This window comes from Ipomoea nil, unplaced genomic scaffold (assembly GCF_001879475.1).
Source record: "Ipomoea nil cultivar Tokyo-kokei standard unplaced genomic scaffold, Asagao_1.1 scaffold0302, whole genome shotgun sequence".
NCBI lineage: Eukaryota > Viridiplantae > Streptophyta > Magnoliopsida > Solanales > Convolvulaceae > Ipomoea > Ipomoea nil.
Window position 1 is genome coordinate 2,911,413 of NW_017616730.1, and position 142,109 is coordinate 3,053,521.

General features: G+C 35.4%; 18 protein-coding genes and 1 long non-coding RNA gene across 28 annotated transcripts; 14 read left to right on the forward strand and 5 right to left on the reverse strand.

The window, feature by feature from the left end:
• Positions 1-12,251: 12,251 nt before the first annotated feature.
• On the forward strand, positions 12,252-14,063 carry LOC109162890 (CBL-interacting serine/threonine-protein kinase 11). The gene has a single exon (XM_019311600.1). It carries the CDS (start codon positions 12,454-12,456, stop codon positions 13,756-13,758), a length of 1,305 nt encoding a protein of 434 aa, XP_019167145.1. The 5' UTR covers positions 12,252-12,453; the 3' UTR covers positions 13,759-14,063.
• A 7,537-nt stretch (positions 14,064-21,600) lies between these two features.
• On the reverse strand, positions 21,601-32,375 carry LOC109162923. Its single transcript, XR_002051176.1, has 3 exons — positions 32,366-32,375; positions 27,784-27,786; positions 21,601-21,740 (listed from the first exon to the last, which is right to left on the reverse strand). It is a non-coding gene; the product is annotated as an uncharacterized LOC109162923 (long non-coding RNA).
• LOC109162904 (CBL-interacting protein kinase 2) lies at positions 21,661-24,470 on the reverse strand. Of its 2 annotated transcripts, none has more exons than XM_019311611.1 (2): positions 24,366-24,470; positions 21,661-23,739 (listed from the first exon to the last, which is right to left on the reverse strand). In XM_019311611.1, the coding sequence occupies exon 2, from the start codon at positions 23,340-23,342 to the stop codon at positions 21,939-21,941; it is 1,404 nt and encodes a 467-aa protein (XP_019167156.1). In that variant the 5' UTR covers positions 23,343-23,739; positions 24,366-24,470; the 3' UTR covers positions 21,661-21,938. The 2 variants fall into 2 exon arrangements, with proteins under 2 accessions (XP_019167156.1, XP_019167160.1); XM_019311615.1 differs by lacking the exon at positions 24,366-24,470 and adding an exon at positions 24,246-24,333.
• On the forward strand, positions 26,783-30,795 carry LOC109162900 (pentatricopeptide repeat-containing protein At1g08070, chloroplastic-like). Its single transcript, XM_019311607.1, has 2 exons — positions 26,783-29,007; positions 30,033-30,795. Exon 1 carries the CDS (start codon positions 26,871-26,873, stop codon positions 28,908-28,910), a length of 2,040 nt encoding a protein of 679 aa, XP_019167152.1. The 5' UTR covers positions 26,783-26,870; the 3' UTR covers positions 28,911-29,007; positions 30,033-30,795.
• LOC109162915 (putative protein TPRXL) lies at positions 29,697-30,872 on the forward strand. Its single transcript, XM_019311628.1, has 2 exons — positions 29,697-30,476; positions 30,516-30,872. Exons 1-2 carry the CDS (start codon positions 30,061-30,063, stop codon positions 30,676-30,678), a joined length of 579 nt encoding a protein of 192 aa, XP_019167173.1. The 5' UTR covers positions 29,697-30,060; the 3' UTR covers positions 30,679-30,872.
• Positions 32,376-47,293: 14,918 nt separating the features above from the next.
• LOC109159225 (LOB domain-containing protein 15-like) lies at positions 47,294-48,763 on the forward strand. The gene is made up of 2 exons (XM_019307315.1): positions 47,294-47,764; positions 48,177-48,763. The coding sequence occupies exons 1-2, from the start codon at positions 47,483-47,485 to the stop codon at positions 48,636-48,638; spliced, it is 744 nt and encodes a 247-aa protein (XP_019162860.1). The 5' UTR covers positions 47,294-47,482; the 3' UTR covers positions 48,639-48,763.
• Positions 48,764-54,804: 6,041 nt separating this feature from the next.
• On the reverse strand, positions 54,805-56,712 carry LOC109164069 (cationic peroxidase 1-like). Its single transcript, XM_019312826.1, has 4 exons — positions 56,428-56,712; positions 56,033-56,224; positions 55,656-55,821; positions 54,805-55,438 (listed from the first exon to the last, which is right to left on the reverse strand). The coding sequence occupies exons 1-4, from the start codon at positions 56,641-56,643 to the stop codon at positions 55,053-55,055; spliced, it is 960 nt and encodes a 319-aa protein (XP_019168371.1). The 5' UTR covers positions 56,644-56,712; the 3' UTR covers positions 54,805-55,052.
• A 1,905-nt stretch (positions 56,713-58,617) lies between these two features.
• LOC109164049 (putative tRNA pseudouridine synthase) lies at positions 58,618-63,664 on the forward strand. 5 transcript variants are annotated; one of them, XM_019312808.1, is made up of 9 exons: positions 58,618-59,003; positions 59,130-59,165; positions 59,482-59,594; positions 59,703-59,851; positions 60,532-60,676; positions 61,073-61,483; positions 62,184-62,616; positions 63,165-63,193; positions 63,353-63,664. In XM_019312808.1, exons 1-7 carry the CDS (start codon positions 58,727-58,729, stop codon positions 62,607-62,609), a joined length of 1,557 nt encoding a protein of 518 aa, XP_019168353.1. In that variant the 5' UTR covers positions 58,618-58,726; the 3' UTR covers positions 62,610-62,616; positions 63,165-63,193; positions 63,353-63,664. The 5 variants fall into 5 exon arrangements, with proteins under 5 accessions (XP_019168353.1, XP_019168348.1, XP_019168366.1 ...); XM_019312803.1 differs by lacking the exon at positions 63,165-63,193 and having other exon boundaries at positions 62,184-62,610; XM_019312821.1 differs by lacking the exon at positions 63,165-63,193 and having other exon boundaries at positions 58,623-59,003; positions 59,469-59,594; positions 62,184-62,610.
• A 3,366-nt stretch (positions 63,665-67,030) lies between these two features.
• On the reverse strand, positions 67,031-69,782 carry LOC109158452 (protein NUCLEAR FUSION DEFECTIVE 4-like). Of its 2 annotated transcripts, XM_019306363.1 has the most exons (3): positions 68,580-69,782; positions 68,273-68,546; positions 67,031-67,651 (listed from the first exon to the last, which is right to left on the reverse strand). In XM_019306363.1, the coding sequence occupies exons 1-3, from the start codon at positions 69,553-69,555 to the stop codon at positions 67,195-67,197; spliced, it is 1,707 nt and encodes a 568-aa protein (XP_019161908.1). In that variant the 5' UTR covers positions 69,556-69,782; the 3' UTR covers positions 67,031-67,194. The 2 variants fall into 2 exon arrangements, with proteins under 2 accessions (XP_019161908.1, XP_019161904.1); XM_019306359.1 differs by having other exon boundaries at positions 68,273-69,781.
• Positions 69,783-74,003: 4,221 nt separating this feature from the next.
• On the forward strand, positions 74,004-76,662 carry LOC109158345 (RNA-directed DNA methylation 4). Of its 4 annotated transcripts, none has more exons than XM_019306285.1 (10): positions 74,004-74,230; positions 74,320-74,409; positions 74,568-74,656; positions 74,860-74,934; positions 75,021-75,071; positions 75,280-75,422; positions 75,533-75,651; positions 75,875-75,965; positions 76,048-76,121; positions 76,212-76,662. In XM_019306285.1, the coding sequence occupies exons 1-10, from the start codon at positions 74,140-74,142 to the stop codon at positions 76,472-76,474; spliced, it is 1,086 nt and encodes a 361-aa protein (XP_019161830.1). In that variant the 5' UTR covers positions 74,004-74,139; the 3' UTR covers positions 76,475-76,662. The 4 variants fall into 4 exon arrangements, with proteins under 4 accessions (XP_019161830.1, XP_019161826.1, XP_019161837.1 ...); XM_019306281.1 differs by having other exon boundaries at positions 74,005-74,230; positions 74,565-74,656; XM_019306292.1 differs by having other exon boundaries at positions 74,005-74,230; positions 75,878-75,965.
• A 2,560-nt stretch (positions 76,663-79,222) lies between these two features.
• On the forward strand, positions 79,223-82,456 carry LOC109164010 (alanine--glyoxylate aminotransferase 2 homolog 3, mitochondrial-like). The gene is made up of 9 exons (XM_019312758.1): positions 79,223-79,542; positions 79,806-80,036; positions 80,122-80,292; positions 80,841-80,984; positions 81,070-81,249; positions 81,425-81,650; positions 81,777-81,890; positions 81,987-82,073; positions 82,161-82,456. The coding sequence occupies exons 1-9, from the start codon at positions 79,309-79,311 to the stop codon at positions 82,202-82,204; spliced, it is 1,431 nt and encodes a 476-aa protein (XP_019168303.1). The 5' UTR covers positions 79,223-79,308; the 3' UTR covers positions 82,205-82,456.
• A 3,408-nt stretch (positions 82,457-85,864) lies between these two features.
• On the forward strand, positions 85,865-87,779 carry LOC109158278 (spermidine coumaroyl-CoA acyltransferase-like). The gene has a single exon (XM_019306192.1). The coding sequence runs from the start codon at positions 86,062-86,064 to the stop codon at positions 87,598-87,600; it is 1,539 nt and encodes a 512-aa protein (XP_019161737.1). The 5' UTR covers positions 85,865-86,061; the 3' UTR covers positions 87,601-87,779.
• A 2,274-nt stretch (positions 87,780-90,053) lies between these two features.
• On the forward strand, positions 90,054-92,426 carry LOC109158396. Its single transcript, XM_019306306.1, has 4 exons — positions 90,054-90,172; positions 90,282-90,438; positions 91,116-91,278; positions 92,004-92,426. Exons 2-4 carry the CDS (start codon positions 90,301-90,303, stop codon positions 92,195-92,197), a joined length of 495 nt encoding a protein of 164 aa, XP_019161851.1. The 5' UTR covers positions 90,054-90,172; positions 90,282-90,300; the 3' UTR covers positions 92,198-92,426.
• A 2,257-nt stretch (positions 92,427-94,683) lies between these two features.
• LOC109162937 (E3 ubiquitin-protein ligase listerin) lies at positions 94,684-105,457 on the forward strand. The gene is made up of 16 exons (XM_019311646.1): positions 94,684-94,969; positions 95,076-95,187; positions 95,542-95,604; positions 95,907-95,984; positions 96,151-96,242; positions 97,319-97,421; positions 97,635-97,787; positions 98,048-98,694; positions 98,859-99,321; positions 99,453-99,919; positions 100,265-100,997; positions 101,310-102,021; positions 102,378-103,417; positions 103,539-103,997; positions 104,326-104,556; positions 104,787-105,457. Exons 1-16 carry the CDS (start codon positions 94,914-94,916, stop codon positions 105,012-105,014), a joined length of 5,637 nt encoding a protein of 1,878 aa, XP_019167191.1. The 5' UTR covers positions 94,684-94,913; the 3' UTR covers positions 105,015-105,457.
• Positions 105,458-108,058: 2,601 nt separating this feature from the next.
• LOC109162972 (U2 small nuclear ribonucleoprotein B'') lies at positions 108,059-110,224 on the forward strand. Its single transcript, XM_019311683.1, has 5 exons — positions 108,059-108,234; positions 108,647-108,819; positions 108,905-108,989; positions 109,504-109,586; positions 109,794-110,224. The coding sequence occupies exons 1-5, from the start codon at positions 108,159-108,161 to the stop codon at positions 110,070-110,072; spliced, it is 696 nt and encodes a 231-aa protein (XP_019167228.1). The 5' UTR covers positions 108,059-108,158; the 3' UTR covers positions 110,073-110,224.
• A 713-nt stretch (positions 110,225-110,937) lies between these two features.
• Positions 110,938-114,579, forward strand: LOC109162946 (F-box/LRR-repeat protein 3-like). Its single transcript, XM_019311653.1, has 6 exons — positions 110,938-111,833; positions 112,482-112,607; positions 112,860-112,964; positions 113,058-113,578; positions 113,787-114,084; positions 114,199-114,579. The coding sequence occupies exons 1-6, from the start codon at positions 111,192-111,194 to the stop codon at positions 114,445-114,447; spliced, it is 1,941 nt and encodes a 646-aa protein (XP_019167198.1). The 5' UTR covers positions 110,938-111,191; the 3' UTR covers positions 114,448-114,579.
• Positions 114,580-117,441: 2,862 nt separating this feature from the next.
• Positions 117,442-119,920, forward strand: LOC109162961 (probable WRKY transcription factor 26). Its single transcript, XM_019311675.1, has 4 exons — positions 117,442-117,713; positions 117,827-118,347; positions 118,440-118,607; positions 119,329-119,920. The coding sequence occupies exons 1-4, from the start codon at positions 117,486-117,488 to the stop codon at positions 119,690-119,692; spliced, it is 1,281 nt and encodes a 426-aa protein (XP_019167220.1). The 5' UTR covers positions 117,442-117,485; the 3' UTR covers positions 119,693-119,920.
• Positions 119,921-120,270: 350 nt separating this feature from the next.
• On the forward strand, positions 120,271-121,984 carry LOC109162953. Its single transcript, XM_019311665.1, has one exon. The coding sequence runs from the start codon at positions 120,319-120,321 to the stop codon at positions 121,819-121,821; it is 1,503 nt and encodes a 500-aa protein (XP_019167210.1). The 5' UTR covers positions 120,271-120,318; the 3' UTR covers positions 121,822-121,984.
• Positions 121,985-126,189: 4,205 nt separating this feature from the next.
• Positions 126,190-127,208, reverse strand: LOC109162981. Its single transcript, XM_019311693.1, has one exon. It carries the CDS (start codon positions 127,100-127,102, stop codon positions 126,620-126,622), a length of 483 nt encoding a protein of 160 aa, XP_019167238.1. The 5' UTR covers positions 127,103-127,208; the 3' UTR covers positions 126,190-126,619.
• Positions 127,209-142,109: the final 14,901 nt, after the last annotated feature.

The window sequence follows — 142,109 nt, forward strand, 5'->3', positions numbered from 1 at the left end:
CGGGGATCGCCGGTTCCATCGAACGAGGCCTGCTCCGGGAACTTGAAATCACCCGGTATCTTAAAAGCCATAACCTTGTCCGAGAAGGGTAAGGCGGTCAGTAACGTACGTCCTGGGGATTTGGCTTTCCCCTCCATCCGTTCTTTCAGATTTCGCACTTCTTGCACTAAGTTCGCCACTTCGACCCTCTCCCGGGTGCGATTTCCTGTGGATTCCGTGCTCTCACCGACTTCAGACTCAGCCGGCTGGTCGGGGTTGCGGGGAGGTTGCTCCACGCGACGAGTCTCAGTCCTGGCTCTTTTGGTACGGTTCTTCTCTCGTGCAGCTTGTCGATCGCGAGCGGCTAATGGGGCACGACTGGGTTCCTTCCGACCCAATCGTTCTCTTGCCGACCGACGCCCAACGCTAGGACCCAGCCGGGAATGAACGGACTGTACCGATTGGCTTTCGGCCCGTCGGCTCTGTTGCCGGTTGTCGGGCCTATGAAGCGGCTGTAACTCGCGTTGCGGCTGGCGAGTGACGGACTGTTCTCTCACTCCTAGGCTTGCTTCGGCGCAGGCGCGCCCGATTGCGCGTAGCTGCTCCGGGGTGAGCAGCACTTGGGGCAATTGTTGGTTTATCTGTGGTGTCGGCAACGGTGTTGTCTCATTTTCCCGGCTCCGGGCGTTTCTCCGATTCAGCTGGCTTCTGAGGTCTGCCTCCCGTCCATTGTCATGACGGCTCGATTGTTCCTCACTTCCTGCCATGTCTGGAGCTTTTCTAATTCGACTGAGATTCTAATTGTCGTTCCTCGGACTCGCCTCACTCAAGAGGACACGTGGTCGTGGGTTCGATCCCCACAGACGGCGCCAGTGATGGTTTTAGGGTTTTCAGGCCCAAGGAGGTCCAACACAACCTTTGGCTGGAGGGCGCACCTTTCAGTAAAAATGTATGCCTGGGTGTTCTCCCCTCCCTGGGTGTTCAGTTGTCCCCTTTTATAAGAATGGAGGAGCCTTTATATAGCGACTCCTCCTCTACCGACTTGAAGGCCCTTAATGGCCAACTTCAAGACTAATTAAAATATGGAGCCGTTGGATGCCATTACTCGGTCGACCAACGGCTCTTCCAGGTTTGTAACAGCCTGACCGGGTCCTACTTTCAATGCCCTAACGACTCCCTTTTAAACAAGCCTCTTCAATGCTCTCAACGGCTCCTTGAACCGAGTCTTCTCCTGGGCTTGGGCCTTGGTCGACTCCTCGTCTTAGCCTGAGCTCCCACTGGGCTCCTCTTTAGCAGTTCTGATCCGGGCCCCGTGCTTGGGCTTGGGCCGACTCCAGGACTCGGCCCAATTGTTCTTCGGGCTCCTCAGGCGCTGGCCCACCTCTCCTGTCTTGAACCATTTCCTTTGGGCCCCTATCTCTTGGGCCGGGGTCCTTACCCCATCACACTTATTTTAAGATAACATGAATTTATTATTTTAATTTTTAAAAAGGGAATGCCAGTTTGACTTAAGGGATCGTTTGATTCACAGAATGTTAGATTAGCTTATGAAATGTTAGATTGCTGAGAATGTTAGATTACTCTGAATGTTAGATTCCTATTTGGTTAAAATTGAGGTATGTAATATAATTATGTATATTTGGTAAATTATACTGTGGACTCGATTCTACCTTGCAAGGTGGATCCGAATAAAAAAATACATCATTTATATACTGAAAGATCACAATTTTAGATATACTGAATATTCACAGTTCAAATTATGAACATTCAGTATATAAATTGTTTATGTTGATCCGGGTCAATGGCATATCTATTGTGGAACCTTTTAGTCTAAAGCAAAATAACATTGAAATTAAAGTTTGATGGGCTTATTTACAATATGTTCATTCATGACAATCTATAGGCCCACAATAAGTGGATCATGCGATCCCACTCATCATAATGAAATTTTATTTTTAAAACATATTTTTTTGGGTTCGTTTTCAAATTTGTAAAATTGAATTTTATAAAATAATTCTTTTCCTTGTAAAGTGAATAGACAATCAGAGTTCTTTTTGCAATTAGTTATTACAAGCTTCTATGTTTTGCAGTATTTCTTTTCTTCAAAAATAGTAATTTTCAGAAGTTTTAAATAATCCGAAAATGTTTAAGAGAGTGTCACTATCCTAAACCACCGAATAAATATGTAATGTTTTTTCCATAAAAATAAACTAAAATGTATTTTTTTCGCTTAATGTTGTTTTGTTTCCTCCAATTTCTTTTAACGTCTTGAAGTTGCTTTTATTCATTGGGATGTCAATGAATTTGCTGAAGCTACCACTAATTAAAAATAATTTATTTACTAATCAAATATTTAAAAAGTTCATTAAGATGATGTTACAAATGAAAGGTTATAGTGAAAATATAGGAGTTGTAAAATTAGTAGAGTAATTGTATATAGAGAAGATGTTAAATGGTCACTCCCGACATTACGAACAATTGAATACTATAATTGAGCAATATGTCAAAAGTGCAGAGAGTGTCAAATGTTCACTTTAGCAGGGTAACCCGAGCTTTTTATACTATACATTTAGTCATTTGTACTAAGGTGAGATATTGTCATGCTTCCACATGTCTCTTCCTATATGGCTTAACAGTTCAGTTGATCAAACAAGTTACATTTGACATTGAGACATGCTTTTGCCTCCTATTACACACACTCAATTGTCTTTTATCTACTCGAGCTTACAAAGAGACATAAATTGATGAACTTCTCGACCAATTGAATAAGTGTAACCCATCAATATATAAATGGATACCCAACATGGGAACCAGGTCAGACCACCTAGCAACAAATCAAGACGTGATCAACGGTCAATTTTTACCTCCCTAAGCTAAATTACCCAAATACCCCTCCATAACACCCAAAATAATTACCCTTTACTACGCATTTATTACCCCATAATCCTTCAAATTCATTAGTCATAAAAACCCATGATCCCCCATTAAAACCCTCTAACCCCAAACTTATTACTCCTTAAATTACCACTAACCACCAATTAATTACCCTATTAACTACCCTTAAAAATCCCTTACCCACTATTTAGTATTTTTTTAAAAGCTACTGACTCTATTACATTGTAGTATCTTGTAGCTATAAGAAGAGAGGAAGGGGGCTCCATTTTTTTTACAAAAGAGTTCCTGCATTTGAGAGAAAGTGAGACAACTTCATTCTTATACAAACATCTACAAATCACCTAGCAAAATATTACATTCTTGTCCTGATTTCCACGTTAAAATTTCAGTCTTCTTTACATATTTCTCGTACCTAATTTTTGTTAAACCGGTTGTGTTGGATCCCCGGTAGACCATCCGAGAGTTTGAAAATAATATTAATCCATTTTTCCTATAACATTTCATCTCTTGTTGTCAATAGGAGCGGTATGTTGATTTTAATTTAAAAAAAAAAAAAAATTATGAGTAAGTTGGCGGGAGGATTCTGCTAATGTTGTTTAACGATGTCGGCGTTATCCGTCTGCAGTCCACTCTAACTGGATCACGTCCCCGCCGACTTCTAACCGACTAGAAGCTGCGCTATTCTCTAATGTCATCCAAGCCGTCCAGACGTCCAGTGGGCAGTGGCTATTCACTTCTGAAAATAATAAAATATATTATTTATGTAGAATAGTCCAACACGCTTTGCATTTTCTCCCGTTTTAAATACAAAACACAACCATTGACGATTGATCGAAGGAACGACGAAAGAGACATATTCTACGGAGTAATTTCTAAGACTACGTTTAATTTTTTAATTTTTAGTTTTGTATTATTATTTATTTTTAAACACAAATTTATCAAATCAGTAAATGCACCCGAATATTTGGGATAAATACACGAATTTGTATTTATTAATTAATCCCAATTTTTTTTTTATACAAATCTCACCTTGTTGTGGGAGATTATGCCCGTCGGCCATTTAGCTCCTAACCGGTGAATACAGTTGCAAGTGGCACAAAATAAGAAAAGTAGAGACAAGATAAGAGACAAGGAAGTTTTATTAATCTTGCATCCAAAACTATCTCTATACAAGAAGGTATTAGCACATATATATAATGTACAATTGTAACGGAAACCATAAGTATGGTCATAATCCTCCGACCGTTACAAGTGTTATAAACACTATAATAATGTCCACTTAATATTATTTACAACACTCCCCCTTGGACATTATTTGGCCACGACCTTGCCTCGTTAAAACCTTGCTAGAAAAACCCGGTGGGAAAAACCTAGCCAAGAAAAGAGTACAAAAAAAATATATTCATGCCTCATTAAAAACTTCACTAGGAAAACCACGTGGGAAAAACCTAGTTGAAGAAAAGAGTACATGATATATGTAAAAACATATATTGTATTTGGTCGCCTCATTAAAAACCTTAACTTAAGAAAACCCTGTGGGAAAAACTTAGTTAAGGGAAAAAGAGTACAACCATAAGCCTTCAGGGCGCAAACCGCATAATCTTCAGGATTTTAGGGTTTGTCCATTTAACCAATTATTTTGCAACTTTTCCTCATTGTCATTACTATATCATACTCATGCCTCGTTAAAAACCACACTAGAAAACCCAATGGGAGAAAACTAGTGAGGAAAAGAGTACATGATATTCATGTATTTATACGTTGCAAATAGTGCGCAACTGTTAGTCTTTTATGACTTAATCTTCAGGATTTTACGTTCAATGTTCAATCTTCCGGATTGATTCGAGTAAATGTACTTCCAGTCTCCCCCTGAAGATAACAATCTTCAAGTTCTACATATATTTCAAATTTTGAAGAGATGGATTGGACAAATCTTCTAGATTGTCACTTAGAGTAGTGTACAATAATCTTATGGCTCTTCTAGAGCTAATATAACATTTGTGCAACACAAGTGTTATTGTCCTCATTTTGAACATTTAGGGAAATTCATTATATAACCAGTTTGGACTTGGCATTGCGGGGATCAAACAAAACAGCCAGTACCCAAGTAGCCTATTAAAACCGTATCATGGTTTCTTACATAAATGTCATGTCTTTGTATCTCGAAGATACCGGAGGATATGTTAATCATTATTCAAGTACTTCATTTGTAGGGGGAGCACTAGATTTTGCTAGCAATTTTATCGCAAATATGTTGCGGTTATGGAACTTCTGGTTCTATAATGGTGCTCCAATGATAATGAAGTAAGGGACTTCGAGTCCAAAAAGGTTCCTTATCTACTTCAAGAGATTATTAGGCAACCTTTAGTTTGATAAAAACATGACACTTATATGCATATAGACATATGAAAAAGCATTTTTAGATGTAGGCTGATTGGTGTATATAAAAAACTGTAAAGAAAAACTCGATCTTCAAGTCGAGATAATACTTATAGCTTTCACAAGCTTTTTGTTTCAAAAGTCTCAGTCTTTAAACATGAACTGACATCATCAAGCTCTTTATATCTTTCATTGATGTTTACACCATCAATCTTGACTGAGATAATAAATAATAAATAAGTTCATTATCAACCCTTTATCGAGCACACAATGGTACATATTATTCCTTCAATGAGGATATTAACTCCATTCGCAACCCTTTAAAGAGTAGATAATGACACATAATAATACTTAAAAATGAGAATTATGAATCCATCAGGGATTTCTCAAGATAAATTTAACTGCATATCTAAATTTATTATTCTGCCAATTGTATTATGTAGCGGAACTTAATGCCATTTACCGTGGGAGAGTATATTTGATTAAAATCAATTAAGGGTCTCTGCGTGAACCCATAGGCTACAAACTCGCTGCATATCATATCACCTTGTTATTCTTACTTCTCTTTCATGCACACACCCATTTGTAACCTTCAGGGTTAACGCTTAATGGTGTATTGTTATAAAGAGAATTTATTCATATTAGCGAGTCGAGCTATGCCTTAATTGCTCCTTTATATATTAAATAGTCATGGCACTTCTGGTGCCTAACTCTGGATCCATATTATCATATAACGAGCAATTTGTGATGGCAATTGTGTTGTCGACAACTATAACCTTTTTGTAAAACTCCCATATCTGTAAAAGTAATGGCAATTTCTAAAACAACCAGATTCTAAACATTTCCCAAAGATATTTTGATATGGTCGTTCCGCATCCCTAGTATTACGTTTGTTTGGTGCACCTATAAGTCTTACCAGGGTTTTTCGTCATCTGGACGAACGTCTGCAGGACATAATTATTCAAACTATTTCAAGAGTGACAATATTTCTTTACTAGATCTAGTATTATGATCCATATCTCTTTCACCGATAGATCTCCTACACTTCTAGTGTCAAGGAGTATCGATAGATATGTTTGATCCAATGATATAGGACCTAGTCACTTCTTTTATGATCATTATGATCAATAGATGTATTTGGCAGATTATTTGCTAAAATCGCAAATAGATTATCTTTTGAACTTCCAGTTCAATCTAACTAGTACATGGATTTAAATGAAGATGTTTTTATTCTTATGAAATTTCTTGGCATTCCAAAAAAGCTACGGAGTAGTATATTATCTCCCCCTAATGCCGAGAAACAATCTTCATTAGGAATGCAGTCAACGTACCCAATTATATGTATTGATCCCCTATCATGGGCTTTCGGTGTTTAATCAATAGACGAGGATTTCTTTGATAGCACTTTTAGAGGTACGTTATGGTGGTGATATAAAATAGACTGCGCAAATAAAATAACGCAGATAGGGAAATGTTACTTCTGAAAACACGTACTAGGTGTAAAAAAAAGGGGTATAGCAATCCTTGGGGGATTGATTTGTGATATGCAATGAGTTAGACTTAGTAAAAAAAACTTGACTCATAGTAACGTCAAGCAATCCTTCGGGGATTGATGGGATAGGTTGACCATTTTTGGTCAAGAATTCATTGTCAAGATCCATCCTAAAAGGATGACTTAGAGAATTAAAATCCTTAATCTACCTTCTGGGCAAATAAATATACAAAACAATGAGGGCTATAAATTTAAATATCATATGCCCAAATCTCATGTCAAAAAGTTTCTATAGCAAAAACTAGCACTGTAAACATGTCATAGCCTTTAACTATTATCACATGCAAGCTAAGGTTTAGCAACGACAGGTGCAACCTAACCATATTGAGAATTCATGATATTGCCACACTTATAAGTTGGGTGATGAATCTCAATAGCTATGGCCTATAGCAAATAATTAATTGCTAACAAGAAATAACAAAAGCTCTTATATGAACCTAATCAAGAGATTATATGCTAAAAGTTGTCAATTAAAGAGAAGCATGCAATAGCATGTGATATAATTGTCCGTTATGTCTTGGACACCAAACTCTCTATTGAGTCATGCACATCCATTAAATAAAGAGTATCATGTTTGGTACACACCAGGCATGACATGACAAGAGATATTGTTTATTAATTCATAAATTAGAAAAATGAGAGATGTACCGTTCGCCGAAAAATAATGAGCACATGTTCGCTGCCAGGCCCATTCATTCCTATTTCGGGGAGTCAAAAATAGCACTTTTCCAAGCAAGCTCTCATTTTATTTCATAGTTTCATATCAGCATGAAAACATCACAAAATAGCAAGATATACAAGCTGAAAACGGCAGAAAATTTTCAGAATTTTGACCTGGATTTCAGAATTTTCTGGGGAAAAATGGTAACACATTTTGGCACAAAATTTTGCAGATATGTAGTTCATCAAGTCTAGAATGTACACGAAAGTTTTCATTCCAATCCAAGGTCTAAAAGTATTTTTCCCAAAATTTTTCTCAACATTGCTCCAGGCAGAAAAAATAATTGGCAGCACACTGCCAAAACTTTACAAATTTTTCTGGAATAACCAAAGAATATTTTTAACAAAATATTTTTACAGACATCAAATATCACGAGTCTAGGTTCTCCAGAAAATATTTCATGCCAAAAGGAGTTCAACAAGTATTTTTCACGAATTTAATTTTCAAACTGCGCCGGTCAGAATTTTTAGGCAGTTATTACTATGTGTAAAAAAAATCACAACTTGTTTGCTTCAGGCAAACCAACATGATGTGAGTCAATATTGACTTTTGGAGAGTAGCATAACATTAGAAATAGAAGTTGCAAACTTCATGCATGAGTCATTAGTCACCTTAAAGATCAATCCACATTCAGGGTCTTCCAGACCTTATTAAAAAAAATAGCCCAATGACCAAACACTTAGCATAATTTTGTCATGTACTACTACTGGAGTACAATACGACCATTGACAATAAGACCCGCATACACCAAATATCCTTCAGGGATTGACTTAGGGTCTATAAATCCTTTTAGATCAAATATCTATAATCGAGAGCTTGAGGCAAGATAACCGGTGACTAATAAAATTAGTGCTCTTGATTTACCTTCTGAGTAAAACTATATTAAAAAAAATTAGACATTATAATTTTGTTTAAATACTCCGATTTAAGATTTATTCTAATGCCCAAGACTCATGTGAAATAATACAAAGCCAATTTTACATTGGGGGAACTACCCGAGTGCTGATATTTTTAATTTGTGCTATGACTTGTTGCCTTCTGGGCAATGCTATATTTAGAATTTTGGCTATAATCACTTGTTGATCAAAACAATCCTTCAGTGACAGTCATATAATAAGTGCTTCATTTCTAGGCAAAAATTACATTAAGATTTAAGAAAAATCTTATAAACATTAAGAGCATTAACACTAGGGCCAACACCTAGCAACACAACATGCCAACCACTAACAGGTTCATTGAAAGCACATGCACTGCCACGAATTGGAACATGGGGCTAGACCAAAGTATTTAAATTATTAAAGTATTAATTGTGACATAAGAGTCACGAGACGCTATGGCCGAACTGGCAGCTTGACGTGCACCATTATTAGTCACGCAAGTAGGTGTGACCCTAGTCGCCAATACCAACACTAAGTGATTCATTAGCAGTGGTATTCACATTAACCAGGAACAATAGCACTGTCACTAAACAAAGCAAGTACTGGCAGTGTGGTTTGATAAGTGTGGTTACATCATATGCTAGAAATAATCAAATTGGATAATTTAAATCAATAATACTATGCACTTAATTCGATTATATGCATAATAATAATCTTGAATTAAAAGTATGAATATGAGAATAAATCTAAATATTCATTCTCAACCAACATGGATATCAAAATCCAAGAATAATGATGATAAGGTTACGATACATGAAATTCTCAATTGAAAAAAAATATTACTTAATAGTAATAATGTTATATAAACATTTTTTTGTGTATCGTAACTGAAAATCATAATATCATCATTATTACCACATAAAATTTGAATAAGCAATTTCAATAGGAATTCTAAAATATGATTCCCATATCATAATCAAGATTATTATGGCAAATCAAAACAAATGCAATATCTAATTGCCACAAAACAATGCCTTTTCCAAAACCATGATACAAAATCACATTTCTTAGCATTTAATTGAAGGTCAAATTTTTTTGTTTTCAATGTGAGAATAGTCATTGAAACAATTTGGTTGCACAAGGCACATCATTGCTAGCTATATGAACTCAATATTAAAGGTAATATAAGGAAGATCACTACAAGATGACAATCATCTTTAAAAACCATACAGACTGACGTGATAACCACTATACCACAACAACCTTCGACGTGGCTCAGATGACAGGCGCGACGGCGATGGAGGGGGAAGAAAGGTATGAAAAAAAACTCATTCTAAACAATTTCTCATTGTACTAAACGAATTATCATACCAAAAATAATTAATCAATCATATTTTTCATGCCAGTATGTAAAAAATAGTGTATATATTGAAAGCAATACAATTTTTCCGGAAAAAAAATATATATCATATGCAAAATTCCAAACTTAGTACATCTAGCAACTAGAATTTTAGATATTGCAAGAAAAATTGTACGCATATTTGATATGAAGTCACATATAAGCATAGGCCAAAAAATTTTGGTTCCTCATCAAATATTCATCAACATCAATATTTTTGGTTCATTGCTACGAAATATATGTATTTGCACAGTAAACTTATTCATTCATGATATACATATTCACAGTAAGTATATACTTACGGATGCAGAAGTATATTATCAAAAAAAAAAATATAATCATATGATCAAGTTTTCATAAATTCAAAAATGCATAAAGCATAAACACATATGATTTTGAGGCATCCGGAAAATAATAAGGCATAAAAAACTCATAAAAGTTACCGTTCACCTGGATTGAGCGTGCTGATAACGTGTTGTGGGAGATTATGCCCGTCGGCCATTTAGCTCCTAACCGGTGAATACAGTTGCAAGTGGCACAAAATAAGAAAAGTAGAAGTAAAGTAGAGACAAGATAAGAGACAAGGAAGTTTTATTAATCTTGCATCCAAAACTATCTCTATACAAGAAGGTATTAGCACATATATATAATGTACAATTGTAACGGAAACCATAAGTATGGTCATAATCCTCCGACCGTTACAAGTGTTATAAACACTATAATAATGTCCACTTAATATTATTTACAACACACCTTAGGTTATTGAGTTTTGATTAGGGATGTAATGGGATGAAGTTAGTATACTCCCCGTCTCAGTTCCCGCGATCCTAATCCCATTCCCATTCTCATCCCATCTAGCGGAGAATTGAAAATATTCTTCATTCCCGTCTATGGTCAACTCTTAGTCAAAGTTTTAAATTAGAGTTAAATTAAAATACCAAGTCTATACCAAGACCTTGTGGTCTAATAGCACCAAGATTGCAATCATATTCAAGTCTCAGTGACTCTTTATGCTTACGAAGATGTGAGAGATATTCTATTACACTGTAGTATCTATTCATAGCTACTTTCTCAGCCTAATGAAGTACAAAGAGCCAATATCGCCTCCACTAAGGCTCGAAATCTCCCATATGGGAGTCCAACCCGGATATCATCTGTGCACAAGGTGCTTGACAGAGATTAGTACTAGTTTTTTTTTTGAATGCGAGATTAGTACTAGTTAATTACACTAAATAACCAAATAATAAGAATATATATAGTTGGGCCGGGTAAGAGTTGTTAGTGCATTTTAATAAAAAGATTACATGTTTATCGAGTACTAAGACTCGATATTTATACATTAGATAGTTTGTCTTCTAATTTTGAATAAGTAGGAAATTAGTGAGTTGTCGTTTGGTACGCTCATATCCCACTACCTTGCATTGAATGATCAATTCTAGGTGTATTGAAATTCTAATACATGTCCCAAGATGTTGTATTATTGTGTGCATAATATATATGACTACGTTTGTGTGCATAATATATATGACTACGTTCTTATACACGCATTTGTGTGGCGTGTTTACCTTTCTTGGCATGCATTGTGTGTGAGCGCATGTATGACGTATATATGATGCACATGCAAGTAAGTAAGGTGTGACATGTGACATGTAACAAAATACAAAAAAAAAAATTATGAACAAATTAACTATTTTGTAATTATTATTCGCAATACAAATCAAATTGTTCATTAATCACGAAATTATTTTACAAATTTATAACAAATAGAATACGAATAAAGTAACAAAATACACTTATTTCCCAAAAACACTATTTCATTATTAAGTTATTATTATACTAATTAAATGCTACACGAGAAAAATATCATTTTTTATGATCATTGTTCCTATTTAATTAAATAATTTAATATAAGATGGAACATAAAATTAAATTGCATAAGTATAAACACATATGCTATGGTAGTCATCATTTTGTTGTGGCCAATGATCAAAGTTGAACGCAACTAACTATTCCAAATCATTATTCCACTTATTAGCAACATACGACTATATACTATTCGGTGCATACCTATCACTATATGATAAGATAGCCAGCTAAATATGCATTAGTTATATGCGTTTCAGAATTATTTCATTTTTCCCAATTATGCGTTTTAGATTCTTGTATTATTTACCTTCTGTAAAGTTGGGGATCACTTAAATTTAAAAAAAGAAAAAAATTAATAAATAAATGATAGATGGAAAGTATTTTCTCAAAATACCTTTTTTTCAAATATCTAAATTTTAAACGCGTTATGCGGGATAAATTTTGTGGTGGGGCACAGCGGGAGCACGTGGCAAAACGTTATTGGGTAAGAAGCCAGCCAACTAAAATCAATAAAAAAGAGCCTGGCCTAAAAACAGTCAACAAATCCGAAACATTCTCGTCGTATAAAAGCCACCGAAAAAGAGGAAATTTGAATGGTTAAGATTCGTTTAGGACTCGCATTTTCCATTTCAAATGAACACCCCGCGATTGTAATCCAAAAGCAACATCCAGAAAACGAAAAACAGAAAAACAAAAAGAAAAAATCATTTTGGATCGTTTTCTTTGATCCATTTCATCTTCAACTCCAACTCCTCTGTTCGGTCTCAGGCATCGTCTTGAAAAGATGCCGGAGATCGAACACGGACGGGGCGCCGCCGTCTGGCAGCCGTCCGAGGAGAACGCCTTGTTCGAGAAGTACGAGGTGGGGAAGCTCCTGGGATGCGGCGCCTTCGCGAAGGTGTACCACGCTCGGGACATCAGGAGCGGGCAGAGCGTGGCGATTAAGGTGATCAACAAGAAGAAGATCTCGAGCCCAGCCATGATGGCGAACATCTTGCGGGAGATCTCTATCATGCGCCGCCTGCACAACCCTCATACCGTGCGCCTCCACGAGGTGCTCGCCACCAAGACCAAGATATACTTCGTGATGGAGTTTGTAAAGGGCGGGGAGCTGTTCGCCAAGGTGGCTAAGGGGCGGTTCAGCGAGGATCTCAGCCGGAAGTATTTCCGGCAGCTGATCTCCGCCGTCGGTTACTGCCACTCGCGCGGGATCTTCCACCGGGATCTCAAGCCCGAGAATCTCCTCATCGACGAGAACGGCGAGTTGAAAGTCTCGGATTTCGGCCTCAGCGCCTTAAACGATCAGGTCCGCCAGGACGGTTTACTCCACACGCTTTGCGGAACGCCGGCCTACGTCGCGCCGGAGATTCTGTCGAAGAAAGGCTACGACGGAGCCAAAGTCGACGTCTGGTCGTGTGGAGTCATCCTCTACGTTCTCACCGCCGGATTCCTGCCGTTCAACGATCCGAATTTGATGGTGATGTATAAGAAGATTTACAAGGGCGAGTTCCGGTACCCTAAATGGATGTCGCCGGATCTCAAACGCCTTTTATCTCGAATTCTCGACACCAATCCGGAGACGAGGATCACCATCGACGAGATCATCGAAGATCCGTGGTTCCGGAAAGGATCCAAAGGAAAGCTGAAATTCTACGACGAATTCCTGCAAGTCAACAAGGAAGAAGGTCCGAGCCCTAGCAGCGCGTCCTGTTTAAACGCCTTCAACCTAATATCCTTCTCCTCCGGGCTGGACCTATCCGGATTGTTCGACGGCGCGTCAAGCTCCGTCACCGACTCCGAGAGAATAGTGGTGGAGTCGGCGCCGGAGAAAGTGATGGAGCGAGTCGAGAGATTCGCTGCGGCGGAGAAGATCAGACTGAGGAAAAGGAAGGAATTGGGAATCGATCTGGAAGGGCAGAATGGGAAATTCATCGCCAGCTTGGAGGTTTATCGTTTGAACGATCGTATGGTCGTGGTGGAAGGCAAAAGGACGGCCGGCGACCCCGAAATGTTCAGAGAGTCATGGAGGGAAAAGATTAAGCCGGCGATTTTAAGCCGATCGGAGAATCAGGTTTCCGGTAGCTGCTAGACTACTTCACCGCCGCCGGCGGGATCTAGAACAACGTTCGTACTTACGGACATTAAATTATCATTACATTATTATGATTATTATATTATATGTATAAAAAATATTTCTATTAATTATTATTTGATCATAGTAACGTGTCGCATGTTTGCGTGATAGCGTGTGACAGTGCATTAGTTAATCTATACTTTTAAAATAAGATGACTTGAAGCCGCCGGCGGGAATGGAATCGATTCGCCCGGCGGCTCTAGACTTTGTAACTTTTGTTCATATTTTACGCTTTGTTTCTCGGCCAACGGTTGGCCGGCGAGAGTATGATATTGCTAAAGTTTGAGAAAGAAAAAGAAAAAGAAAAAGTCAAGATTTTGCTACTTTATTTGTGTGTTCTTTTTTATTTTATTTTTAAGGAGTAAACCCGCATCCACTACTTCTAATATCTAAAAAGTACCTTCTCCATCCCTATATAAAAGAGGTAGTAAGAAGCAAATTTTATACACAAGAGCACAAGCACTCTATACGAAACTTAGAGTTTTCAAGCCTCAATTGCTACTTTCTGGAGGCTGTATGCTGGCAACAGGAGAAATAAGTGAGACCCATCAAAGAAATGGAACATTGTGACAAGCACATTGTGACAAGCGTTATGCTGGCTTGCTAATGCCAAATAGGAGAAATAAGTGAGACCCATTAAAGAAATGGAACATTGTGACAAGCGTTTCGTGATTAGGACACTATGTTATGCCAAATAGGAGAAATAAGTGAGACCCATTAACGAAATGGAACATTGTGACAAGCGTTTCGTGATTAGGACACTATGTTATGCCAAATAGGAGAAATAAGTGAGACCCATTAAAGAAATGGAACATTGTGACAAGCGTCTCGTGATTAGGACACTATGTTTTTTTTTTTTTTTCAAAATCAATTTTACTATTTTTTTTTTCCCCTTTTTTCTCTCCCCTCTCATATTCTTTTTCCTAATCACACATACAAAAAATCCTTAAAAACCAAAAAGGAGAAATAACTAATGTGGATGCTTATGTTAAAATTAGAATAAACAAATTGTTAATGTGCTGGAATTTGGGACTTTTTCAACCATGATTAGGTGAACAACTATTTTGGTTCCCCACCTTGTAGCTGGACACCTTATGTGAAAGTAGATGACCGTGGGAACTAATATAAGTTTGGGTTTGAAATTTTTGTACTTAGTCTTCTTCTTCTTTCAATATTGTCTTTTGAACCATTGAACTAAGCTTGGCGTAAGTTTTTTGTACCCACTTTTAGTTTTGCATCTCCAATTTAAACTTAAGTTTTTTTTTTTTTTTTTTTTTTTTTTTTTAAAGCAATTTAAACTTAAAATGAATTCCATACGTCTCACCAATATTACTTAAGAGTTAAGACATCATATTTTCTTTATATGTACTCCAATTAAAAAAGTTGCTTTCATTTTGTCAACAATCGTGGATGCAGTATGAACATGTACAATAACAGTGAAGACATGAAGTATGGGTATTCTGGGGAGAAATACAAGTCAAGCAGCTAATCACACTTTAAAATAAAATTTAGGGTCCAACATTTTAAAACTATAAAGTTAAATCAAACAAGCATTAATACATAAATTATATCGTGAACCAAGGGTCCACAACCCTAACACAAATTATGTACTTTCAGTTAACATATTATGTATCTTTCGTTAACATATTATGGACATATTATATATTTTCAGTTAATATATTATGTATCTACAAGGTGCGATTTTACCTCTCCTATATAATTTATTTGTTATTACACATGAAATTTTTTTATCCAATGTATATTTTCGAATAGTGATTGCGTGTTTTCGGAGCATTATGCTGTGCAACCGTGTGCACCATGCATGGTGCACACGGTTGCAAAAACGACCTCGTTTTGACGTCCAACTTAAAAAAAAAAAAAATCAGTTTCGATTACCGTTAACGGCGTTATATTGTGCATAATTTGAACTATACATCCATAACTTCATAACTAAACATTCAGAATTGCATAACTACACATCCATAACTTTATAACTATACATTCAGAATTGCATAACTACACATCCATAACTTCATAACTATACGTTCAGAATGTGAAATTATAAAATTATGAACATATATTTACGTAACTAATGGCAATCAAAAATAATTTTTTCTTTTTAAAATAAAACGATACCGTTTTTGCATCGGTGTGCACTATGCACAGCATAATTTGCCCGTGTTTTCTTTAGATTGGATTGGATCAAAGCCCTGACATGGGCTAACCTTGATGGTTGTAAACAAAAGTGTAACATTTATGAATGGACTATGGACAACATAATAATTTTCAAAAGGCCGATTTATAGAGAAGGCTAGGCTGGGACTAGCCTGATTGGATACCCAATTATGTTATATGGATTAATGGTTTATTTGGGCTTTTGTGGTTCACTATACTATATGGCAATTTATATCCTACACTACGGCGCGCGTTGTAATATGCGCCCAGATGCAAAACGACGTTGTTTTAATTTTTTTTTTTTTTTTGAAATTTCCCGCCCCAGTGAATGACAGTAGTTTTTTCTTAAAAAAAAAACCCGCTGTTCAAGAATGTACATAATGTTATACTAGAATACACATAATTGTATACATGAATGTACATAATTATATAACAAAATATACATACTCTTTTTAAAAGATAATACACATAATCTAACATAATACATAATAAACATAAACATTTAACATTAATACACATCAACTATTAACATAATACACACAAATTTTCTGATTCGGATGTACATAACTGTATAAAAAGAATGTACATAATTGTATAAAAAATGCACATAACTGTATGAACCAATACACATAATTGTATGAACAAATACACATAACTGTGTGAACAAATACACATAATCCCAGCAACTTCCTACCGCGCCTCCCAAAACGACCCCAAAACGGCGTCGTTTTGAGAGGCGCGCTGCGCACAGTGCTATGTGCGTCGTGGTGTAGGGTAAAACGATTGATACTATATGGCTAGGTGAGATTTTGCCTGTGATGTTGAAGTTTTTGGTAGATTAGAAGTGACAAATTATATTGTAGATTGTTATTCACATTCTAATATGGATCATGAATAAATATAATTTTTAATATATTATTAAATGTATATTATTTGTGTACTGAATGTAATAATAGTATACAAATATTTTTAAGAAAAAATATAAAAGCATTACATTTTTCTACAAAAATATTATATTTTCCCATATAAGTAATAAACATTTTATTCCTGATTAGTATTACATCTTTCAGTTTAAGTATTATATTTTCATCCTGACCCAACCAGTCTCACGAACAATGATTTATGAAGCGGTTTCATACAAGTTTTTGCTTTAAAACTTACATATTAAAGAGTTATGAGTAATTTTTTTTTCCTGAATAACAATCAAACTATGCAGGTGTGTCTTGTACTAAATCTAAATTACTTTCATATTAGTTGAGATATCAAATATTTCAAGTTAGTTAGTCCTTTGATAGCTAAAGTCAAAAAATAAGTTCCGTACATAACGCATTTTCAGATAGCACCGCGAATTTTCTTGTAAATAAATAAATTAAAAAAAAAAAAAAGTTTGACATAGGAAAATTACAAATCTTTTATGCATGGTGGATTGGTGGCCTAGTGGGTCATTGTTTATGAATTGTAAGAGGCTGCTGCAGGTTTTATTGACATTTTAAGCCCTGCTTTAATTTGTTCTATAATCTTATCCTCTCCGGTGTCCAGTCTACTAATTGCTGTGAGTTGAGGTGTTTAATCAAAGGTGATGGCATCCGTCAACAACCACTCTGAACTTATTCCACTTCCATCGTCAACCTGTTTGGTTAACCAACCCCATTATCTTACCATTTCAAAATAAAAAAGTTGAACATGATACCCAAAGTAGGACCACTTGTAGTCCAAGGTTTTCACCGAAACAGTCAATAATCAAATTCTTGACTTTTGGTTAAGGATGTATAAGTTATTTCTACTCAATTACGCCATTAAGTTATTGATTGACCAATTGAGTTGTATCTCAATCTCATTTCCATGTCTAATGAATGAGATAAGAGTTTTACTTCATGTACTCTCAAATTTTACTATCTCACTTTTATTATGTGATGTGACAATTAATAATGGAATAATTTCATTTTGTGGGTTCTAGAAAAAATATACATCAATAATTTGTGAGAAAAAGTACAAATTGAGAGTCATGTACTATAGTGTTTTTCATGGATAATGGTATCCCACTCAGATTTCAGACCTTACCTAACTCAACCTTATTCCTGGCCTTAAACTTATTTGTCTTCACTCTTGAGCCTTGATACTAACCAATATATAAATAATAAACTTAAGTTAAAAAACTATTCCGTGCAAGAACGTGGCCTCAGCAATACAAATAAAATATTTCTGCATTTTCATATACATACTTCAATTACCTTCAAAAAAAAATATACATACTTCAATTAATAAAATTCGAGCAGGTCAATTATAAATAACTTAATTTAATAGATTAAATTAACAAATTTTAATTGAAATATTTTAGTTCAGCTAATGGTTAAGGATAATTTGTAAAAATTTTGATTAATGATTTATTTGGTTCGAAAGTAGTGGTTAACTGAATTAACAGATATGTTAAGGATTGTTTTTTTTTTTTTTTTTTTTTAGTTGAAAAAATAGAATTTATTTATTTATTCTTTACGTGTTCAACAGACGGATACTCGGTGCTCGGCGGCTATTACAGTTTTTCTAATTATGCGACTTTTTTTTTTTTTTTTTTTTTGCGACTTTTCTTCATCAATAATGAACAATCTTCATTATCGTTTCCCTCTCAAAAGCAGGAAAATTCTCTCTCTAAAACCTCCAGCTTAGAGAGAGATACACAAGAGAGAGAGAGAGAGAAGACAACCGGAACGAAAGAGAAATAGGAATGTGTCCGCTGAGAATCATTCTCATCTTCCTCTCTGCAACTCTCGCCGGATTCTTCGTGCTTCGCAACATCAAATCTCAGCCGGATGCCGCTGAAAACGACGTCGTTGACAATGACTCTCCGGTCAAAGCTCCTTCTGACACATCCTCCTCGAATTCCGTTCCTCTCTGCTCCAAGGTTTCCTTTTAATTCTTCGGACGCCAAATGTGTTTTGAATAGTTTTCATTGACATTTTCCTGAACAGTTTGCGGTTTGATGGGAATTTTAGGTTTGCGGTATGATCGGGAATGGATTTTGGACCTGTGTGGACATGGCGAGCGGAAAATATCTCTGGAAGCATTTGGCTTCATCTTCGAATATGAAGCGCGCCGAGTGATCTCCTTGGTAAAAGGGATTGTTGAAAGCCTTTTTATTGATCAAAGGTGCAGTTAGCTCTGCAATTTGGATAATTGTTGTAACTTCTCTCTTTCATGAACTCCGCTTGGTATCAACGATTCTATACGTGCGATTATAATTTGTAGAGTTAAATTTGCTTGCACAAAACTCGTGATGATTGCCAATTTTCAAGTGAAATGTTGTAACCCTGAAACACAAAACGGTTCCTGTATAGTTTATCATTTTAATTACTTATGTTTTACTACAATTATTTGGTATCAGCATCTTTGTAGGAAAGTAATTTTTGCTGCTATGCTAACTATTGCTATGAAATTTAGGATAAAAACTAGTACCACTTGTGCTTAAAATGAAATTTTTGTTTACAGCTTATATGATCTATGCAGATTACATATTCTTATAAGTAATTATTTATGGCTCTGAATGAGATTACATCTTCAGACAAGTAAAAGTATTGTAAGGAGTATGGGACTAGAATCAGATAGTAGTTTCTCAGTGTGTATTATGTGTCTGTTTTCTCTAAGCTAAACATGTTAATACTCTTATTAGTTTGAAGTGGCTTTGAACAACATAAATGACCTTTCCATGTTGCTTCCTTAAGGCGAGTAGGTTCATTTTCAGTATGTTTAGGCATTATGGTATATCAGGTTTGTCTAAGCATCTTACATGAAAAGAGTATTGATGATGGGTTGTTAATTACTGTATAGTGTGGGCAATTTCCATTGTGGTTTACGATTCCAATATCTGTCTCACTGCCAGTGTTAGACATGAAGGTCAATGGAGCTTGATCTGATTGTATCTTGTTCATGGAAACATTGTCATTACTTACTGGTTACAAATCTTTCTCCTACAGATATTGCACAAAATTATCAAAATTTAGGCATTTTGCTGTTAAGCCAATAGCTTTTGAGAAATGATGTGAATATGATAAAATGACTAGACAATTATAATGGTTGATATATTCATCCAAGTCTGTTTACCTAATGTATGAGAGCTTCTTAAAGGGAGCTTGCTGATTGTTGAAAAGGACCATCTTGTGATCTATCATCTATGCCTGAAAAAAGAAAAAGAGTTCTTTTATTAGTTAAGGGTTTAAACTATTACAGTATGCTATTTCTGGCTTTGAGTGTGTTTGGAAGCTTGTAATTTTAATGCTGTGGCATTGAAACTGGGATTCATTCATTTCTTTTACTAGTCAATCAAGGGGTTCCATTATTCTGGTTCTGAATGTGGTAGGAAGCTTGTAATTTGATGCGGTGGCCGGTGGTAGTGAACCTGGAATGCATTCAATAGATACTCATGAGTTTCATGCATTCATTGTGTACATGGATCATTGCTGGCTTTACCTGGCAAGTGTTGAATGAACTTTTTACCATATTTATGTCTGTATGCATGCTTGCTACTGGTGAAACAGCAGGCTTTAGTTCATTAATTGAGTGTTTACATTCAGTTTGAAAACAAGGGTATGCAGAATCTGGATTTTCTTGTTGGTTTAAAATGGCTGTTACAATTCTGTGCATAATTTAGCTGGATAACTGATTGTTTATTTGTGTGGGACACTATACATGTTTGGCACTGCCGAACATGTTGAGACTTAAGAACAAGTTTTAGTAAGGAAGTCTATCATTCTATTTTGTTTTTTACAAATATTTAAGTATCTTGATCTCCCAATGACACTTCATACAAATCTTCCACTTTCTTAACAAGTTCAATAAAGGACTATGAAGGAGTGCATCCTCCATCTTTAATTTAATTTTAAAATATGAATTTTTTGTTGAAAAAAATGATTTAAAAAAAAAAAATTAAAATGGTCTCCTACTCTCCTGTTTACTTTTAGAAGCATTTTGTTTGTTTGTTTTTGGGTTTTTTAAAAGAATAAGTGAATAGTTAAATTAGAGATAATTTGAGTAGATAGTTGTCAAAATCGATGAAAAATAATCGTCCATGTGGCCTGGAAATAGCGTGTACCCTACCCTGAAGCAGAAAAGTAGAAAATAGTCTGTATACAAATAATTTGCGGAACAAGTGTCAATCCGCAGGAAAAAAAGCTTCACGTCTATGTTAGTTTTAGCAGCTCAATAATCACATCAACTTCACATCCGTGAGAGTATTGATTGTGCAATATCATCAGCCACACATTATCTCCAGCATTCATATTTTTTACATAACCTGTTCCGTAAATTTGACAAGTGGACTGAAGTTTTAATTTCAAAAAATTTCATCTTTAAAAAAAAAATTAGCTTATTGTTAATTCATGGTAAATAAATCAAGAATACTTCAGATGGATTGCCAGACCAATACGAAACGGAAGCCTGGGAGCCCGAGGTTTTCACAAGTCTATGAGCTACTTAGTTCACTGATCTCCTACATACGTTCTTGAATGATCGAACTTACATATATCCTGTCCATTTCTCCGTTGATTTGTATATATAACATGTTTCATAATTTTGACAAGTGGACTGGAGTTGTGATCTGTAAAATTTTCAAATGCTTGTACATCACAAAGGTAACTGAACAAGTTCTCATAACAAAAAAAAAAAAAAAAACAAAAACAAAGCTCGTCCAAATAACCAAAAATACAATCTCACATTCAGAAGGAAATAACAATAGAAGATGGGACAACTCTCTATTCTTAGCAAGCTTTACACTTTATAGCATAGCCAATTGCCAACCTATGTTAGTACTCACATTACACACATATACACACACACACAAAACACTGTTCTAAAGCAAGGAAACTGGGAAGCCAGAAGGCCAATAGAGTGAAAAAAATGGGGGAAAAAGATTAAAAGATATAGGCACATAGCTTGGGAAAGAACAAATTTTGTGAACTGAGTGAGAGAAATCAAGGTAGTTGCTCCTGCTGCATCACAGGCACTGCCTGTTGTTCGGGTTGTTGCTGCTCGTGGGGTTGCTCGAACAATTGCTGTTGGGGATCGCTTTGCCAGACCCACACGATATCTTGAAGCCCGGGTCTTAACCCATCGTTTAGTATCCTTTGATATTCTAATGTGTCCCCGTTCGATTTCTTCAGCTCGACGAGATGAAGATCAGGGGTGACCTCAAAGATTTCTGCATCGATGGCTACAACGCCCTTCTTGCCTTCCTTCATCCCTTCAAACCTCAACAATCCCGCGTCCCTCTTGCTCAGCTTCAGCTTCAGACGCTTAGCCAAATCTTCTAGCTTCGAGATGATCACTGCTGCGGGTTTCCAAGAAGTGAACCGAGTTTCTTTCTTCAGACAAGGTTCCTCGAATAATCTCGATAAATCAAAACCAGCAGAAAAGGAGATAATATCAAACGCATTCAAGTTCGATAACCTTGCTCCCTCTTGCTTGTTGTCTTCTATAGCAGTGTTAATATTCTCGGATGGACTATTATGAGTATGAGTAGTCTCTACATCGCTTTCCCCATTGGGTTTTGTCGATTTGGAAGAAGATGGCCCTTTCTTGAACCATGGATGCTCCCTAATTTTCGCCATCGAAATTCTAGTAGCGGGATTGGGATCCAACATCCTCGAAAGCAGCTTGCGAACCTCGGGTGGAAACCAGTTGGGGCATTTGAACTGCGCTTTCCCAATCTTCCGATACATTTCCATCAAATTCGAGTCATGAAACGGGAGATAACCAGCCAACATAACGTATAGGATCACCCCACAGGACCAGATATCGGCTTTTGCCCCATCGTAGCCTTTCCGGTTAATTACCTCAGGGGCAACGTAGGCCGGAGTCCCGCAGATAGTGTGAAGTAGCCCGTCTTGGTGCCTCGACTCAGCCAGGGCACTTAAACCGAAATCAGAAATCTTCAAATTCTCGTCCTCGTCTAAGAGTAAATTTTCGGGTTTCAGGTCCCGGTGATAGACGCCTCGACTGTGGCAGAAATCGACAGCGTTTATCAACTGATGAAAATACTTCCACGCGACATCCGCCTTCAGCCTTCCCTTAGCCACCTTGTTAAAAAGCTCGCCCCCTTTAGCCAATTCGAGCACGAAATAAATCTTGGTTTTCGTGGCCATGACTTCGTAAAGATGCAAAATATTCGGATGTCTCACGAGTCTCATTACAGATATCTCCCGCTTGATCTGATCCATCAGTCCAACTCTCAAAACCTTGTCTTTGTCTATGACTTTGATAGCAACGCTCTCCCCAGTTACAAGATTCCTCGCATAATAAACCTTAGCAAATGTTCCTTGGCCTAGGAATCTCCCTAACTCGTATCTTTCCATCAGAACACTCCCTCTACAAGCCATAAAATATACTATTATCCACGCTAGGACCTATACAAAGCAGGCTTGAAAACAGCGTAGCTCAACCATCATCACACAAATCATATATCAACACGAATGGCAACTGGGATCGTCCCAGCCCATTTTGCTTCTTCGAAGGGGCATCCAAGGAGCTATTATGGTCAAGAAGCTCGTGCCCGTCAAAGAAGAAACACAGCTCTTTTAAGGCTAAAACCTTTTGGATATCAGTGTAAGATCCCCAGATGCTCAAGCACATCTTTCAGCATTCCTTTGATCTCTTGTTTCCAAAAATGATCAAAAATATATATATACGTTAAACACACCACTTGAAATGTGAGCAAGAAATGGCACTTTGTAGTATAACCAACTTCACCAGCAACTATAGAGTTTAGCCTGAAAACTGGAGATCAAAGCAGGAAGAACAGCTTAGATATTACACAAAAATGAACTTTAAGGGACAATCAGACCATTGACTTGGTAACCACAAAATTACAAATTCTAGACAAACGGGAGTGGCCTATTGGCCTTCATAGGACAACCCAGCCAAGTTGGTTAGGGTATTGACTTGGTCCAACTCCTGATGGGAGCGGCCTATTAACCTTCTTTGAGCTGATCAGTTATAGACAATAAACAATTTCATGGAAGAAGAAAAAGATTATTTTGAACTTGTTGATTCAAAGTCCCAACTAATATCAATTGTGAAGTTAAAACACTTCTAAACAATCCAACCCTAACAGTATTTACTTCTCAGTTTTCACTTATAATTGCCATGATTGAAACCTTCCAAGATCACTCATCATACTAAATAAATGCTGACACTCTACGATGACAATTACCCATCACCGATTTTGTACGGGGGACTGAATCTCCCAGGTATAAGGATATAGATCATAGGTAAACTCATACCAGAAACAACATATGAAGAAATATGACAGACATCTGAATCGCAGGTAAAGATGTAAGCTTGAATTGAATTTTGAGAAACACAGATAAAATGGAAAAGAAAATCTAGTGAAATAGAGGTACCTGGATGTTGTAGAGCTCCTCCGGCTTCGACGGCGATTGATCTTCCTAAGAGAAGCAGACAGCGTAGAGTGGAAGACAGGCAAATGAGGCAATGAATATTCGCCGTAGGTTGTCGTGTTATAAAACCTCAGGAGATGGGAGATGTTTCTACGCGCGCGCGTCCAGCCGTACACGTCTACATACTCACGAGTTATATAATCAGCGGAGGAATCTAGAGTATCCTTCTTTCTTAACCGTCAATCCTGTATCCTCCCATTTTAGTATATTCAAGAATCAAGATAACCAACCTACGGGTTTAGCTCAATTGTTTAGTGGACAATATTTGAGAAAAGAGATCAATATTTAAATCTTGATGGTGATCGTGTGGAAGTTATGTTTAAAGTTGACAGATTCATACAGTACTTAAAATAAGGAATAAGGTTCAAATTGACCACTGAACGTAACCTGAAAGTGCAATTAGGCCACTGAACGAAAAAAAAGTGCAATTAGGCCACTGAACACTCCAAAAATGTACAATTTCACCTGATAGCAGGTTACCCTCAATTTTAGCAGGTTATCTGCTTACGTGGCAGCTGAGTTGGCATTTTAATAAAATTTAATTAATTTTTAATAAATTTTAATAATAAATTTTTATTAAATTTTTTTTAAAAAAATAAAAACGACTTTATTTTATTTTTTATTTAATTTTTTCCAATTTTTTTTATAAAATTTATTATTAAAATTAATTATTAAAATTTATTTAAAAATTATTAAAAATGCCAACTAAACTGCCACGTAAGCAGGTAACCTGCTAAAATTGATGGTAACCTACTATCCGGTAAAATTGTATACATTTGGAGAGTTCAGTGGCCTAATTGCACATTTTTTGAGTGTTCAATGGTCTATTGCACTTTTTTTTTTGTTTAGTGGCCTAATTGCATTTTCAGGTTACGTTCAGTGGCCAATTTGAACCTTATTCCTTAAAATAAAAGATCAAAATTTAAAACTTGACAACAATCTAAAAATTATATTCAAGAAAGTGAATAGATTTATTTTACGCATTGACATTTAATTATATCTATTGAGTTATTATAATTTACAACTTCTCACATGCTCCGCTAGAAAATAAAATTAATTTAATTAAAATATGGAATCAAATTATAAAAAAAAAAATAAAAAAAAAAACAATATGGGATGACATAAACAAACATGAAATATATTCCCAACTAAATTAATTGTACAATTAATTAAAGTTTTGAGTATTCTAGACTCTAACGAAATATTCTTCACTACTGCTATTCTATATTTTATTTGGAAGGCAAAGAATTGATGCAGTTTGGGATGCATGCCTCCCAACCCCGAAGAAGGTCGTGGCTTCCGCTACGGCCGCTATACATGCCTGGCATCATGCCCATTATGTCGACGCGAGATTGCCGGCCACTGGAGTTGCTGTCACTGTCGCGCCACGTTCTGCCACGAGCCTCGTCGCTGCTCCCTTACACCCCGCTGCCGAGGCCCACGATGCTGTGCCGCTTCCTGCTGCCACGGGAAGCAACGTCGGGCTGCGGTCTTGCCGCTTGGCTTTCACTCGTCGTCCAACAAAGCTACGGTGGGAGCGGTTTTACTGGACGATAATGGGGCATATGCTGTAGGCTTCAATGCTTTGTTACCAGCTTGCTTTTCACCATTAATGCCCGAGGCCTACACATGTAAAGAGGTTCTATCCTGGTTAAGAGATTGTGCGGAACAGTCACTCGAGTTGCTCACAGATTGCTTGAGTCTACAACACAACTTGTCTTCGCCTACGGAGTCAGTTCGTTCCTACGTCGGCTATGCCATCGACATTTGCAGATTTACTATTTCATTGTTCGACCGTTGTGTGGTCAGTTTTATTCTTAGATCGTCTAAGCTAATAGCTCATACTTTAGCTTCTATCGCTTTTACTCAGCTTTCTCCTATGTACTGGGAGTCAAACCCTCCTGACGCTATTACAACTTATCTCTAATATATGCCTTAATTGGTTGCCTTCAAAAAATTAATTGTACAATTGTACTAAAAAAATTAATTATACAATTAATTCTATATCTAAAACAGCTAAAAGTCACAAGTTTAATTTTTATCAATACTTATTTAATAAAATCCATTTATGCACACTTTCAAATAATAATAATAAATTATTTATATAATATTATAAAAAAAATCAGTAATTAAGCACGTGAAGTATAATTCTTACACACAAAAATTATAAATTAGTTACTTGCCAACTTTTTTATAGTTAAATTTATTGCATCCCACATTGTATTCTTAATGCGATTTAACTTATGGAAAAAAAAAAAAAAAAGAATAAAAGAGAAAGAGAGGAGTAATTGTTTAGATTGATTGAGTCTTTATTGGACCGACCAGACAGGCTTGACAGTATAAACTCCTAATCATTTGAAGGGTACTTGGCGGGACGATATGTACTTGTGTTATACGAGGTAGTTCTTATATCATCTCCTACATCTAATCTAATATCTATTGGTTTTGATGAATCCGTTGTCAAAGAATCAATCTTTATTCTCTAATCATCTGATTCCCTTATTGTCTACCAACAATCCTCTCACTCTCACACAGTTAAAGCAAATCCAATCACAAATCCTCACCAATGGTTATCTCGATTCCACTGAGCTTCTCACTAGTTTCCTCTTTTCCTGTTATCACTCTCGAAAACCAGACTACGCGAAGCTCGTTTTGCATAGTATTCCGAGACCCGACCCATTGTTATGGAATTCGATGATTAGGGTTTCACTTGAATCCCAGGACTCCAAAGGCTTCTTGGATTTCTATCATGGGTTGAGGTTTTATGGTTTCTTCCCTAATAAAAGTACCGCTTCTTTGATTTTACGTTCATGTGCTGCTTTTGGGGCGGCCCGGTTAGGGGAATCGTTTCACTGTCAGATAGTGAAGATGGGTTTTCAATTTGATGTGATTCTGCAGACTGGGTTGCTCGATTTTTACGCCAAGATTGGGGATTTGAGGTCTGCTCGGAGGGTGTTTGGTGAAATGCCTGAGAGAGATGTCATTGCGAATAATGTTATGGTTTCGGCTTTGAGTAGGCATGGGTTTGTTGATGAGGCAAAGCAGCTGTTTGATAGTATGCCTGAGAGGAATGCTTCGTCGTGGAATTTGTTGATCACTTGTTACTGCAAAGCTGGTAATGTGGAATCTGCTCGCTCTATCTTTGATCGGAATCCATCAAAAGATGTGGTTTCGTGGAATGCTATGATAGATGGATATTGTAAGTCAGGGCAGTTGGTTTATGCCGAGGAATTGTTTACAAAGTTGGGTTCCGCTAGAACTGCTGTGAGCTGGAATACAATGATTGCTGGGTATGTTCAGTTTAGGGAGTTTGTGAGAGCGATAAATGTGTTCCGGGAAATGCTAGCTGAGAATGTGCAACCAACTGCAGTGACAATGATCAGCTTGCTGTCTGCGTGTGCTCATATTGGAGCTTTAGATATGGGCGAATGGGTTCATGCCTACATTAAAAAGAAGAGGTTTAAGGTTGATGTTGTTTTAGGCAATGCCCTCATAGACATGTATTGCAAATGTGGAAGGATAGAAGCAGCTCTTGATGTTTTTCATGGCCTCCATACGAAGAATATATTTTGTTGGAATTCCATCATTGTGGGTCTAGGAATGTATGGCTATGGTAATGAAGCTATCGAGGCCTTTAACTCGATGCAAATGGAAGGTATAAAACCTGATGGGGTTACCTTTCTGGGACTTTTATGTGCTTGTAGCCATTCAGGTTTGGTTTCCCAAGGCAGAAGTTATTTCTCTGAAATGAAGAGTTTTTATGGCGTTGAACCTGGAATTGAACATTACGGATCGTTGGTTGACCTTTTGGGTCGATCGGGGCTTCTTCAAGAAGCACTGGAACTCATAAGGACCATGCCTCTGAAGCCAAATGTCGTTGTTTGGGGAAGCTTGCTCCGGGCATGTCACGTTCACAAGGATACCAAACTAGGCGAACAGGTTACTCAGCATCTTCTGAACTTGGATCCACATGATGGAGCAAACTATGTGTTCTTGTCCAATCTTTATGCCTCTCTAAACCGATGGAGTGATGTTGATATGTGCCGGAAGTTAATGAACGAGAGGGGAGTTTCCAAAATGCCCGGATGCAGTTCAATTGAAGTGGAGAATATACTACACGAATTCGTTGCTGGTGACACTTCACATCCTCAGTTCCCTCAAATTAACGCGTTCTTGGATAAGATTGCCAAGGATCTGCAGGCTAATGGCTATGAACCCGATACATCTTCTGTGCTGCATGACATTGAGGATGAAGAGAAGGAGAGTATCGTTAGATACCACAGCGAGAGAATTGCTGTTGCTTTTGGCCTGATGAACACGCCACCTGGAAAAATAATTCGGATTGTTAAGAATCTAAGAACGTGTAACGATTGTCATTCAGCCATGAAGTTTATTTCGAAAGTATACAAGAGAGAGATAGTCGTGAGGGATAGGAATAGGTTTCATCACTTCAGGGATGGGCATTGCTCTTGCAAGGACTATTGGTGATTAATCGGGACTTATTCCCATATGGCTACGTTCCTTTTCATTTCCTTTTGATCGGTCCAACCTCAACAGCTCGGAAGATTAAAGTCATTCTGTCACGGTAACTATACTAAACTGCACATGACAATTGTCATTTGAATTCCATTTCTTTATGGGTTGAGGTTTTATGTTAGTTAGAACAGAAAATGGCAGTTAGAAATTAGAATGATTCCAATATAGAGCATTGAGACGTTGACTTACTAGGTTCTTGGAGATGCTTTTAGTTCTTTTTTCCCCTATACCATGTTCGCTCCCAGAGATCCAAATGAATGATAAAGCTGTTTTTTTCACTAAATGAAACTCAGTTTGACTCTAATTATTAAATGAACTGGACTATATCTCTTGATTAACGCTAAAATTCAATTGTCAGGCTACATTTAATAGCCATTTGGATTGCCATGTGACCCAGTTAAGCAGCACATGATTTGCCCTCCACTCGGGCTCCATGTCCTTAAGTAGTAGTTCCATTTTTAGTATTAAATGCTGATAATTTGCGTTATTAATGCTTTGGAGAATTAACATTATCCTTAAACCCAGAGAAATGCAGAAAGTACAGCCTAGAATTCTAACACCAAAAAGCTGCTCTGATAAACCGAGTAATTGGTTCATTTGAGACTTTTTTTATCAGATAAATTTAGTGTCTTTATGGTTTTTGTATTAAATATGCACATCCCAGATTCATGCAGAGAAAGAAAATCCTTCGTACTTATTTCTGGTCACATGGTACGTAGTGTGTTGTGGATCTGATGTTTAAGTACCATATACTGTTTATAAGCCATAGTTTCATGTTCTTTTATTGGTAGTTGTCAGGTTAACATGGTTTTTGCTGGAGTTGACTTCATAAGCTTGTTGAATGTGAATACAAATAATGTTTTTTTTTTTTTTTTTTTCAAAATTATATTTGTTTTTAATGTTAAAATCCCAGAGGACCTAAATAAATGTTTTGCATTGGGAACCTAACTCTATATATAATCTCTGGACTTCCAGTTTCCATCTTGAGAGTTCAAGTTACCTAAGTCTAGTATCTCTGAAACTCTAGTCTCTCCATTAGAAACAAACTGATAAAGTGTTTCTTTTTCCTTTTAGACATTATCTCGAAGAGTGTAGGATAACGATGGCAATTCCGGGCAGTGAAGGGTCAGATCTTCCAGTCAGATCGAACGAGATGAAGAATGGGGTTCATCCAAGGTGTCGTTCCAAAGATTTGTCGAGGAACAACTCGTTTGAAGTCTACTATGGAGGTGCACCAGTTGGCGTTCCTTTCAGGTGGGAATCTTGCCCGGGGACCCCGAGAATCAAGTCTAGGGAATCTCGGCTTCCTCCCCTCACGCCCCCACCTTCGTTCATGTCAAGTCCTGCGAGGAAAGACGGTGCGAAAAAGCAAAGAAAGGTTAACCTTTTACACAGCCTTCTCCCCAAACTCACCGTCAAGAAAAGCCATCTGCAGCTCCAGTCACCGCCAGCTTCATCATCATCGCCATCGTCTTCCTCATCATCATCATCGTCTCCCTGGTCTCGTTCATCACATTCGGCTCCAGGCTCACCTTCTGCTCCGAACTCAAACCTTCATGCTAGATTTCCCAACACGAGGCCATCACCCGATGATGATGATGATGGTAACTATGAATCGTCTGTTTCAAGTCCATGTTTTTGCATTGGTCGAACTCCAAAAGCTAGATCCCGCGGATTGTCATCAAATATGCTCAAGCTTTTGTTCAGAGAATTTGCATGAATTTACATGGTGCCACCATGTTTACTCGATCTCTTAGTCTTAATTTTGCCAACATCTGTATGATCATGAAACATAGAAAAAAATTTGCAGTATAATTACAGCCCCCTGGTTGCTCAATTTCCAGTTTCATGTTGTAATAACTCATAGTTGTATTTCATAAATAATAGAAGAAAAAACCATTGTTACATCAAATACTTAGTACCGTTCTTTGATGTCTTTATTGTTTATCTGAGAAATGGTCAGCAATATTTGTTGAAACTGCTACCATGACTATACATACAAAATTACAAAACACACTAACTACTCAATTCTAAAACGCATCAGACCAATTAATTGGAACATCCAAATACAAACGCCTCTGAAATGAGATAACTAAGTTGATTTGTGAATTAAATTCGACCATTGATTATTTAAAAAATACCCTAATATCAAGATCCCCAGAATACTCCTTACATAGGGCAATAGATTCGAGGTTGAATCTCCAATTCCAAGGACCCCCAACACCCAAACCCTACAGAGCATTTCGGAGGATGTAAATCACGGTCACTCAATGGCTCAGCAGGCAGGGCTAAGACCCCAACACCTTGACCCGACAGAGCATTTGGAAGGATGTAAATCACAGTGACTCGATGGCTCAGCAGACAGGGCTAAGACCCCCAACACCCTGACCCGACAGAGCATTTGGGAGGATGTAAATCACGGTGACTTAATGGCTCAGCAGACAAGGCCAAATGTCAATGCGCACAAGAGATCTGCCCACTTTGGGCATAGTTTGGGCAAAATGTCAATGCGCACAAGAGATCTGCCCACTTTGGGCATAGTTTGGGCATAGTCCCCAAACTGCAGGCGTCGAGATTCGAACATTGGTCTCCTATCCTAAATACTGCCTTCTGCCCACTTTGGGCATAGTCCCCAAACTGCAGGCGTCGAGATTCGAACATTGGTCTCCTATCCTAAATACTGCCTTCTGCCCACTTTGGGCATAGTCCCCAAACTGCAGTCGTCGAGATTCGAACATTGGTCTCCTATCCTAAATACTGCCTAGTGAACCACTGAGTTAAGCCCGTGCGGACAAAGTGAACTAAATGTGCTGGCCTATGTGTTGTTATATGTTTGATTCTTGCATACACCCTCTCGGTCACCCAATGTGATTTACTTCTTCTATGTGATTTACAAGCTCTTTACACAGGAGTGAGATTTACATAGTGCACACATTATTTAGGAGAGAGATTTACATAATGCACACATTATTTAAAGGTTGCGGATGCATGCCCTCATCACCAAAAAAACAAGACAAAACTACGACAAAACAAAACCTAATCAAGATTATATTAGATTTGAGGTGATTTTGAGCAATGGGTTTCATTGATTGATACCAGTGGACCACTCATGATACAGATTGTGATGGGGAAGATACTTTAATCTGCCCAAAATTCTTTAGTTTCTGGGATTAGGAATTTTGGGATGCGACTTGGTATTTCATGCATGTGAAGGAGGGAAACACAATCACATAAAAGTGAGATTGAAAGGTTCAGAATAAATAAATTAATATAAGAAAGCAGTTGTAACAACTAATAAGATTTTTATACTAATTAATTAATCATTACTTGTAACTAAGTCAGCAGGGTCAGTACTGATCAGATCATAAAGTCGGCAGATTAGTCGTGGGAAGACAACGTGCACATACTTATACTTTACTTAGTACAAAGACTTGCCTTCCATTCTTGTTAGTACTTTCTATTTCATCTCAGAGAGTCTTCCTAATGCGATTTATATTTTTTATTGTATAATTTATAATTATTATACAAAAGTAAAGTTTATCTAGTACATATAAAGTAGATTTTTCTGGTAAAAAAATAACGGGAGTGTTTGGTAAATAACTGTTAGCGATTGGTGATTGAGTTAGTGAGTTTGATTAGTTAATATCATATTGAATATTTAACTAAATTAAACAACTAATAGTAATTAAATAAGTTAAAATTGACTGATAAATTAACTATGTTACCAATCAACGCTAACATTTTCGTATAAAAGATGTGCCCTCCATTTGCCAGCAGAATCTTTAGTCAATGCAGACAAGCAATTCATTGATCAATTATAATGTATAAAATGCAGGCCATGTAATATGTGTGTGTCTATATATATATTGTCACTTCAACAAATTTTGACAAGTTTGGGTGTCAACGGGCTGTGTTAGGTTAATGCTAATTAGTTTTTATTTTAATTTTGTCGGTTCTAAATTATGATACAATTATTAAGTTATACGGAACGAAAGAGCGTAATATGTGTTATAAAAAAAAAAAAAAAAAAAAAAAAAAAAAAGAGCGTAATATGTATTTTGATCGGAGAAGCCCTATTAACTTTACACAAGAGTCGGTAAAAAAAAAAAAAAAAAGAGCGTAATATGTATTTTGATCGGAGAAGCCCTATTAACTTTACACAAGAGTCGGTTGTTATATCGTGGAACATGGTTCGAAAATGCCGCCAATAAAAAAAATTACAGCCGTTAAATTGTAACAAATTTCGTATTTTTATTGTGTCTATAACAAAACGAAATTACAATGTATATATTTAAAATGAAATTGAATAATTTGTCTCACATTATGTTTATATTATCAAATAAAACTGTAATTGAATTGATATGATACTTTAGTTTGTGTTGAAATGAAACTGCAATATATATAAAGTGAAACTGAATAACATGCCTCACATATTAAGTGTATATTATCAAATATAATTGTAGTTGAATTGAGATGATACTTTAATTTTGCTAAAATGAAACTACAGTATGTATAATTGTATAAAAAAAAAAAAACTGAATAACATGTCTCATATATTGAATGTATATTGTCAAATGAAACTGTAGTTATATCAAAATGATACTTTAGTTGTGTTGGAATGAAAGTACAATATATATATATATATATATATATATATATATATATATATATATATATATATATATATATATATATATATATATATATATATATATATATAATGAAACTGGATAAAAATTTCACATATTTAAGTGCATATTGTCTAATGAAACTGTAGTTGAATTAGAATTAGAATTTAGTGATGTTGTAATAAGAATAAAGTGTGTATAAAATGAAATTCAATAACATGTTTCACTATAATAAGACTATTTTATGTATTATGTCGAATGAAACTCTAGTTGAAACAAAAAGAAACTACAATGTATATAAAATAAAATTTAAATCTGTTATGCAAATAAAATTAATTACGCGGAACGAGTGTCATTTTTTCATTAAAAGAAATGATACCGTTTTGAACCATGGTCCACACAGCTCCACTGTAAAATTTGCCCACAAGAGTGGGTAAGGCCAAGTTAATGGGCTATGCAAAATCTAGTCCAAAAGAAAGTGGGCTTAGGGTAACAATTAAGGAGAGTTCCATGGACTAGGAATCATGAACAATATCTATCCATCTATAGATGTTAAATTGTCATTTTTGTTCAAAGAATGAATTTTTTTGCGAATTATTATTATTATTATATTATTATTATTATTGTTGTTTTTTTTTTTTTTTTTTTTTTTTTTTTTTTTACTTGGAGAACTTCCACCCCTCCCAAATTGGAGTAGATTTGATTATCATATTTGAAGATTTGAGTTTGATTCTTGCTAACATTTTTTTGGGATTTAGTTCATCGTATAGGGTTTTTTCAGTGTTGTATACCCTTTCTGTGTGGTTAGCACCAAGAACAAGTTTGATTTACCTAATACGTAGTTGTATACCCTAGATAGTGGTTGTAAATTTCTCTCGTAACAAAAAAAATAAAAATAAAAATTGGAGTGCATTTTTCCTTTGTGGGGTTAGTTTTTGCCTTATTTTACTTTCAATTCCTATAAAAATTGATAATAAACTAATTAACTAACCAACTAGTTAGGCTATTCCACAGCTTTCGACCACTCTAATGGCATGTTTGGTTTATGGAATAGGTCAGGAATAGAATAGCATTCCTTGGAAATAGACCTATTCCATCGTTTGGTTGGATCATTTTGTCAAGGGAATAACATGCCTAGGAATGAGTTATTACCTTCGCAAGGGGAATAACCATTCATAGGGGGGGCCTTGGTATTAGCTATTCCCATGCCCTTGGGAATAGCTTTTATTTATATCACAAATACCAAAAATACCCTTTGCACATTATATAATATTTATATTTATTTAATAAATATAATGTATTATATAAATGTATATATTTAATTAATTATAATTTTTATTCATCAATGTATCAATAAATAAATAAATAAATATATATATATATATATATATATATATATATATATATATATATATATATACATATACATACACACACACACACATTTTGCAGCGTTTGCAATTGGCATTTTAAGAAAAGAAAAGTATTTTCTCAAAACACCCACGCTGCAAAATGTGTGAATATATATATATATATATATATATATATATATATATATATATATATATATATATATATATATATATATATATATATATATATATATATATGTAAATAAAAAAATTAACTTATAAGACTCCTTAATTATGGAGCCTTGGCTCCTAAATTAAGTAGCCTGCCCATCTGCATGTCAAGCGGATGGGCATTGCAAGCTTGCCTAGCGGATGAGCATTGCAATTGAAATTATGGAGCCTTGAGGAGCCTCAACGCTCCATTCCTTCTCTAACCGATGTGGGATAAGTAGGAAAATAAAAATAAATATAAATATGTATTTGTATAATAATAATAATACAAATACATACATATATATATATATATATATATATATATATATATATATATATATATATATATAACATTCAGTATATGATAATCATATTCATTATTATTATTATTATTATTATTATTATTATTATTATTATTATTATTATTATTATTATTATATTGTATAAGGGTATTTATGTATTTAAAAATCTATTCCATTTCTATTCCTTTAACCAACCAAACACTGGAATACAATTACTAAAGTCTATTTCTTCAGCCAACCAAACAACAGAATACAATTTCTATTTTATTCCTTACCTATTCCATTCCCTGTGGAATAGCATTTCTATTCCCTCCAAATTCATTCCGTGAACCAAACGTGATGTAAATTGATTAGAAGTTCAGGATTTCAGGTTAAAAACCACCTTCCCAACCAACTTTTTAATCACTTTAAAAATTTTAAAAATCTTCCTTGTTATTTCTTGCCACCTTAAAATGATTAAAAGTCTACGATTTCGAGTTTAATATGTCCTTTCCAACTAACTTTCTTATCATTATGAGAATTTTAAAAATCTCATGTTATGAGAATTTTAAAATCCCATGTTACCACTAGTAGAAAGTGGTCAATTACATTGACCAGAAATAAAAGTGATTGAAAATCTTGATCGATTAAATCAGATTTTTGATCATCTATGTTTAAAAAAACTCAAATTTTCAATAATGTTTTCAACTTAACATTGAAACTAACTAATATCTATGAGTGTATGTCAAATATTCCATTTACAAGTAAATGCCACACTAGTCGATATATTTAAAAAGTTGCCTTATATAAATTTCAGCTATATATATATATATATATATATATATATATATATATATATATATATATATATATATATATCGAAATAGATTCTCAATATCATATCAATGTTTAGGGTACGGAAATGACTATGGGGAAAGGGTAGTTAGTTGGTATAATTTGTGTATGGTGAATAGTCTAGTAGGTCTGATTTGTGCTAGCTTGATGAATAGTCTAGCTAGTAGGTTTGTATAATAACTAATCGATCAAGAGCGAGTTGGTAAGAATTAAATTTATGACCATTCGAATATGAAAATCAAACTCTACTCACTCAATTCCTGCTTTCGAGTTTATGTGTGTGTGTGTGCGCGCGTTATGGATCCTATGAAAACACTTTCATATGAGGGAAATAAGAACCAATCTCAGCTTTGCATTTGTAAAAATTCGACGGATCTTATCATATTAGAAAAAAACGCGGTGACAGTTTCATAATTATCATCAATTTCGCAGGGCAAACTTTAACACTTAAATATGCAATCTTTAACAACTAAATATGCAAACCTCGTAAATACTATAAAATCAACGAAAATGCTAAATTTTAAATCTAGACCGTAAATGTTAAACCTTAAGCAGTAAAAAGTGAACCACTGGACCAAATAAAATAAAAAAGCCATAAAACTCTAAAATCAAAACCCTAATTGCAATTACTTTCACAAACACTATATGAAGATGTGCATTAGGTAAATCCACTTTTGTGTAATATAGCTCGTAAACCATCGCATTAAAAAGAATATAAGTGGCAAGCTTGACTGAGTATGAGAATCTTGCTCCACCCACTTGATCACTTATTTCAGGAGACCTTGTAGGTCACTAATTGAAATATAAAAAATAAAAAAGAAAATTATTGACCTAAGTTGATGCATGTGCATGTGAATGTGTTTATTAATATAGTATTGTAGTAACATGGTATTTAAGGGTTTAAGCCAAATGAATTGAGGATTTAGGAACAAGAGTGCGACTTTGTAGCCTTAAAATACGGATCAAATTAACCAGAAACTGATGGATCTATTTGGCCTTCATTTAAAGCAAACCCAGTTTTGTATGTGAGAGCTGATCTGAGTGATAAGTAGTAAACTATATATACCCCAAAATTAATTAATTACGGAGTAATATCTTATATATTTATTTATATATTTTATAGCTAGGTATACATGTATATTGGATCCTTCCAATGCAACTCAATTATCACTTATACCAAATTAGCCATAGTTAAATTAAGAGCTTATCATTATATCAAAAATTATCACTAATAAATAAAAGAAATAGTAGGGGTTAACAAATTATCGACTCACTGTCCAATAATTGATAATCAAATCGATTGAAAAATTCAGTTATTGATTAGTTTCAATTATTGATTTTTTATTTTTTATTTTATAAAAAAGGGTTATTTAATGGTTATTTGCCTTAGTGACTGATAACCAACATTAATAATGAAATACACACATATATGTATGTATGTATTTATGTATGTTATTCCCCATACATGTAATTATAACTCAAAATTTGAAATGCACATTTTCCTGGTATCTCTAACCCAAAACACATAAAATTTACACCAAATTTCACATCAAAGAAATATTCTTAGACCAAATTTTATTCATCTCCAACCTATTACATTAAATTTTACAACAAATGTTATTCTACACTAAAATAATTTTAATTTTTAAAATTTAAAAAGTTATTAGTTTGAATTTAATTAGTTTAATATACAATATAATTTGCATTAAACTAATATTTAACCGGATGACCAAATATTGAACAAAATCAATAGTCAAGGGACCGCTTATTGTCAAATTGAAAATCAATGATAAAAATTAGTAAATGTCAATAGTCAATGAACTATTATTAGAATTAACTCATAATGGTATTATACAACAATTTGAAATTCCAAAACTATAAAACAAAATGTGCATAATCCACATGAAAACATATTATATATACCTAATATATTCGAAACTATAAATAAAATGTGCATAACTCGACAAGAAAACATATGATATATACCTAATATAAACCTTTTTTTTATAATGGTAGAAACCTACCACCACTATCCAATAATATGCACGGGATAAATTTCAACTGTTAGTCAAAATTAATCCTTTAACTTTTAGATATGAGATCATCCACTCCCCAACCCATTTCGGTGTTAATATAAATCCTTTTTGGTACTACAATAAGTTATATATGGATCATTAAAGGCTTAAAAGTAAGCCAATTAGGGTGATATTGAGATTTGAACTACTAGAATTTGTCAAAAAGCATTGGGAAGATGTTATTATGGCGTCGCAGTCTTTGATCAATGACATATATACACTACACCAACTGAAGCGTGTGGACACAATTTGGATCTTTAATTAACTCAACAAGGAAATGATAAGACATAATATTATATTATATTCGAACTAGTCAATTATATATAATTTAAATTAATTTATTTTCTTGTAATTTTGTACGGTATATGATTACAAGACAGGTTTTACCCCGTATACATTTTTAGGTAATGACTGTGAGGTTTATCATAAATTAAAATATTATATTAATGTAACATATGAAGACATTATCCAACCTAGTTTAGGTTAATTTTGGTTTGAGTGGACTTCTGTTCCCTAATTATTTCCTAGTAGACCGCATCAACCTTTTACCAACCAAAGATGAATTAATTTCACTTTTGGTCCCACGACTTTTGATGTTCTATCACTTTTGGTGCACAACTTTAAAATTTTTTAATTTTGGTGCCTAACTTTGTTATTTTTATCAATTTTGGTCCTTTCGGCCAAATTGACTGTGAAATGTTGTTGGATTTTATATTGTTAGGGGTAAAATCTTCATCCCAAGGAAACATCTTCAATATCTAAACAAGATCACCGTAAAATCATATCTATAGGTGTTTGATGATGAGAATAATGGGGAAGATGGGCAGAAACCAGACAGATCTATGGGATTTATAGTTTCGACCATTGGCAAACTCTTCTTTTCCTCTTAATATGATTTTTCTTTTGTTTAAATATTGAAGATCTTTCCATGGGATGACGATTTTGCCCTTAAAATATAAAATCTGGAAATATTTTACCGTCAATTTGGCTAGAAGGACCTAAACTGATAAAAATAACAAAGTTAGGCACCAAAATTGAAAAAATTCAAAGTTGTGCACCAAAAGTGATAAGAACTCAAAAGTCGTGGGACCAAAAGTGAAATTAATTCAACCAAAGATTATCGATATCCCTCCGTTTAGAAAATATTCACATTTAATTTGATATAAAAAAAAAGTTTTATTTAAAAAAAAAAAACGGATATTTAATGCACACATATAGATTTGAAAGAGTATTGAAAGGGTAGGGAGGGTATTGATGGCCTAAAAGGGATGTTCTAGTGGGTGAAGTATGATTTGTTATTTATGTGTTTAACTCTTGTATTTTGGGTCTAGACGTATCTTTCTGGCCGGGGTGTATGAAGGATGGTCAGAAAGGTATAGGTAGGTAAAATATTGTGTCCTCCTCCAACAATTAATGTGTTTTATATAGGTATGTTTCGGGACACATGTTGGAGACCCGTCATGTCTTACACGTGGTTGCTGTGGGCTGGCCGATTAGAGAGACGTGATAAAATAGAGGTCTGAGGCTTCGTGTAGTCAGTCCCGGTCTCACCGTGTTCATGCCTAGTTGGGAGATATATATGCTCGGCGTATATGCGTTATTAGTCATATCTAAAAGTTATAAGTTCGATTCTCACCTACACTTTTTTAGTCAAACTCGTTAGATATGGTCCAAATTAATATGGCATTGGTTATTATAAAAGTATAACGAAATAAAGTTGCACGCTCAATATTAGTTATATATAGCTTTTCGTATACTAGTAACTATTTATATGATACAATACAATAGCATTTAACGTAGTAGTGGCACTTGATTATGACAAGTATATTTAACGTATTGATTAAATGATAGTAGTATATTTTTTGTCCATATTAAATGTATTGTAAATTTAACCATACTGAACATTTTTGTATTGAGTTTTTTTTCATGCTTCATTGATATCCAAACACTCTGTATAATGATAATTTATTGAGAATAATGGGCGAGTGGATAGAACATGATTATCGTACCTAAATGTAATGAGTTTATTATTATATACCTTTTTTTCTTTTTGGTAGTGGGAAGGGCCAAAGGCCTCGGGATTTAGTAGAATCTTCTCACAGCTACGCTGTTTGCGTCACAATGCAACAAGTGAATGATTTTTTCAGGAGGGCGCCGGAGGATTTTTGTGCCCCAAGGCATGTCTTGGCCCATATTTGCCAGATAGTCAGCACACTGATTCCCTTCTCTAAGGATGTGTTTGAGCTCAAAGGCATGAAACCCATGCAGAAGGGATTTATTATATACCTTTTTTTTTTTTAAAGGAGCCTGTACGACATTTATTGAAAATATGCAGAAATAGATGCTGGCGGATCATAATCCGAGTACATACTAGTTGTCTGAGTAAAAGCAGTAGATGCTAAAGTATGAGCTAAATAATTATCTAGTCTAGGAACATACTAAAGTAAACAATAATCAAAAGACGACATAATAGTCCTGCAACTATCAACGGCATATCCCAAGTACGATCTTGACGAGTGCGTCGTAGATGATAGGTATTGTTGTAGTACCAAACAATCCGTGAAGAGGTCGATAGATTGTATTCCGCGGTTTCTTAGCCACGACAAAACTTCCTTGCATGCATTGGCTTCCGCCATTAGTGGTGAGAAACAATTTATCATTGGGGCAGTCATAGCCGAAATATAATGTCCTTGCCAATTTATTATATACCTTTTTGATTGAGCATATCACATATAATCTTCGTAATGCGATGTACATTGTTGTCCCTCTCTCAAGTGAGGGGTAACAAATTTTTAGAGCGTACTTTAAATAAAAAAGTAATAAATATTGTTTTATTTATAAACAAAAAAAAAAATTAAAAAACATATAATGAAACAATGGGAGCCATTTTTTGCAAAGTGAAAGATTTTTTTTTTTTTTGGACATATAACATATGGTGAGCGTACTTTAAATAAAGAAGTAATAAATATTGTTTTATTTATAAACAAAAAAAAAAACTTTTTAAAAAACATATAATGAAACAATGGGAGCCATTTTTTGCAAAGTGAAAGATTTTTTTTTTTTTTTTTTTGGACATATAACATATGGTATCTCCATCACGGTTAAACTATTTTAAATTTAGCTCTTACCCCAACCCTAAGGGCCCCGACTCAATAGGTTAGTATTAAATTTAGCTCTTATCCCAACCCTAAAGGCCCCGACTCAATAGGTTAGTAGACAGGGCCAAATGCCGGCGCGCACAAGAAATCTGCTCACTTTGGACATAATTCCCACACTGTCACCACCGAAGTTTGAACCTTTGTCTCTTACCCCAAATACTGTCCACTAAATCATTGAGCTAAACCCGTGCGGGTATTTAAATTTAGCTCTAATTTCACTGTAGACTTTGACTTTTATTTTTTTAAAAAAGTATGACTCGATTTTTTTTTTTTTTAAACATGAATATATAATATTTCATTTAATCTTGAATTAAAAATAGAAAAAACATAACTAAAATTTCAACAGTAACGGCATAGGAGGGAGGTGCCGGAATTTTGACCTTGACTGACAATAACCAATATAGTTTTGACATTGGCGGATAGTTCAAATAAGGCCTAATTATGAGCAAATAATTATTTAAAAGGATAAACTCATAAGGTGTGGATAAAAGATAAAATAGTTTCCATTTTAATAAGAAGTTTTGGTTTAATAGGGTATTTGGCCGGATGGAATTGTAATTCTATTCTTACTAAATTTTATGGACTAAAAATTCTATTATTTAGTTTAATCCATGGAATTGTGATTCCTAAGGTCCCACGGGAATTGTAATTTCATAGGCTGTATGGAATTGGAATTTCACAGTAAATTTTGCTGGTTTTACCATTACCATTATTATTATTATTATTATTATTATTATTATTATTATTATTATTATTATTATTATACAAGGAAATTTTAATCGTTATACACTTCGTCCCACATAATTACAATTTTTTTTTTATACAATTCATTCTTCTATAATTCCCTCCTTCCAATTAAACGTCCCGTAAATTCTGCAAATATAGTTAAGATGTGCTTTGTCATTTTTTAAAGTCGATCTCATCCAATACGAACAATATGTGGTCGGACTAAAAAATAATTTTAAAAGAGCAAATGTTAGCTTCAGGACTTAATCAAGGCATCTAGGTAATCCATCTCCAGATCAATCATTTTCTCATCATATATTATCTCTTTATGTTGAAAAGGATGTATAACAAGAAAACTCATGATATAGATGAATAACTCTACTCTTGTTTAATTTGTATTTTGAAATTGAACTACAACAATATTAATTAAAATCTTGAATTTATGTGTTTGAATTGATATTTATTATGTTTATGTTTGCCACGTTTGATTCACTTCAAATCACACTTATTATGAAAGACTAGTTTTTTACGCGCATTGCGATTGGGATAATGCCCAGTGATTTTTTTTTTTTAAATAAGTACTTTAAGGTATATCAAGACAAGATTATATTGAAATTGTTCATGCATAGATAATTGAATGTTAAATTTGTGTATTTAAATAGGCAATTCTAAGTTTACAAATACAAGATAATATAGTCAATATTGGTTATAATTGTCAATAAAATAATTGTATAGGTATGGTCGAAAACAAATATGGGAAATAAGGGCGAGCAAATAAAAATTAGGGTATAAAATATTAAATATATACTAATATTGAAGAGCTAACTGCTAATTGTCAAACAAGGACACTTCAATTTGTTGTGTAATTTGAATACTCTTTTTGTCAATAAATCGCCGTAGTTAAATATGATTAGCTTAATTATATTTTTTTTATTTTTAAAAAACAATTATTATTATTATTATTATTATTATTATTATTATTATTATTATTATTATTAAATATATGTATACCCTTGGTCATTTTACATGTTAATCTAAACAGTTAATTTTTTCAAATATCTTTCTATCAACCGTTGATATAATTCACTGGTCAAATCCGCTAATATAGGCCTTGTTTAATTAATAGCAGATCCACCATTTGGACTTCCGTCAAAACGCCAAAAATCATGTTTGGTTACTCAGCGATTTGGAGCAGCAATTTGCTCCAAACCGCTGAAATCCCAGAAGCAGCATTTGGGGTTGGAGTTTTGGGGAAGGAAAATCCTTCCCCAAAACATCCTCCATTTTTATTTTATAAAAAAAAAATTACACTATTCCGTAAGAAGCCTGAGGCTTCTTTAAATAAGAAGCCTCTGACTTCTCTTCTCTTGCCCATCCGATGTGGGATGGGCAAGAGAAACTAATTGGCGTTGAGCTCCCTTTTATAAGGGGGCTCAACGCCATTTATTTTCTAAAACTTTCGATGTGGGATTTTGATCCCACATCATTTTTGTTTTTTTTCCTTATTATTATTATTATTTCAAAAATTATTATTATTATTATTATTATTATTATTATTATTATTATTATTATTATTATTATTATTATTATTATTATTATTATTATTATTATTATACTCTTTTGATCATTTTACATGTTAACCGCTAATCTAAACAGTTAATTTTACCTAACATCTTTTTACAAACCGCTGATACAATCTGCTAGTCAAACCCGCTAATATAATCCGCTATTTGCTAACCGCTAATACAATCTGCAAACACTAACCGCTAATTGCCAAACAAGGTCATAATTCGCTAACGCTAACCACTAATTGCTGATTGTCAAACAAGGACATTGCGAGGTAATTCTCACTTCAATTTGTTGTATGATTTGAATACTCTCTTTGTCAACAAATCCCTAAAGTAGTTAAAATGATTGACTTTATTAATTATAAATTTTTAATTTTTTCATGGTATTAATAAAATACTTGGTAAATAAATATATAGCATTATTTTGTATTTTAACTTTGATATTTAATTAAATAATAGTGCACAAAAAAAGATAATAGACAATGTAGTGAATATAATCAATTGATGAATTTGAATGTAAAGAATTTTTACATTGAAAAAATATAAAGACAATATAACTAATAAAATTATTTCTCTTAATTAATTTATTGATAATGAATATTTTTTTTTTTAATAAAGACATTGTAGGGACAATGTAGCGAATATAATCAATTGATGAATTTGAATGTAAAGAATTTTGATATTTGAGAAAAATAAAGACAATCTAACTAATGCAATTATTTCTCTTATTTAATTGATTGATAATGAATATTTTTTTTAAATAAAGACATTGTAGACACATAATTCTATTATTCTAAATTAAAGAAATGCATATGTATTTTTTTTTTTTTGTAGCTACTAAATTATTATTATTATTTAATTTAATAAGAGTAAAATAGAGTACTAATTATGCCAACTTTGATTGGGATGAGGTTCGAACCTAAGACCTTTTTTATTGAAATCAATGAGTAAGATAACGGTGAACAAACAGAAGTTAACGGAAAAGATAATATTTAACGGAAAAGTTAACGGATAATCATATTTATTAAGGATAAATTAGGAAATCTTAAGGAAAAATTAAAATCTGATCAATCTGAGCCATTCATTTGATTAAAAAATTTGACCGCCATTTTTTCTACCCATTATAGGCCTAACTCTCTTGGGCTCTTATTAGTATATATATATATAGTAGATAGAAATGCGTGTACATATCATTTAATTAGTTAATTTAAAATGCATAATAGATGAAAACGTAACTATTTTTAAAGTGACCGCAAGAGATATAACTTGTCTTTTATTTGATGATACTAACCAGGCCAGTTTGAAATTCTAGGAGTTTATTTTCACTTTTTTTCCCTTGCTTTCACCTTAATTATGTTCCAAAGAATTGAATACTTTTCTTGTAGTGCAATATAGTGTTTTAGTAAATGTTATTTGATTTAGTTATTGAGATTATAAATTTAATAATAAATTATGCGTTGATTGGTATTAGTGTTGTGTTTGATAGCATATATGGGTACCAATAATACTCAATATAACCGACTATATATTATACCTTGTAAAATATGACATCGGTGCTATTTAACACTTCATAATAAATTATAATTAGTATCGGTGTCGTATTATAGTTGACACAACTATATAGGCATAGCTTTTTTAAAAATTATATAGGTATAGCGTAAGTTAACGAACATTGGCAAGTGTCAATTGTACTTAATACAACCAGACAACCAGTTACATCTATATCTATATAGTTGTAATATCATTTATTATCCAGTGATAATACGTTATGTTCATATAAAAATCATATGTACAATTTTTGAAAGGGGTATATATATATATATATATATATATATATATAACTCTCAATACACAAAAGGTATATAGAGTTCTCAGTCACGAAGCTCTAAAAAGGTCAAAAAATGCTAAAAGTGTTATAGGATAAAATTCCCATCTCATGAGTAGCAATTCAGCTTTTATACTGTTGATCGAACTAGAGGATACATGCTCAAATTACGTTGACAATGGGTACATGGCATCATCTACTGATCGATTAGGTCGGTTGTGTCATATAGTTAATTTAAGGTGACCCAAGTTGATGGAATGACTGAAGAAATGTTTCACTTGCTACCTATTAATTTGGGTAGAATCGACTTCATGATCTAAAAAGTTTTTATAAATTATAATTATTGTGTATAAGTAGGTGATTAATTATTGTGTATAGTAGAGGAATGAGTAGGGATTCCAATGGGCAAAACCAGTGTAAAAAATTTTAAAAAAGAAAAAGAAAAAGAAGAGATTATTGGAAATGTGAAAAAAAACAGCTAGGTTTTCAACGTGTGAAGCAACCCCCCATTTGGTTGTTGTCAAAAGTCAACAGCAGCAATTACTCACACGTGGGCTACCTTTGACACTCTTCCCTTTAATCTATATTTTTTCTCTGCTTCTTTAAATCCTTTTAAATTCAACAATTAATTTAAAAAGGGTTCTTATCCTTCATCAATTAAGTTGATCATTTATTAGCCTTGATAATAGTACTAAGTTTATGAGAACCTTAGCCCAACTAAGTTCATATGATACTTAATTTGGTAATAATAATTTTTAAGTTGGACTCCCTGTAAATATTATTTAATTTTTTTTTTAATTATTCACCGACTAAAGTTATAATAGTAACAAATTTTCTTGTACTCTTTTTTTACCCACACTTATATTATTGCATATGAAAATAGAACTTCACATACAAATGATGAATAAAAATGACATAAGGTTTTTAGAGATGAAAATTGTTGTTTCTCTATAGTTCAAGAACAAAAAATGTTATTTTCTTTATAATATATTATAAATAAATATTGTTATAATTCAATATTTTAATGAAAGTTGTCTAATCCCCCTATTTCAATTATCCATTTATAAAGTTGATTATTCTCTTAGAATTTATGTGTACGTATAACCTCAAAATAAAAAAATAATTTACATAAAAATAAACCGTGTTGACTATCTTGAAACTGTTTTCATCTCTTCACTTCCCCATCCCATCTTATCAAGCTGGCCGCCGCCCCTCTTGTTAAAACGTATCTCATGTGGAAAATATATATGGACCGATCGGGTGAAATATAATTCTCGTATTTGATAATTACGTGTTTAATTTTTATTAATATTTTATTTGATCCAGTCTATCATATATAATTATAATAATGTGATTTGTTAGCTATTATATATGAGCGGAATTTACTCAGATTACACTCTCAAAATAGTGAAGGTGATTATAATAATTAATTAAATAGCATTATAATTATGTTGACTGATTTGATTAATAGAAATTTATTTATAAATTACATTAAAATTACTATTAAAAAGTAAAAACAAAAATTACCTTAAAAATAAAAATTAAAAAAGAAAATTGATTTACCAATAAATAATAACATTAATAATTAACCTTTCTTGTTCATGCTAGCTATCTAGCTTCTTATATATATAATTAATGACAAAAACATTGACCTAACTTCTTCTTTGATACTTTTCATCGCTTGCCTTTCAAGCACTCTTTCTCCCTTTCCATCTCCCAACACAGAGACCAAACTAAACACCCCATTCTTGAATGTCCAGACAGAGGTAAAAACCGGTTGGTTTTCTTTCTGTTTCGAGGAAATTAAGAAAAAAAGTTGTGATATATATTTGGTTGGGCCGGCATGGAAAGGGTAGATGAGATTATAGGGAGAAAGTTATTGAAAACGGAGATCGAGGCTGCATCATTATCGCCGGAGATGGTGATGGCCGGAAGACGGCAGGGTTTGGGGCCGGCGGCGGGGATGACGTTGAATACTATTACACCTTGCGCCGCATGTAAGCTGTTGAGGAGGAGATGCGCGGAGGAGTGCCCTTTCTCTCCTTATTTCTCCCCGCATGAGCCCCACAAGTTCGCCGCCGTTCACAAGGTCTTCGGCGCCAGCAACGTTGCCAAGATGCTCCTGGTGAGTGGTTTATTAGCCGCAGGTTGTTTAATTAGTTGGGATTAATGATACAATCTCACATCCCTAATCTGGGTGTGTGGTTGAGTGGAAATGACTCATTCATCCTTATAAGCATATAATCAATCTAACTATCAGCTTAGACTTGTTAGATGGAGCAATTTGATATCAGAGCCAGACCAAATGTCATGAGTTCGAATTTAGGTCACCTGACTTTGGATCTGAAGTGAATGGAGAAGAGTTCGGAGTGTGAGCTGTCAACTATAGATTTTGGTTTGGGTGTCTATTGATTGTAAGAGGTCGATCTGTGGTGAAAAAAGGGTTACTTAGGTCTAAAGGAATGGTTATTTTTGAAGCAGATCGAGTTAGGGTTTTGGATTGAGAGTTTCTTTATCTCATCTTTTTGTATGCGCAGGAGGTGCCGGAGGGCCAGAGGGCGGACGCGGCGAACAGTTTGGTGTACGAAGCGAACGTGCGGCTGCGGGATCCGGTGTACGGCTGCATGGGTGCAATTTCGGCTCTGCAGCAGCAGATTCAGTTCCTACAAGCGGAGCTTAATGCGGTTAGAGCCGAGCTTCTGAGGCATAAATATCGAGAAGCCGCGGCCGCCGCCGCCAACAGCATCATCACCTCCGCGCCGTCTGCGGCGGCCGCTTTGGCGGCGGGAGCCGTCTCCGTCGTCGAGTTGCCGCAAGCTCCGCCCACACCTACTCCCCCGCCGCCGCCGCCTCCCCCATCGGTGCTTGTTGTTTCTTCTTCTTCGTCGTCCTCTTCCACTTCTCCGCCGTCTTCCGCTCCGTCGTCTTTGTACACGCCGGCTTCCACCGTCGCAAGCTTCGGTACCATTCAGACCATTAATATGCCTTTTTTTGACTAATGACACTATAACTCATTTTCATTGTGTTGTTAATACATTAATTAATAATCTTTAATTAATCGGTAAATGTTTATTGTGTTGTTTTTCCTTCGGTACAAAATTAGGGGATAAATGTTTGTATTTTAGAGACTTTGAATTTGAGTCACAAGGATACAATTATATTAGAGAATGCTTTGTCACCATTTGATCTTAGTTAAATGATATTGTCTTCAAGATTAAAAAAATATATATATGGGGTAAATGTTTGTATTTTAGAAGCTGAAAACTCAGTTCTATATATCATGCATGCTTGATTATCTAACACTTCAGTTTAGGGTTTTCTCAAGAATATATATAGATTACAATAAAATTAAAAATCAAAGTTATTTATTACAAGTATGATACTTACAGTAGCTATACATCATGCATTGTTTACTCTTTGAGATCATAGACTTTAGGAGGATGAAATTTATGAATGAGAAAGCTAAGGAGGCTCTGATTCTGATGAGAATTGAAGTCTTTATTTCTGTGGGAAGGCTTTTAATTTCGATCACATGATCAAATGAGAATATGGTTCTCCTAAAAAGTGATGACTGAGCTCAATCGTTTACCAGTGTTCATTAATAATTAGGGATTTTAGTTTTAAAAAAAAAAAAAAAAACTTTTAAGAGTAGGTTAGAGTTCATTTTATAATTATTATAAATTTAAAAGTTTAGTAATCATATCATAAGATCATAACATTGATTTCTTAATATGGATGGTGTGGATGTCTTCATACTTTTATGTGAGTGTTTTCACATAAATCATCCCCAGACCCTACTCCACAATTTATCTCTCTTCTAGTGGTTCTTGAGATTGGGGGACAACCTATATGATATTCTGTGCCATATGATATTAAATAATTAGTGTGGTAATTAGTGAGTATTAATGAGTAGCAAATTATATTAAAGGACATGGCCTGGGGAGACAAAAAGTATATATGGTGTTTCTTTAAAGTCTTATTTTCTATCAAGTGTTGAATTTCAGGCCAGAAACATTAAACATGCATTAAACATAAATGGTTAATACATCCCCTTTTGCATGCTCTACAAAATTCATACCTATGTTTTTTTTTTTTTTTTTTTTTTTTTTGGTAAGATTTGAATTCCGCAAAACTTACTTCAAATTACTCAACCATATATTGATTCAAATGAGAACAGTGTTTCTTGTGCATATTCACTGTTATATTAGGTATGTAAAAATGCATCATATAGTGTTCAGAAATGTATCACACCGTACACCAAAAAAATGCACATCTAATGGTGATTTCTGAACACTTTGTGGTGCATTTATGCGTGCCTATAATGAGTAACCGTATATATGGCCGTACGAAAAGCACTACCCACACGGGAACCTGATGATATATATATATATATATATATATATATATATATATATATATATATATATATATATATATATAAGTCAAAAACCAAGAGTAGCCATCCACCTATAGCTTGCCAACTCCATATATATCAATGTTAGGTTTCCCACCCCTGACACAAGAAACACATAATATGGGAGAGGAGAAGAAACACATAATATTTTATATTTTTTTATGACTAAAAAAGAATTCTTTTAAAAACAAAATTTTGCCACTGAACTTAATTAGCATGAAAGTCAAACTATCTAAACTTGTAACAAGGTTATTTAATCTGTAACATATTATATTTTGTGATTTACCTACCTCCCCTAAGACTTTAGGACAAATATAGTAAGATTTCTTGAAATTGAAGTGCAATTCTTTGATAATGAAAATACTTAAGTTTAAAGATTTTAGGTAAGATGTTCAAATCTAATAAATCGTGCGTAGTTAAAGAGTATATTTTAAATTAAATTTTTTCTGTGTAATTAAAAGTAAATTTTTTTGACTACGACTCAAACGGAATCTATATTAGCATCGCAGTTATTGAGAATACTAGTTATCATATGCCACCAACAAAAAAAAAAAAAAAAAAAAAAAAAAAAAAAAAAAGTTGAGCCAAGAATAAAATTTAGTATTTTTCAAACGATAGACAAAGACAATTACAACGTGGTAAGGTTTTCTTGGCGTGTGGAGCTTATCCAGACTAGGACAGTAGCTGATATGCAGGCCACTCCATTCATTAGCATAGCTAATAGCTAGCCAAATAATATTAGTAAACTTCAAGAAAGCTAAGAAATTAAAGCAACAAAGAATTTTTTATTTATTTTATTATTATTATTATTATTATTATTATTATTATTATTATTATTTTGTAATTTAGTGACATATATTTATGACTTTATGATAAGATATAAGATATAGATTTGATTTTGAATTTCAATTCATTAGATATACTTGAAAAACACATTAAAATCAAGTAATATGACATTGTTTTAAGTCTTAGATGTAGCATATATGGTATTAGGTTTGGTGGGAAGAAGCGATATTATTATTTAGTTATCTTTTGCTTCACTCTTCCCTTATATAGTTAACATGGTGTTTAAACATAGTTCAAAAATTTATAATTTTGTGATATAAGTATAAGACTCTTTATAATAAGTCTCGAGATCGATGGATAGATCCAACAAAATTCATATTGCTAAGGCATCACATGGTACTTTTGGCAAGTTTCAGTGAATTAGTTATTTTTTCTTTTTCTTTTTCTTTTTCTCATTTTTGTACTCTGCTTGATTCTCGTTTTGCATACTATAATTGAAGTATTAACTTTCATCCTATATATCTATCCATCTACTATACTATATATATATATATATATATACTAATAAAAGCCCAAGAGAGTTAAGCCTATAATGGGTAGAAAAAATGGCGGTCACAGATTTTAATTAAATGAATGGCTCAGATTGATTAAAAGATTGATAAGATTTAAATTTTACACTAAAATTTCCTAAAATACCCACACGCCGTTACTAATTCCGTTAAAATTTTAAGAATTGCCGTTAGTTCACCATTAACTTACTCATTGATTTGAATTAAAAAAAAAAAAAAAAAAGGTCTTAGGTTCGAACCTCATCCCAATCAAAGTTGGCATAATTAGTACTCTATTTTACTCTTATTAAATTATATATAAATAATAATTTAGTAGCTACAACAAAAAATTATAGATATGCATTTATTTAATTTAGAATTATGTGTCCACAATGTCTTTATTCAAAAAAAATTTATTCATTATCAATAAATTAAATAAGAGAAATAATTGTATTAGTTATATTGTCTTTATTTTTCTACAATATAAAAATTCTTTATATTCAAATTTATTAATTGATTATATTCGCTACATTGTCCTTACAATGTCTTAATTCAGTGAAAAAAAATTATTCATTATCAATAAATTAATTAAGAGAAATATTTTCACTAGTTATATTGTCTTTATTTTTCTCAAATGTAAAAATTTTTACATTCAAATTCATCAATTGATTATATTCACTACATTGTCCATTATCTTTTTTTGTGCACTATTTTTCTAATTAAATATCAAAGTTATAATACAAAATAATGCTATATATTTATTTACCAAGTATTTTATTAATACCATGAAAAAATTAAAAAAAATATATAATTAATAAAGTCAACCATATTAACTACTTGAGAGATTTTGTGACAAAGAGAGTATTCAAATCACATAACAAATTGAAGTGAGAACTACCTTGCAATGTCCTTGTTTGACAATCAGCAGTTAGCGCGCGGATTATATTAGCGGATTTGACCAACGAATTTATTTAATTATTAACATTGGGTAGAAAAAAGACCGCCAAATTATTAAATCAAATGAATGGTTCAAATTGTTCAGGTTTTAATTTTTTTTAAAATTTTTCTAATTTATCCTTAATTATATGATTATCCATTTAACTTTTCCGTTAAATACCGTTAATTCACCGTTAGTCTAATTATAATATTAACGTCTAATATAGAATTATAATTACACCATTAATCTAATTCTAATATTAAAGTCTTAATAGAACTTAACCACAAATCCTAATGTCGAAATCTCATCAAACAATATTAGTATATATTTAATATTTTATGCACTAATTTTTATTTGTTCTCCCTTATGTCCCGTATTTGGTTTCAACCATACCTATACAATTATTTTATTGACAATTATAATCAATCTTGACTATATTATCTTGCATTTGTAAACTTAGAATTACCTATTTAACCCGCACGGGCTTAGCTCAATGGTTTAGTGGGCAGTATTTGGGAGAAGAGACCAAGGTTTGAACCTCGGCGGCGGCAGTGCGGGAATTATGTCCAAAGTGGGCAGATTCCTTGTTCGCACCGGCATTTGGTCCTGTCTGCTGAACCATTGAGTCACCGTGATTTACAACTTCCTACAATGCTCTGTCGGGTCAGAGTGTGGGGGGCCCTTGGGGTAGGGGACTCAACCTTTGGGAGAAGAATTACCTATTTAAATACGCAAATTCAACCTTCAATTATCTATGCATGAATAATTTCAATATAATCTTGCCTTAATATACTTTAAAGTACTTATTTAAAAAAAAAAAAAAAACATTGGGCATTATCTCAATCGCGCAATGCGCGTCAAAAACTAGTATAAACTATAATGTCATGGAGAATCAACGAACTCAGTGATAGCACGTGCTGCATGCCATCTTATCTTATAATAATAATAATAGTAATAATAATAATAATAATAATAATAATAATAATAATATATTCATTTATTCAATCTCAAGGTCTTAATTGGCTGTCAAATGACCTCAAAAACATCATTCCAAGAATCGAACTATACATACATGATGAGTTGACTTTATATATATAATATATAATATTATATATATATATATATATATATATATATATATATATATATATATATATATACACACGCACATATACACACACTCACACACATATACACATTCTAAATTTTTATTCTAATAACCATACATATACCTATAAAGTTAAGAATATTATGCATATTAAGTAGTCTTAAAAGATATACATGATCAAGTGAGTGGAATATAATTTTAGTATTTAATAGTCATGAGTTTAATTTTTGTCAATATTTTTTAGTCGAGTCTGTTACATTGACACGCTTTTGAGTAGTGGTGGCGGGTTTTCCACGTTACCAAAAAAAGTAATAATTAATGCATTGGGAGATGTTTACAGATTTTGGAAACAACTATAACCCATTTTGATATTTTGATCATAAATACAGGATTGGAAAAACTACTATTTGTAAGTTCTAACCACGGAAAACCTTAAGTTCAAACCTTGGATAGTTATGCTGTGCATCCGTATGCACCATGCATGGTGCATACGGATGCAAAAATGACGTCGTTTTATTAAAAACGCGCGTCTCCCCTTTAAAAAAAAAATTCAGGTACGACTCCCATAAACAACATTATGTTGTTCATTCATTCTGGAATTTTAGTTCATAGATTATGGAATTTTAGTTCATTGATTCTGGAATTACAGTTCATCGATTCTGGAATTGTAGTTCATCGATTCTGAAATTTTAGTTCATAGGTTCTGGATTTTAGTTCATTCATTCTGGAATTTTTAGTTCATAGATTAGATTCTAGAATTTTAGTTCATAGATTATGGAATTATAGTTCATCGATTATGGAATTTTAATTCATATGTTGTTGCTGGGAATCGAACCTGAATTTTTTTTAAGGAGAGACGCGCGTTTTTAATAAAACGACGTCGTTTTTGCATCTGTATGCACCATGCATGGTGCATACGGATGCACAAGATAATTTGCCTCAAACCTTGGTCTCGATTCTCAAATACTGTCTACTGAACCATTGAGCTAAGCCCGTGTGGGCTGCTCATTGCTATTCTGATTACACATTAAAAAATCCTTTAAATAATATTAGAGTCAGACACATACAAAAAGTTATGAGTTTGAACCTCTATCCTACTTTATGTTCATGTTGCACACCATAAAATATAAATGTGCAACCAACCATCAATCTATATATACTTATAGTTGCTCGCATGAACAGCTCAACTAGTCAAAGGGGTGAAGTTTGAGAAGAATGAATATATACTTATAGTTAAGACTAAATACATTGATATCGAAAAGTAAAGTTTTTACGTCATCCAATGAAAATTGATTATATATACGTTTTATAATAATCCAAGTTGTACTAGGCCCAATATAGAACTTATTCGTTGAACATTAGCCCAAATAGATATAACCTTTCTTTGACGAAGAAAAAGCCCAATCATCTTCAGACGGGCGAGAGACAAATAACGGATACAATAGCTTTTCCGGCCACCGGTTCCGGCAAGTTTTCTTAGAACTAAAATGGCAATCCACACAAGACACAATACGCATGAAAAGTAAACACCCAAATCTTCTTTTTAGAAGAAGAAAACTAATAATGCATGAAAAGCAAATTAAACACCCCAAATTAAAGCTGCGCCGCGCTGGCGGGCGATCAGTTTATTTTCCGGCAATTGGTACGGATTTGGCCGGTGGTTCCGGTGAGCGGGCTGAGGTTCCCCATCTTGACGATGGCTTTGGCGAAATCGGCGGCGAAAGTGAGAGGGCGGTTACTGTAAGCCGTGACCTGAGAGTCAGTGGAGCCGCCGCTGAAGAGCTGCTGGTCGGAGTGGAGAAGGCCCTTGTTGTCCACCAAGGCCTTGAAAAAGCCGTTGTCGAACGCCACCGGACTGGTGGTGTCGAGCGGGGAGAGATTGTCGTCGTCGCCGGTGCTCGGACACGACGACTTCAACGACGTCGCGAACGATGCGTCGATGTTGCTCTCGTTGTAGGCCCGTGTCCTGAATGTTGAACACCTAGCTTGCCCAATTGTATGAGCTCCTATAAATCAATCCAGATATACACATTAGACCAAAGTACTGGTCAGATTGATTATTTCCGGAGATTTGTGTTAAGAGTGAGAGAATATATGAGTTTATAAGGTCATAGGTTAGACTAACTAATTGGTTGGATTCCTAATCTCTCTTAGGGAGCGCCAATTAGTCTGATTAGACTTAATTCTCATTTGATATGATTAATGTGCAGAAATATATAGTACCTGAAAGGACAACCATTTCTTTGTCTGTGAAGCCTTTATTAGAAAAAGCAGAAACAAGGTCACTGAGATCCATCAGAGGAGATGGTATATCATTGTTTGCATCATCTAAACTCGCTGTAGAAGAATCTCTTCTCCCCAGTTGAACCACCCAAGAAGGACCTCCCAACTGAAGAAACAAAAAAAAAAAAAAAAAAAAAAACAATACATTACTGATAAGACACTTAGAAAAACGTAAAATATAAATAAACAAATTACAGAAAGATAATAAGTAGACACAAATATTTTTTGCTTGAAAACTATTAAACATATATACAAGAGTATAATTGAATTGCTGTGCAAAAATAGAAATTTGGAGAAAGGGTATATATTTAGCTTACTACTGCTACAGAGTCTCGAGCAGCAACGGCTAAAATATCTGCACAGGAAACAACTCCCGGACATAAACTCTCCAGTTTTGACTTCACTGTATCAATCACTTCAAAACCTCTAGCTGATTTTGAATTTGCTAAGGCAGTCTTCTCTCCGGTAAAAGTCGAAGTGTCATCTAGAAGTATAGACGCATCACATCCCTATAACACCGAATCAAATCACAAAAGTTAATTTTTTTTGATTGATGGATCAAATTAACAAAAACCCTAAATCCATATATGCATGCATGCATACACACTGCATGCATATGGGATATGATCGAACTAACAAAAACCCTAAATTCATATATGCATGCATGCAAGCTCTATATATATAATCAAAAAGAGCGTTTTCAAGAACATGCATTAACGAAACAGTCGTGAAAATGAAGGCGGAGCAAAGAGGCTCCCATTCGATGTTCCTTCGCCACGGCGTCACTTATGACGCTTTTAATGGTGGAGAGCGCTTTCGGGCATGATTTCGAGTAGTAGTCCGATGACAGCTGAGCAGAAACCAGTCCGAGGAACAGGGAAAACACAAGCAAGAAGCAAGGTTCCGGTCGCCGGAGGACAGCCGCCATGACTAAATCAAATTATTAGCAATATAAGAGTAATTAATTAAGGAAGTAATTATATGAAGAGTAAAAGGAGTTGATGGTGCAGCTAGGAGAAGTTGGGCTGAATTTATAGATGCTGCATGGATTAATTGTCTCTGACGTCTCCACTTGTGATTGAGGACCAAACAATCTGACTAATGACAACGTTATTATTATTAATTGGTTTACAATCAGAAAAACTAGAATCTTAACATATAGTGCTTTGGTCGTAGGTGTGAATTGAACAAGTTTTGTCCAAAGATTCTGATAAATTATTCAAACATTATTATATTTTTGTTCTTTCCTACCATTTTTTTTTTACCTTTAAATTCATCAGAGTTGAAGTCAATAATGTCCATATTCACTTCATGTATATTGGAGAGCACCCAAACCTAATAACTCAGAAGTCAGACCATTCTCTCTATATATCATATTTTCAAACAATCAGAAAAATTATTATTTAGATAATCACAAAATTCTAAGTTCAATCGTCAATCAACTATGAGTAACCTAGTGTGGACCTTAGACTAGCAATTGCGGACTTTCCAGTAAATCAGAAAAAAAATTATTATTTTGAATTTAATTTAATTTAATTATTTCACTTAAATTCATTAGAAGTCTAAGTTTTTTTTTTTTTTTTTTTTTTTTTTTTTTTTTTTGTGTTAATTAAGAATGGTAAAAGGTCAAAAAAGCTCACACTAGCAGGAGTTGGTGGGGGCAGCAGAAACAATATAATCTTAAAATACAGTGATTGAGTGCAAATTTCTCCCTTTGAATTTTATGCACAAATGACAAAACCAGTAGTCAGTATTTTTTATTAGTGCCCCGGAGGCAACAAAATGGGTAAAACATGATTCTCGTATTAAAAGTTAAGTTCATCAAGTTCGCCAACAATTTATTAGTTGAGCTCGTCATCGCATCGCAGGGGTTCTTCTTAGTGCGATTTTATCCCTCCCGGAGTATTGTGTAGGACCATGCATACTACGGGGTGTTTGGTAAATACTAAATAGCTGTTAGTTGATTGACAGATTAGTGAATTTGATTAGTTGATAGCATTAACTGATTGTAGAAAGATGTTTGGTAAATTAGTTGTTAGCTGATAGCTGATTACATACAAAATGATTTTTCTTTAAAAACTGATAACAAATATTGTTTTGACAATTTTTATGAATTTTAGCGTTTTGGAACAATAAGCTGTTACGAAAAAACTAATTAATCAAACACTAATATTTATTATTTAATTACAAACAATTAATAATGGTCAAACAAGATAAAATTGACTTATAAATTAACTATGTTATCAAATATGACCTAAAAAAATATTATTTATGAATTATGAGCTTTATTATCATATTTCATCATGAGTATATATATGCACATCATTTTCATTTTTTTCACTTCTCACACTTTCTTTCTTATAACCCAAACACAAATAGCATATAGTCCTAGGTGTGAACAAGTTTTGTCCAAAGAATCTGGTAATTACTTAATTTTTTTTTATTATTATTGGTAAACTCCCAAACCCAATAATTCAAAGAACCTTCTCCTCTATATACATGTATCACACCTGCAATCAAATAACGTAGTAAATTAATATTTTTTAATTTTAATTTAATTCATTCCACTTGTAATCCTTTAATTACTTTTAAAAAGTCTGAAATTTTGTATAAGATTTAAGAACGATTAAGGTCCAAAAAATTTACACTTAACTGATTTGGCTTTCCATATACTAACTAACATTTTGCAACACTCCGTTAGGCCATTAGGGGCTTCTGAAGGTTTTTAATCAATTCGAGGCATCATAATGTGAATATTTAATAAGTAATTACAAACATTAATGTATGTTTCTAAACAATTAAACCAATTGAATAAATTTAAATCAAACAATACTTATAACATCGAAAAAAAAAAAGTATGTCTGTATATGACATTTTAAAGATAAAATTATCCCAATTCTTACACGCATTTGTGCATTTGTACTCCAAGCTCCATATTTCAAATGTCGACCCGGAATTTATCTGCACTGTAGAGTCTGGGCGAGCTAACGAGCTCACAGTGTGCAGTGGCTATGGCGGTCTCGTCTTTACGCCTCTCAATCTCTCTCCGTCCCCCCACTCCTTTCAGGACCCTCCAATTTACAATCCCTCAGAAACGTTTAACATTGTTTGTTTGCTTCTGCTCTTCATCTTCGGTAGCGCCACTTTCTCTCGAGCCTTGCACCACCGCAGAAGTTGTAGCTCCGCCGCCGTCTAACGCGCCACACAGAATCTCCGCCGCCAAATGGGAACCTTTCCGGAAAAAGAAAGTCGTTATGCGAGTCGGTTACGTCGGCTCCGATTATCGAGGTAGCTTACTCTTCGCTACGGTTATCTTTTCTGTTTGTTGTGGTTTGAATCGGATTAGACGTTTCTTACCTCTTAAGAGTTTGCATTTTGGTAATTATTAGTGGTCTGTGTTGAATTTTGGCGCAGGACTTCAAATGCAAAGAGATGTGCACGCGCTATCTAGTAAGAAACCGTTTCTCGAGCTGGAATTATATTTGAATGCACTGTTTTCTGAGTTCATCCTTGTTTAGTAGTCAATAACTTGAAATTTTGGGGGAAAATTTTCTGTTGTTTAACAAAATTTGGGATTGGAGTTGTGAATTTTCTCAGTGATAAACATGATAATTGAACACAATTGTGCTTGTATGGATTATGGATGTATTTATGTAGATATGTAGAAAGCAGCTTTTGACTGCGTAACTTCTCATCAGCCTAGCCAGCATGGCAGCATAGATGGGAATATGGGGTTTTGCTAAAGCATTACAGTTATGTAATGCAGCCATTGAAGGTGAATTGGAAAAGGCTATTTTCAATGCTGGTGGTATTAAAGATACTAATTTTGGGAATTTGTACAAAATTGGCTGGGCAAGAAGTAGCCGAACTGATAAAGGAGTAAGCTGCACTTTGGCTGCGCTTTTTCCATGCTTTCTTTTGTACCGTTTACTCTGCACTTCTCCTCTGAGGTTATTGCTAATTTCATGTACTTGTATTACACATCAGGTCCATTCATTGGCTACTGTTATATCTCTGAAAATGGAAATCCCTGAGCATGCATGGAAGGATGATCCCAATGGCATGGGTCTTGCTACTTGTGTGAATTCTTATCTCCCTGAGAGCATCAGAGTGTTCAGCATACTGCCATTGCAAAAGTGAGACTTTAGTTGTTAATCATAAATCTTGAATATATGTGTCTGGAACAAAATCTTATTTTCATGTATCAAGAACTAACAATTTGCAGAATTTTAATTTTTTATGGTCAAGAATGGCAGCTTAAGTTTCGTTCATTAGGTATTAGTCTGGACTTTCAGTCTTTCATTGACTGAATGTAAAAGAACTTTCACGCTAAAAAGCTTTTATCTTATGTTGTGTCATATTATTTTATATGTTTTGTAACCAATGAGGTGTAAGAGAGTGTAGTTGACTGGTTGAAAGAAATCAAGTTTATGTTTTATCTTCTTCACCTCAAGAATAAAAAACCACATTGTCTGATAGTCAGTCATATAAAGCAGCATAAATGTGGAGAGCTGTGTACCATTGTTGAAGTATGGATTATTGATGATGGGTTGTATGTCTCTCTGATCTCAATCACTATGAACTTTTAGCAAGGGCCTTTTTTTTTTTCCTGATTAGTAGATGATAAAGCTACTTGTGATGGTCTCGTGATCTTTGTTATTCTCTGACAAACTTTTATGTATTTATTTTTTGTGCATTCATCTTTTCAATCATTTTTTCCTCCTCGTAATGTGAAAGTGATCCTGTGTTACACATTGTGATTGTTATTGTGGTTTCATATGTTAAGATGATTTATTTGTTAATATTTCACTTACAGGACATTTGATGCTAGAAAGGAGTGCAATGTTCGCAGATATTCTTATCTTCTTCCTGCCGAAATTATTGGAATAAAGAACAACTCAACCTCATCTGAAGTTGACTGTCATTTATCAGATTTTAACAATATATTAAATGCCTTTGAGGTAATTTATTTTTCTGTGTCAAAAAATTTCTTTTCCTTCTCCAATTAAGTTCCGTGTTCATGCGATGTGTTATCAAGTTCTTTTGCTATTATTTGCTGTGTTGGTGGGCGATGTTTATCCTTTAAAATATGTAAGATGGGCAAGATAGTCAATGTAACTTGCCTATTCTCTTAACCCATCTGAGTTTCTATTCATCATAAGAATACATTAAATGAAGAAAGTAAAGTTTCTACATTCTGTTATTGTTATTATTCGATTTAAAATCATTGATCTATAAATTAACATGACAATTGGATTATTCGGTTCTGCAACTAGCATGTTATAGTATGCGACCATTTATGGGGAATGAGTAATATGTCATTTTTCAACCATTTGGTATTTGTGATGGGGCTGCAGGGTGAACATCCATTCCACAACTATACTATACGATCCAAGTACAGGAAACAGCTTCCTACTAAAACCAAGAAAAAAGATAACAGAGAAAAGCCGTCTCAGAAAGAAGCAATGTCTGAATCTGAGGAAAGTGATGTAGATGAATCCTTTGCAGCACAGGATGTTGTGACAACTGTTGAGGAAAGGACTGAGAATACTCCACCAGGGATCCATGATAATATGAACAATCTGGACGATCAAAATCCCATCTTGCCAATCCGTGCAAGATGGCTATATGAAACTGACGCCAGGGATAAACTCAGTTCTTCTCATTTCCGAAAGATATTACATTGTAATTGTGGGAACTTGGAGCAGTTACATGGTATGAATTATGTGGAAATCTGTGTCTGTGGAGAATCATTCATGTTACATCAAGTAAGTGTTTTAGTTACATAGTCATTAGCTATGCATGCATCTTTCCTGATTGATTTCACTTGGATCCCTAAAGGTTTTGGTCATTAACACCTGGTCACCTGGCTGTTCTAATAATTACACCTAGGCCCCCTAAGCTTTCATTCTCTATTTCACTTTAGTCCATAGTGCATATTTATTTCCCATCATGCCCCTATCATTTTCATTGCCATATTTTACAAAAGATTAAGCACTTCATTTAGTGTGTTAATAAGGTGTCCAGGTGTAATTTTCATAACAAGAAATGATTCAAGTGTTTCTGGCCTGAATCTCAGGGACTCCAATTGAAATTATCACCTTTCTTTTAATCCATTAGTACAATTCTTGTTTCCAGAATTAATGGATTTGAATATATTTGGCTCTACACATGCTGCATTTTCTCTTCCATTTTAAAATGATTCTCTGTCACAACTTGTATCTTTCACTCATTGTCTTCAAAACTAAGAGGTTTGATAAGTATGAAGTTTTTTTTTGTTTTTTTGGGTCTTAATATATATTTGTCATTGGTTAAGAATCCTCTATTCTGAGTCACTTCTAGTAGCTTGTGGGCTCGCGGAAAGAAGAAATATCTCTGTGAATTTTCTCAAACTAATTTCTGTTCTTATTATGCAGTTAATATTACTTTCAGTTGATTGAGTTTTCTTGATTCATTGCATTTATCCAGATACGCAAAATGGTAGGAACAGCGATTGCAATAAAGCGCAACTTGCTACCCCTGGATGTTTTAAAATTGTCTCTTAACAAGTTTTCACGGATTGTCCTGCCCCTTGCCCCATCAGAAGTTTTGATTTTGAAGGCCAACAGCTTTGCTTCAAGAACACTACCTGGCAACATAGCAAGACCAGAAGTGTTGAGACTGTTAGAATCCGAGGACATTCTTGAGGCTGTGGATCAGTTCTACAGTTCCACAATGTTACCTCAATTATCTAGATTTTTGGATCCTTTAGCGTCTCCATGGAGGGAGTGGGTAGCACTTCTGGACGCAAACACAAGTATACCAGAATGCCAATTGGAAGAAGTTAGGACTGGATGGACTGGATGGAAACTACAGATGAAAAGCAAAAAGAAGCCTTTGTCAACATTGAATTGAGGTACATCTACAACCATTCAGTAAGCTATATTTCAGCATACTTCTACTCCTACTAGTACAATAATTCTAAGGTGTCAGATTTACACCGGGTACAATTCAAAAAGTTTTGAGTTGTACAAGGTACTGTGGGTACATTATGGGTACAACCCAAAAAGCTTTTTGGGTTACACAGGATACTGTGGGGACATTACCTAGTACAACCACACATGCATTTTGGATTGAACCCAGTGCAAAACTACATGCAAATCAATCAACACTGTAGACTTTCCTCAACCATAAACCACCTTTCACAACACCAAAACTGTCATTACAAGCATTAAGTGTATGTGAAGTCTATGACTGTATTCATGTTTATGTAAAATAATGATATAAATTTGCCAAACTAGTAGATAACAGCCCCTATCAATCTTCTAAACCATCATTAACTAAGGAATGACTACTTATTGCATGAGCAAAAGTTATGCATTTGAGTTTGGATAATTTGATGGATTTGGAGGGAACCATAATAGCTTCTTTTTTTGGGTGATGAGGGAAACCCGGGTAAATCCCACCTTGTGGCCTAGCCGGCAAAGGACCACAAGTAGGTAAACAAACCAAGGTTGCTATGCCAATAAGCTGCTCTTATTGGGAGTCGAACTTAAAACCTTGTGGTTACCAAGCTAAGAGCCCGACCAACTTGGCTTAGGTTGCCTTTCAACCACAATAGCATCTTGATCTTACAATGTATTGCTCTTTGGATGCAGACAGCAAATGTATGACTCGGATCAATTCTTGGTGGGAATGAAAAGCTTCTTGATAAGCTCTACTCTGCTATCAGCCAAGGAGCAACTAGCAAAGCCAATGACTTGATATGAAACCAGAAAAATGAGAACACATTCCCCAAAATTCATACTACTATGTTGTTGTTAGCCATTACTAATGAGTAATGAGACACTGACATGATTTTGTATTATATACGTATGTAGTATCGTCCCATCCCGGCCATAATGCTTGCCAGATTATTACACAACACGTACATACAGACAACAACTCAACAAGCAATCTATTCCTCATCATTTCTTAGGCCTAGGAACTAGGAATTTATGGTTTGACAATGATGTTTGAAATTCTTGAGGGCATGAATATTGCTACGTGCAAGATATTCCATGCCCGTGATAAAACATGAAAGCTCGATTAATGCAAGTTATTGTGTAGATCATGGTCCACTGGTCTACGCAGTGTTGTGTGGACCATAATAAAAAGTACATTATTCGTGTATTGAATGTACATTATTTGATAGTATGGTCCACACAATAATGATTGCACGATTTAGTATGTCAATTGGTCAAGCTTTATTGGTTTTGGACTAGTCAGCTGATTTTTTATTTTTATTTTTATTTTTTTTTATGGTGTCAATCATCGATTTTGGATTAAGATTGACATCTGTATTCATGATTTATACTTGTTTAATAGCGTGTAAATTATACATGATAGGTCAATTTGTACCAGGAAGGTTTTGTGAGACAAGTCCGACTAAGAAGGTGTGGTAAGAATTGAACTTTTGACCGAGAATTATGTTCCATGTATTCACCTTGACATCAGTCCTGATCTCACCTCGACATCATTCGGATAGAAAAGAACATTAAAGAACAACAGACGGTACTAAACATATCAAATACTTTGGGTCCACTAAGGTGTATATATGATGGTACAGCAGGGTGGGGCGGTAATTGCGCCGTTCTAAGTCTTCATTTCCAGTCTTCTAAGTAAGGTAACGTCCTATGCGCCGGCCATTTGACGTTCCCACGATACATTTTGTCATGTTACATTGTTACTACAAATCTTTAATTTTTTTTGTTGTCCAAAGGTATCCCTCCAGTCGATAGTAAGAAAACTAATCCTCCGTCTCAACGGTCAGCACACTAAGTGGTAGGGGACTACAGATCTTTAATGATTAAGCTAAGTGAATCCATAAATGAGAAATTATACTAATAATTTTATTTTGTTAATAAACTCTAATTTACTCGTGATAATATTATGCCACAAGATAAGGAATTAGGAGATAAGAGTATATTGGTTAGTGAGTATAAAGTGATCGAGAGCTTGGTGGGCACTAGGAGGTTAAACAATTCCGATTGTTAAAAGGGCTTCTTTATGCTTGTACAAATGGTAATATGGAGTAGATGTCTAAAGTGTACAAGTATAAGTCCAATAATACTTTACCCTCTGTTATTTTATTATTATTATTATTATTTAAATTGAAGTAGATGTCCAATCGATTTTATTATTTTTCTTACATTATTCCGGAATATTTCGTCAACTATTTATTATTCTTAACTTATCCATTGATTTTTATAAAAAAAAAAAATGTCTTAGGTTCGAACCTTATCTCAATCAGAATTGACATAATTGTTGAACATATAATATGAATATGTTAGGGTGTATTAAAAAATATAATATAAAATTTAATATAAACTTTGGTTAATCAATCAATAATTCATTTCTGTAGGGAGTGGCAACAAGAGGAAGTATGGTTCACGTCAAACTGGTAAAATTAATAAGGTTCTGTGTTGCAAAATCTATGTTTGGGTACTATCTAGTGAGACCGGGTGTTTTCCTGTAAAATTGCTATTGCACCGGTTAATCAAACATTTCTACCACAAGTCATATTTATGGATTTTTGAAATTTTATTTACTTTTATAGAAAATTTGATAATATTGCATTGATATATGACAAGATATCAAATGATATTTTGATAACAATTTTTTTAGTTTATGTTAGTGGCATTGATATATGACAGGATATCAAATGATATTTTGATAACATTTTTTTAGTTTATGTTAGTGCTTAACTTTATTAGGTCTTATTAGATTTGTAGAGGTAGATTAGTAGATATAATAATATTATAGTTACGAATTTACCCCTAATTAAATGAAACCTACCTAGTCAAAAATAAAAAATACATTAAGCGACATTAATCATGCGTCTTTTCGCACTTTTTTTTTTCCACACTTCCACCAATCATTTTTACTCCTTATAAGATTATTCAAAAACAAAGCCCCTTTACCAAATCCATTTTCTCCAAGAAATCCAAAAAGTAGGCAAATTATACTCTGTACTAGGAAACTAGGATCTATATTAAAAAAAATGAATTCACGATAAATGTTCAATTTTAATATACTAATGATTCATTTTTAATATACTATAAATTTATTTTTAAATAATATATTAAAAATAAATATGCAATATACGAAAAATAAACTTTAAAATGTAAACATTTATATAATACAATAAAAATAAATCTTTAATATACTAAAAACGAATTTGTATGTTAATCGTAAACCTTATAATATTAGTATTGACTATAGTCCACGATATAATAGACGGAAAGCAAATCAACATCATATCATATTTGATGGTCGAAACAGAAACCCCGCTATCTTCTGTTGGTCTCCAAAGTCAATTTCAGTAGGCTTCCTCTTGTAAATGATTTCTACACTACCAAAACCTCTACAACACATCATATATATATATATATATATATATATATATATATATATATATATATATATATATATATTATATTTCATTTCACATGTTTAGTTTAGTTATCGAGACTTACATAAATTATTTGGCTTTGGGAATGGAGCAGGATTAGTCACTGAACCCTTGACTTTGGAATGGAGTAGGATTAGTCACTATGTTCGACGATGAAACTTTGAGTATACTAAAAAAAAAAGAAGTAAATATCACAAGTAAAAAGAGTAATACTTTGCATTCGATTCTTTTTATATTTTGCTATTAAAACTCTTCTCCATAATTAGGGGTGTGCACAATTTGATAAAAATTCAGTAAATTAACCGAATTGATAGATTTTAGTCAATTGTATTTTTAACTGAAATATTTTAGTTCGGTTGAGAATTTAGAATTTTAATGAATTTTGATTAACTGTTAATTTGGTTCGAAAGTGTCCGAAATCCGAATCATTGGTGTATATATATATATATATATATATATATATATATATATATGTGTGTGTGTGTGTGTGTGTGTGTGTGTGTGTGTGTATGTGTGTGTGTGTGTTTTAATAATTCATAAATCATACTATATATTAAGCTAGTTTTTCAAATTTTTTTCAATTTTATATTGATGTAATAACCCGTTTATGATGTAAAACTATAAATTTTTTTTTTTTTTATTACAAATCTTAAGGATTTTTAACCATGACTAAAATGTTTTTGTTAATTTGTTAACCGATCAATTAATTGAAAAAAAAAATCAATTCAGTTAATTAAAAAATAAAATTTTCAATTTAATTAATTGTTAAAATATTTTATAAATTTATTTAACTTGATTTGCTTATTATTTATTAATTAAATTAACTATATACTGATTAATATACATACCCAGCAATACCATACGACAGCAGTGACGCATGTTATATCATTAATACTAATAATAATTCCTAATTAAAATAGTACATAATCTTGACAAACAACGTACGCAGTAAAAAAACAACGTACGCAGTAACCTTAATTACTGCTAGCTATAGGCTATGGCTTCTACGTACTATAACGGTAAACGGCGTTTAACCGCCGTCCCGTTTTACGGTTGACCGTTGATAGGTTGCCGGTGAGAATAAAAGCTTCGAGTTCTCGCATGGAAGACGAGGGCCAACAGCGTTCCAAAGGAGCAGAGACAACCCCAGATGAGAAAGGTGGTGTGAAAGCAGCTGGTTCCCATGCAGGTTCCGGTGCCGGCGCCGGAGCTATGGCGCCGGCCTTCTCTCTTGTAGATGAGGGCGGCCATGTCGCCGAAGAGGAAGGATCCGATGGGGATGTTGGTGACGAGGATGTTGTGGTTGACGCCGAAATTGTGGGCGCCGAAGAGCTCCGTGGTTGTGGAGACGGCGATGGAAGTTATCGCGCCGGCGCAGATTCCTATCACGGCGGTGCTGACGTAGAGAGAGATGTGGCTGCCGTGGAGCAGTAGGAAGAACGCGCCACACATCGGCACCATCGTGGCGGCGATGCTCGCCGGCCTCGATATCCTGTACTTGCTCCTGAAACAACATATAAACAACAAAACATCATTAACTATTCGAGTTTGGTAAATTCTGTAATCCTAGTAGTAAAGGATTATAAGAAAATAAGACAACTTAGATTATTTATTATTGTGGTCTAGTTGCATAGCTATAGCCCCTCACACCAGAGGTTTCAGATTCGAACTTGGGACCAGTACGGGCTTAGCTCAATGGTTTAGTGGGTAGGAAAAGAGATTAAGGTTTAAAGTGTCTAAAGTGGACAGATTCCTTGTGGACACCAGCATTTAGCCTTGTCTACTGAACCATTGAGTTACAGTGATTTACATAATTTCACATGCGCTATCTGATCGAAGTGTGGGGACCCTTAAGGTTGGGAATTCAACCTTTTGAGACAAGATTCGAACTCGGGGACATTAACTCTTAGGTCGAGAAAATATGTATGAACAGCATAATAGATACTACATTAAAAAAAAACAAGAAGGCAAGACATCCAGAACATAACATGTGTGCATGGGCATTTAATGGCCGAATAAATTGGACCTTGAATTCTGTCAACTAACAAGTACGACGCCATTAATGCAGATTAAGAGAGGGAATGATGAGAGAGAGAGGGAGAGAGAGAGAGAGAGGTTAGGTTACTTTGAGAAGTAGTCATAGAGCGACGGAAGAAGACGACCAAAGAAACTGAGCGACGACGACAGTGAGACCAACGTAGAAGTCTCCGAACTGCCACGCGACTCCGCTATTTGTCCCAAGTTGTTCATGTACACTAACCCAAGCGTCGCCCCAAAGAAATAAACAAAGAAATATAGCCAAAAATCAATTCTTGTCACCATTTTCTTTGCCCCAATCTCCTCCCTACTCCAAATCCCCTCCAAACCTGCATGCCCTTCTTTTGATCCCTCCAATGATAATGGCAGCGGTGATGATGATAGTGGTGGTGATAGTGATTGCGTGGCACCAGATGATGCTAATCGCGGGCCAAGATGGCATTCATTTGATACTGTCAATAATGATGGTGGTAGTGATGGTGATACTGGTTGCGTGGCACCAGAAGGTGGTGGTGATCTCGGGGCGGATTGTTCGTCCTCGCTCTGATTATAAACTTTCATGTCGTGCCTAATCCAACACTTTCTCTGCCACTGTTCTTTAAGCTCCTCAGCTATGGGGACCACGACGGGGAACACCAACCAAACCGCCATGCCCGTCAAGCTCAGGTAACTCGGCAAGATTCTTGAAACGCCGGCGGCACCCAAGCTTGTGATCACGGCGTACACCCCGGTGGCGATGGTTATCACGAACATTATACTGAACCCGCCGGCCAGGCTTCTTGATCTTCCGATCTTGATATCCCTAGCCAGCGGCGCCGCCACGGCGGAGACCACCAGCGGCAGGGCGGCGTTGAGGAGGAGATACGTTTTGGCTCTCTCACCCGCCGGAGAAGACACGTTCACCACATCCACGATGTCGGTGAAAATCTTGGCGCTTAACCCGACATAGCTCGTCGATAATCCGACGGCGACCTGGCGGTCCAACGGGAAGTTTTTAATGGCGACGATGTAACAGACGGTGTTGATCCAGCAAATGCTGTTCCCCGCCATGGCCGTGAGCAAGAAAACCTGCCAGAAAGACAGGGAAGTGATCTGGTTTATGAGGAAGAGATACTGGACGCCATAGCCAATGAACCCAAGCGTGGACCCAATCAACAGCACCACCCAGAGCGGCAGATACGCCGCTGCAACGCCGGAAAACCAGCCGAAAAGCTTCCCGGCGTCATTGGCGAACGCCAGATTGTTGAGCTGCACCTGAGATATGGAGAGGAGGTGTTTAAGCCGGGAAGAATACGCCGGAAAATTCAAGTTGCTGCCGTTCACTGATTGCAGCCATATCGCCGCCACTAAACTCAGCCATTGAAGCGCCATGGATTCAACTCAATTCTAACCAAAATCTTTGAATTTTGGCAGAAGAGATGAGGGTAATATAATCCTAGCTAGATAGCTAGAATTTCTTTCTCTTTTTCCAAATGGGAATGTTGAATGTTAAAATGGAGGCTCATAGTAATAATGAAGGGGAGTTAGAAGAAGTAATGATGGCTAGTGACGTTGATTATTAGCGATGTATGGGGAAGGCAATATAATTGTGGTGATTAACAGGAAAATGTGTTTTCCTTTGAACCACCACTCAAAACTACTGTCGCCATATTATGACATGTTTTAAGACTCCCCAAAATTTTTAAAAAAAAAAAAATAATAATAATAATAACACCAAATTTTTTTCCAAAATGCTAAGATAGTGCAGTGTGCAACTATTAGTAAATTCAAGATTTCGAGACAAACCGGCACGGACTTAGTTCAATGATTTAGTGGCCAGTATTTAGGGTTGGGCCCATAAGATTCTAAGTTCGACTCCAGCCGGGTACTGTCAACACTAGTCCAATGATTTAGTGGGCAGTATTTGGGGACGTTATGCCATGGAACCGTGTTCACCATTCATGGTGAACACGGTTCCAACGGTGTTAGTACACCGTTATCTTTTTTTTTTTTTTTCTTAATTAATTGCGTGATTTTTCTTCTTTATTTTCACATTTTTCGGTTTCACTTTAATTTGAGGTGAACAAAGATTTCGGACATTAATAAATTATGAATTCATGCCTACACATTCACTTTGGAACCATGCCTACACATTCCCGTCCGAAATCACGGACATTCATAAATTATGAATCCATGCCTGCACATTCACTTTGGAACCATGCCTACACATTCACTTTGGAACCATGAGATTATGAATTTTCTGTTATAAGATTATGAATTTTCTGTTATGAGATTATGAATTTTCTGTTATGCGATTATGAATTTTCTGTTATGCGATTATGAATTTTCTGTTATGAGATTATGAATTTTCATTACATTCATAATTTCGGACATTCATAAATTATGAATTCATGCCTGCACATTCACTTTGGAACCATGCCTACATATTCCCGTCCGAAATCACGGACATTCATAAATTATGAATCCATGCCTGCACATTCACTTTGGAACCATGCCTACACATTCACTTTGGAACCATGAGATTATGAATTTTCTGTTATAAGATTATGAATTTTCAGTTATGAGATTATGAATTTTCAGTTGTGAGATTATGAATTTTCTGTTATGCGATTATGAATTTTCATAACAGAAAATTCATAATTTGATCAAACGCGCGCCGTTAACTCCACATCCGCGAATTATTATTATTATTATTTTTTTGCCTAAAAACGACGTCGTTTTGCCTTGTGTTCACCATTCTCGGTGAACACGATTCCATGGCATAATTTGGGGTTGGGCCCATAAGATTCTAAGTTCGACTCCAGTCGGGTACTGTCAGTCTGTCAACACTAGTCCTGTCTAGTCCTTAGACAAAGCAAGTCAGTCTGTCAACACTAGTCCTGTCTAGTCCTTAGACAAAGCAAGTGGGTGGCCGGTGCGCACAAGGAATCTGCCCACTTTGGACATAATTTTCACACTGTCGCTAATGGCATGTTTGGTTCATGAATGCCTAAGAATGAGCTATTACCTTCAGCTTGGGAATAGCTTTTATATCGCAAATACCAAAAATACACTTTGCACATTATATAATATTTATATTTATTTAATAAATATAATGTATTATATAAATGTATATATTTAATTAATTATAATTTTTATCCATCAATCTATCAATATATATATATATATATATATATATATATATATATATATATATATATATATATATATAAAATTAACTGTATAAGACTCCTTAATTATGAAGCATTGACTCCTAAATTAAGTAGCCTGCCCATGTGCATGCCTAGCGGATGAGCATTGCAATTGAAATTATGGAGCCTTGAGGCTCCTTTTATAAGAGCCTCAAGGCTCCATTATTTACTTCTCCAACCGATATGAGATAAGTGAGAAAGTAAATTAAATATAAATATAAATATGTATTTATATAATAATAATAATAATAATAATAATAATAATTATTATTATTATTATTATTATTATTATTTTCTCTCTCACACACACATGCATATACATGTATATAAATAAATAAATAAATAAATAAATAAATAAATAAATATATATATATATATATATATATATATATATATATATATATATATATATATATATATATATATATATAACATTCAGTATATCATAATCATATTTATTATTATTATTATTATTTCGTATAAGGGTATTTATGTCTTAAAAATCTATTCCATTTCTATTCCTTCAACTTACCAAACACTGGAATACAATTACTAAAGTCTATTCTTTCAGCCAACCAAACTACAGAATACAATTCTTATTCTATTCCTTACCTATTCCATTCCCTGTGGAATAGCATTCCTATAACCTCCAAATTCATTCCGTGAACCAAACTTGCTGTAATAGTACTAGTACAACCACCTATTTGTACTAATTCCTCATATGGCAATGATGATTAGTTATCTTCATCGGGTCCCAAAAAATAAAATAATGTCAACATCAGAATTTGAGAGTAAATATAGTATTTTCCTATAATAAATTGATGTTAACGTGAGAAAACAATCCTGGTGGGCTGCCGTTTCAATTATTCTGGGCACCAAAGAAGGAAAACCTGACTAGGACTCTTCTTACGTACTCTACATGGGAACACAACACTTCCCTCAAAGTCTTCACCTACTATACATCTCAGTTATGCATTGTAACACAAATTTATTTAATTGTTTCTGACTGGAAACAGGGAGCCCTTTTGTTGTCTTGTATGCATTTATTCTACCGTTTTATGGTACCTCCCAGAATCTTGCCAGCAGTCTGCAGATAGATGCTCGATGCACCCAACATAAATTCTTTTGGCCTGGGTTTCGTCAAAAAGTAAGCATAAGATCGAAGAAAACTGGGATATGTATGTCCAGTTAATACTAAGATGTTTCTGGGGTTTGGGGGATATTAGTATGGTAGATAATGGTGTCATCAAAAGTAAAATGTTTAAGCAACTACAATTAAAAGAATCTAATCTGCATTTATGCTTGCCTGTATTTGGTAGGTGGCCATAATCCTGCCAAGAGTCACTTTCTGACTTAATTCCATTCATAAACAGAGAGCAGTGAAAGAATCCTGTTCCTCAAATGCATCCCCTTGGCAATCCCTCCACACTTAACCTTGGCCAGTCTCCTTTGCCGTTGAAAATTAAATTGGAAAATTATTAGGTTGAGCTACCCACAACAGGCTTTATATCTCTTAATATGCTGGTGTAAATGTGACATGTGCATGAAGTATGCCAGGTGTGGAAGGGAATACCTGCAACCCCGAGTGTTGTGTGTGTCTCATATGCACTGTTGGATGATAGGTGTTGGATGGAACAGTAAAAAAATCTGGTGCTACAAGTACAAGGTGTTTAGGCACATGAAAAAAAACTGTGCAAAGTTGGAGAAGTAGCAAGAGGTTGCGAACGTGATACAAACTAATGACTCAGATTAGACTGTAAAGGTGATGTCCTAGCAGTTTCATTGAGTCGGTTGTCAGATGCTTGGATTCTGGATTCAGGATGCTTAGGCCTAACATGGAGTGATATGATGGAAAGAACAATCACAAATTGTATGGTCCCTCTTCTCTACGCACTGTTCTATTTCCCCTTCAAGAACCATAACCAAGGTTAAACATCTTGTCACAAATTAACCCGCCTTCAGCCTAGATTGCCCAAATAGTTCAAATCAAGAAAGTCAATAACTAATTTATTATTGAGTTAATACCTAAAATGGTCCCTCGACTATGCCATAATTATCAATTTGGTCCTCAACTACCATTCTTACCCAATTAAGTCCTCAACTATTTAACTTTTACTCGATTAAGTCCTCAACTATACAATTCTTACCCAATTTAGTCCTCAACTATACAATTCTTACCCAATTTAGTCCTTTGTATTAATTTGACTGTTTGTTGACTGTCAAAAGTCGGGATAAAATTATAATTTTACAAGATTTCTCCTTCCTCTCCATTTAGCAGCGCCAAACCATGCAGCAATACACTCCGATCAGATTTCGATCGTCAAAAAATCGTTGAAAATCAAATTCATGGGCTATCCGATGCACAACCACTACTTCGATACTGACAGGTTTAGAACCCAACCGGAGCTTATTGCTACATGGTTTAGCGCTGCTAAATGCGGAGGAAGGAGAAAACTTGTAAAATTACAACTTTATTTCCACTTTTGACAGTCAACAAACAGTCAAATTGACAAAGGACTAAATTGAGTAAAAATTGTATAGTTGAGGACTTAATTGGGTAAGAATGATAGTCGAGGACCAAATTGGTAATTACGACATAGTCGAGGGACTATTTTGGGTATTAACTCTTTATTATTCTTGGCCTGGAGTTCATACGCACGTGGAAAACACGTGCTTCTTTGAGCCGGTCAGATTCATTCTGATTATTCACGAAACCTCTCTCCCGCTTTCTTCGACGTCAGTTAAGGTATCAAAAGCCTTAGTAATGGCGGCGACGGAGGAGAACCCCAAGGACGACAAGCCGGTGATTGTTAGGGTTAAGCGAAAAGCATCGCAATTTTGCCTCGATGCTTTCTGTGAGTTCTTTTTTTTTTACAACTTTCTTTTGTACTTTTATGTGTAGGCTTTGGTTTTTGAATTCTCTGTGACTTTGGTGAATTGGCAGGGCTTGAAATCAATGAGAGACCACTCAAACGCCCGTTGATTGACTTTGAGAACCTCTCAATTTCCAATTCTTCTTCTAGTACTAGTAAAGGTTTGTGAAGCTCCTTTCTCTTTCTCCCCAGCAAAATCTATGATTTTTATGCATTTGTTCTGCAAATTATGATGTATATATATACCTGCTTGTATCTATTTATTGTAATGTATTTGAGTTTTAATTACTATGATGCACTTCCAACTGTGTTACAGTAGAGGAATTGAAGACAAAAAAGGTTCTTGTACAGCATGTTGAGACCATAACTAACTCAGAAGTCACTGCTGATCTTGTGCGGTCTTTTGTGGTTAGTATTATAATCCCATTTTATCATGTATTTTTCTGAATTCCCATTCTTTTCTTTGCTGATAACAAAGGTAGGAGAATTCTTTGAGGCTTGTATTCATTAACTGTATTATATTCTCCAAATCTCTCTTACTATTATGAGGAAGCACAATTTTAACAGTTAGTAGTGGCTACCTACTATAATGGTTTGCTACTTGGTAACAGCCTGATTCTGCTGCTGATTCTTCAATTGTCAAAGAGAAATTTGAGGAAAGAAGACATGCATTTAAGGCTAATAATGTAAGTCTTTAATGAGTTATTCCATTGCAAATTCAGACAAATATTTTGATGTGTTAACATGAATGCTCTGTGCATTTTGAATGTAGCACATGCGAAGGCAAGATCAGCTTCTTACAAAAGCTAAACAAAAACAAGAGGTGAACTTCTGACACTTCTCATTTTAGAAAGGAACTTTCTTATGGTCAATTGTCATTCTGAATAGATAATTTCTTAGTTTGTTAACTCTTAGGGAAGTAATTAACATTAAATCAACTTGTTCCTTTCCAGAATTAAGCAGTCAAAAGACTCTTACTTTCCTCCTATCTGGTAGATTCCTTTGATAAAATCTGTAATTTATCTTTCTAGGATTTGTCAAAAAATGCTCGATTTGAGCAAATATGGAAAAGTAGAAGGGGTAAGAAGGATGATGAAGCACTACATGAAGTCTGCCGACTGTATGATGTTGTTCGTGTTGATACAGAGGAAAAAAGCCATGATGTACAAGAGGAGTATGTTTTGTTGCCCAAAGCTGTTTATGTTAATCCAACTGTATTACTGGTTTCTATCATCTCTTTTTCTTGTGCCAGGGAAAATAACCACTTCTATTGTGTGTCTGTAGAGATCCAGAGTTGGAAGATCACAGGATGATGTCTCAGTATTTGCCACTCTTAAGAGAAGTCATGCCAAGTGCCGCTGAAGAAATTGAGTCTGGCATACATGACTATATCTTCAAACAAGGTTCTGCCCTATTTTCTCTATTGGGGTTGGAAGGCTTCAATGAAAGTTGCATTGTTGTTGCTTACTGGGGCTTTTAAACTGCAATACTATGTCTTGAAATTCTCTAGTCTTTTCTGGTATCTAGTTATTTATAAAAAAAAGAGAGGAAATCATGAAATGGCATGAATACTTTTTCTATGAAACCTTTTTGCTTGTGGATAGAACTTAGTCTTTAATCTTTGTGCAGCATCTTCAGATGGTTTTGTATATGACTTCTATGCCGTTAAGAATGATGTTGAGACCATGGCGGAATCAACTGAAAACCATTTTCCTTTGTAAGGATTCATAGCACTCTATGCTTATCCTAATCTTAGTTTGTGTCATATTTCTTGTAAAAATAGCACCTTTGTTTTCCAGGGTTCAAGTGGATGACGATGATGACTTCTATGATGGTCCTGATGATTCAGACTATGAAACTGATGATTCTAATGGTATCACTAGTCTTACTTTCTTTAACGTTTCATGAATTATGCTGCCACAGCTCGTACATGGTTTGATATTGTCAACTATTTGTATCTCAGATGAAAACAACCCCCGTAATGAGTATCCCGATGAAGAGTCATCTGGAGATGAGGATGGAGTAGAGAGTCTATCCTCAAATGACCGGTCAGAAGGTGAGAGTGAATCTTCCTCTGACGAACAAGAAACTGACATCTATGTATCTCGCGAGGGAGAGGATTTGAGTCGATTCGAGTGTTCAGATGGTTGGGATCCATTTGTTGAAGATGATATCTATAGTGGTGATGATTGTGAATTGTATGACTATGGTGAGGATGTTTGGTGAGGAAGACAAATGGATGTGATTTCTGGTAGTTGTAGTTGTCTGATATCATATGGATTCCCTTTCAGATTTAAGTTCAGTGGATTCTTACACTACTGAGTAAAATTGTTTTTTTTTTTTTTTTTTTTTTTCTTTTTGGAACAAACAAACCTCTTTTCATGAATTCAAGTCTAACTGCAGTAAATGAACAATAGAAGGGAAAGGAACTTAGGCATCCTCAATAGTGTGAAGATTTTGAGGAGGTTTTAGAGGTGTAATTAGGAAAAAGAAAATGGGAAGAGAGAAAAAAAAAAAAATTTGAATATATATATATATATATATATATATATATATATATATATATAATTATATATATATAATTATGCGGGCGTGTGCTGTGCATGCGTCTCAGTCTCTCTCCCACAGTGGGACCCACTATCTTTACAAAATCCACTCCAACCCTTTCTCTCTCTTTCCTCCACCTCACTCAAAATTCCTCAAAACCTGTCTAAAAGCCCCTTTTGGGATCTCCCCTTTCTCTCAATTCCATCTCTTTCCTCCACCTCACTCAAAATTCCTCAAAATCTGTCCAAAAGTCCCTTTTGGGATGCTCTCATAAACAATCCATACAATTTGACTTGTATAAGACCTAGCTAATAAATAGGCAATCTTATCCGTACCGTAGATTATTTAACAAACAAAAACAAAGATTAGAAAATGCTCTAGCTAATTCCTAACATCATTGACAATTAGATGAAACGAGGATAGCAAATTTTCTCATTTATGACTTCTCAAATCTTTCATCAAATCATGATGAGTTGGTTAAAAGTCATCTAATTCCAACATAGCCTAGCCAAGTCACATATAACAAATAGGTGATATATATGTCATTGGAGTTTGAACAAAGGAGAAACAGTGAGCATCCACAATGGTTGGGGAGAATTAGGGGATAATGTAAGAGTGATTAGGAGAGAGAATGTGGGGAAGGAGAGGAAAAAAAAAAATCAGAAAAAAAAAAAGGTCAGGCGTGCCGAATGGCTCGGCACGCCTGACGCGCCCGTGTGGGCTGCTGCTGTGCACAAAACGCGCACAGCAGCCCATGTTTCTTCCTTTTTTTTTTTTTTCTTCTTTTCTGTCATTATTCTTAACTTTGCAGATGAATTCTTCCCAAATCTATTCTCCCTCACATTAACTATAAACTTGAATTAAGTGAATTAATGCTGCATTCTCCCCACATTATCTCTGATGTAGATACTCTTAGGAAGCCAAGGTTTTGGGTGAGGTAGGGGTAGAGAGAGTATGAGAGATGAGCGAGGGGAGAGAGATGTTGCAGAAAAATGTGTTATTTTCATCTGACAAAAAAATTATACACATGTGGATGCTCAAAAGAAGACAACAAAAAATTAGGTGGCAAACTGGCAATTGATGGCTTGATGCTAATATTATTATTTGGCAAGGAGTGTGAGTCAGCTTGGTATAAGATGTGACATGTGAGAATTTATAGTTGGAAAATACTGTATGTACTCTTATTTCTTACTCTCACACACAAAATTTTGATATAGACATTTATATTGGAATTCACATGATAAAATAGTTTATCAGTGATTATCACATTAGAAAATAAAATTTAAAGAGTAAGATTTAGAAGTTCATGTAGTAGAACTTTAATTTTGTAGAACGTGAGAATTTTAGGTGTGATGAGGACAAAGGAGTGTGAGTCAGCTTGGTATGTATAAGATCAGATGCTGATTCGCAACATCCCCCATCTCCATATCCGACCATTGCTCTATTTGCATTAAAAAAAAAAAAAATTGAAACTTATTTGCATTAAAAATATTTCACCAATAATGCTACTTTTATAATAAATAAATATAAATACACTATCATTTTCATATACTATAAATTAAAAGTGAATAAGATTATTTTGTTTGAGCAATCAACCTTCTTCATGTGTAATAACTCAGAAATAAAATATAAATTGCACTATATGCAACGAATACGATAAAAAAAATGTTGACAAGAGTTGAGCTCGTGACATTCACTAACTTTAATGTTTGATATATTTATAGCAAAAATATCATATGAGCTATCAACTTATAATTATTAATTATCTAGAAAATAAATGACAAAAATATATGCTCAAATTTTAAGCTTCTTATATTTTGAATCCATCCACTCTTGTGATATTCTTACTTATAGTCATCAACTGCTATTTCATGCACTATTAGTTACTCGACTTTGGATTTTTATTTATTTTTTTTGCTACATTTATTAGTTTTTTTTTTAATGATTTTCTAAGCTAAATTTCAACTAAAATATTTTTTTACAAGTTTTTAGGTGGTGAGTAAACATTAGTACTTTACACAAATTTTTAGATTGATTAATCAGTTTTAATTATACACAAAAAAATTTTCATCGCTTTCTTTACGGAGTAACTCAATAAATATGAATTTCGAGTTGAGATAAACACCTTGAGTCTAGAAACGTATATTTTGCCATTTTGGTATTAAATATCAAAATTAAATGAATTCAATTTACCTTATTATGAATTTCGAGTAAATTCATAGAATTCAGAATATAATTTAGGAAAAAAAATTGAAATTATAAAAAATGGATATACCTATAAATGAATTTGATGGCAGTACGTAACTCCTGCATATTATTTTAACTGACCGCCACGAGTTTGCCACGTAGACGTAGCCAACTATGCATTCCCCACGTGATCATCGCCCAATCGCTATCAAATCTCTTGTCTCGTATATTCATTGAATATTTTCTACTATCTTCTTCTACTTCTTCACGTTAATCTCTGCAATCTCAGAGTAGCGCGGAGAGCGAAAGTATTCTCAATCCGAAAAATGAAGAGATTTATCGTATCAGGGCGGAGGGCATTATCAGCGAGAGGTTCACCGTTGATTCACCGGCCATTCGCCACCGCCGCGCAGTCCGACGAGTCTCTTGACTCATTGCTCCCCAAAATGCCCCCCTTCCACTACTCTCCGCCTCCGTACACCGGCCCCTCAGCCGCCGAGGTGCTTCAGAAACGCCAGCGTTACCTCAGCCCCGCCATCTTCCATTTCTTCAAGAACCCGGTGAGTTTATACGTGACGAGTTTTTTTTTTTTGTTTTTCCCAATTTTCTGGAAAAAAGTTTGGCCTGGCTCCACTCACGTGTGAGGTGAGTTCCGAGCAACACGTGGATTGTAGTCGTTTATCGGGTGACGCAGAGATTCCAATTCATTACCAAATTGAAGAGCTCGTTTCCATCTCAATTGGCCTAAGCTAATAATTAGATTGCACATTAATGGCTATATGCTTGACATTTGTAAATTCTGATTGTTTTATGGGTTGGGCAGTTGAATTTGGTGGATGGGAAGATGCAGTACTTGTTCGACGAGAATGGGCGTCGGTATCTGGATGCATTTGGCGGGATCGCCACCGTGTGTTGCGGCCACTGCCACCCGGAGGTGGTGGAGGCGGTGGTGAACCAAACAAAGCGCCTCCAACATTCCACCGTGTTGTATCTCAATCACACCATAGCTGATTTTGCCGAAGCACTTGCCTCCAAGATGCCTGGAGATCTCAAGGTGGGTTACCCTTCTTTACCTCCATTTCTATACCTTCTTTGTCTGTTCATCTTCATTTTATTTTTATTTCCTTATTGTTGTTTAGGTTGTTTACTTTACGAATTCTGGGACAGAGGCCAATGAACTGGCTTTGCTAATGACGAGGTTGTATACTGGCTGTCACGATGTTATTTCAATCAGGAATGGTTATCATGGTAATGCCGCTGCTACTATGAATGCTACTGCTCAATCTAACTACAAGTTCAATGTAGTGCAGGTACATCCATGGGGTTTATGAATTTTTCTGTTTGCACCTATGAATGTGGCTAATTGCATAGATGTTCTTGTGCTTTAGACTTTGATAAGGTGTTTGCTAAAGTATTGTGCCAATTGGTTTACTTATCTAATTAACCATCTAGCATATGATACCTAATGCACTTTGTCACAAGAAAGAGAGCATGATCCCTCCCTCCTAGGGCCTCCACACCCTGCCTAACAGGATTGTGGAGGGGGTGACTGAGCGGCCCATTAGGTGGAGGAGGGGTAAATCATAGTGACTGAGCGGCCCATTAGGTGGAGGGGGGGTAAATCACAGTGACTGAGCGGCCCATTAGGTGGGAAGACCAGTATCTGGTGCCCTAAGGAGTTACTCATACAAGAGGGTGAAACTCTCACACTGTGGTTGCCAGTCTTAAATGAAGACTAGTATCGGTAGTTGTTGACTCGATGTTAATAACCACCAAGTTTATAGTTATGTTGTTGTGGTGAGAATGGGTTTAGGAGCAAAGAAGATTGATTGTATGTTGTCTTAACCAAATTCAACAGGCTGGAATCCACCATTCCTTGAATCCAGATCAGTACAGAGGTGTTTTTGGCTCAGATGGACCGAAATATGCCAGGGATGTGGATGATATTATTACCTATGGAACAACCGGTTGTGTTGCTGGTTTTATTGCTGAAGCCATACAGGTTTTAACGTTTGACATACACCTATTACATGTACCGTTTTATCCATGTACATTGTTTGAATACTAATGATTCCCGTTCTTGACAGGGTGTGGGGGGAATCATGGAATTGGCCCCGGGATACTTGCCAGCGGTCTATAGCAGTATCAGAAGAGCGGGAGGCCTTTGTATAGCGGATGAGGTGCAGTCAGGTTTTGGTCGGACAGGAAGCCATTTTTGGGGATTCGAGGCCCATGGAGTTGTGCCTGATATTGTTACCATGGCAAAGGTATAATCTTTTCTCCCCTATGATTGCTTACTTGTTCATAGGTTGATTCCCGAATTTTCAAAAAGTTTTCTTGAGCAATGTTAGGAAGTTCATCTGTGACTGCTATATATGATTTGAGCAAATGGTTTGTGCCAACCTTTGAGATTATGATGCATTTGCTTCTGCTTTACATCAGGGAATTGGAAACGGCATTCCACTTGGTGCTGTTGTCACTACTCCCGACATTGCAAAAGTCTTAACAAATCGCACTTATTTCAATACCTTTGGTGGGAATCCCGTGTGCACAGCAGGCGGCCTAGCTGTTCTTAAAGTGTTAGAAAAAGAGAAGCTCCAACAGAACGCGCTCACTGTGGGATCATATCTCAAAGAGCGTCTCGTTTCACTAATGGAGAAGCATGAAAGTACGTTTCCTTCATTTTCCTTCATTTATATTCTATACAAGTTAAGAACTCTGTGTATCAGAAAGAGCCCGTGTTTAAAGGATTGTTTTCTTGCTTCTACGTGACCAGTAACCATACTTTTTGCAGTTATTGGCGATGTAAGGGGACGAGGCTTCATGCTAGGAGTTGAACTTGTGACTGACAGGAAGGCAAAAACTCCAGCAAAGGTTGAAATAGTTCATCTAATGGAACAGATGAAAGGTGCGTTTTTCTTGTCTCCACTCAATCACTCATCTTATAGCTAAAAGTCCTTATTGAGTTACGGTCATTTCTTTAACGAACGTTTATTATCTCCAGAAATGGGAGTACTGATAGGGAAAGGTGGATTCTTTGGTAACGTTTTCAGAATCACTCCACCGCTCTGCTTCACCAAGGAAGATGCAGGTTCGTTCTTCATCTTTTTTTGTTAACAATTCTTTCCCCGATTTTTATCTCCCTCCCCGTTTTAATGTCACTTAATCGTTCTTTTAGATTTCCTTGTGGATGTCATGGATTACAACATGTCAAAGCTGTGAAGCGGGGGCGATAAAGAAGGGATCTTTCTACTTGTGAAACGAAGGTGATCACTGTCTGGCACATATTGTTGTATGTTCTGTCGAACAAATAACTGCCATACATGGCAGGGAGATTGTGAGACATCACCTCGTTGTCTCTCTTCTCCATCTTGTTGTGTTTCATTAAACTGTGCTGAAATGTGATCCTTGTAAAGATGAGACTATGTTCTTGGTAATATAAGTCTGCAGTTTCTTCTCAAGTCTGCATTTTTATGAGTCCATATGGTAAATTGGGGTTTGAAGCCATAACTAAAACTAGTGTTCAAGTCATCCACAGCACTATAAGTCTGCCAGTGTTGATTGCAGTCTGCAAAGTGTATCCAAAACTAGCATATTGGGTTGTTGCATATGCTCTTATTTTTTTGTTTTTTTTTTTTCCTATTATCTTGTGATCATTGCCCACAAAAGACAAAATTCTTTGCCCTAAGGACTCCCGCACCTTGACCCGACAGGATGATGGAAGGATAAATCACGTTGACTCAGTGATTTCTAAGGTGGGAGAAGTGGAGAACTAATGCAAGATGCCCACAAAGAGTCCACTACACCCGGTCCAGCAGGATGAAGGAATAACTCACGGTGACTCAATGGCCTATTAGGTCGAAAGATTAGTGTTTGATATCCACACTATGACTAATAGATCTCAATCTTGCGTTATTAGTTATTACTCACAATCTACCGCCTAATTATTAATTCAGTTGTTTGGGCTTTTTTCTACAATCATTTTTGTATGTGGGTGGGGGGTTATAATCATGGTTGCAAAAATCGCGCCTAGGCGGTGCCCTCCTCTGCGGTTAATTTTTTTTTTTTTTTGATGAATAACTCCCTAAAAAACTAAATTAAAAAATTTAAACAAAAATAAAAAATCGGGCACCTAGGGGACGCCTAGCGTCTTTTTCAACCCTGGTTATAATGAGTGAGTGTGTGGAGTTCAATCATTATACCGTGCACCTTGCCCTTCCCAAAACGATGACGTTTTGTTAATTTCAGGTATAAAATTATGTGCATTCTATTATATAATTCTGTACATTCGAAACATGCAATATTTTAATTTTAAGGATTTAACAAACAAGCAAAAAAGTATAAAATGACGTCGTTTTGGGCCATGGCGCACAATGGTGCACGGTATAATTTGCCAGTGAAGTTGAAGACGCTGTAGTAGATTATTGGATAAAGGATGATTGATCTTGTTAATGGAAGAAAGGATTACAGATAAGAGAGAAGTAGGTATGAATTGTATGGGAGAGACATGTGGCCTTGGACCGCATTCATGGGCTCATCATTGTTTCTCATATTTTAATGGTGAAAGATACTCCATAAAACACTCCACTTGTTACCTGCACTCTAAAGCCTAATGTGGGACTGAAGCAACCTACTATGACATGATGATACTTTGAATTAAAGTTGGGTAATATGGTGGATTGCCGGTTAAAGTGCATGATAGTATATATTTAAATAATTATATGATATGTGTATATCATTCGTGCTACAAATAGTTTAGTTGTTGTAAGTCTATTCGAACTGACCAACATGTTTATATCCATTGATGAGTTTACTGGCTCACATATTGGTTTTCTAGAAGGCTAATCTTTAGACCTAAGAAAGATTTGGCATCCTGTTTAGGTTATTGTTGTTTGGGAGCTCATATATGTTTTCTAGAAAGGATATTTGGTATAGTGTTGGAGTTATTGTGTCAAAGAGGCTATCTAATAATATATATTTGCAATGTTGAGGATACTCATTATACCGTGGACCCTGATTTTATACGACGTCGTTTTGAACTTTAATTTTAACGGAGACCGTTTGTTTTTCAGGTCGCGTTACAGAGTTTTTTTTTTTTTTTTTTTTTTTTTTTTTTTTTTAACTGTAAAGCATGTTTGTGTACATCGTGTTTATGTATTTTTGTACATTATGTTACGAAATTCTGTTTCTGTACCTTAAGTGTAACTATTCTGTATCTGAAATTGATTAGTAGTTGTATAATACAAAATATATTGTGTATCTTATTTTACGAATTTATGTCTTGTATTATGTAATTATGTGTCTATATGACATAAATTATTTACACAAATTAGATATGAGAATAAGTAAAATAGAAACATGTGTATGTATATCACGTTAATATGTGTTTCTGTACATTAAGCATAGGATTCTGTACATAGAATAAATTAAAATTTTGTGAGAAATAGGAGATTACAGAATCATGTCGTTTTAATCCAAAATTCACGATGCTATGTGGACCCTGATCCACGATATAAATTGGCGAGTATACTACTCTCCAGTCCCCACCCTCAAAGCTTGGGCTCGAGTTAGCTAGAGGTTTTACTATACTTAGATTAGATTATGGTCCCCTAATTATAACCATGAAGCTCCACTGAGTTTTCTGTGGGATGTAGATGGCATACTGCTTATATTTCTACTGTGTTTTTTTGTCCCCACGCGCAAATATATATCCTCAGCTCCAGTGAGTTTTCTGACACGCCCAACTTCAAGATTTCCCGTGTACTACCCACTAAAAATTTATTTATTTATTTATAACTCAACTTATGAGTAGGGAGCGTTATGCCGTGCAAATGGTGCACATAGTTATAAAATAACGTCGTTTTGACGACCGATTTAAAAATAAATAAATAAAAATTCAGTTTCGATTATCATTAACGGTGTTATGTTGTGCATAATTTGAACTATATAATTCATTCATTCTGGATATATAGTTCAAATTATGCCTAACATAGAAACTGATTTTCTTTTAAAAATCAAACGCTTCGTTTTTAATCAAAACAACACCATTTTTGCAACTGTGTGTATCATGCATGGTGCACATGGTTGCACGGCATAATTTGCGTCATGAGTATGGTAAACCAAGTCAATTTAACTTTAAGACTAGAAACCAAACTATCAAACTCTTTGAGCCCAAGGAGCCCGGCCAACCTAAATCCGCAAATTATGCTGTGCAACCGATTGCACCATGCGCATGGTGCATTCGATGCAAAACGACATCATTTTAGTTAAAAAACGCGCGTCCCACTTAAAGAAGAAATCAGGTTTGATTCTAGGCAATAGCATTTTTATATATCCATAAATTCATAACTATATATCCATAAATTCATAACTATATATCCACAGTGAATGAATGAAGTAAAAATCCACAATGAACGAACTAAATATCCACAATGAATGAATGAACTAAATATCTACAATAAATGAACTAAATATCCACAATGAATGAACTAAATATCCAGAAATTCATAACTATATATCCAGAAATTCATAACTATATATCCACAGTGAATGAATGAAGTAAATATCTACAATGAATGAACTAAATATCCACAATGAATGAACTAAATATCCATAAATTCATAACTATACATCCACAAATTCATAACTATATATCCAGAAATTCATAACTATATATCCACAATAATGTTATTGCCGAGAGTCGAACCTGAATTTTTTTTTTAAGCGGGTCGCGCGTTTTTAGTTAAAACGACATCGTTTTGCATCGTATGCACCATGCGCATGGTGCATTCGGTTGCGAAGCATAACTATTAACCTAAATCCAAACCCTTATTATTTGTGACAGGGAAAAACAAGTCGTCAAGTTTTGTTTCTTATCCACTAAACCAATGTCCCGAGTCCACTAAAAAAATTCTTGTAGTGGAGTCATGAATTTGTTCACAGGCTCACATGGGATGTGGATGAAGTGAAGTCTGTCACAACATTCACTATAAATTCTGAGAAGTTCATCTCCCATTTCATCCCAGATTCCACCTTCTGATCTTCTTAGCTTCTTCCATTACAATCATATCACCACTTCCATGGCTACTCCATTCTTGATAAACAGGAAGGATGTTGTGCTTGTTAAGCCTGCAGAACCTACTCCATCTGAGATCCTATCCTTCTCCACCATAGATAATGATCCCAATCTTGAACTTCTCTGCCAAACCCTCTACGTTTACCAAGCAAATCCCACTTCTGATTCTAATGCCAGTAGCCATGCAGAATCCGCAGACCCAGTTTTAGTGATCAAAACGGCTCTTTCTAAGGCTCTGGTTTACTACTACCCCTTGGCTGGGAAGCTCAAGAGGAACTCAGATGGAAGGCTTGAAATCACTTGTAATGGTGACGGCGTGCCGTACATGGAAGCAACTGCCGACTGTGCCCTCTCTTCATTAAACTATTTTGATGGAACTGACGTGAAAATCGGCCAACAATTTGTGTTTGATTGGCCGTCTCACAGCGCTGCTGGGTACCACCCTTTGGTTCTTCAGGTCACCAGATTCTCTTGCGGCGGCTTCACCGTCGGCATGGGGTTGTCCCATTCCGTCTGCGATGGCTTCGGCGCCGCCCTGTTCTTCCGCGCCATGGCCGAGCTGGCTAGCGGCAAGGAACACCCCTCTGTAAAACCCGTTTGGGAAAGGGAGATATTAGTAGGGAAAGCTAACTCTCCCGCCGGCCAATATCCGTTCGATTTCATCTCCACAGAAAGTAATACTGAACAAAAATGCAAAATAATGACAGAAAGTAAAGAAGACAAGAATTATGTCCCACCCCTATCATCTTTGGGTGAGACAAAAAGTAAAGAATACAAGAATTCTGTCCCAACCCTATCATCTTCCGTTACATATGAGACAGATGCGATTTTGCATGAATGTTTCAATGTAGACGCAGAGAGCATAAGAACGCTGAAAAAGCGTTTTGCAGAAGAAGCGGCGGCGCATGGTGACGGCGGCGAGAGTTTAACCGAAGCTTTCACGACGGTGGAAGTTCTGGCTGCTTATGTATGGCGGTCGAGAATCAGAGCTCTTAAACAGAACCCCGACGGGAACACCATTCTCTGCTTGGCCGTCGGGATCAGAAGGCTACTGACCGACCCGCCTCTGCCGGCGGGGTATTACGGCAACGCTTTCATCTCCGCCGTCGCTGTTTCGCCGTGCAAGAGCCTCGACCAGGGCCCAATCTATAAAGTCGCGAAGATGATCAAAGAAAGCAAGAAAGCGGTTTCGAGAAACGACCAAATCCGCCGCTCGATCGACACGCTGGAGGCGTTCGTGCGGGGGAATAGGAAGGTGGACGGCGGCGGCGCGGCGTTCGTGGTGACGGATTGGAGGCAGTTAAGGTTGTCGGAGGAGGTTGACTTCGGTTGGGGATCGGCGGTGAACATGATCCCGCTGCCGTGGGAGATGTTTGGGTATGTGGACTTGTACATTTTCTTGCCGCCGTGCAGGTCGAACCCTGCCATGGAAGGTGGAGTTAGGGTGCTGGTTTCGCTCCCCGGAGCCGCCATGGCTACGTTCAAGGAAGAAATGGATGCTATCAAGAAATTGTCCTCGGATAATGGAATCACACATTGCTAAATATACATCAACTGCTGATTTCTGTAACATTTTCTTGGTTTCTTTTTATTAGTGTTTGTTTTGTTTTGTTTTTTTCTTTGAGCCTTTATGTTTTTATAAATCGTTAAAAAGATCAGAGTTTGTTTGTTACTCATAAATGATGTTGGAAGGGGGTTGGTAAATGTGATTTTTTCTTTTTTAGATATTTTTTCATTATACATTAAATAAAAAAATAAACTCTTGCAGTTTTTTAGTGGGTACTAGTATGGATAAAGCTTTGTAGAAAATTTCACTTTTATCCCTTGTCTATTATACATGAATTATATTTTGGTTATTATCTATTATTATTATTATTTTAATTTAATGCGTGTATGACTATGTAATTTGTATCATATTAAATTATGCCATCCAATTTGCAGGCCAACTATTGCTAGAGGTGCGGACGAGCAATGCATTTGCTTCATTTAGAAAGAACACTTCCAGAGAGGAGCAGTGCATTTGTTTATTCTAGAAAGAGCATTGCATTTACTTATTTTGAGATGAGCACTCAACTCCTGACAATAGTTGATCGAGTAAAATGGCAAAACTAAGTGTGATACAAATTATATAATCATATACCTAATTATATATTTTTAATAGTCAATAATCAAATGTGATTCATGTATAATGGTCATGAGACCAGAAGTCAAATTTATTCACACCCTAGCTATGCTCTCGAAACTTCGCTCCAAATACGGCCTGACATGTTGGAAAGAAGCACTAAGGGCATCCACACTTGTGGATATTGTTGAGATAATTCAGCATTCATTCTTCCCTCTTTGAGATAATAGCTAGTGTGGACATGAGATAATTGAAAAATAATCTCCCTGCAAATGTAGGGAGATTGTCAGAAAAAAAAAAAAAAAAAAAAAAAAAAAAAGAAAGAGGAAGAAGCAAGGCTGTGCGCGTTCGCGCACAGCCTTGGGCAAAAGCCGGGCGCGTGCACTGCACGCGCCCGGAGGCGCGTCAGGCGCGCCAGTCGGCGCGCCTGACGCGTCTGATTACTTTTTTTTTTTTAATTTTTTTTTTGTTTTGTTTTTTCTTTTTTTTTTTCTCTCCCCTCCCACACTCTCTTTCCTAATCACTCTTACATTATCCCCACATTCTCCCCAACCAATGTGGATGCTCTAAAAGCAAGGCCATTAGTTGGTCTCATGCTCCTATTTGTTCAAAAATTATGCAATTAGTTTTTTCTCTGCAAAAACTTGAGAAAAAAAAAAACAAAAAAAACAAAAATGGCATTGCTCTAAGAAAAGGAAGATGGAAATAGATAATATTGTGATTACTGAGAACGTTGATGTTAGATATTACTTGGTAAGTTAAATTTCAAGTTTGATTTTTTTTTTTTTTTTTAGTTGGTAACTTAAACAATTTAGGCTAATTTATTTTCTTGTGATCTTTTATTGATTATAGTCACAATACGAACTTGACATAAAACACATCTTCAAGCTGCGATTGTGAATTTTCTTGTAAATCATACATAGTATTCACTCTGTCCTATTTTGTCCGTCATGTTTATTTTTCATTACTTTTTTTTTTCTTTTAGTAACTTTTTTATTATTTTAATTTTAATTTTTTTTTTTTGTTTAATAGTGTGTAGTTTGTAATACTCTATCCGAGAGTTATCAGTATTTATCAAATCTGTTCCTATCTAACAGAACACTATTTGATCAAATGACAAAGACTTTGTTGAGAAAAAGATGGCTTTGTAGTTGTCTCATGCATGACATAAATTTTTTAATTAAATAATAAATAATGCTAATTTGTTATAGGACTAATTTAAAAAAATAGGGGTTAACTCAGGTAAGTTTAATTGGTTGGAATGTTCCAAGTTTACTCTTCAATAGAGTCGTTTATTGACCTTTTTGATTTGAGATAATAGCTATGAACCATTTAAGTTGGTTTACTCCCTTAATCTTTTGCCGGTCAAAGTTACGTTAAATTCTATCATGAACTATGGTCTACCTTGCATAATGGATCCTGGTTCAGAATAATATTCATATTATATCTCAGTCGTTGACATATTTTTTACCTGTATTTAATAGTTTATGTGCATATAAGTAAATTGAAGACAAATAACATGTTAACTACATACATATAATATGTTAATTGCAGATGCATAATATTTTAACGACATATTACGTATCTGCAGTTAACATATCATATATTTGTAATTACCATGTTATATGTTTATATTTAACATGTTATGTGGCTTCAATTTATTTATAGATACATAAATTATTATTGCACATACAAAATATGTAAATACATAATTTTTGGATCAAGATCCACAATACAAGATAAATCTTAATCCATAATATAACAATTATAAGATTACAAGGTAAGTTTCATCAATAACACAAATTCGAATAGTGATTATATACTTTCTACTAAATCAAATCACTAATTTTAAAAACCAACCCTAAATAAAATCTATACGACGTCGTTCAATCTCAATTCTATTTCCTACCCATCACTCGGTCACTCTGCAGCTTTGCCTTCTCGCATCTTGTTAGTCGTCTTCTCCTCCGCGGTCGACTGTTCCATTTCGCCGGTAAATTCATCAAGTGCCCTTTTTTCTTGTTGGGTTTTCGTTTCTTTGTGGCTTCTTCCTGAAAGAATAGCCCGTGTGTATCAATTTCTTGTTTACAAACGGCATGTAGAGGCAACCCGAGAGTAGAAATGAAGCTAAAGGTGGTTTGCCGGAAAGTATATGATTATGTCCGATATGACCTGAAGGAAATTGCATTCCCTTCATCTTTACCTGACCCCCCTCATATCAAAAAGCGCGGGAAACTAACTTGGAAGGAGCGTTACCTTGTGAGTCTTCTGTAATATGTATTGATTGTCTTATGGATTTCATTGCAAATTACATTTATCTTGCTTAAAATGTAGTTGTGATTGCCTATACATTTCTGGTTTCCATTCATTCTGAAGCTAGTAGATGCCTTTTTGAATGACTAGAAACCGCGATCACTGCCTTAGCCTGCCTTTTGACCCACCAAAGGATCACAGAGAGTTAAACTAGCTTAAGTTGTCAATAGTTTATCAGCTCAAACCAAGAAGGTCAATAGTCCGCTCCCGCTGAGGGTTGCCCCAGTAGATGCTTTTGACCATTTTTGGTAAATGGCGGTTAGCTGATAGCTGCTAGAGGGTATGACAACATTAGTTGATTGTAGAAAGGTTTTTGGTAAATAGCTGTTTGGTATAATTTCTTTTCTCAAAAAGCTAATTGAAAAAGTTGTTTTGAGTAGCTGTTTGAATTTTAGCATTTTGGAGTTACATAAAGCTGATTAATCTATATGTTGTTGGAAATCTAATGCTGATAATGTGAAATCCCAAACACTGTGTTGCACAATGATCCTTGGTTTGGTGCACCCGGAGCAAGGATTGGAACTTAGACAACTATGCTTTATGGTGTTTACTATGATGCTACCTTTGATGTTGAAATTTATAGTCTTATGATGCTACCTTTGATGTTGAACTTTTTTGTTCAGGTGTTGAAGGAAGCTTCAAGGCTTTATGCTGCAAGCTGGGTAAGGGACATTGGCCCTGAACTCCGACCTAATGACTACAAAAAGGAGCAATATGATGAAGACATGCCTCATGAAGAAAATGGTACAACTAAGGAGAAGGAACCCTCAACATTGGAGGACCTAGGTAAAGAACCTCAACCAGCTGATTTTATAATTCAAAAAATGTGCCCCAGGTACAGTTCAAATGATTGATCAATCCAAAGTAAGGTTAATAGCTTCCTTCGCTGGTCATCCGTGGGGATTTGAATCCCATCTAGGAGAGTGGTGTGGATTTGTTTGTTATGGACATCAGTGTACAAGCGCTTCACTTTAGGCCAATAGAGCACATCCTGCCATTTACTCCGCCACCGTGGCTTTAGGGTAATGGATGGGGAGGCCCTTGGGTTTGGGGTGTGTTGAAAAATAAAGAGTTCGGTTTATCTATAGGGTTGTGTCTATTTATGAATAGGTGTCAGTTTATGGATAGGTACTTACAATTATGTGTGTGTATATATATGTGTACTATGTTTCTTTATTAGAAACAGAGAATATAGAATATATTTGTAACCTTTCAGCATTTATACATTTTTCTCATTCTGTGATTCTTCATTCTTGCTCCCGCCTAACTGGCGGGTGGTTGTTATTCTCCACCCGCCAGGCCATTCCATCTTCCAAATTCAACAGGGTGCAAACCCATAATTCAAATAATATTTTTACTGTAACTGACATTGCCAAAACTTCTTAAATTAATGCTTCACTATTACCTTTGCATATAGACGATAAATCTGTGCATTTCTTTAATATTTTCTTGGGTACAATTGAACTTGGTTTAATTTCTTCTCCGTTCATCGCATGGACTTTGCCCATTAGCTGTGGCTGCAAGAGGTGGAATGGAAACTCTTAGGCCTGCCCTGCAGCGGGTTTATATGACTAGAGCGTCAGCATACAGAGATGCCCTCAAAAGCTTCATTGAAGGATATCAAGAAGGTATTCAACAAGTCATGGAGAAGAAGGAAGAAGCTAATAAATCTCAAGAAGAAAAGGATGTTGGTAAAGGACCATAAAACGTTTCGGTTGTCACAGGTTATGTGTATTGATGTTTCAAATAATTGTATATGCTAGGAGGACTGTACTGTGTGGTGATCAACATTATATGCAGGCTAATGGAATTTGGTGAAGTGAGTTAGGTGAAGTTTACTTGTTTTTTCTAGCTTCTCAACTTCCAAAAGGAAGCTAGAAATAAGCTTGAGAGATTGTAAACAAAATTTACTCAAAAATTTCTGTTTCTTGCTATTCTTTTTTCCAAGTTCTATAGCTTTCTTGCTATTCCAAACATTATACTCATGTTTGTCAAACATTCATCGAATAAAGTTGCTCATAATTTAGCTAGGGTAGTATGTTCTTTGTTTAAAGGAATAAGGTTCAAATTGGCCACTGAACATAACCTGAAAATGCAATTAGGCCACTAAACGAACAAAAAGTGCAATTAGGCCACTGAACACTTCAAAAACGAGCAATTAGGCCACTGAACTCTCCAAACGTATGCAATTTTATCGGATAGCAGGTTACCATTAATTTTAGCAGGTTACCTGCTTACGTGGCAGCTGAGTTGGCATTTTTAATAATTTTTAAATAATTTTTAATAATTAATTTTAATAATAAATTTTATAAAAAATTGAAAGAAATAAAATAAAAAATAAAATAAAGTCGTTTTTATTTTTTAAAAATTTTTTAAATAAAAATTTATTATTAAAATTTATTAAAAATGATTTAAAATTTATTAAAAATGTCAACTCAGCTGCCACGTAAGCAGATAACCTGCTAAAATTGATGGTAACCTGCTATCCGGTGAAATTGCACATTTTTGGAGTGTTCAGTGGCCTAATTGCACTTTTTTTTTTTTCGTTCAGTGGTCTAATTGCATTTTCAAGTTAAGTTCAGTGGCAAATTTGAACCTTATTCCTTGTTTAAATGTAATGTATGGCTGAATGCCTGAATTCTTCGCCTGCTATCATTTTCGACGGTGTTTGGTTTATGGGTTTACACACTAAGTGAATTAAAATCATAGTTAGTGTTTGATTGATAACTTTCTAAAATATTAGTTAGTGTTTGATTGATAACTTTCTAAAATATTAGTTAGTGTTTGGTTAACAACTTTTTAAAACATAACTATGAAATTTGATTACCCATTCAATTAAAAATGGATATTTGATTATCTTTTTATACCTTCCCTACTAGGGATCAAACCCATGATCTCCCGTTTGGGAGAGACACTTCGTGCCACTAGACTATAAGATAATTAACAACATTGTATCTGGTTGGTAAACTAATTTTTAAGTTTGGATAAATGCTTTTAGATTTTTTTTTTTTGATTTTTTTTGTTCATTGTTTAGTGTTTTGGATGTCATTATATTATGATCAATTGTTTTGATTTTTTGTTTGTATATTTTCATACATTACTAAACATCAATATTTCTCACAAAAAAATACCAATATTAGTAATCATTCCAATTCCATCATACTACATGATACGATTAATTCCCGTGTATGTAGAATGTATATTGTATGTATGAACAATGATGTAGCCCCAAGGGATCTTTTATTTATGGGTGTTCTTGTATGTTGTCTAGTACATATTCTAGGGAGAAGGGAGAAAGTTCTAATATAGAGAGAGTGTAGGGAGAGGAAGGGGAGGACCCTTAACATGAAGGGCCAAGTGCCCTTATACAGATGCAATTTTTGACTAGTTAACTTTTTACCTGACTTTTGACTCGAATTGTTTGACCTCAATCCAAAAAGGAGCACGGAATGACAGAGAACCTGAGTCTGGAATATATTTTTCATCGCTATAAAATATGCAAAATACTTTAACTAAAATACATTATCAAGTATTTAATTTCTATTCACATCAAATTCTCATGTGCGAGCTAAATACACAATTATTTTTCCTAACTTAGGTCAGACGGCTGACCACTTCGCAAATTATGCTGTGCAACCGAATGCACCTTGCAATGTGCATACGGTTACAAAACAGCATCGTTTTGGTTAAAAAAAACGCGCGTCCCACTTAAAGAATAAATCAGGTTCGATTCTCGGCAATAACATTTTTATATATCCAGAAATTCATAACTATATAACCACAATTTCATAACTATATATCCACAATTTCATAACTATATATCCACAGTGAATGAATGAAGTAAAAATCCACAATGAATGAACTAAATATCCACAATATATGATTGAACTAAATATCCACAATGAATGAACTAAATATCCATAAATTCATAACTATATAACCACAATTTCATAACTATATAGCCACAATTTCATAACTATATATCTACAATAATGCTATTGCTGAGAGTCGAACCTGATTTTTTTTTTTTTTAAAGTGGGACGCGCGTTTTTAATCAAAACGACGTCGTTTTGAACCGTATGCACCATGCGCATGGTACATTCGGTTGCACAGCATAACTATTGTGACCACTTAAGTCCGGCCGTAGTTTTTGTTTGTTGTTTGCGAAAAGGCTTTCAGGCTATTGAAGAAGGGCAAACGTGTCATTGGTCCGTTAACTCAAGTCCTCGCCGCGTGGGATTATTACCTTTCTCCCTATTCCGGCAAAGCCATCCTCTTCTTCAATCGAATTCTCAGGCTCTCAGCTCCCTCACCGGCGTTGTCCACCGCCGGCATATTCCGGTACTAACGTAACAAAAAATTACAAACGAATAAACATACAAGGCGGAAAAACAGAAAACGATTCAAGCCGAAGCATAGAAATGGGGAGACCCAAAGGAGATGGAGCTAGAAGCAAGTCCCGTCCCTCTAGCAGCAGGTTTTCCTCCTTTATCACACTACTTTATATATATATCATTTAATTTTAATTTCATCATAGCTTTTGATTGAAAGAATAACCGGAAACACTGCTCATGTTGTTGCAGTCTAGCTGCGTCTCTACTGCCACAAGGTGCAACAACTGTAGGGTTCGGTGGCTTCGTAGGTAGTTCCCGCGTCGAGTCTTCGCTGCCATCTGAAGACGCTGCTCCTTTCCTGGTACTCAACTTCTGAAGGAGCATTATATATCTTTATTGATCAATGTGTTATCCAAATATTAAAGTGGAATTCGTAAATAGGTGTTTGAAAAACTATAATCATAACCTTTATCTGTAAGCTTTGCCAAACAGGAAGGAGCTGTATTCCAGAATCCATATTTTACAACTAAAGCTTTCGACTTTGGTGTAACTAGATGTTTTAATTGTTTATTGTTTGTTGCTTGTATTATCTGTTGCATTTTTGTTGTCTTTTAGTGGAAGCAAATTGATGACACAAATTCAGGTGGTCTGTGCAATAGTTAATGATGTTATTACAAAGTATGGCTTTAATTAATGATGCTAATTGGTGATGCAGGATGTTGACAGTGAAGTAGCACAACACTTGAAAAGGCTTGCTAGAAAGGACCCTACCACCAAAGTAATGCATCAGCTCAAGATTTATTTAGTCTTTAAATAACTTTTCGCGAAGGATGAGCTATTCTCCATGTGCTACATTATGTTTGATCGACACGTGGACTCTCTGCAATTGTTGTGTGTTAATAATTGGCGCATCATCATATAAAAATATTGCATTCAGAATATTAAGATGTTAAATATACTCTTTTAGATGCATTTTGAGGAACGGGCTTACCTTTGATTTGAATTTTAAACATTTATAGCATCTATCCATATTTCTTCTTATGTCCTTGACAAATTTCTTTGATCTTTTATTCTTCTCAGCTCAAAGCCTTGACATCACTGTCTCAGTTGTTCAAACAGAAAACTGCAAAGGAGATAGTACCTATCATTCCACAATGGGTATGTTTACTATCTGGGAAAACAAATACTGCTTATGAATTTCTTACAGTATATGGTACCTGGCTTTGTCAACACTTTATTCATATATTTAACGTGTTATGCTCCCCACCCCCCTTAAAATTACCAAACACAAGTAGCATAATGGGGTCATAAATTTTATGATTAGGCATTTGAATACAAGAAGTTGTTGCTGGACTACAATCGAGAGGTTCGGAAGGCGACTCATGAAACCATGACTAATCTTTTCAATGTTATTGGGTTTGCATCTTATCTTTGCCTATTAGAACTGTTTGTAGCTTAACTCCTGTTTATATTTTTGATAAAAGGCAATAATTGTCTACTTTATAAGGTACTTGTTTTCTTGAACTTGTGCAATGCATGTCTTTGCTGAATTTATGCTACTTAGAGTTATCTGGTTTCACAGTGAGGACTTGCTATTAGGTGCACCTTTTCGCACACACAAATAGAAGAAGATAAATCATAAAGCATGTATAAATGTGACTAAAGCTTAGTTTGAGTTGAAAGTGAAAACTAGGTGCTTATCTTGTTGCACTACTTTTTTTCCCTGTGTTTGAGCCAGTGAGCCACATCTGAACATTGCAATTTATATTACAAGCTCACTTTTAGTTCAGTGCTGAGGACCTTGGTTTCCATTGTTCATGCTACAAGCCTACAAGCTCACCTTTTGTTTGGTGGTGTGCACCTTAGGTCTGAAACTGCTACCTTTTCTGGTTATCTCTAGCTTCCAGTCCTTTATTTTTCCCTCTTATTTCTTATCAACAATAGTTTTGGACTTTTTGGTGTTTTGAATGCTTATTGATATATCACGTTAGTATGTTGCCTTTTTTTGGTGAATATGTTTTTCCAAATGTTTAGAGAATCAATAGTGCCGTGGCTCAAACCTTTGGTTAGTTCTTCTTTAGGAGGTAGTAATTTGCTATTGGTTTCTCAATCAAAGGCTCATAGAATAAACAAATCTAGTTGCTTCAATACTGAGAAACCTCTCTTTTTCCCCTGAAATGGAATAAAATTGTCAGATTGTGGCAGGATTGGAAGACATCTGATTCTCACTGGAGTTTCCATTACATGGCTTTTCTTTTAGTTTTAGGATCTCATGATTTTTGTAGCAGACATCCTTGCCATAGTTTCAGACATTCAGTTGTGCTTTGAATTAGTTATCAATGTGTATCATTCTGTAGCTAGTTCTCTGGGACTTTCAATCTTTGTCTTTTTTGAAAATTTTCAAATACTTTAATGTACTCTATACTTCTATAGAATGTTGGATAAGCTTGCTTTGAATTTATTTTGTATTCCCCATTCTTCTACAACTTCAGAAGAGACTTGGCTCCACACTTGAAGTCTTTGATGGGACCATGGTGGCTTTCTCAATTTGATTCAGCTATTGAAGTTTCTCAAGCTGCAAAGCGCTCATTTCAGGTCTTCTATAGATAGGAGTCTTACTGTTGGAAGTGATAATTATTGCTTAATCCATCTAAAAAAGACTTTAAAAATGATAAAACTAAAGGGACAGGAGATAACTAACATACCACTCATAGTGTAGTACAAACTAAAATCTGCATTCACTTGCTATTGCACTGTATCCCTTGTCTGCTTTGTGTGCTTGATTTTACTTTAATGAATATGAAACAGGCAGCTTTCCCAACACAACAAAAGAGACAAGATGTTTTGATTTTATGCATATCTGAGATATTTATTTACATAGAAGAGAATCTGAAGCTTACTCCTCAGAGTATGTCCGATAAAATGACAGCACAAGATGAATTGGAAGAGATGCACCGGCAGGTATATTCATTGGGGTGTTTGTGTTTATAAATATTTAAGTTCATTATGATTTTCCATAAGAAGGGGAATAGAAATTTCAATTACCTGTATATGCCAGCCGACTGTATGCATGTTGTCAGAGTATCATTTCTATCTAGGGTGTGAGTTGCTCACTTCTGTTTTCCTCTAGGTTTGATTTGCTTGTGGCCACAATTCTGTTCTGTTTCATTATATTTGCTTGGTGTCATTTATTCTCATTTTCACTTTTAACTTCACTCCAGGTAATTTCTTCATCACTGTTGGCATTGGCTACTATTCTTGACATTGTGGTCAGCATGCTATCTGAAAGGTCTGTTTCAGAAGCTGAGTCAAAGCGAGTAATGAAAGCCAGGGGCATAGCTATCTCTCATGCTGAAAAGTTGTTCTCCACTCAAAAGTATTTTCTAGAGTTCTTTAAGTCTCAAAGCCCTGCAATTAGATCAGCTGTGTATTCAGTGATAAGAAGCTATATAAAAAATGTGCCTAGTGTTATTAATGAAACAAACATTAAAAACCTTGCACCTGTGATACTGGGTGCTTTCCAGGAAAAGGAACCTTTGTGCCATTCATCAATGTGGGAGATGATTTTACTGTTTTCTAAGACATTTCCCAACAGTTGGACAAATCTTAATGTCCAAAAAAACGTTTTAAACCGGTTATGGCAGTTTCTAAAGAGTGGTTGTTTTGGATCCCAACAAGCATCTTACCCTGCTCTTATTCTATTTTTAGATGTTATACCTCCTAAAGCTGTTGTAGGGCAGAAATTTCTACTTGAGTTTTTTCAAAATCTTTGGGCAGGAAAAAGTTTTTGTCATTCAAGTATAGATCGTCAAGCTTTGTTTCATGTCATAAGAGAGTGTCTCCTTTGGGTCTTCAGAAATGCTTCAAGGTAGAACCTTCTCAATGTTCCTTCTGATTCATGGCATCTTTCCATCTTCTATCCTCTACAACATGCATTATATACTGTAGCAATCTAAGCTGAATGATCTTGCATTTCCCCTCTGCTTGAATGTCTTTTCTTTCATCTGATCTCTGTCATGTTCTTGACACCAGATATTGTGATGAAGAGGATGCCATAAGTAATTTCCATTGCAGTCTAACTGATGAGATCCTTCTTAAGCTCCTTTGGCATGATTACCTGCTTTTTGAGAACTCAAAGGACAAAGATGAATCTTCCTCGGATTCATCTTTTAACCAGGGATCAACACTAGTTCTTAACACCAACAGTTCAGTAGGCTATTTGCAGGATCTTGGGAATTGCATTATTGAAATTCTGTTAGGGATCAATTCCCTTGAACATAATATGCTCTTGCTTTTCTCTTCTGAATTTCAAGAGACATGCCTGGGTATATTTCAGTTACCAGAGAGCTCTATTAAGGATGTAGAGCAGATAAAACGAGTGACTGAGTTCTTGTTATTACTGGACCAGCAAGTAGTGCGGAAGGGTGAAAATTGGCCTTTTTCTGATTTGGTAGGACCAACTTTGGTGAAGTGTTTCCCTTTGATAAAGAAACATGTAAGTTGTTCCCTCTGAAAAGAAAAAAAGAAACAAAAAGAGAACTTTTATTTTTACCATTATTTCTTGCTATGAAAGCTTACAGTTTATCTTATCATCCTATTCTTTTATTTTTATGTTGTGGCCTTTAGGATTCCCCATATGCAGTTAGATTCATGGTGACTAGTGTCTATATATTTGGTCCACACAAGATAGTTGAAGAACTTTTGTGTAAAAAGCTGGGAAGGGAAGAGTTTTTGCATGCTTTCAATGAAACTTTTATTCCTTGGTGCTTACTAGATCACAGTCCTTCTATTGGCTCTAGACTGGATCTCATTCTTGCATTACTTGATGACCAGTGCTTCTCAGAACAATGGGATAGTATTATTGTTCATGCAACAAATCTAGAACATCTTAAAAACACAGCTAAAAATTTGGATTTTGACAACATATCTGTGTTGGCTATGCTTTTGGAGAAAGCAAGAGAGAGAATTCAAAGTATCTGCTATCTGCAAGGCTCTTGTGCAGCACATTGGCATCATAAACTTTTGGATTCTACTGCAATTGCAGTTGCCCGTGAGTTTCCTTCTTTTGGAGCTGGTAGTGCTCGTTTCGTGTGGTAGGTGACTAGAACTAATCTTTAATTGCTTCTATAGATTTATGCTCTCTGCAGCAAGAGTCTACAATTAAATTTGATGTGACCAATTGCTGGTACTACGAATATTGACCTTTATTATTATTATATTATACTATTATTATTATTATTATTATTATCGTTATTATTATTATTATATTATTATTATTATTATAATAATAATATTATATTATTATTATTGTTATTATTTATTGTAGTAAAAGTAAGTTTGCAGCTCTTTCCCTTATTATAGTGTTATTATTTGTTTAGTGGTATACTGCAATCTGTTTTTCCTTGTTTTTCTCATTCTTTATATTATTATCTTCACAGTGCTGCTCTTGGTGGGTTGGTAGGAGATGGTGGAACTTCCTTCCTGTCCAGGGATGCGACTATTATAATATTTGAGGAAATTCTTAGAAAGTTGATGATTTTCGTGAAAGATTCTTCCTTTACATGGGTTAAAGATGCATATTCCTTGATAACCATCAAACAAAATGAGTCTGAGATGGGATTTGAATCTTCTATCAATGTGCTTGATATGGCTCATTTTGCACTAGAAGTACTTGATGGCAGTTTCTTTTGGTTGAAGCTTTTAGCTGATGAGGTTTGGTTAGTTTCAGGAATATTATCTGCAGTTTTTGTGATTGATTGGGAATGTAGCTTGGTAACTGTGTGCCATGATGAATTTGGTGAAGATAATAAACAAAATATCAAAACAAGGTTGAGTTCCTGCAAATCTGTGAATGTTACCCGCAGCCATATGGACTGCCAATTCTTGAGGAGCCTTGGCACAAGCATCCAGAATAGCCTTGAAAGCATTTTGATTCAGTCTGTAAGGAATGCTGTCCTCAAGGAAGATAACTTAGACCTGGAGAAAATCACATCTCTATGCTGCAATTGGATCGGTGAACTTCTTGAATGTCTATGTGAAGAGCAATCTGAGGAACAGAAGTTGTTTGACAAGCTTCTACTCCAGAGTGATTCATGGCCTAAATGGGTTCTGCCAAATTTTAAATCAGGAGAAAGAACAGCCTGTTTGAAAAGTGAAAATGTTTCTTTTAATGTAAGTTAGATTTTCTTACAGTAATATTTGTTGCAATGTGCTTTTGGGAATGATTACAAGATTTAATTGTTTCTTTAATGCTTCATGATAATCTATGGTAGCCATATCTTGATTGCAGGATAATAGCATCACTTTGCCTGTGGCTGTTCTTGTGTACTATATTACACTTGTCAATGTTGCATCTTTATGGAATTTTGCAGTTTTCTGGCACATTTTCACAAATTTACATAGCTATGTGGATTTTATGCTGTTAAAACGTGTCATAAGTGCAAAATGTTAAAGCTCAAATATGCAAGTACATACTTTTTGCAGGCACAGGGCTCTGAAGACCATAGGTTTGTTTCATTAATTGACAAGCTTGTATCGAAATTTGGCTTTCACAGATTTATTGGGGGTTCTGTCTTTCCTTCATGTTCAACAGAGTTGGCTGACACTGAGCTGACTACCACTGATTCTCACTATTCACGTGCCTGGCTGGCTGCAGAGTTATTATGCACATGGAACTGGCCTAGTGGCAGTGCTTTGAGTTCTTTCTTACCTTCCTTAATTACTTATGTGAAGAGTGAGAGTTACTCTCCTGAAGATGGCTTGTTAGATTCCATTGTCACAATCCTTCTTGATGGTGCACTTGTCTATGGAGGAAGTTGTGAGCCAAGTCTATGTAGTTTATGGCCTTTTACACTTGATGAGGTGGACAGTCTTGCAGAACCATTCTTGAGAGCTCATGTGTCTTTACTGCTTACTCTTTTTGAAGAAAATATATGGGAGAAGGACAAGGCTATCTTTTACTTTAAACTGCTTTTAACTAAACTGTATATGGGTGAAACAATAAATGCAAATTGCTTGAGGATACTTCCATCAATTGTTGACGTCCTCATTAGGCCCTTGAGCATTATATTTGAGCAAGATGATGTAATAAAGCAGCCTGATTCTTCTAAGGGTAGTGAAGTGCAAGAGGTGTTGATGGACTGGCTCAAGCGAACTCTATTGTTCCCACCGTTAAATGCATGGCTAACAGGAGAAGGTATATTACTAATACTATCTTGACTTTAGTGGTTGCAAATTTCCTATATTAGTAATTAGGCAATAATATAAACATTCTTTGACCGTAACTGAGCTATTCAAATTTAGGAATTAGGCTTCATGTATACAATAGTTACAGATATATTGATTTACATGTGATAAAATCATAAAATACATTTCCAATTTGTGCTATTTGTCTTTATGATATGTCCTCTTTTCAGGGCGCCAGTAATTCCTTGCTTATTAAAAGGCTTATGGCAGTTTTACGCCTCCAATGACATTTTCTTAATTTTAGGAATTTAGTACTTTTGTCCCTTGGGTTATAATGGCCCCACTTATTTATTTATTTATTTCCAGACATGGAAGATTGGTTCCACCTGGTGATGTCCTGTTACCCCATAAGAGGCGTGAGAGGAGAGAAACAGTTAAGCTCTGAAAGACATGTTAGCTCTGAGGAGAAGATGCTTTTGATTGAATTATATCGGAAACAAAGACTGAACTCTGGTGCATCATCTTCTGTGAATAAGCTGCCAGTTGTGCAGATTTTGTTATCAAAGTTAGTTATGGTTTCAGTTGCTTACTGTTGGCAAGAATTTGATGAAGAAGATTGGGATTTTGCTTTATATCATTTGAGGCGTTGGATTGAATTGGCAGTTGTTATGATGGAGGAAGTTGCCGAGAGTGTAAATGATGCTATAGCTAATACTTCTAGTTCCAGCAACTTAGAAATGACATTGGAGATGCTTGAAAGTACTGTCTCTGTTAGAGATCCTATTCCTTTAAAACTAGCTAGAAATGCTCTTGTTGGTTTTTCCCTATTTTGTGAATTCGTTGAACTCCAAAAGAAAGAGCACAAAGAAAGTTCTCATTCCTTGATAGATAAATGGGAGATAGTTGTAGACAGGATTTTGGAAGGTATTCTTCGTTTATTTTTCTCCACAGCTGCTGCTGAGGCAATATCAAGTTCTTATTGTGCTGAAGCGTATTCCATTATAACATCCTCTCGGTTTTATCACTCTAAATTTTGGGACTTAGTTGCTTCACATGTTGTCAAATCCTCTTCACATGTGAGAGAGAAGGCTGTGAAATCAGTTGAAATTTGGGGGCTAAGTAAAGGGCCAATTAACTCTCTTTTTGTGCTGCTTTTTTCTCCCAAGCCACTTCCTTCCCTGCAGTTTGCCGCTTATGTTATTCTTTCTACAGAACCCGTATCACACTTAGCTTTTGGCACTTTGAAGAAAGAAAGTTCATCAGATGAAGATGCTTCCCATAACCAGGATTACCGCAGTCCTGAGCCGTTTGCTGAAGAGAACATTCATCTAAGGGAAGAAATTTCCTCCAAGCTGGAAAACTTTCCAACTGAAGTTCTTGAAATGGATTTACTGTCATCTGAACGGGTCAGTTGCTTATGTTTACAACTCTCCTCATCTACTGTCTACGATGTATTCATATGATCTAAGAGGGAATGCAAGATATGCTAGTAATGTTAATTTTCTAACATCTGTTTAAATTTTACAGATAAATGTCTTTCTAGCTTGGTCTTTGTTGCTCTCACATCTAGTTTCTTTACCATCATCATCACCTTCAAGGGAGAAAATTGTCCAATACATTCAAGATTCTGCTTCTTCAACAATATTGGATTGCCTTTTCCAGCATATTCCTTTGGAATTTTGTGCACCTTCAGCTGTGAAAAAGAAGGATGTAGAACTTCCTGCTTCAGTATCAGAAGCAGCTAGAGCTGCAACACGTGCCATCACTTGCAGTTCAGCTCTTTTTGCTCTAGAATCACTTTGGCCTGTTGGACCAGAGAAAACCGCTATGCTTGCTGGTGCAATATTTGGTCTCATTCTTCAAACTCTTCCAGCATATGTTCGTGGGTGGTTCGGTGATATACGTGATCGCTCTACATCTTCTGCGGTTGAATTCTTTACCAAATCATATTGTAGCCCACCTCTCATTGCAAATGAACTCTCTCTGGTATATACATGACCTTAACTTCTAAAGCTTCTCCCATAATTTCTTAGTAAAATTAAAGGACTCTAAGTTCTGCTATATCTTCTTCAAACGCTCTGTTAGGAGCCTATTTCTCTTCATTTGACTAGTCTTGCTTTTTTGTCAGCTCGGTTTGAAAGTGAAATTTAAGCAAAATTTCCAAATTTTCATGAACTTCATTAATTCATTCATTTACAAATCATGTAATTTTGAGTGTACGACTTAAAAGCTTAGTGCTTTGGGTAAGAGTTACCTTGTTATTGTAATTCATGTTGCTATAGCAGTATAAGTTAATGATTTTGTTTCACTGCAGATCAAGAAAGCAAAATTTGTTGATGAGAATTTCTCAGTCAGTGTTAGCAAATCCGCGAATGAAATTGTGGCTACCTATACAAAGGATGAAACGGGAATGGACCTTGTAATTCGTCTTCCTGCATCTTATCCTTTGCGATCTGTTGATGTAGATTGCACCAGGAGCCTCGGTATTAGTGAAGTGAAGAAGAGAAAGTGGTTGATGTCCATGATGTCATTTGTTCGTAATCAGGTATCTCCTGTCCACTGTGTCTTCAGTCAGCACCTAACCCTCTCCTTTTCCTCCTTCCTTTGTCTTCTCATTCATATGTTTCTGCTCCGTGCAAGAAAATAAATTTTGCAATGAAGTAATTTTTGTTTTATCTTTTGAGATGTTCTTTCCTCTTGAATGCATAGCATAATTCATCCTGTAAAACTTAGGAAGAGAGAATGATGATACTTTTATCTTGTTTGTTATACAAGAATGGAGCCTTAGCAGAAGCTATACAGATATGGAAGAGCAACTTTGATAAGGAATTCGAAGGCGTTGAAGAGTGTCCCATATGTTACAGCGTTATCCACACCTCCAACCATAGCCTCCCGCGCCTAGCTTGCAAGACCTGCAAGCACAAGTTTCACTCGGCTTGCCTCTACAAATGGTTCTCAACTTCTCACAAGTCAACGTGCCCGCTGTGCCAATCACCATTCTAATTCCTGTCATTTTTGAGATGGTGGTGACAGATTTTGTGCCATGCCTGCACTAACTTGATTGGCTATGGATGTTCTGACCAACTAAAGCACTTGACAGGTAAAGAAGCGCCATGGACATACATGCACGAGAACCGAGTTGAATCTCGCTCTCTGATCTTGGCACTCTGTCAAAATGGGAAGAAGGATAGCTGAGAGGGTTTAAAGAAGATCATAGATTACAACCTATTTTGAAGTTTTACTCCAGGCACTTCCATGGCTGGCAAGTTTTTGATGATTACTCTATGTTTTTTGTTTTTTTTTTTTTTATAACATAAATACTGTGTAGATATGCTCTTCATTTTGGTCGTATAACTAACCATTAAGACTTAAGAGGATGCATATGCTATTTGGATTGATTCAAACTTTTAGATTAATGACTTCTCTAATTTTATAAGCATTCGCGTGTACACCCATTATAATACCTCATTTATACTTGGTAATTATAAGATTCTAGGTTTGATTTCATGTAAAAGTTACTATTGACTTTCTTAATTTTAGTCGGTTTTTGGTAATATATAAGTTGGTTATCTCCTTGTTGTCATTTGCTGTTTAGGATTACAAGTAAAATTTTATTTAGTTATAGGTAAACTAAGTTGATTTACTCTCTTGTGGGGAAATTTCAATTTTGGTCATACGACTATAGGGGCCTTGTTAATTTCAACACCTAACTTTCAAAAGTATCAATTCAGTACCTTGAGTATATAATTTTTCTCAATTTTGGTCATTCCGACCAATTTACCGGTCAAATTCGATCGGAAAAAATAATAGGCACAAAATTGAGGGGCAAATGAGTCTTTTCCTCCTCCTCTCGGCTGCTTCATCTCGGCTTCATCTTCTCCTCCGTCGTCGCCGACCACGACCGCCCTGATTAGCCGCGGCAGGTGTGAATGAGAGAATTAATCCAATAGCCCGAATGCAATCGAACACCAAACAAAGTTCTAAGAAAAAGAAAAAAAAAAGCATATTAAGAACTTAGTTCACATACAAAAACAGAAAAGATTTTTTAAAAAATGTATACCGAAAGGGTTAAATGAGCGAAAAAAAAAAAAAGCATATTAAGAACTTAGTTCACATACAAAAACAGAAAAGATTTTTTAAAAAATGTATACCGAAAGGGTTAAATGAGCGAACACCCAGAACAAGTTCGACAGAGCGGTGGGAGGTTGTAAATCATGGTGACTCAACTGAACATTAATCACAGAAGCTAGACTGGTGCTCACTGCGCACAAGGAGTCCCCCTCACTGCCGCTGGTGAGACTCAATCCCTGGTCATTCTTCCAAAGTTTCACCTCTATGACCAGTTGAGCTACCCATGCGGGCAACACATAGCATACATAATGACAGTACTAAGTGTTGAATATAAAGAGCAATACCCAATGGTTTTGCATAAAGATAGAGAGAAAAAAGTAGTTACCAAGATCTGGTTTGGGTTCAGGGTGAGAAGGGTCTTGGTCCGGGGACAGATTATTGACAGTTTTGGACTGTAAACAGCCCATTTCTTCTTCTTTACATAGACCACACTCACAGCAGCAAACCCACTACACCCTCGCTTAGTGTATACGTTTCTTGCTCCCCTCTTCTCAGCTCTGTATATTTTTTCTTTTTCTTCTCGAGTGTGAAAAAAGGGAAGCGGAAAGGTTGATTCTTTTTGTGGGCTATTGAAGTCAACGGCGGAGGAGAAGATGATCAGGGCGGTCGTGGTCGGCGACGGCGGAGGAGAAGATGAAGCCGAGATGAAGCAGCCGAGAGGAGGAGGAGGAAAAGACTCATTTGCCCCTCAGTTTTGTGCCTATTATTTTTTCCGGTCGAATTTGACCGGTAAATTGGTCGGAATGACCAAAATTGAGAAAAATTATATACTCAAGGTACTGAATTGATACTTTTGAAAGTTAGGTGTTGAAATTAACAAGGCCCCTATAGTCGTATGACCAAAATTGAAATTTTCTCTTCTTTATAACTATGGTCACAAAATGAGTTTTACAGTTATGAGTAACTAAAGATAAATTGATTTCTTTCATTGTGATCTTTTGTCTACATTTAAACAAGGAATAAGGGTCAAATATGCCATCGAACTGCACAATAATGCAATTAGGCCACTGAACCTAAAAAAACAACAATTAAGCCATTAAACTAACCAATTTCTTTCAATTAGTCTAATTTACAAGTTTTGCAGGTTAGTAACAGGTCATCTAAAAAATTAAAATATTTGTTAAAAATAAAAAATTTAAAAATATTTTTTAAAAAAATGTTTCTTCATCTCTGCCGGAGACGAAGAAACTCTTCGTCCCCGGCCAGTGGCCGGAAACGAAGAGACTCTTCGTCTCTATGGCCGGAGACGAAGAGTCCGACAGAGACGAAAAAATGTTTTTTTTTTTATAAATATATTTTAATTTATTATTTTTAAATAATAATTTTTTAAAAAATTATTTTAAATTTTTTGGGTGACCTGTTACTAACCTGCAAAACCTGTAAATTAGACTAATTGAAAGAAATTGGTTAGTTTAGTGACCTAATTGTTATTTTTTAAAGTTCAATGGCCTAATTGCATTATTGCGTGCAGTTCGATGGTCTATTTGACCATTATTCTTTTAAACAATTATGACTAAACTTAATTAGTTTATTATTTTATTATCATTTGATGAGATTTTTTTGTAATCTTTTATTTAGATTACAAGATAAGTATTATTGGCAATTCATTTTTATGTAGTGGTTACCGATTTCCTGATAGCAGCTCTAACCTTAACTAATATTCTAATAACTATATATACTTCTTTTCAATTACATTTTGAACACGGTCAGACAAAACATCTGAAAAAATATAAATTATGATAACTTAATTGAACATAGAGGTCACACTGTCGCTGAGACTAGATCCTTAATTATTTTTTCTAAACTTCACCCGGGTAACAATTGATAACTATACATAAATATATCTCCGTTAAGTGATAATAAGAAATTAAAAAATAAAAAAAATTAGTTTAAAGAAGTTACTGGCTTTGGAAACAATGTTCCAGTATTCAAAGTTCAAACACAGGAAGCTCTCAGCTCAGACATAGTAGAGTAGCGGACTCGCAGAGTCGCAGCGAGGTGCGGAGGTGGTCGGAGATGATGCTCACCGGAGACATACCGCCGAATCAAACAATCTACATTAAGAACTTAAGCGAGAAGGTCAAGAAAGAAGGTAGGTATTACGCGTTTATTCTACTAGCGTCTTTAAGGGTTTGGCTCTAGGGTTTTACTTTCTTGTTGAAACTTCTTCTTCCTCAGCTGCTATATTAGCTATTTTCTACTTGAAATGCTCTCAATTCAGGTTCCTAGTCCGTTGAGCAACGGAAAGTTAGCCAGTAGCTTTCCTTGTGTTCTTAGCATTTCGTTGGATATTGCTAATAATATCGATCATTTTGGAAATAGGAGAACACATAGTATTTCATAGAATTAGAACTAGATGTTCGTCGGATCTCCATGGATTAGGTCATTGTGGTAGTTCCTTATGTGCTTATAATCTGATGCTACAATAAAGCATGCTATCTGATGCTGGAGAGATCTAAGTATTTACTATATGCTACTGATGTAAGTTCCCTTTTTGTGGGCAGAGTTGAAGAGGTCTCTTTATTGTTTATTCTCACAGTATGGTAGGATATTGGACATTGTAGCCTTGAAGACAGCGAAGCTCAGGGGGCAGGCATGGGTTGTCTTCAGTGAAGTTACAGCTGCAAGTAATGCTGTGAGACAGATGCAGAATTTCCCGTTTTATGATAAACCAATGGTTAGTATACACCGTTTCAATGGAACTGTTCTGAAGAAGTAAATGATAGAGCTTTTCACTGTTTGACACAATGCCACTAATGCAGCGGATACAATATGCAAAAGCAAAGTCCGATTGCATTGCTAAAGCTGAAGGTACCTATGACAAGAAGAAGAAGCAGGATGAAAAAGGTAAACATCAATTTCATAGTAGTCAGCCCTTTCGCTTTTTTCCATACAGTTTAAACTCTATGTCATGCATGTTGGTAGTGGAACACTGTAGGGATAAATTTAACGCTGTGTTGCAATGGATCTGTCACTCTGTCATATATAAAGTTAATTCAGAGCCCAGCTGGAGTTAAATTTGGAGCTTACACTTCATTGGTCCAAGAGACCTCGGATCATAGCAAACCTAGAAGGCACTAGAGTGGCTTGCTCATTTAATGAGGAAGACTTTACTTGTAGGGGATGATAGCTTTAGGTTTTAGATGATGTTTATTTCAACACCAGTGAGAATTAATCATTATGCCCTTCGACTGGCAAAATTAGTGATGAAACCTCCATATCTTTAGCAAAGAATGAACAACATCGGTTTTTTTAACTGCTCATCTAGGAATCTTATTTTTGTATTTGGGTTTTCTTCATTTCACTTGTTTGTTATGTGTGATATTGATAATCTCACATTCTCACTGACATTAATGTTCAGCTGAAAGGAGGAAACGCACTGAAGAAGCACAGCATTCTGGCACTGCTAATGGCCAAAGAGCTGATGCAAATGGAGGCCCAGCTGTAAGTTTCTGCAACCTTTTCATTTTTACTTGTTTTATAGATGGTCAAATTGCCCAATGTTTAATATACTGTTTTGTGCATTGGTTTTGCGAACTTGAAAAATTTCCCATTGACATGATTAGTTCATAGTTCATACATTGTCTAATCCATTGAGTCAGTTTTTGGTATCACAACTGAACATAAACGAAATTGAGGAAAATTCTGCAGGTTGCTGCCCGCCAAGGGAAGCCAGGAGCACAAGAAACGACAGAACCAAATAACATACTCTTCATACAGAACCTGCCCCACGAGACTACGAGCATGATGCTGGAAGTGCTCTTCAATCAGTACCCCGGTTTTAGGGAAGTTCGAATGATAGAAGCAAAGCCAGGCATCGCGTTTGTGGAATTCGAAGATGACGTCCAGTCCTCAGTTGCCATGCAGGCCCTTCAAGGCTTCAAAATTACACCCCAGAATCCTATGGCTATCTCCTATGCCAAGAAATAGGTTCTCATGCTCAAGGTGCCAAGGTCTTCTATATTTTTGTTATGGTCATTCATTTAACTCTTGCATTTTCTTGCTTTGTAACAAAGTTGTCCTTGAGTTCAACTTAAATATTTTTTTTTTATATGGCAAAGAATTTGGAAAAATGCAGTATGCTATTTCCGTATAAAAGATTTGCACTTGAAGAGTAGAAGATATCCTCTGCCCCACTCATCAACAGTCTCGATTTTCCTCTACAGCCAGTGGGCAGTGGGCACCACCTGAAAATGGCGACTTTTTCACTTCTTCTATGGTTACTAAAAATAGGAAAATCTAACAGGTGGGGCCATAAGAAATGGGTTGGCAAATTCTCACGCAGTCTACAAAATATTGTACTAAGTAGTACGTAATTGTCTAATTGGTGATCACTTTTTTTTTTTTTTTTTTTTTTTTTTTTTAAATAAAAAAATTGGTTCATAGCTTGCCCACAAAGACAAAATTTTCTTGTCCAAAAGGTCTTACACCCTACTGACAAGATGGTAGAGGGATAAATTACGGTGATTTAACCACTTCTTAAGTGGGAGGGTTAATGCTCTCACGTTGGAATTGTCGGGATTTGATTATGTGTTCCTGTGCATAATTTGTCATTTGAGTGCCAACTATCAGAGTTTTATGTACAAAAAAAAATGTTCATAACTAACAACAAACACCATACCTCTAGATATTGGTGTTGCAGTAAACCATTTCGATAGAGAGAAATAAGTATTTTAGGTTAGGCAAAACATTATTTTCGTGTTTGAAGGTTATGAGTTTAGTTTTTATCAACATTTTCTTGTGGTGGAATTTCAACCATGACCTTTAATAATTTGAGCTGAGGGTTTCTCCTAAGGATGTTATTGTAATTTGGCACATGTTCTTCCCCACTCTGAAACTCCCCTAGATGAGTTTCCGTTTCCTGTTAAATTATTATTAAAAAAACTGTTTTATCATACTTGGCTGCCACCATGCATGAATAAACAATGCATTCTTGTCTTCTCTCTCCCCCATACCCTCCTGTCTTGGTTCATCAACATACATCTCCTAAGATAGTCAAAGTTTCAGTCTTTCCATTTCTCTGGCATTTTCCAATGAAATTATAACACCATGCAAGAAGACAAGCCTAAATCCAGCACCCAATTTGAATCTCTCACAGAAGAGATCATCTTCTCAATCCTAGACCGTTTAGACACCGACCCAGAATCCAAAAAGTCATTTTCTCAAGCCTGCAGATCATTCTTCGCCATTGAATCACGCCACAGGAGAGTACTCAAGCCATTGGACACTAACCTCATTGCCAAATCTCTCCAAAGGTACCCTTTTATCTCCCATCTTGATTTCACCCTCTGTCCCAGAGTGGACGATGAACTGCTCGTTTCCATCTCCAACTCCTGCAAGGCCGCCGCCATTATCCGCTCCGTTGACCTTTCGCGCTCCAGGTTTTTCAGCAATGTGGGATTGTCCACCTTGGTTCTGCGGTGCCCCGGTTTGGTTGAGATCAATCTGTGTAATGCGACGGAGTTAACGGACTCGGCGGCGGCCGCCATAGCCGAGGCCAAGAACCTGGAGAAGCTGTGGCTGGGGAGGTGTAAGTTGATATCGGATATAGGGATTGGGTGCATAGCGGTGGGGTGCAAGAAGCTGAGATTGCTGTCTCTCAAGTGGTGTGTGAGAGTTGGGGATTTAGGTGTGGGGTTGATTGCTATCAAGTGCAAGGAAATCCGCAGTTTGGATCTCTCCTACTTGCCTGTAAATCCTCTTTTCTAATCTTTTGATTCCTCTCTTTTTCATGGAAACTCACATCCACTATCTAAATGTATGAGTGCACCGGGTAAACCTCGTCTCGTTACCCTAACTAATTGGTAAATGGCCTAAGAATCAGGTTAGCTTGCTCATAGCTGACAAGCTGACCTGCTTAAATCAAGAAGATCTATAAGTCACTCCTTCGGAGAATTAAATTTGTAACCTTGTGGATAGTTCGACCAAGGTTGCCCCTCTTTTGATTCCTCTCAATGGGGGTGTTTGGTAAATAGCTGTTAGCTGATTGTGTTAGTGGATTTGACTAGTTGATAGCATTAGCTAATTGTAGAAAGACGTTTGATAAATTAGTATTTAGCTGATAGCTGATGACATACAAAATGACTTTTTCAAAAAGCTAATTGAAAAAAGCTGCTTTGAGCAACTTTTTGAATTTTAGTGTTTTGAAGCAAGAAGTGGTTACAAAAAATTAAGTAATCGAACACTCATATTGGTTGTTTAACCAAGTCAAACAGCTAATATTGATCAAGTGAAGCAAATCAAAATTGGCTGATAGGCTAATTATTTTACCAAACAGGATCATTGTCATTACAGAAAGCCAGAACTGATGTATCTCCTTTGCCTGTCTGGTCATCACAGATTACAGAGATGTGCCTTTTGCCTATCCTGCAGCTACAACATCTCAAAGAGTTGATTCTTGTAGGATGCCCTGGTGTTGATGATGATGGCCTGGCAAGTTTAAAACATGGCTCCAACTCTTTAGAGGTATCTGTTTCTTTCTCATCTCTGCATATTGCTTTGTTTCTCTACATTTTTTTCCCATTAGTCAATCATGTTTTCAAATTGGAGCACTCCAATTTTGGTGTTCTTGGAAAAATCCGCAGCCACTATCCAATAGTGTGCACTGGTTAAACCCCGTTCTGTGGTCCTAACCAACAAAGGACCATAAAGATTCAAACTTATAATTTTATGGTTGCCAGGTCAACAGACTGACCAACAATTTTGGTGTTCTTGCAGATACTGAATGTATCGTGCTGCCAGAATATTAGCCATGTCGGGTTGTCTTCTCTATCTAGCAGCATTTCATCCCTACGCCAGCTGAATTTATCGTATGGATCGTATGTAAGTCCAAGGTTTGTTTTATGGATCATGGATGCCTGTTTACTTTGACACTTTGTATTAATATTCCTATAAATACTGGCTGGAATTGCTCAGGTTACAGCTGATCTAGCAAAATCTCTGCAGCAATTTTCACAGTTACAGTCAATTAGATTGGATGGCTGCACAGTAACATGTTCCGGGATGGAATCCATTGCAGACTGGGTTCCATCGTTGAAGGATCTGAGCTTGTGTAAGTGCATAGGAGTTACCGATAAGAACCTCTCCTGCATCATTCGGAAACATGGCCAGTTGCAGAAGCTTGACATTACCTGCTGCCGGAAGATAAGCTGTGCCTCGATAGAAAGCATTACTGAATCGTGTACCTCCCTCGTTTCGCTAAGGATGGAGTCTTGTAGCTTGGTTTCGAAAGAAGCTTTCGTGTTGATTGGTGAGAGGTGTCGTTCCCTCGAGGATCTGGACATCACGGATAATGACATCAGTGATGAAGGTCTGATTTCGGTTTCTGGATGCTGCAATCTGTCGAGTCTGAAGCTCGGTCTATGCATGAACATCACAGATTATGGAGTTTCCCAGATTGGGAAATGCTTGAAACTAAAGGAGCTTGATCTGTACAGGTTTACATCTCTACTAATTAACCTTGTTGAGCATATAACCATTAACGTGCAATCCAACTATCAGCTTAGGCTTTTAGTTGAGATGCAGCACATGTTTCAATTTGGTATCAGAGCCAGACCAAATGTCACGGGTTCGAACGTGTTGAGCATATAACCATTAACCTGCAATCCAACTATCAGCTTAGGCTGTCGTTGTCTTCTGTTTTAGGTGCGTCGGGATAAGTGATGAGGGCATTGCAGCAATTGCAGAAGGCTGCTGCGAAGCTCTGGAGATGATTAACATGGCATACTGTGAAAAAGTGACAGATAATTCACTGATGTCACTGTCAAGATGTACGAGGTTAAGAACACTAGAGATTCGAGGTTGCCCTCGTGTCTCTTCTGTCGGGCTGTCATCGGTTGCTGGTGGATGCAAGAAACTGGAGAAGCTAGACATAAAGAAGTGCCACAATATTGACAACACGGGAATGGTCTCTCTGGTGCAATGCTTACACAGCATAAAACAGGTAGTGTTGAGCATATAACTATTAATGTGCAATCCAACTATCAGCTTAGGCTGAGCCAGACCAAAGGTCATGGTTCGATTGTTTTATGTGTTTAATTTCCTTTTCGATCTGCAGATAAATTTGTCGTACTGTTCAGTAACGGACGTGGGGGTTGTGGCGCTGGCGTCGATGAAGCGTGTGCAGGAAATGACGATTTTGCACGTTAATGGCATAAGTGGTGAAGGGCTTGCAGGTTCCCTGATGGCATTTAGAGGTTTGAGAAAGGTAAAACTCAACAGCTTCTTCAGGCCATTGCTGGCTGATGCAATCAGCCATGTGGAAGCAAAAGGTTGCATTTTTCATTGGAGAAACAAGCCATTTTAGGTACTTCAATTCTGTAGACTCATATCCACTTGTTAAGCAAATTGCAACAAATTCTTAGCTGAATTCTATTTTAGAGTAATATGATCTTGTGAAAAATACTATGTCCAGCTCGTCACATAGAGTCTTTCTAGTGCGGTTTATCTCTCCTATATAATTTATACGTTATTGTACTGGAATTGAGTTTATTTAATGCACATGGATAATTAATGACAATGATTTTTCTTTACCATTAAAATATAAAAAGACTAATTATACTTATGAGCATATATACTTCTTCTACATAGTTTGCACTGGTTGGACGGGAGGACAAAGAAAAAGCAATGAAAAAAAGTTCAAATCTTAGAATTAGTGATCAATTCAACGACATAACATAAAATAAGGTCACGAGTTGAGTTTCATTCTTGTCACACTTGACTCGTCGTATAAGATTTTTTAATTTTAATAAGATTTATCTTTCTGTATAATTTATAGACTATATATTATACGGGAGGACGTAATTAGTTCAATTCTTGTACTGTGAGGTTTCCACTTCACCCAATTCTAAGAGTTGTGAATACAATTCAAATTCCGTGATTGCATGTATGCATGCATTTTGCAGATTGTTGAGCAGCAGAGCGTTTGGAAATTGTGTTTAGCTCCATGGACTTACTACTTACTAGTCAATCAAATATATCCTCTTACGTTGTATCGTTTCATAGTGGGAACATTATGGGTGTGTTTGGTTCGCACATAGGAATTGGAATCGGAATGGGTATCAAATACATGGTAATGGTAATGGGTTTTGGTGAAAGTATTTAGGGTGTGTTTGGTTGGTGGGTTTTGCCCAATGATAGGTTTTTAGAACACTACTATGGGTTTCGAATATCTCATCAATTGAAAAACTCATACCCAAATACAATAAGGGTTTCATTCCCTTATTCATTCTCAACCACTACTATTAGTAACCATTCCCATTCCACCCTACTACCAAACATATTAAGGGTGTGTTTGGTTGATGGGTTTTGCCCATGGGAATGGGTATGAAAGTGATTGTTATTGTTTAGTTGATAGGTTTTAAGAATACTATTATGGGTTTCAAATACCTCATCAATTACAAAACCCATACCCAAATAAAATAAGAGTTTCATTCTCAAGCAGTTAATAACCATTCCCATTCCACCCTACTACCAAACATGTTAAATACTTTCACCAAAACCCATTACCATTACCAAGTATTTGATACCCATTCCGATTCCGATTCCCATGTGCGAACCAAACACACCCTAAATACTTTCACCAAAACCCATTACCATTACCAAGTATTTGATACCCATTCCGATTCCGATTCCTATGTGCGAATCAAACACACCCTTAACATGTTTGGTAGTATGGTGAAATGGGAATAGTTACTAATAGTAGTGCTTGTGAATGAATAAGGGAATGAAACCCTTATTTTATTTGGGTATGTGTTTTTCAATTGATGGGGTATTCGAAACCAATAGTAGTATTCTAAAAACCTATAAACCAAACAACAACAATCACTTTCATACACATTCCTATGGGCAAAACCCACCAACCAAACACACCCTATATTGAATGTGTTTTAATTTATTCCAAGTCCACGCATCTTTCACTCTTTCCCCACTTCCACTTGTGCAAAACTAAAGCAGGATCAAATGTAAGATTTTTTCTAATAATATATATTATATATTAGGACTTGATGTAAGTTGATGGTTTGGTTGGACTAAAACCTAAAAGTTATTATTCAACCAGATTCATTCAGTATATAGTACATTCAGTTACGATATTTATACTGCTCAGAAGACAACAATACAATATCTAAAATTTTGAGTTAAGTATGATTGAAATAATAACCGCGTTAATCCATTAAGATTTGAGGTATATTACATGTGCTTTCAAATTCTATTATATGACTTTTACTCTATAAAGTGATAACTAAATATATGATATTTTTATCATGTAAGTTACAAAAAATATCTACATTTAAAATTTATTAGAAAAAATAAAAATTAAGAGTAAGAAATAAGAGTCATATTCTCCCTTAACATTTATCTTCATTAGTTGTAGCCGCCACTGATGACGTTAACTTATCTGTCCCGCTCCAGTCTCCGGTCAAACCAACGACCTTTGACCAACGACTCTCCCATTTTTATTCGTTAACAAGAATAATATCTTCCACTTCAAACGTCTTAATTTCCACCTCCTTCCAACAATATCATCATCAAGATGCCCCTTCAAAGACTCAATGTAATTTCATTTATTATTAAATATATATTATTTTTAAACTAATCATGATAATTATATATATATATATATATATATATATATATATATATATATATAAAACAATGTTTCTAATCATTATATTTTTAATGTATAGTATTCTATTTCTCAGGAATAGTAATATGTTTTTTAATTGTTAAAATAAGCTTTATTCACCCTTCAAAAATAACAATATTGGCCTAATTTTTAATTAAGTAGGACTATCTTCAATTTTTTTATGATTATTAACTGAAAATTGACTAAACTAATTTGTGTGCAACTTTAATTATGCTGCTTTCATCCTATTTTATGTATTTGGTTCGATACCAGGACTATGTGGTCCAATGGTATCTGGGTTGGACTTCCATTTGGAAGGTTGTGAGTTCGAGCCTCAGTGGAGGCGTTTAAATACTACAAAATGTATTTGGTTCGATAAATAAAGCTTGATTGAAGTTATTTTTAATTTAGTATTTCATAATATTAAATTTAATATTAATATATAAAATTTATATATTTAGCAATTACATTAAAAAAAATACTAAAGAAAGTAAGCAAAAAAGAAATGATTGATTTAACTAATGAATAATAAGCGTGACAGATAAAATGACAGAGATGAATATTAATTAAGATGCTTTATAAATAGTCAAATAATAATGGAGTCAACCATTAAATAACGGAGTCAACAGGAGATTTTTTAAAAAATTACTATTTCGTATAAATACGGTGTGGGCACATTTCATTCCCACAGAGCTTCCACCTTAGTTTACGTCTCTGTAATGGCTGCTTCTTCAGGGACTGTATACTCCACTGCCTCTTCCTCCTTCACCGACCTTTTGGCCGGAGATGTCTACCCAGCCACCGCCGGCGGCGAGAGGAGTGGGCCGTCACCCAAGTTTAAGTCTTTATCGCCGCCTTCTCTGCCTCTCTCTCCTTCCTCTTACTTTGCGAATCTTCCTAGCCCCACCCAGCTCCTGGACTCGCCGGTTCTCCTCTCCGATTCCAATGTATGCGCCAAATCTTGAAATCTAATATTTTTTTTCATGATTGGGGAGGATATATAACTAACTGGGACTGTATGTATACACTGATTTTGTTATTTATGAATGAATTCTTGCAGCTTTTGCCTTCTCCGACCACCGGAACTTTTCCGGCTCAGCCTTTCAACTGGAACACCACTGCAGCTCTGAAGCAGGAAGACAATGGCGGCTTTTCAGATTTCTCTTTCCTTACTAACCCTCAAAGCAATGGCGGAAATTGTTCAGATTACAATCACCAAAACCAAGCATTAAGGAGGTCAGATGATGGGTATAACTGGAGAAAATATGGGCAGAAACAGGTGAAGAGAAGCCAGAATCCAACAAGTTATTACAAGTGTACACACCCAAACTGTTCCACCAGGAAGAAGGTCGAGACATCCTTAGAAGGTGAGATTACTGAGATTGTCTACAAAGGCTCTCACAACCATCCTATGCCTCAAACCACTCGGAGATCCTCGGCCGCTTCTCCGGCTTCCTCCTTGACTACACTCCCGGAGAATTCTTCAGTGTCATGTGGGGATGATGATTTTGAGCAAAGCTCCCGGAAGAGAGAGTTAGGGGGAGAGGAGTTTCATGAATATGATTCAAATGCAAAGAGATGGTAGGCTTCATCATCATCAGTTATCATTTAGAAGGCAATGTTTTGCTTCAAGAATGTGATTAATTAATGTTTTGGAGTTGTGGTTTTTGCAGGAAAGGTGAAACTGGAAATGAAAATGAAGGGATTTCTTCACTGGGAAGTAGGACTGTGAGAGAACCCAGAGTTGTAGTTCAAACCAGGAGTGATATTGATATTCTTGATGATGGGTATAGATGGAGAAAGTATGGTCAGAAAGTAGTAAGGGGCAACCCCAATCCAAGGTAAAAACCTTAACCTTAACTGCTTATGTTTCTTTTAATGACGAAACAAACAGCCAGTCAGTCACTATCCAAGAGTGTGCATCACGTAAATTTCACAGTGTAACCTTGGCCAACAAAGGACCAGTAAACCAACTTAGGTCGCAATGCATATAGCTTATCGACTGCTTAGCGATCCTCTGCCTAGCTCGATCAATTCCGACCGATTTAACTGCCACGTGTTTTTCCCGACCGCCATGCGCCTTAGCCCCGCAAGACCCTACGTGTCAACAGCGTGGTGTTAAGCTGTAGACACGTATTTACTATGTGTTCACCATGCCGGTGGCTCGGGTTGTGCTCCCCTCCAGTTTGCCTATAGATACCCGCATTTATTACGGCAAGGGGACTTTTCAATCAACGCTAGACGAATACCTATTCAGGGCATCCCGACCACCACTTAGTCGGACACTGAGCAGGGGCGATCGGTTTAACTACTGGTCCACGTGTGTATTAGTACTATCACAGCTCAAACCAAGAAGGTCAATATGCTACTCCAATTGAAAGTAACCTTGTTGTTACCAACCAACTTGATTAGAGTTGTCCCTAACTACCTAGTATATGTTGTAAAAAATTTTGTTCGTAACCATTTCAACTAAAAGTCTAAGTTAATAGTCAGATTATAAGTCTTTATGCTCAAAAGTGCAAAGGGTTATTCTGAAATTCTGTGTTTGCATTGTCATTACAGGAGCTATTACAAATGCACTACTCTGGGGTGCCCAGTGAGGAAACATGTGGAAAGAGCACCGCATGATACGAGGTGTGTGATTACAACATACGAAGGGAAACACAACCACGATGTTCCGGCGGCAAGAGGCGGCGGCCAGTACTCCCTCAACAGACCAATTCCCAGCAATACCAACAACAGTCCAGCAATTGCCATTAGGCCTTCTGCAATAATGTCTCATCATCAATCCAGCTTTCTTGCAGGCATTCTGCCCACACAGGGCTCTGGGAATCTCGCAAATCATCATCAGACGCAGGGAACCGTGTTCTCCGGATCCAGGGAAGATCTCGGAGACGGCATGTTCCAACAGATGTTACTGCCCTGATGAGTTTCTTGATTCTTGTCAGCAGTAGTTTGGTTGATTCATTTGTTTATACAGCCATTGTCTTGTTCTCAAGTTTACTGCAAGTGGGTCTATATATACTCTATACTTAGTTAAGAATGACACATAAACATATAGTTGAAACTTGAAGTTGTATTCATGTATTTATCAACTTCCAAACTATAGATAATTGTATACTTAGTGATGGGATAACAAGAGCCAAATTTGTTTTGTTTGTTTGTTTTTGTTTTTCCTCCAAAAGAATACCATAGATGTCTTGATGTCAGTGTTCTAATGAATGAACAGTTACACTTTTAAAACTTTCTTCCAATAGTAAAGATAATTCGGAGATGAGATCTACCAATTTAGTTTGGAATTGAGGTTTAAATTGATTTCTTTGTGCTCAGAAAAGTATAATTTGATTTTTTTTAATACTACTGACTTATTACAATGTAGAAGTCGAACCACTTCGTATCACTAAACCACATGTTAATCTAAAAAAGAGTGATTGCTAGTTGATACCAAGAATCCAAGATTCATTTTTGGTTGAGATGTTTCAAGTTTCAACGAACACACATTTTAGTCCTCTCTTCCGATACTACCCCTACATCACATTTAAATTACAACAAATGAAAAATCTCATATTGGCGCCAAACTTTGGCGATCATTTTCATGCTTCCATGGAGACAACCGTCGCGAAGCCGAATCTGATGGGGAATATTCTGGTCAGAATCCTCTCCTTCGTCGTTCTCGTCTTCCTCGCCCGCTTCGCCTACGTCATCACCATTAGAGGCAAAGCTTGCGACTCCGAAGACTACTGTGTCGCCCCCGACACCTTCAAAGCCGCCGCCGCCGCCGCCACTCGTCTCCGAAACTTCTACTCCTCCGTCTTCCAAGACCTCATCGCCGACGGCTTCCTCTCCCTCCCCTCCAAAACCCTCTGCATCGAAACCCTAACCGGCCAAGACGTCGCCACACTGCGAGACATCGGCGTCGTCGACTCCATCGGCATTGCCAGGAAATCATCGCCGCCGTTGGTCCGCTACAGCGCCCCCTCCCGGTTCCCCTTCACAGACGATTCCTTCGACTTCATATTTTCCGGCGATCGCGGCCTGGAGCGCGCCGCTACGCCGATCGAGCTCGCCAAGGAAGTCTCCAGGACGCTAAAACCCGGCGGCTTCTTCGTAATCCTCACATCGGCGAAAGATCCGTACAGTCTCAACTCCCTACTCCAATTATTCAATTCCTGTACACTAATCCGAGCTCGCGAAATCAATGGCGTCGATTTTTCGCCCCAATCGGTCCGCGAAATCGTTTTGAAGAAAGAAACCTACCTTCTCAATCACCTCAAGGCAAAAAGCAAAACCTATCTGGATAATTCAAAAAACTGCATTGTTCCTGGATTCAAACGAGAATTGATCAGAAACGCAGAGCCACTGATCACTGAAGAACCCCTGAAGCCATGGCGGACGTTCAAGAGAAATTTAAAGAACATCAAGTATCTCTCATCAATGGTGGACATCAGCTTCAAGAACAAGTACATATACATTGATGTTGGAGCTAGGAACTACGGTTCCAGCATTGGAAGCTGGTTCAAGAATCACTATCCAAAACAGGAAAAGCCCTTCCAGATTTACGCAATCGAGGCTGACAGCACATTCCATGAAGAGTACAGGTTGAAAAAGGGGGTTAATCTCCTTCCTTATGCAGCCTGGATCAGGAATGAAACCTTGTTTTTCGAGATAAACCGAGAGCCAAGCAAGAACAGGGAGGATAGGAGCAGAGGAATGGGGAGGATCCAGACAGTGCAGTCATCACTGGAGTTTGTGGGGAATATGGATAAGATTCAGGGGTTTGATTTTGCAGACTGGTTGGGAAATCTGGGGTTGGAGAATGATTATGTTGTGATGAAAATGGATGTGGAAGGGACTGAGTTTCACTTGATTCCCAGGATGATTGAGACTGGGGCAATCTGTTTGGTGGATGAACTGTTTCTTGAATGCCATTATAGTAGGTGGCAGAGGTGTTGCCCAGGTGTCAGGAGCCCAAAGCATCATAGAACATATGATCAGTGCCTGCAGATGCTTGTTTCTCTCAGACAGAGTGGTGTTCTTGTGCACCAATGGTGGTGACTGCTAAAACACTCATCTTTTCTGTTCTTTAGTTCTCTCTGTAAATCTCAGATTCTTCACTGAATAGATAGTAGCTATAGACATGTTTCTTGTACAGAATGTGGCAGTTTGGGAAGAAAGAATGAACATAATCTTCTCTTTTAGAAAATATAATGTATTAATACGGAATTGAACCTGAAATCATTGAGTGGCGAGAGAAACACACCTTCGTGATCGGAGGGTGTGGATTCGCCTTTTGACTCTAGCGGATCAGAAGAAGGTAACTAATCTAAATTGTTTAACAAGGTCAAATAGAACGGCTCACATTAAAAGTTGAAATCTTTGTGGTTACTAAGTCAATAGTCCGACCAACTTGGTTGGAATTAACTGGCTGACCAACTTGTTTAGTTGTCCTGATATATATATATATATATATATATATATATATATATATATATATATATATATGTGTGTGTGTGTGCGCGCGCGCAATTTATATCGTGCACCACGGCACACATAGCAATGTGCGCCCAGGCACAAAACGCGCGCGTTTCAATTGCTGACGTCACTCCGTTCGTTCAAACGGCCCAAACCCCATTATGTGTATTCAGTAAAAAGTTTCTGTGTATTCAGTTAAGAGTTTATGTGCATTCAGTTAAGAGTTTATATGTATTCGGTAAGAGTTTCTGTGTATTCAGTTAAGAGTTTCTGTGTATTATGTATCATGTTAAATTATGTGTATGCAGTTATGAGTTTCTGTGTATTCTGTTATGAGTTTATGTGTATTCAAAATAAATGATTTTTTTTTTTTTTTACAGTGCACCAAAACAACGTCGTTTTGGGAGACGCGGAGCGCACATTACTATGTGCACCGTGGTGCATGTATAACGATTGGTGTGTGTATATGTATGTATATATGTTGTTACTAACTGCTAAGCTGTCCAGGCCAAGAAGGCAAGAAGTTCAATTGCTGCATACAGAGCAAGTTTGGAATTTGAAGGTTATAACCATTCCTATAACTGATTATTAAATATATCTAAGTGTATACAAGGAATAAATCCTGTGTGACAAACTAGACAGAGAATATATTTAACAAGACTTGAAGTAAGAAAATCATGTTTTTACCACTTTCGGTGCTATATAGTTATATAGTTTATTTCCTTTTATCAGGATTTCAAGCTTGCAACCCATGTTATATATAAAAGAAATTAAATTAAATTATTTTTCTCTCTCCATGTGACTATAGTTTATTTCCTTTTATCACGATTTCAAGCTTGCAACCCATGTCATATATAAAAGAAATTAAATTAAATCATTTTTCTCTCTCTCCATGTGACTAAGTGAGCTTGCAAGGCATTGTTTTTCCGGGATAATTTTAGCTTTAATACTTCCAAAAAATGAGTTTGATGGTTCCAGCAAATTTAATCTTTCGGAGTTGTAGCTACAAAGTATATTTAATGTTTCAAGACGTTATTATATATTTGTAATGAAATTTTTGTATAAATACATAAATATTAACAATCATATATATTGCAAATTATAATTATAAAAGTATTTTGTTTGATGCATGCAATTATTATGATATGTCCCACTGCCATAATGCTATGAAAATGGAGCGTCAACAACTATGCACTTTATAATGTGCTCGTATATGCTGCACTAAATATGGTGCACAGTATTTCAATATTTCTGAAAACTAAAAATTGACCCCTAAACATTTCAAAATTTCACATTTTCACCTAAACTTTAATACATACGTGATACGTGTTAAATGTTAATTAAAGTATTAAACTTCATTTTCAGCCCAGTTCAGGACGAAAAACATATATACTATAAATGTAGTAGTAATACTATAATTACTCCCCGATAATGTAATTAGATCTCGTATTATATCCATATGCTACTATACGGTAGAATATATAAAAATATAATGAATTTTGTGGAAAGTAACACGCGCTTTATTGATTAGGACTATGTGGTCTAATGGTATCCGAGTTGGACTTCCATTTAGAAGATTATGAGTTCAAACCTCAGTGGAGGCGTTATTGGTTCTTTGTGACAGTAGTATTGGCTGGGTCTGACTTGGCAACTGTACTCTTAGTTGGGTACAACATATCTGACTAACCGCCCTAGTTATCGTAACTAGTTCCCAGGAACTTGAGTTATGTCATATAATTAACCTCATCACTTTCACATTTTATATTAGTTTTTTACTAATGTGACATACACTTTGTACTATCATTTTTCTTAATGTGACATACTCTTTGTACTATCATTTTTCTTTTATTATACACACACAATATTCATATACGACAGTAACATTAACATGTAGATGTTGGGATATTGAGAAGGGTATGTGGTTTCAATTCTTTAATTTTATTTTATTTTTATTTTTTAATTATTATTTTAGATATACATTTCCAGCTACTATACTTGTTTGCATGCATTTAATTAGGTGTACGTAGAAGTTTGGAGTTGTCGCTATTAGGGCGGGGTACGATTGAATTGATTGATTCATATGCATAATATTTCGAAAAGTACAATGTTTTTTAATTTGGGATTTTTTTTAATGTTTTTTTTTTCTCCCGTGTTATTTGTATTATATTAAATCTTAGAAATGACGACATTTTATTTTACTTATTATTGTACATTTAATTGACATCTAATGTTGGTTTCGGATACTCTTCATATCAAATAAAAATGTACTCTTAGAAGAAAAATAGTGGAGTTAATCAATCATACACCGGCCCTTAGTGAAATATAACGACATAATAATGCACAACTTCAAAATAGTCAAATCAATTCTTTTTTTTTTTTGTTTATTTTATTAGTATTTTTTTATAAATTGTAATTTTTTATTTTTTTTTTTGTATTTAATAGTACTTTAATGAAATTTTTAAATATATAAATGTTACATACTAACTTTAAATTTTTTGAATGCTACTGACTCTATTACAATGTACTTTAAACTTTAAATTTAATATTATGAAAAATTAAAATATAAATAACTTCAATCAAGTATCGTTAACCGGATTCGACATATCAAATGAGACAGAAGGGGGAATATTTTTAGATAACCACCGAAGTATTGCTTAACACAATTCATTAAGGATAATATTAAATTAATAATTCAAAGTAATTAAAAAATTGATTTTTATTGAGATGCACATGTGGGACATACATGGAATCGTTCCACGCTCGTCTCTCTGCAGTCTGCACCACAAACTGAGCTAAGACTCGTTAATTTGGCATCATTCACTAACCCCACTTCCAGATCATCCACATGTATTACTAATATATTGCCTGAAATGTCCGCATGAGCAGTTCAACTGGTCAGAGAGTGAAGTTTATTTGGAAAGAATGACCATGAATCGAGTTTCACCAACGATAGTGTGGGCGCAACCTCTCAAAGTGAGGGAGACTCCTTGTGTGCACTAAGTAAAGGTACCTCTCAAAGTGAGGGGCTCCTTATGCGTAGTAAATAAAAGTCTAATCTCTGTGATTCAGTTGAGTTAGCATGATTTACATCTGAGGGCGAAATAAGTTATTGAATGAGTATAACATAATTCTTGTATCAGAATTTGATTCTTGTCAATGTCGTTATTACACAGAACTAGAGTTTATCTAATTTAATCACACCACTATTTGTAATAACTAGAGTTTATCTAATTTAATCACACCACTATCAAATAATGGTTATGAATTTTTATCATTAGATGCCTAAGTCAGAGATGTCATAATAAATACATCATATTACGATTATTAAGGATAATAATTAATTTAATACATGTTCATAGCCCTGTCCCTCCACTCCCCAATTATCAGTTCCTAATTAATTAATTATTGCAACCCCAACAGATCAAATGTAACACCACAAGCTAGCTTACAGCTCTGGTTCATGCACTTGATAACTCTTTTCTCTAGCTCATATATATATATATATATATATATATATATATATATATATATAATAATAATAAGATTGACAATTTCTCAACCCTTAATTATGTCCAACCACACCTCCAACTTATACAGGCCTTAGCCAATTCAATCCGCACGAGTTTAACTCATTGGTTCAGTAGACAATATTTGAAAGAAGAGATCAAAGTTTGAATCTCGACAACAGCAATGTGAGAATTATTCTCAAAGTGGACACATCTCTTGTGCATGCGCGAGTCATGTGATTTAATGATTTTATACGTGGTTAGTTCAATATTACCTAATAACTTAGTATGAACAAACGATTTAAAAATCAAGAATATTATTAAGCGAAAAAGACTGAATTTAAAAGTAATTATAAGTGAGAAAAATGTATGAAAATGATCCAGTTGACATTGAAATAATAAATAGGTGAAAGAAGAAATAGTTGAAAAGAGAATTGAAAAAAGAAAAAAAAAAAAGTATGTATTACATGAAATGTTATTAGTCAATTTTAGCCCCAAAAATTGAGAAGAAAGAGGAAAAATATGAATATTTTGCATTTCCTCTTTTACTTGAATTGGATACATGAATCTCCTCGAGGGTTTTTGTTGCTCAAAGTACAACTTCCCATCCTCTGAGTACAAACCATGAAAACCCCTTTCTTGTCAATTTCTTGGGGGCAAAAACGTAACACTCCATCATCATCGTCTCCACTCACACATGCACCGGCGTGGCCGTCACCGCCGCCGGCTTCAGCTTCTGATCCGCCGTTGTTACATGCAGATCCAGGTTGAATAAACACCCAAAAAAAAAAAAAAAAAAAAAAGCAAAAGAAAATATATCCACAAGATCGAAATTCCCCATGCAAATGCCTGGGAGGACAAAAACGTTGGATTGATTAATCTTCTGAAATGCTAGCGAGATGGGGCCTCCATTCTCCGACTTTACCGCTCCGGCGCCGCCGGTGCGACGCCGACGACGACGACTTCTTTTCCGTGGAATAACGATCGCACCCGGCCTTCGCTGCTGCTGCTCCATTAACGTGGAACAATTTCTCGCCGCTCTTTTTCCCGGACTTCACGGCGGCGCTGCCGGCGTTTTTCTTCTTGTTCTTGTCGGCGGGGATGGAAGACGCCGGAATCAAGAAGTAGATGCTGCCCCTCTTGAGCTCCGACGTCGGCGACAGGATCAGAATCCGGCGAACCATGCCCTGAGAACTGGGTTGGCTCAAAACGTGATTGGGATTGTTCTTAAGCACTTCGTTGGCGGTGATCGGATGCGTTATCTCCTCCACGTGGCCGTTCAAGTGCACTATACGGATCAAATCCAAAGCTCCACATGGAAGAACGCAAGCCAAACAGCACCTTAGACTATTGCCCATTTTCTCGATCGAATTGAAAAAGAAGAAAAATAAAATCAAAATTAAAATTCTTCTGATCTCTTCAAACTTTCTAGTTTCTATCTTATCTTTCTGGCTCTCAAGTGGATGGAGAAGACGATTCAATGTTAGTTATATATAGCACCAACCCGACCCGACACATGGGGAAAATAATTTTTTTTTTTTTCAATATTGCTTCTAAGTGAAATTACAAAAATGCCCCTAGGTTATATTAGTCTTTTTAGAAAGTGGGATTATTTCTTTAAAGAGGAATACAAGTCACCATGCCCTTCATTTTAAGGGCATTTGACCTAGGCAGTCATGATTAAGTGCAAGCTAAGATTGTAATAATTGGGGAAAATAACAATAGAAGCTAGCTAGCTAGCTTGTAGGTTTTAATTTATTTGCAATTAATTAATTAAAGAATAAATTCAAGCAATTCAAATACCTTGTTTGTGTGGTAATATATACAAGGAGTTTTTTATGATATTTTTTAATTGGTAATTGAAAAAGGTTACATATTATTGTTAAATCAAAGTTATTGGAGTTTGTCAATTTTTGACAAAAAATGACACATTGTTGATGAACATTATCAATATATAACATCAATCCAAATGACACTAGTGATGTAAATGTATTGTTAGGCATATTTTTATAAAGTCAAGTCTGATCTAGCATTCTACTATAAAAATGTGATGTTAGTTACTATATAAATATAAGAAAATAAAGTTGTACTTTTGCAGCTAGCTAGCTATAACTTTTGGTATAGTAATAAACAATTGAACAAACAAGTGTTGAGAGAAAGGTTTGTTAAACAGGGACTTGAAAGGTCAAGTTCAACATCTTATTATTGAAAACTGCACTAGATGCTACGCAAATATAAAGAAATAATGTCAATTATACTTTCGATATTAGCTATGATTTTTGACAAAATAAAGTTGCACTTTCGCGGCTAACTAGCTATAACTTTTGGTATAGTAATAAACGATTGAACTAACAACTAGCATTAAATGAGCATATTGTAGTTGAGGCTAACAAGTGTTGACTGAAGGATCGTTAAACAAAGACAAAGAATGTCAAGTGCAACATCTTGTTATTAAAAATTGCACGGGATGCTCTGCAAATGTAAAAAAATAAAGTTAATTATATTTTCAATATTAGCTATAACTTTTGACATAATGATAAGCGCTTTAATCCTTCATCCTGAGAACATTTGTAATATTGCAGGGAGTTTAAAAGTAAAAGTAGGTTGATGAATGGATGTAAGAAGATGATGAAGTAGTTCTTAATTAATTAATAATGAATTTAAATTTGGAAGGAGAGAGTTGGGTCGTAATCCAAAGTACAACATGAACATGTTACATCTCGACCACCAAAAATTGTATAGTTTTCTTTCATTTATTTATAATAATTGGGTTGCGTGGGTCCCACAACATGAGTCGTCGCGAATATAGGCATAACAGCGCGGACGACGACAAAACAACTCCATTTATTAAATATTTATTTATTAAAACACTACGTGGTACTATATTGTATTATTGTATATAGCTTAGACCCGTATTAACGTCGTATTAGACTATTAGGTACGGAATGGGATAATATATATCACTATGCACCTTTATATACAAGAAAATGATATCATCACCCTTTAGTTATAAGCTACCCATCATTATATTGTTCAAGAAAAGTATGGTGGTCGAATGAGTGTAACATTATTTTCGTACCATAATATTGTGAATTTAATTCTTGTCAACATTCTCTTAATCGAGTCTTTTCTTATGTGGTTTGTGAGCTATTCATTCGATAATACAACTCATCCAATTGCATAATAAGGTAGAGACAATTAGATAGATTTAGATGCCTGTCAAGAGTTAAGTTACACGGGCCTGTTCACCAAAAATTAATTTAACCTTCTCTTTAGATTTTTGCATTTTGAAATTTAACTTTGTACTAATTTCATTTTGGACTATTTAAGCATATTATTGACTTTAAAACTTTGTACTAATATTTATTTAAACTATTTAAGTTATTTTATTATCTAATTATTTGATTTTTGAATTAATTTTCATTTAACTCAAATTGTTTAAATAATTTTGCTGGTCCTTGGGCATTGTCATGTCCCATTCCGCTTTGACAATACTAATAACTTCTATTAGATCATTGTTATTTTTTCAAATAGAAATATTTACAATTGAAATGTTAAATCATTTTAATAACAGTTCATCCAATTAGTCTTTTCACTGCTCCATCCATCCTCAATATTAACACACCCTTAGTTGATAAGGTCGTAATACTATACGTTTCTCACATTACACAAGTCACATCTGATGTGATATTTTATATTTGATTGATTATTTGATCATAACCAATTTGGTTGTCCAATTTAATTAAGCAATACTTATAATTTTTCTAAATAATGATTGTTCATTAGTTGTTCTGTATATAAGTTTAAAATCTAAATTTAAAAATTTCTCATCGCTTTTGTCATAGAGAATTGATAAATAAAATAAATTGTAAAATGTGTCTCGATTAATTTATCACCTCCCAAATGCAAGTACAATAATGAAGGAAAATGAATCATTTTCATAATTTACATATTCCCAGATACTCTATCGAGTCGGGATATGAGGGGTCCTTGGGATTGGAGATTGATCCTTTTGCGAAGAATAATGAAGGGAAATGAATCATTCCTATGATTAAGGGAGCAATTAATTGGGCAGTGAGAAAACTAGGTGCCTAAAAGGTGATGATAAGTTCATTTCTGCACGTTCTATGTACTAAAGTCCAAACAAGACAGCTGGCTTTGAGCCTTTCATCCTTGATTTTTTTTTCTTTAAAAAAAAAAAACTTTAATATTTAGTTATTTATACATTTGATTTGATTATTAGCAATAAAATAAAGCTCGCAGACAAATCTTTCCTTTAACGCAACAAACTCAATAATCGAAGCAATATTCCCAGGCCATTTAAAGTAGTACAACACTTTTCTAGGGTGTATTCAAAATATTGTTTAATCAATTTCTAAAAAATGGTTTGAATAAATTACAGGTAAAATAATTTATTATTTTCTCTTTTTTATCCAGTCATATATGAACAACTTAAGTTGATTTATCTCATTGTGATTTTTATCAGTTAAATTTATCAGGCAAATTTTACCTAAATCACATCTTTAAATAATAAATACAGACTTTTTTATAAATTAAAAGTTCGATGAGGGTAATAAAATGACAAATCTAATATTAAGAAAGTATAGATTGACAGGAACAGCTAGGCATGCAGATCGAAGAAAGCAATATATATATAGTTTGTAATTGCCGAGATAGATTTCTGTGCGTGTGAGCTGAGAGAGTTTAATTATTAGCAATTAATTAAAGTAATGAGAGTATGATTAGATACAATGAAGGGATAACTGAATTTGGTTTGGACTACCTAAGAGGAAGCTTCGTGGTACTTTGGTTTCCAGCACCGACCGTTTGTGTGATTAACTGAATTTGGTTTCTGACTAATTAATTAACACATATCATTAAATCATCAAGAATTATAGTTGTTGAGGTTGATATTATTAATTTGTGTCACTCGGTAACAGACTATTGGCTCAAACTCGAATCAAGCATGACAAAAAACTAAAGGATTTTCAGAGTAGATTTCAGAAGTTCAGTATATCTGTCTTAACTTTACTCGAGATATCCGATCATCCTAGTTGCTAGTCTTGATGAGGACACACATATTGAGTTTGTTACAATTGTCCTATATTATATTCTTGCTACCCGATCTGATTATGAAGAGAATTGTTGTCATTGGACAAGCATCTGATCGGTAGTCTAATTAGCCCTTTAGTAACCGTTAGATGTCATCCAAACTTATAAATACAACATACATATATTATAAAATAAAATATTATAAAATGGGTGAAACATAATTTTCGTACTTAAAAGATTATGAATTTGATTCTTATCAATATTCTTTTGGTTAAGCACATTGATGACTATTACATGCACTAATCCAAACAATAATGATGTGGTGATGGAGCAGCGCACGAAAAGGGTTCGCTATGATCGATGAAAAGATTCTTAAATGTGGCATTGAACCTTAAATGGTCACGATCATATGAATGGATGGAGATGCTTGGTTGGCGATATATATCATTTTAGTACCTCGTGCAGTGTATGTATTGTATATACATCACCACACACTCTCTTTCTACTTATGTACTAGTGGGACATGTAGTTCTAGACTCAATTCAAACTCAAATATAAAGAAATCATACATTGATAGAAGATATATAAGAATTGAAATTCGGGTCTAGTCTAATTGATGAATCACTATTCACAAAACATGCAAATTGTACTATCCTAATTGACTCTTGGTTGAAAAGTTGGGTCTGGTTCAATTAATCTATCACAACTTATAATGAAATAGATGGTCATGTAAGATGGATTATATCACGTGAAAACACAAATACGTGACAATAAGGATCATAATGTATAAATATTAACTTCCAATCATAACTTTTAATCGATGGTGATTGAGTAGTCATAGACTGCTTATAGAGTCTACTAATTAGCTTGATAATCATAAACTCTATTATTATTAATGTTGACTGACTGGATATTTATGTAAGATTGACGACAATAATCATTAATAGAATGGGTGGAGCTAGTTCTCATGTCCCTTCTTCCCTCATGTATAAATCACTCTAGTCATTTGTAATCAACAGATCAGAGTTACTTTTTCTACCTTTACTATTTTCTATCTTTATCGCGGCTAACAATGAAATAATGACGATAAAGTAATGCTAACAACTTTAATTCTGAAACACTTAAATCCTTTCTTTTTTATATTGAGTTTTAATTTTAACCCAACAAACACATTTGCTCAACCTCTCTCTCACTGACACATGCACACATAACTTCACAAAAAGCTTTACAAAATTAGTTACTAGAAAAAAAAAGTAGTTATTATTTTCCATAAACATGAAGTTAAGTAGCTAGCTTATCTTAAAAAATGTGGCAAAGAATCAATTAGTATAATTATTCACATATAGATTAAAGTATTTGTAAACCCTAATTCCAATAGAATAAAATGTCAAGTTGAACTTCTATATAAATAATTCTAACAACTTATAGATTTGGCATTGCATTAAAATATATACATTTGGGCTAAGAAATATCACATTTTGCATGTATATATGAAGTGATGGAGATTTGTTTATGTTGATATAGGGAGATCAAGCGTAGCCTTGAATTGAAAGAGTTGATGAGCTGGTGAGATAGTTTGTGGTATTGAAAATGTTAAGGAATTTTATTCAAAAAATAATATTCTCGTCATACATCCACTACTGGAAATTATGAAATTTCCGACAATCTGAAAGTGATCTTAAATCAAATCGAAAGCAAAAAGTGGTCGGAAATAGCAACAAAGGTTTTTTCGAATACCAAAAGTGGTCGGAACAAGGCTTTCAACTTGATTTAAGATCACTTTCAGGTGGTCGAAAATTCCATAATTTCCAGCAGTGTGATCCCTCATTAATTTATAACTTTTGACGTAATGGTAAACATTTGATATGACAATTGATATGAAAGCAAGTTACTGTATGGAAAATGTTAAAGTTAAGGATTATTTTTTCGAAGAATAATACTCTCGTCACACGTATTACTCAGTGATTTCTTTTATGGTAGTCTAACAATAGGTTTCCTTCATGTTGCCGGAGGTTTAGAGGATTGAGCCTCGTATCATGTTATCGAAATGTGGCATTCTACTACTATACACAGGTAAACAAAAATATTTCGCTACCAACTATAGCTTTCAGTGTAACGATAAATGCTTGATATGACAATTGATATCAGAATAGGTCATATGTTTACACCCCAACAAATTAAAGCTTTTGACCTACTTAATTTTTAGGACCATTCTCCGAGACTAATCATGTTTAGGTCAAGTATGGAGATTCTTTTTTATTTGATACGAGTTGTATGATAATTGAATTCAAAGATATTTTTCAAAGTTTATTTCTGACAAATCGTGGCCTCGTGGGGATGGTTAATCTCGAAACATGAGAAGATCCTGGTTAGGTGAGATGGATAACCTCTTCATGATGATATCTCATATATATATACACACAACACACACCATACTTTTACAGCATTCATTTGGAAGATCACATACAAATTTTCTGGCTATATTTTATTTGAATAATCTTGGTTTGCATGACCTAATTAATCTTAACCATTAAAATATTTGATTCACTAAATCAAATGATACATAAAAAAATTCAACACATGCATATACTCTCCAATACAAAGATTAAAAAGAAAAACATTTCATTAGTAGCTTTCAATTCTATGTTTTGCATATGGCCAAATTTCATCAATGATTAGGATTGAACTACTTCAGGTATTGATAATTTTATATATATATTGGAATTTAATTCATTTGAAGTTGGGTTAGAAGCAAAACATGTATTTGCATTTGTCTATGTAGACTTTCTTTGAGAGAATTGAGATTATAGCGGGTAGATTGCTTCTGCTGGACTCTAATTATATTGCATCTATTCTTTAGGCTCAAATTTTTTTGATTAGACCAATAGATCACTTTATTTATTCTTATTACAATTTTATTCAACCGATCTTTGAGAGAGTCAGTCACTGAAATTGATTAATCCTAATAAAGATCTAAAAACCTTTATCATGTTTATTATTACCAGCAAAACAGAGTTTCAATCTTTAATTTCTTGTGTGTGCCTCCCTTCGACATATCCTGGAGGCTTGTGTGTGTTGCATTGGCATTATCATATCCCCTCCCTTAGCTTGTTGGCTCAAAATTTGCTATTAGATGATTGTGAGGATATCACTTTTTTTTTTTTTTTTTTTTTTTTTGTTGGTGATGATAAAAATCTGTAGTTACTATCCAATGGTGTGCATGCAGTAAACCTCGTCTTGTGACTCAAAATGGCAAAGGATCACAAGGATGTAAACCATATTTAGGTTGTCTGATCCATGACTGACCGATTCAAACCAAGAAGGTCAATAGATCACTTCCACTAGGAGTCGAACTTGGAGTAGTGTGGTTACTAAATTAATAATCTGACCAACTTAGTTGGAATTGCCTCCCTAGGATCGTTTCTTAGATATAGAGAGTCCCGATATTATAGATAGAAGGAATAAAGGTCAAATAAGCCATTGAACTGTACACAATAATAATGCAAAATAACTAATAACTAATTCACTAAAATTATTAAAAAAAAAAAAGAGTAGAAAGATAAAACAAAGGATACATCCTTGCGCCATAAAAGGGCAAATAAATATGGATACATAAACATATTTTTGTTTTTAAAGAAATTTCAAACTCTCATGAAAATCTCGCGCATATAGCTTTAGGTTATCACCAAACAAAGCAATATTACTCTCACTCCATTCTTCATCTTTATTAATATTCCGTTCACTGACGATTTGAGCATTCCCAGCTAGATTCATACCAATATTAATAGCACTCTTCTTCACTTCCCTTGTACAAATAATCTTCATTTCTTGGGTTACCAAATAGATAGAAATTAGTTATGGTCTAGAACCATCATTGAAAACAATCTCATTATTATACCTTGATTTCGTATCACCCGAAAACACTAGCAATTGGCCACCCAAATTCCAAATTCCTACTGGGGTCCAATCATTTATTGCGATATCAGCGTGTATACACCAATCAGCATGTATACAACGCCAAGTAATATTATTATTATTTTCATCCATTAACCAAATGGCGATGAAACACCCATCCCCCACAAACTCAGCAAAACTGATTGAAGCAATAGTGTCATTCATAATCGTAATGAAATCAGTATTGCATACTCTAGAATCACAATCTTACCAAAAATCTCATCATCGATGTCAAACCAAATCAAAGTAACAACCCCACAATCTGAATAACACGCCCAATAATATTTTCCTTTTAAATAGAGGTCTCGAGTGTAGTTAAAGACAGGACAACGTACAGGAGCATTTGGAACTGCATCTATTTGCCTCCAGTTCCACGAATCCCCTACTTGGCTACAAACCATTACAATTTCGTGAGCATCTTCTCTTAGGTCTATATCTTCAAATCTCAAAAGCATGACAATCTTCCAGACCATGTTTTTAGACAACCCACACTGCTGGAAATTATGGAATTTCCGATCACCTAAAAGTGATCTTAAATCTAGTCGAAAGCAAAAAAATGGTCGGAAATAGCAACAAAGATTTTTTCGGATACCAAAAGTGGTCGGAACAAGACTTTCGACTTAATTTAAGATCACTTTCAGGTGGTCGGAAATTCCATAATTTCCAACAGTGCCAAATCCAAACATTATATGTAGATAATTTTCAATAGGTCCTTGTTTGGTGGTTTGTTAGGCACCTTAATTGAAGGTAAGGTCTTTATTTCCCTAGTGGATGGATCATGGATTCAAAGCGAAAACATAAAAAATCATGCCGGGAGAAGGCATTCTTTTTGTATTACCGCCAACCGCGCTCGCGCTTGGATAATCCTTGCCAACAATCTGACATAGCACACCATGACAACTATTGATGTATTTAATTTCTGTATTTGACATGTCTAGGTATATGCATCTCGTCTCAGACTCTGATTCTTTGTAAAGCAAGTAATATATTAGACTGTATACAGGGAACTTAAGAGAATTCAACTCTAGGAGAGCACAATTGTTTTTAGCTCGACTAAATTCATAGTGTTTATCCATGAAATCATGATCGTTTTTTATCAAGTCATAAAAAAATCTACAAACACACTTAAATCGCATTATAGTCTTTACCGATAATCTCGCCAAAATTTCAATCAATAAATCCCTCGGTAATTCGCAGCAGCTTTCCATTCTTAATTGACACTTCACGGAGAGTTTTCAAAATCTAACAAGTCAAGAATCCGAAGCTTAACCCTCAACTTAATGAGATCTACAAGCAATAGAATAACGATGTACTGTTATAATAATAATAATAATAATAATAATAATAATAATGCTATTATTATTAGTAGTAATATATTAAACCAAGTAGTTAGCAGTTAATTTGTTAAAAAATAAAAGGAGGTGTGTGAACGTGGATGCATGCATAGCATACGTGAAATGGAGTACATGGAATCATGGCCTCTAATTACTTTCTAAACTTTAGCATTGTTGCTTTTCTCTTTCACTATAAATATGTGGCTTTTGTTTATTCATAATCATCAAGTGAAGTAATAAACATTTACTTCTATTCCTCTCTTTCTTCTCAATATATAAATATAATATATAGATATATTATATTTAATATATATTATAGATATATTATATTATATTTAATATATATTATATTCAGGGACGGAGCCAGGACGGAACAATGCGGGGGGCCGAACTACGATTGAAGTACTAAATTAAATACATTGATATCCCGTTAACATATCTCAAAATAATCATTACATTACAAATTCAATAAAGTTTAGAATAAATTATTTATAATTGAATCTATATTAAATTATTTTGCAATATGCTTTTCAATGCACATTACTTTGCATTGTACGGTTAAAAGAATGAAAACATTCACGCATGTTTTAAAAGACTATTGATTATTTCTTGAAAAACCCTCTTCACAACATAACATAATAGCAATTGTTTTCTCAAATACATATACTACACAATTGTTACATTATTATGCATTTTAAATTAAATACAAAATTTATCACACAACCACAAATTTACATAATTAATCAAACAAATGCACTTGATATCCATGATTTAGAATCAAACAAAACAATTATTTAAGATAAACAATAGAATATGAAACAAAAATTAACCAAACAAGTAGTTATAAATAAAAATTAACTTGAAAAATATGCATAGATTTTGTTAATGACAAATTATCTTATTATAACGTATATGCCGCATATATGCATGGTTCTACGCAGAGAAACTAGTAAGTAGGTTAAATGAAATTTAATTTGAATGTGAGTCAACAATATATGGAATACATAATTTGAAATAGGAGATAACTGAAAAAGTTGGGAAGATGAAAAAATTTATAACTTTACCTGTAAGATTAATTAAGTGGAGGGGGGGCCAAATATTTTGAAAAAACAACAAAATTTTAAAATTCTATATAATATATTTTTAAAAAAATTTAATACATATATAATATTAAAAAATTTTGGGGTGGGGGAGGGGGGCCAAGGCCCCCCTAAACATACACTTACCTCCGTCCCTGATTATATTAAATATATTATATTTAATATATCTAACATTTGGTATCAGAGCCAGTCAACCTTTCAACCCCGAGATATTTTCCGTAGTGAAATATGGCTGCAAATTTCAATATTGTATGGACGGGTCCCAAATTGGACGGGAAACTCGATTACAATTATTGGCAAATTATGATGTCCACACATTTGCAAGCTCAAAATCTTTGGAGCTTTGTTGATCCCGGTCTACCCGAAGGAGCTGATGCAGCCGCTATACGGCGAGATAAATTGGCCTTGGGTCAGATTCACCAAGGTGTTCATTATTCCATTTTTGGGCAATTAGCTCGTGCTCAAACAGCAAAACAAGCTTGGGACATCTTAAAGGTGTCACACAAAGGAGTCGATCGGGCACAGAAGTCTAAGTTGCAGTCGTTGAGAAGGTTGTATGATAATTGTGAGATGACCTCTACAGAAACAGTAGATGCGTATTTCACTCGTCTTATTGATATGGTGAATAAGATGAGGCTATATGGGGATACGATTGAAGATGGTGCAGTGGTTGAAAAAGTTTTTCGAACTATGCCGATGAAGTATGACCATGTGGTGGCTTCGATCACAGAGTCACACAAAACCGAGCTCTTATCAATTGCAGAGCTGAAAGGTATGGTAGAAAGTCATATTGACAGGATTGCGTCAAAATCGAAACCACTAGCAGAAGAAGCTTTGAAGAGCCAAGTCACCCTTAATGTGACTGGCACTAATCAAAGAGGTGGAGGATCTGGTAGAGGTCGTGGAAGAGGAAGAGGAGGTTCTAGTGGAAGAGGTCGTGGTAACTTCAACCAAGGAGGAGGACGTGGTAACTCCAACCAAGGAAGAGGTGGAGGTAATACCAAACAAGGTAAATTTCCATTTCATTGCTACAATTGTGGCAAGTATGGACACAAGATTGCAGATTGTTGGTATAATGAGGACAACAATCGTGGAAATCAAGCAAACATTGCTGAAAACACTGCTGAAAAGTCTGGTGAGAGTTCTGAAACTTTACTTTTAGCCAGCGATAGTTTTTCTGCAGATAAGAACATATGGTTCTTGGATACTGGGTGTAGTAACCATATGTGTGGGAAGAAAGAATTGTTTTCCGAACTAGATGAATCAGTCCGGTCTGAAGTAACGTTTGGCAATAAGTCAAAGGTGCCAATTTTGGGAAAAGGTAAAATTTCTATTCAGTTGAAGGATGGTACTCACAATTTTATATCCGATGTGTTCTATGTTCCTGAACTACACCAAAATTTGTTGAGTTTGGGTCAGTTGTCAGAAAAAGGATATAAGATACATATTACTCAAGGGTGTTGTACCATTGAAGATGCTAAAGGAGTTTTGATTGCAAAGGTAAATATGTCCCAAAATCGACTATTTCCTTTGAAAATTAAGCATACTCTCCTTGATTGCTTTAATTCTGAAGTTTATGATGATAATTGGTTATGGCATATGCGGTTTGGGCATTTCCATTTCTCTGGGTTAAACTATCTTGCGAGAAAGGAACTTGTTTCTGATTTACCTGTTGTGAATGTCCCTGATCGTATATGTGAGATTTGTGTGATTGGGAAGAAGCATAGAGATCCCTTTCCCGTGGGCAAGTCAAGGAGAGCTACAAAACAGTTGGAGATTATTCACTCAGACCTATGTTCGTTGGAGGTTCCCTCACATGGAGGTTGTAAGTACTTTATTACTTTCATTGATGATTTCAGTAGAAAAACATGGGTTTATTTTCTGAAGCAAAAGTCTGAAGCATGTGATGTTTTCAAACAATTTAAGACTTTTGTTGAAAAGCAAAGTGGTTATGAAATTAAAATCTTGAGAACTGATAGAAGTACAGAATATATTGCCTGTGATGATTTTCTGAAGAAGAAGGGTATTCAACATCAGATGACAGCTAGATACACTCCACAACAAAATGGAGTGGCTGAGAGGAAGAATATGTCTATCATGGATATGGTAAGGTGCATGTTGAAATCCAAGGATCTGCCTAAACCTTTTTGGGCAGAAGCTGTTGCTTGTGCTGTCTATGTGTTGAATAGCTGTCCAACTAAGAGTGTCCATGATGAGACGCCCGAAGAAGCTTGGAGTGGGAGAAAACCCTCTATCAAATATCTCAAGGTTTTTGGATGTTTGGCATATGCACATGTGCCAGATCCATTGAGAAAGAAGTTGGATGATAAAGGTGAGAAATGCATATTCATTGGTTATAGTGACGCTTCAAAGGCTTATAAACTATACAATCCTGAAACTAAAAAGGTTGTTATAAGTCGTGATGTCACTTTTGATGAATATGGTTCCTGGGATTGGTTAGCTAAAGATGAAAGTTCAGTTGTTATTCCTGCTGTTGAAAATATTATTGAAGAGCAACCGATTCCAGATAATGTCCAGTCTCCTTCACAGCCAGAATCGTCAGTTCGACGATCTCAGCGCGAGCGCCACTTACCAGCTCGCTTGCAAGATTATGTTTTGGGTCAAGATAATGACATGTCTGATGAAGAGATTATTCAATTTGCTCTCTTTGCAGATTGTGATCCTTTAACTTTTGAGGAGGCTGCTACAGAAACTCATTGGCTTAAGGTGATGGATGAGGAGATACGTGCCATTGAAAAGAATGGTACCTGCGAGTTAACAGATTTCCCTCCTGGGAAGAAGCCAATTGGAGTAAAGTGGGTTTACAGAACGAAATACAAGTCAGTATATCCAACTTGAAGACGAAGACATTTCTTAAATTGAAGAAGGAAATTGGGATGACCAATATATCCAACTTGGTTTAAAGGAGGCAATGTTATAATAATAATAATAATAATGCTATTATTATTATTAGTAATATATTAAACCAAGTAGTTAGCAGTTAATTTGTTAAAAAATAAAAGGAGGTGTGTGAACGTGGATGCATGCATAGCACTACGTGAAATGGAGTACATGGAATCATGGCCTCTAATTACTTCCTAAACTTTAGCATTGTTGTTTTTCTCTTTCACTATAAATATGTGGCTTTTGTTTATTCATAATCATCAAGTGAAGTAATAAACATTTACTTCTATTCCTCTCTCTCTCTCTTCTCAATATATAAATATAATATATAGATATATTATATTTAATATATATTATAGATATATTATATTATATTTAATATATATTATATTAAATATATTATATTTAATATATCTAACATGTACCTTTAAACCTCAGAGGACAGTAATCTCCCTCAACCAAATTTGAAACGAGAACCTTGTATTGGAGACGAGGATAACGACGGCGGAGACTGAAGATTTTAACGGAGTTTTGGCGGAGACTGAACCTTGTATTAGGTTTTGGGTTTATATCGTACAGAGCAGTAGCCAAGCTTCCCAATTTATTTAGGGTGTGTTTGGAAACCTGGAAAATGAGTTCTGGAAATCATTTTCCAAGTTTTCATTGTTTGGATGTGCTTGGAAAATCAAGTCAACGGAAATCATTTTCCGTTGACTTTGGAAAATAGGCTTGTTTTGGAGGAAAATGACTTCCCCTTTTTTTGGGGGGAAGTCATTTTCCAACTTTTACACCAACATCACACCACCACCAACATCATCAACACCATACCACCACCACCTCACTACCACCATCACCACCACTACTGCCGCCGCCACCACCACTATACCACCGCAACCACCACCACCACTACCACCACCAACACCATACCACCGCAACCACTACCACCACCAACACCATACCACCACCACCAACACCATCGCTGCCACCACCACCACCACCGTACCATCGCAACCATTGTCGCTGCCACCACCACCATACCACCGTCACCACACCACCACTGTCGTCGTCGCCGCCGCCACCACCACTATAACACCTCAATCACCGCCGTCGCCACCACCACCACCATACCACCGCCGCCACCACCACCATACCACCGCAACCACCGCCACCACCACCACCACCATACCACCGCCACCATCACACCACCGCCACCACCACCATACCACCGCCACCACACCACCACCATCACACCACCACCACCACCGTCGTTGCCACTACCACCACCATACCATCGCAACCACCGTCGCCGCCACCACCACCACCACTACCGCCGCCGCCGCCACCACCATACCACTGCAACCACCGCAACCACCACCACCATCACACCACCGCCGCCGCCACCACACCACCACCACTACCATCGCCGCCGCCACCACCACGACCATACCACCACCGCCGCCACCACCACCACCACCATACCACCGCCACCACCACCACACCACCGACGCCGCCACCACCACGACCATACCACCGCCACCACCACCACCACCATACCACCGCAACCACCGCCACCACACCATCACCACCACCACCACCACCACCACCACCACCACTGCTACCACCGTCATACCACCACCAGTTATTATTATTATTATTATTATTATTATTATTATTATTATTATTATTATTATTATTATTATTATTATTATTATTATTATATAACAAATAACACCACTACTGCACCACCACCACCACCACCACCATAATATTTTTGATATATTATTAGTTATTTTTATTATATTTTAAATTATATTATTATACATGTTGTAATATTCTAAATAAAATAATTAAAATGTTTAATTATACAATTCTACTCATTTTCCAGAAAATGAACCAAACACACAAAAACAGTTTTCCAGAATGCAACCAAACACTGGAAAGGAAAATGTTTTCCGGAAAATGACTCATTTTCTAGAAAACATTTTCCAGAAGTCATTTTCCTGCTTTCCAAACGGACCCTT

Coding starts and splice junctions, on each gene's coding strand:
- LOC109159225 (XM_019307315.1), top strand. CDS start 47,483: ATGGAAAGGGTAGATGAGATTATAGGGAGAAAGTTATTGAAAACGGAG. Junction 47,765..48,176: donor ACGTTGCCAAGATGCTCCTG/GTGAGTGGTTTA, acceptor TTGTATGCGCAG/GAGGTGCCGGAGGGCCAGAG.
- LOC109162981 (XM_019311693.1), bottom strand. CDS start 127,102: ATGGGCAATAGTCTAAGGTGCTGTTTGGCTTGCGTTCTTCCATGTGGA.
- LOC109158345 (XM_019306281.1), top strand. CDS start 74,140: ATGGCGGCGACGGAGGAGAACCCCAAGGACGACAAGCCGGTGATTGTT. Junction 75,423..75,532: donor AGCCATGATGTACAAGAGGA/GTATGTTTTGTT, acceptor GTGTGTCTGTAG/AGATCCAGAGTTGGAAGATC. Junction 75,966..76,047: donor ACTGAAAACCATTTTCCTTT/GTAAGGATTCAT, acceptor TTTGTTTTCCAG/GGTTCAAGTGGATGACGATG.
- LOC109164049 (XM_019312808.1), top strand. CDS start 58,727: ATGGCGGTCTCGTCTTTACGCCTCTCAATCTCTCTCCGTCCCCCCACT. Junction 59,004..59,129: donor CGTCGGCTCCGATTATCGAG/GTAGCTTACTCT, acceptor ATTTTGGCGCAG/GACTTCAAATGCAAAGAGAT. Junction 59,595..59,702: donor GTAGCCGAACTGATAAAGGA/GTAAGCTGCACT, acceptor ATTACACATCAG/GTCCATTCATTGGCTACTGT.
- LOC109162946 (XM_019311653.1), top strand. CDS start 111,192: ATGCAAGAAGACAAGCCTAAATCCAGCACCCAATTTGAATCTCTCACA. Junction 112,608..112,859: donor ATGGCTCCAACTCTTTAGAG/GTATCTGTTTCT, acceptor GTGTTCTTGCAG/ATACTGAATGTATCGTGCTG. Junction 112,965..113,057: donor ATTTATCGTATGGATCGTAT/GTAAGTCCAAGG, acceptor GGAATTGCTCAG/GTTACAGCTGATCTAGCAAA.
- LOC109162904 (XM_019311611.1), bottom strand. CDS start 23,342: ATGGCTTGTAGAGGGAGTGTTCTGATGGAAAGATACGAGTTAGGGAGA.
- LOC109164069 (XM_019312826.1), bottom strand. CDS start 56,643: ATGGCGGCTGTCCTCCGGCGACCGGAACCTTGCTTCTTGCTTGTGTTT. Junction 55,822..56,032: donor CTCGAGACTCTGTAGCAGTA/GTAAGCTAAATA, acceptor TTGTTTCTTCAG/TTGGGAGGTCCTTCTTGGGT. Junction 55,439..55,655: donor AGAAATGGTTGTCCTTTCAG/GTACTATATATT, acceptor ATTGATTTATAG/GAGCTCATACAATTGGGCAA.
- LOC109164010 (XM_019312758.1), top strand. CDS start 79,309: ATGAAGAGATTTATCGTATCAGGGCGGAGGGCATTATCAGCGAGAGGT. Junction 80,293..80,840: donor ACAAGTTCAATGTAGTGCAG/GTACATCCATGG, acceptor CAAATTCAACAG/GCTGGAATCCACCATTCCTT. Junction 81,891..81,986: donor TCTAATGGAACAGATGAAAG/GTGCGTTTTTCT, acceptor TATTATCTCCAG/AAATGGGAGTACTGATAGGG.
- LOC109158452 (XM_019306359.1), bottom strand. CDS start 69,555: ATGGCGCTTCAATGGCTGAGTTTAGTGGCGGCGATATGGCTGCAATCA. Junction 67,652..68,272: donor CTCTATGACTACTTCTCAAA/GTAACCTAACCT, acceptor ATGTTGTTTCAG/GAGCAAGTACAGGATATCGA.
- LOC109162900 (XM_019311607.1), top strand. CDS start 26,871: ATGAATCCGTTGTCAAAGAATCAATCTTTATTCTCTAATCATCTGATT.
- LOC109162890 (XM_019311600.1), top strand. CDS start 12,454: ATGCCGGAGATCGAACACGGACGGGGCGCCGCCGTCTGGCAGCCGTCC.
- LOC109162953 (XM_019311665.1), top strand. CDS start 120,319: ATGAAAAATCTCATATTGGCGCCAAACTTTGGCGATCATTTTCATGCT.
- LOC109162937 (XM_019311646.1), top strand. CDS start 94,914: ATGGGGAGACCCAAAGGAGATGGAGCTAGAAGCAAGTCCCGTCCCTCT. Junction 100,998..101,309: donor GTGAAAATGTTTCTTTTAAT/GTAAGTTAGATT, acceptor TACTTTTTGCAG/GCACAGGGCTCTGAAGACCA. Junction 102,022..102,377: donor TGCATGGCTAACAGGAGAAG/GTATATTACTAA, acceptor ATTTATTTCCAG/ACATGGAAGATTGGTTCCAC.
- LOC109162961 (XM_019311675.1), top strand. CDS start 117,486: ATGGCTGCTTCTTCAGGGACTGTATACTCCACTGCCTCTTCCTCCTTC. Junction 117,714..117,826: donor TTCTCCTCTCCGATTCCAAT/GTATGCGCCAAA, acceptor GAATTCTTGCAG/CTTTTGCCTTCTCCGACCAC. Junction 118,608..119,328: donor AGGGGCAACCCCAATCCAAG/GTAAAAACCTTA, acceptor TTGTCATTACAG/GAGCTATTACAAATGCACTA.
- LOC109158396 (XM_019306306.1), top strand. CDS start 90,301: ATGAAGCTAAAGGTGGTTTGCCGGAAAGTATATGATTATGTCCGATAT. Junction 90,439..91,115: donor CTTGGAAGGAGCGTTACCTT/GTGAGTCTTCTG, acceptor TTTTTTGTTCAG/GTGTTGAAGGAAGCTTCAAG. Junction 91,279..92,003: donor CTCAACATTGGAGGACCTAG/GTAAAGAACCTC, acceptor TTTGCCCATTAG/CTGTGGCTGCAAGAGGTGGA.
- LOC109162915 (XM_019311628.1), top strand. CDS start 30,061: ATGGCAATTCCGGGCAGTGAAGGGTCAGATCTTCCAGTCAGATCGAAC. Junction 30,477..30,515: donor TGGTCTCGTTCATCACATTC/GGCTCCAGGCTC, acceptor CTCAAACCTTCA/TGCTAGATTTCCCAACACGA.
- LOC109158278 (XM_019306192.1), top strand. CDS start 86,062: ATGGCTACTCCATTCTTGATAAACAGGAAGGATGTTGTGCTTGTTAAG.
- LOC109162972 (XM_019311683.1), top strand. CDS start 108,159: ATGATGCTCACCGGAGACATACCGCCGAATCAAACAATCTACATTAAG. Junction 108,820..108,904: donor CGTTTTATGATAAACCAATG/GTTAGTATACAC, acceptor CCACTAATGCAG/CGGATACAATATGCAAAAGC. Junction 108,990..109,503: donor GAAGAAGCAGGATGAAAAAG/GTAAACATCAAT, acceptor ATTAATGTTCAG/CTGAAAGGAGGAAACGCACT.